We start from the raw sequence: 144,179 nt of genomic DNA, 5'->3' as shown, positions 1-144,179 counted from the left end.
TAGTACATTTAATCATACCTTTTCTTTGCTGGTCTTGGAGAAGCTAATTTTATTGTTAGAATTGTCTGGTAGAGTCAAAACAATTAGGGACAACAAAAAGCACAATCTCAGACCAAAAAATATGACTAAAACTAAGACATACCTATTAGACTATAGGTGAGAACTGTTGGAAAAAAGAATGAGGAATTAATTTTTTAAAATAGTGCACAGAGAATAGCTCTTTATGGAACTTAACCTTGATAGAACTCTCAGAGAGTACAAAATCAAGAGGTTCTATGCCCTGGATCCACAGAATGAGCAATGAACTTGGGGCTTCAGTAAAAAGCAGAGCACAATGGAAAAACACTCATTACACAAGCAGGGATGGAAACCGAGGCTCTATTATTCATTCATTAGAGAACCTTGGGCAAAGATTGGCCTCTGAGCCTGATTCCACATCTGTAAGTGGGAATAAATAATGCCCAGCTTCATTAATTGTTATTATGCTTAGAGATAGTATTTGTTTGTTTATTTGTTTGTTGTTGTTTTTTTGGTACGTGCCCCTAGCGGGAACCGAACCCGGGTCTCTCTGGTCCGCAGGACAACGCTCCAACCGCTAAGCCAAAACAGCCAGGACAAGAGATAGTATTTATAAAATGTCTGGCAGAGCTGGAGCTTAAAGATTAAAGGAGCTATTATTGGTGTTAATTTCAAAGTAGAATCAGATTTTTTTTTATTAAAAAAAAAAGATCCCCCTCAGTGAAAAAGGCAAGATTCACTAACAGAATAACTGAAATAAGTTGTTAATTCACACCAAGTTAGATTCTGTGACTCTGTTTAGTATCTGTATGTTCTTATCCTGGATATACTTTGTAGCCTACATTCCGTGAATTGTGATGTAATAGGTTTTGCCATCTCAAGCGTTCATGGTCTGACTGACTTTCTGTGGAGTAAGGGCACAGATCTTGGATTGTGGAGGTATGATGTAATCACTGAAGATTGCTTGGTGTTTTCATATATATATATAGTGCAAATGTATGAGCCAGGTAAACCCTCGTATTAGGCCCACCAGAATTAAAACATTTAAAATATAGTAACAGTGTGTGTGATACGATCACTAGAAACTACCTTTGCTGAGTTCTCTATAAATGGGCCCTGTTTTTTGATTGATAATAAAATTACAATAAGACTCTTGTTCTTGTAATTTCTCTAAAGTACCATTTGTATGTATTTTCTTAGAATTTTTTGTAATTACTTCTTTGCTTTATTGAAACATTCCAAAATGCTATTTTAAAATTCAGTTAAAATAGTATATTGATCTGTTAATTTTTTATTGTAGTTAAATATACATAACATCAGCTCACCATTTTAACCATTTTAAGTGTACAGTTCAGCAGCATTAAGCATATCCCCATAGTTGTGCAACCATCACCACCATCCATCTCCAGAACTTTTTCATCTTCCAAAATTGAAACTCCATACCCATGAAACAGTAACTCCCCTCTGTCCCCTCCCCCAGCCTCTTGTATACTCTATTCTACTTTCTGTCTCTGTGAATTTGACTATTCTAGGTAACTCTAATATTTTTCTTTTTGTGTCTTGCTTATTTCATAATGTCAAGTTTCATCTATATTTGTTTTCAAGGCTGTGTCACTCTTTTCTTCCAAAGGCAAAATTTATTCACCAGCTTTTTCAATAGACTTTATTTTTTAGAGGAGTTTTAGTTCACAGCAAAATTTGGCAGAAAGTATAGTTTCCATATACCCCCTGCCCCCACACATGCACAGGCTCTCTTATTACCAACATCCCTCTTCAGAGTGGTACATTTGTTACATCTGATAAACCTACATTGATACATCATCATCATTCAAAGTCCATAGTTGATATTAGAGTTCACTCTTGGTGCTATACATTCTATGGGTATGGACAAATGTATTCTGACATGTATCCACCATTATAGTATCATGCAGCATATTTTCATTGCCCTAAATATCCTCTGTTCTCTGCCCATTTATTCCTCCATCCTTACCATCCCTAGCAAACACTGATATTTTTACAGTCTGCATAGTTTTATCTTTTCCAGGATGTCATATAGTTGGAATCATACAGTATAAGGCCTTTTCATATCAGCTTCTTTCACTTAGTAATGTGCATTAAAGTTCCTCCATGTTTTTTCATGACTTGGCAGCTCATCTCTTCCTAGCACTGAATAATATTCCGTTGCCTGGATATACCTGGTTTACTTACCCAGTCACCTACTGAAAGTCACCCTGGTTGCTTCCAGACTTTGGCACTTATAAATAAAATAGCTATAAACATCCATGTGCAGGTTTTGGGTAGACATAAGTTTTCAACTTCTTTTGGAAAATACCAAAGAATGCAGTTGCTGAGGTGTATGGTAAGAGGTTCTTGGTAAGAAACCAGTCTTCCAAAGTGGTGGTAGCATTTTGCATTCCCACCAGCAGTGAATGAGGGTTCTTGTTGCTCTACATCCTCATCGGCTTTTGGTATTATCAGTGTTCTATGTTTTAGTCACTCTATAGATGTGTGGTGGTATCTCTTTTTGATTTGCATTTTCCAGATGACTTATGATATAAAGCATCTCTGCATATGCTTATTTGCCAAATGTATATCTTCTTTGGTGAGGTCACTTCAACCCATTTTTAAATTTGATTGCTTGTTTTCTTATTGTTGAGTTTTAAGAGTTCTTTGCATATTTTGGATAACAGTCATTTATCAGATGTATCTTTGACAAATATTTTCTTCTGGTCTGTGGCTTTTCTTCTCATTTTCTTGGCATTATCTTTTCAGAGTAAACATTTTTATTTTAATGAAGTCCACCTTATCAATTACTTATTTCATGGATTGTACCTTCGTGTTGTATCTAAAATGTCATTGCCAACCCAGGTCACTTAGGTTCTCCTATGTTATCTTCTAGGAGTTTAATGTCTTGCATTTTACATTTAGATCTATAATACATTTTGAGTTAATTTTTGTGAATGATGTAATGTCTGTGTCTAGAGTCTTTTCTGTATTTGGATGTCCAGCTGTTCTAGCACCATTCATTGAAAAGAGTATCATTTTATCTGTATTACCTTTGCTCCTTTGTCAAAGTTCAGTTACTGTATTTATGGGGGTCTATTTCTGGGATCTCTATTCTGTTCCATTGATCTATTTGTCTATTCTTTTGCTAATACCAGATTGTCTTGATTACTGGAGCTATAAAGTAAGTCTTGAAGTTGGTTAGTGATAGAACTCTGAATTTATCTTCTTCAATATTATATTAACTAGATTCGTCATCTGCCTCTCCATACATAATTTTAGAATGGGTTTGTCAATATCTACAAAATTATTTGCTGGAATTTTAATTGGGACTTACATATATTTCTTTAAAGCTTAATTTTCAGAGTTTGGAATCACAGACAAGGTTAAAAGTGATCAGTAAACACAAGGATTTCAAAGTGGGATGGAAGTGGGTTATCAGAAGTAGGGTACGCCTGGTGAAGGTCATGCTGATTCCCCATATAGGTTTATGACCCTCGTGCTACCCTAGTTCCAGCTCTGATAACAGGTCAGAGAACTGTGCATATGGGTAACAATTTCACAATTTAATTTATATCATTGAAATTTTGCTGCCTCTCTCTCTCATTGAAAACAAAAACAAAACAAAACAAAACAACCAGGAGGAAAATAGGACAAATTCAATTCCCCCTTTTCACCCCCTTTTCATATCTTCATTAACCAGCACTGCATATTTAAGCAAAAACAAAAAGAAATGATTGGAATGATTACAATGCTACCTGGTAAATGAGAGAAAGAGAGCAAGTGTACTTCTTCAGATTTAACAGCAAGCAAAATCTTATTTCCAATAAAAACTTTGCTTTGTAGACTATTTTAATATGCCACAGAATGAATAATTATGTTGAAAAAGTGTCAATAAAATTAAAGGAGATAAGAAGAAGGTGCCTGTCATAAAGCCAGAATTAAAAACTTCTTTTGAAGCTGTAAAATATCATTAATCTTTGAGTGAAGTGAAAACAATCCTCCCTCTATTCTCACATAGACAGCTGCTAATAGTTAGGTAGTTTCAGGAAAAAAAAATATTTTGACGTGGAAAATGCTAGTGCATTTGGGCATGGACAACTATGTCTAGAATCCAAACTGATTCAACCAATAAAATATTTTTTAAATGAATTCATTAAAAATATTTTAATGACTATATAATGTATACTCAGTACCCATAATGAGTTCTTCTTAATCACTTCTATACTATATTAATAAATTGATAATCAGTTTCTCTTCACCCATTTAAAAAATTATGGCTGGTATCAAAGAAATTATCATTCATATCACAATTTTTTCCTTATCAGCATCCCCATATAAGTATGTAAAATTTAATATAGCTACTGCTTAAATGCCAAATACCTCTATAATCTATGGGGTTGCACGGTTAGCTTATATATTTCTATTTTTATATATGGGCATTGATTTAAGTGGAAACTTTCCCAAAATTAATGAGTCATGTCCATGAGCACATGCTCATTTTTATGGTTTCCCCAAGTGAACCTAAATCATGAATCTTGCTTTCCCAGTTCAGCCAGACTCAACAAACTTTACTCTTATAATTAAGGCATAGGTCATTGCTTTGGGTAGGAACTGATTCCAATGGAGCTCAAGAGAACTATTAATCTATTCCTGTTGGACATTGTTTGTTCTTTAGTCTTTTTCATCATGTTAACACAGATGAATACATCACAGAGTCATGTTCTAAAATGGCTAGATTTTCTCTTCAGACATACTTGACATGGCACTGTTCCTTAAAGGAGACATTACTTTTTCAGTGAATCATTATAGAAGTAAACAAGGTAATATAAAAGTATTTGCTGTAAGTCTTTGTTTTTAACTCTCAGAGCAAGACTAATGAAGAGATTTGGGAATTTCTTACATTTAATTATCAGCAAATCAACATTTGCCAAATTTCTAATGGATACAGAACCCAGTGAGAGATATCATTTAATATTTCATAGAAAGTAGAATAATAATTCCAGAATGGAAGACTAGTCTCTATATGTGTGCTTATATTTATAGCTAATATTAAAATGAATTATCACATTTTGAACAATGTTATAAAGTTACTTTTTTAATCTAATTGAAGGGGGTAATAAACATAAAACATCTACTAATTATGCAGCCTGTCACAGGGTATATAGTCTATAAATTACAGTAATTATTATTGTTAACAAAAGCATTGCTTTATTTTTGTAGTATTCATTTGTCATCAAAACAATTTCCAGTGACTGTCATTAAAATAAAGAATTGGCTATAATGTTTTCATAAATTTTCTTTGAGTTATTTTTATTTTTTGCTTAATTTTTTTACCTTTTTCACACAGCCCCACAAACCCTTCCCCTCTGACAGCTGACAGTCTGTTCTCTGTATCTATGAGTCTGTTTCTATTTTGTTTGTTTGTTTTGTTCTTTAGATTGGCATATAAGTGAAATCATATAGTACTTGTTTTCCTGACTGGATTATCTTACTTAGTATGATATTCTCCAAGTCTATCCATATTATCCCAAAAGGTAACATTTCCTTCCTTTTTATGGCTGAGTAGTATTTCATTGTGTAAATGTACCACAGCTTTTTTATTTAATCATCTAGTGATGGTTTCTTGAAAAAAAAAATGAATATTAAAGTCAATTTATACTACTATATTATATAAATTATATGATATATATATATATCATATAATATATATATATGAACAGAATACAAAGAAGGAAGGGATAAACAAACCATGCTGTTGAGAGTGACTTACATTCGCCCTGGCCGGTTTGGCTCAGCGGTTAGAGTGTCAGCCTGCGGTACAGAGAGACCCGGGTTCGGTTCCCGCTAAGGGCATGTACCTCGGTTGCAGTTTGTCCCCGGCCCTGGTTGGTCGTGCGGGTGGCAGCCACTCGATGTGTCCCTTCACGTCGATGTTTCTCTCTCTCTCTCTTCCTCTCTCTCCCTCCTGCTCTATCTGAACAAAAAAATGGAAAAATGTCCTCGGGTGAGGATTAAAAAAAAAAAAAAACAAAAAAAAAAAGAGAGAGTGACTTACATTCAACTGGAAGTCATTCAATACCAATTAGGTGGATTTGATAAATTAACATTGTATGTTATACTCCCTAGAGCAATCCTAATAAATTATACACACACACACACACACACACACATATATTAATAAGTCAATACAATAATATACTGCAACATACTTGCTTAATATAAAAGAAACAGGGAAGGAAGGGTACAGGAAAAAAACAGAAATAAAACAAACACAACCGCAAGATGGCAGACTTCAAATCCACAGCATAATTTTATTAAATGTAAGTTAACTAAACACAAAATAAAAGGCAGAGAATCTGAAACTGCATTTAAAAAGTAAGACTACTCTGTGTTGCTTAAAAGAGATTTTATTTATTTATAAATCCTCACTGGCAGATACGTGTATATATCTGTAGATGTATATGTATATGTATGTATAAATATACATATATATTTACTAATTTGAGAGGACAAGAGACATACTTTAAGAACAAAGACATAAATAGGTTGAAAGTAAAAGAATAGGAAACAATGTACACACGAATGATAAGCATAAGACAACTGGAGTTGCTAAATTAATATAAGACAAAATAAACTTCTAGCCAAGAAATATTACAGCAGGAAAAGCAAAACATTTCTTGAAGTTAAAAAAGTCTATACTGTACAAGAAGATACAACAATAAAAAATGTATATGCACTAATAATGAACTCTCTAAATTTGCAGAACTGAAAGGAAAAATAGATCAATTTAAAACCATAGTAGGCCCTGGCTGGTTTGGCTCAGCGGTTAGAGCGTCCGCCTGCGGTCCGGAGAGACCCGGGTTCGGTTCCCGCTAAGGGCATGTACCTCGGTTGCAGTTTGTCCCCAGCCCTGGTTGGTCGTGCGGGTGGCAGCCACTCGATGTGTCCCTTTCACATTGATGTTTCCCTCTCTCTCTCTTCCTCTCTCTCCCTCCCACTCTGTCTGTGCAAAAAATGGAAAAATGTCCTAGGGTGAGGATAAAAAAAATAAAAAATAAATAAAACCATAGTAGATTTCAACAGTCCTCTCTCTCAGTATTTGATAGAAAAAGTAGACATAAAATTAGGGGTTACATAGTAGACTTGAACAAAAGTATCAATCAACAGATTGATAAGTATAGGAGATACCACACAATGACATGACACAAAATCTTTTCAAGCATACATATAGTATTTACCAACACAGACCATAGGCCATACGGCAATTCTCAATTAATTTAAAGGATTGAAATGATCCAAGGTGTGCTCTGTAATAACAAAACTTAACAAAAATTCAAGCAGAAACATATCTGGTAATTCTCCAAATATTTAGAAATTAAACAATTTGGAAGTAGTTAAACAAATATTTGGAAATTAAATTAACCCATTGGCCAAAGAAGAAATCAAAGGAGAATCAAAAAATATTTTGAGATGAATGAGAATGAACACATATCAAAATTTGTTAAATGAAACTGAAGCAGTGCTCAAAGTAAAATTTATAGCATTTGGTGCTTACATAGGAAAGAATAAAGATCTAAAATCAATGATATACACTTTCAACTTAAGCTAAAAAGAGAAGCTGACATTAAATCTTATTTTAGTAGAATTAATGAAACAACAAAAAGTGGAAGTCAAATGAAATAGCAAGGAATAAAGCAGTAGAGAAAATAAATAAAACAAGAAGGTGGCTTTTTAAAAAGTTTAATAAAATTGATAAAACTCCTGTTAGTCTGATCAATAAAGAAAAAGAAAAGAGAGAAAACATACAAATTATCCATATCAGAAATAACAAAATAAAAGAGAGAGTTTTACAGATATTGAAAGGGTATCATGAAAACCTTTATGCTAATTAATTTAGTACTTATATTAAATTGAAAAGTTCCTTGAAAGAAACCATAAAAATATGACTCAAGAAGAAACAAAATCTGAATTTTGTTTCAAAGAAAATTCCAGGCCCCAATGGCTTGATCAATATATTCTATCAAACATTAGAGAGAGAAAAGTCTGTTCTACACAAATTCTATCAAAAAATAAAAGAAAAGGGAACATTTTCCAATTTATTTTATGAGGCTATTATTTCACTGATACAAAAATTAGAAAGAAAAAAAGTTACAAGGCCAAACACTATTGTTATTTATTTCATTTATTGATTTGAGAGAGAGAATATCGATTTGTTGTCCCACTTACTTATGCACTCATTGGTCAATTCCTGTATGTGCCCTGACCGGGGATCCAGACCACAATCTTGGAGTATCGGGTAATGCTCTAAGCGACTGGATATACCTGCCCAGGGCACGAAGACAAAAACTATAGACAAATACTCCTCATAAGCTTAGTTGCAAAAATTCTTGATGGCATTAGCAAATTAAAGAATATAAAAAAGAATATAAAAAAAGGAACGAAATCTTTGCATTTGAGAAGGAACGTGAAATCTGGCTGAGGGGGAAGGTGAAGAAAGCCACTTTAAAGTCAGATGTGGGTTCCCATTCTGCTTTCACTGTGTAACTCTGAAAGGGTTTTAAATCTGAGCACCAACTATGAAATGGGAACAAGAGAACTCATCTCATGGGGTTATTGTGAGTAATAAGTGAAATAAGGTATTCATATTGCTTAAAACAGAACCCAGGGCATGGAACAAGATCAATTAAATTTGTAGAGATAGATATCATGCTGAAAAAAGAGTGAGAAAAAAATTATAAAAGTACAGATGTGTTTTGGGGGAAAAAAAATCAAAATTTTTCTTTTCCTGAATTATATGTGAAATAAGGGAATCAACTATTCAGATGTATATTTTAAAGTTCATGCTAAATAGAAGGTAGATTTCCTTGTACACTCATCAATGGATAGTTAAATCGGGTAGTAAAATATTCAGAACTTTAAGAGCATATTCTGGCAGTATGGAAAGTGGGTTGGATATTTATTTAAAATATTTATGTCTTTGTTGCAATACTCTAAGCAGTGAAACTGGCATTAGGGTATTTTCCGAGAAAATGCCTGTTATAGATATTGCCAAAGTAGAATGAAGAAATCCTGGATTCTGGGAATAAAGGAGATGAAATGATTCTCAGGCTTGTATCTGGATAAACAGAAGTATGATGATTCCAAAATCAGATAGAAAAAAAAAAGTGTAGGCATTCTTCTCTAGAAAAGAATTAGGGCATTTATGTTATTAAAATGATCCAACTCTCCCTTCTGGATGTAGTTTGCTTTGCACTCACTGGAACTTTCTGCTTTTAAGGCAAGTCATTTAACTTCTCTTAGCTTCAGATGACTCATCTTTATTTGAAACAGAAAGGGGGAAGTTAACAAATGCCTGATATGATTACCAGTAGTGAAGATAACAACCTATGCAAAAATGGATTTATTGTTGTTATTCAAACAACATGTAATCTAATCACATAGAGTATTTGCTTAAGCTAGGTTTTATCTGACTTAGAGCATGCTTTTCCTATAGTCAAAAGCAACCTCTATATGTCCACAGGGTGTTCTGAGGTCATATAGTTCAGGGGACCATGGTTTGTTCTTATGAAAGAAGACATTTCTGTTCTTCCTCATCTCCTCACTCCAGAATTAAGTACTGTATAAAATGACTTGCTCCAGGCTTAGGCAAACCCACTTATGAATTAGATATTAAAAAAAGAAGATCAGAAATGTATAAAATATATCTCTACACAAAACAGGAGATTCAACATTTGTAAAAACGACCACAGTGCAAGGGAGTATGTGGGAATATCATGACATTGCTGCTGAATCCTCCTAGATTTGATGGAAGGATTTGCTCTGGCTGAGATACACTGGGAAGACTTCAGGGAGAAAGTGACATTCCATTGGTTCTTGAAAATGTGAACCTTCAGGCCTTACTCCCCATAGAGCGCCCTCCTTTTTTTCTCTTCTGTTTTCTTATAGCTGATCTCCCTCGTCCTCAGGTACACTCCCTCATGGTCTTTCTGTTTGTTCTCTACCCCATAAACATCTGCTGCCAGCTAAAAATTTGACAAATCTATAAATAAGTATTAGAACTAGAAGCATTACAGTGTCTAATGGGCCCACGAAGAGCCTGGAAACTTGGGCTAGTAATAAATAATAAAGATTTATTCAAGGGTCTTAGGGTTTACAACCTGGAAGCATAACTAGGCAAAACTCCATGTGTTCCAAAGAACAACGAAAAGTTAAGAGTTCTTATAGTAAAAAGTACATTTTAGAATTATTCGTATATTCTTAGCCTTACAGTTGGTCCAGGGTTATCAGTCACATGTCAGGTGTCTGGGTGATGGATGCCAGGCGGTTTGAACGATGGGCACCTGGAGGTCTGGTCACGTCTAGCAGTCTGGGTAATGGATGTCAGGTGGTCTGCATATGCGAGTCCTCAGGGAACAATCAGAGCATTATCTGGAGATCTGGTGTATGTCCAGGTATTGAGACACCACTAACTGATCTATATCCAGACATTGACGCAAGACTGGAAAGTTCAAAGGACTAAGTTCCCAGGCTAGTCAGAACTAGAATAGAATTATCTCCTTATGCCTCAACCTTCATAATGTTGATTTCAGCAGCTCATTAGAATTGACTCCATTTTATATATTCCCTCTATTCCTCAACAGCTACCTCCCCCCTGAGTATCCATGGTTTAATAAGTAGAGAAAAAATAATAACAACAATCTAATGGTAGAATTTTAGAAATTTATAACATTAGCAAAAGATAAACCTTAGGAGAAGGCTTATTGCCAGCAACCGGAAAATCAGCTCTATCGATTTTAAGTGGCCCATAATCTACAGCTACATTCAAGTAGTATGAATCTGAAAAATATCAGAATGGCAGTTGGGGTGTTACTTGTTGGAGGTCATCTTTAAAAAGATCAAAAGAGCCCGGCTGGTGTGGCTCAGTGGTTGAGCATCGACTTAGGCACCAAGAAGAGGTCACTGGTTCAATTCCCAGTCAGGGCACATGCCCAGGTTGAGGGCTTGATCCCTTGTAGGGGTGTGCAGGAGGCAGCCAATCAATGTTGATGCTTCTCTTTCTCACCAATGTTTCTATCTCTCTCTCCCTCTCCTTTCCTCTCTCTCTGAAAAATCAATTAAAAAAAAAAAAAACATTTAAAGGAAAGATCAAAAGAGAGCAGCACCTTACGACTGTGCAATGTACCAATGTCAATACAGAAACCAATTAATTTGCAAGAGGATGTGAAAATATGGCTCGAGAGGGTTTCCTTTGGATTGTGCCTGGAGGGAACAATAAGTCAAAGACAAATATCATTTATGTACCCCTCAGGTGTCTGGAAATGTAAACCACGGACACCTGATACTTGAGCTGTTGAGAAACGTGAATATTAAATGGGCAGCTGTTCAGTACAGTTGCTGTTGCCAAGTCATTATTAAATTCCTCCTTACAATATCCCATTGTGTGGGTGAGGGGAATATTTGTTTCTTGAAAGGCATGGATGGATTTTATTTATGACCCTATATCTATATTTTAATTTGAGGTAAATTGTAAGCAACACATAAAAATGCCTACTTCTGCTACCACGTAATATAATTCTCCATTGTGGATATTATGATAAAGCTAATAAACACTCTGCCATCACATACTCTGGCTATTCATATAGCTGGTGTTTTACCACTCTTAGTGTTGTCTGTAAAATCTCAACACACACAAGATTCTCCAACAAATGGCACAATATATCAGTGGATGCATAATTAGCTTATGGTGAGTGAGGGGAATATTTGATAAGCTCCCAGAAGTTCATGAGAAGTTTGTATACCATCTCTGTACTGGAGAGTAATGAAGATCTACCCTAAATATGGTTCCTCTGGGCACCTTTTTGTTCCGTTGTGTTTCGGTTATGGGAAACTTGATTCTTTGGCCACCTGGACTTCATCGCAGCACTTACTGCTCTGCATGCATTTAAATGCCTATGCTTAATGGCCAAATAATAAATAAAAAATATCGAATTTTCCTCTCTTGAGGCAGGAGTTTCTACCAGAAATGTTGGCTGAAATGTGGTTTTTAAATTTATTATACACGAAAAAGAAGAAAGTGGTGGGTGGTGAGTACCATGCAGTGGCCGCAGCGGAAGCAAGAACAACCCGAAAAGCTCCCATGGTAACCACGATGTGTATGTTTAGAGATAAAAATATGTCAAGACCACTGTGGAGCAGGGAGCTTCTACAGCAAAAAACAAAGTTAATTTAATGTCCCCTCAGAACAGAGTTTTTAGTGGTTTGGCTTCAAATGTAAACAACAACAAAAGGTTGTTGAGTAGAAAAAAGCATAAAATGTTATTGAGCTAAACTGGTAAATTAGTAGAATGAATGAATTATTGATGAAAAGAGAATAATGTACTTACTTTAAAAAATAAGAATGATGATCTGGGGATAGGTCATCGTCCAAGTACAGTTCTACCTGGATACGAAGACGTGAAACCATGATCTCTACTGACCTTTGGCTCTGCTGTGATCACCTTGTGTTCACTGCTGGGTTAAAGTAGAGTCAGAGTTCTGACTTCCCCTACCTTGGGAGCTTCTCACTAAAAGAAAAACATCCATGCCCCTCTTCACTTCCTATGTGGCCCCCCAAACACCTAATAGGTTCCTGGGAACACAAGGACAAACAATAAAATATCTGTGTACACTACGGACTTCTTTCTGCCACCTAAAGAGTTGAAGAAGGATATACTCATTAGAATTCAACACACATGACTCAAACTTCTTCAAGGGGACTCCTCAGAGTTGCAGGCAGCCCTGTGATCTATTTTCCTCCCACATCAGGCTGACTTTCTAACCATCTGGCAGCCACCTTCTTACTTCCCCAGATCCCTGTATATCACATGGAAATACTGATGTCTGGGTCTCAGTTCCCAACCCAGAAAGGCATGTTTGGAACTGAACTTTGCAACTTATAAGTGAAAAATCTCTTAATTAGGTGAAATTGCATACAAATCCACTCATGCTTACCAAAATGTTTAGAGAAGAAGAATGTGGCTGGTTGAAAACGTCACTCCAAACACTTTCCTGATTAAAAATTAAGTTCTTCTCCTGCCTTGGCCCTCAGGAGGGGCCATGTGTTTTAGACAAATAAGCTTTATGGGATGTCTGACACATGTTTGATCCACATATATAGCTGAAAGCCTTTATGTTTTGGTGGCCTGGCTGAAGAAGAAAAGGAACAAAAACTTTACAATGGAAAATTGAGACAGAGAGTTATTATCACTGTCTGCAAATAGGCACGTGTGTGCGCGGGTGGGGCTTATATGTGTGGCTAAGGGGAAATTATAACCCTTTAAACAGCGAAAGGAGGAGAAACAGTTTTGTTTTGTTTTGTTTTGTTTTTTAACAGAATGATTGCCTTTGGCAATAAAATTTAAAAAATGATTCTTTCACATAGGCATACACAGTCCCTAGTAAACTTACTTAGCTTCCTTGATCACTATGTACCACACTCTGCCATGATTTTAGGCACATTACTTCATTAATCCTCAATTACTCCATGAGCAGATATTGTTATTATCCTCGTTGTACAGATAAGAACAATAACTTTAAATCATATGGCTGGAAAGCGGTGGAACCAGCTTTTAAACCCAGATCTTGTCTGACCCCAAAGGGGTCCACTCTGTATATTTCACTACCATACCCAAAGAAGTAACAGCAGGGTCTGGAGAAGAAGGGTTCCAAAAACTCTGTTTCTGAGCAACAATCTTCAGAGCATCACAGGAGGTGAGCCTTAGAATGTCCCACCTTAGCAGGTTCAATGCCTGCTCCGAGTGAAATGCTCATGGCTACACTGTGAGTCCACAAGTCAAAGCTATTTACCAAGCACACAAAGCAGTGGCTCATTTGTGGCTCTCACGCTCTGGGCACAGAGGGTTTTCACAGAACCCCGTAAATTAAAGATAGATAGCGCAAGACATATAGTCTGTAGAACTGGATAGATTTAGGGCTAGATTCTGTTCTCACCACTTATAACTTTTCTGAGCCCTCATTTGCTCATCTGTAAAATATCTATAATAAAAAAATGATATGTAGATTACTCTTAAGATTAAATGAGAAAAGTCAAACTTCTGGCATAGAGTACTTTTCAATGACTCTCTTCCTATCCTTTAAGTAGTTCTCATTTTACTACAGTTTCATTCTAACCTGAAAGCAGGACTAAAGTAAAGGGACATGCTGAGAATCCAAAGGGGACCAGAAAGACAGGGGTTCAATCTATGGACATGCACAGCTTTGCTGTTTCCCTCTCATTCCCATGGCATGGTGCAGTGGGCACGGACCGCTGAGGATGACATCCACTCTGACACCTATCATTCCCATGGCATGGTGCAGTGGGCACGGACCGCTGAGGATGACATCCACTCTGACACCTATCATTCCCATGGCATGGTGCAGTGGGCATGGACCGCTGAGGATGACATCCACTCTGACACCTCTCATTCCCATGGCATGGTGCAGTGGGCACGGGCCGCTGAGGATGACATCCACTCTGACACCTATTGTCTGAATCTGGGGGTGGGCACTGAAAGCATGAGAAATATGAGAGGCGTTTTTAGCGTCTGTCTCCATAGCAACCACCACAACAACAGTAGTAATTATTATTATCAAGTATTCGTGAAACTCCTTAACTGTGTCCTTATTGGCTAAAAGACCGGAAAAAAATCTTATTTTTGGAATCCAGAGCTTGGAATAAATCGATAAATTTGTGTGGGCATCAGAATATCCTCATCTTTTTCTGGCCACACTATCTCTCACTCTCTTAATTTATTGGTTGATTGATTTTTAGAGAGAGAGAAGAAGGAAGAGAAAAAGAGAGAGTTGTTCCACTTGTTTATGATGCATTCATTGGTTGGCTCTTGTATGTGCTCTGACCAGGTATTGAACCCACAACCTTGGTTTATCTGGTTAATGCTCTAACCAACTGATCTACCCAGCCAGGGCTGGCTGCACTCTCTTTTCTTTCTCCTTCTCCAGTGGTGTACTTCTTTTTCCTCTAAGCTTGAGCTAACTGTTGGGCAGTGCCGTCTGGTTTTCCGTTTGATGGCAAAGGTGTATGTAAGAGCATGCCGAAGGTGTCTTCTGTGCATCTGGAAAGAGCAACAGAAACTGATCGTTCCTGAAATACTCTCTGTAACACAGCTTCACACAAACTTCTCCCTTGCCCCACACGGCCTCTCTGTTACTTCACTCTGCCAACATGCCCTTGGCTCTATTCCCCTGGCTCTATTGCTCCACCGTCCACCCAGTGATAAGTCAGCTCTCTTTACTTGACTTGGTGTAAGTAGGGCCCCAGTAGGAGAAGAGGATACTCCCTGAAATATGACGGGTGGGAAATAAAATGTGTCCTGCCCCTTTTGCATACATTATTATTTATGAAGGGTTTCACGTATTGGGGTCAATGAGCACTCTAAAAAGGAATTCCATGAAAACACAAAACTCCTGTTAAAATATAGAAAGAGACTATATAGTAATGATGAAATGTATAACTTTACTTTTATAACTTTCCACCAAACAATTTGTTGTTTTGGTACGTGCCCCTGGTGGAAACCGAACCCGGGGCTCTCTGGTCCGCAGGCCGACGCTCCAACTGCTGAGCCAAACCAGCCAGGGCACAATTTGTTTTTTTAAACACCTAATAAATCACCATATTTCCTGAAATTAAGACAGTTGCATAATACTTTATCCTCTATTGTTTCTCAAGATTAGAAATCCAATTGAATGTACGTCTTTCCCTCAAGAAACATTATTAACAAGAACTTTTCCTGAATGTATTATAAAATCGTTATTCACTTAGGTTTGGCAGTGGCGCAGAATCTGCTAGAATAAAAACTATGAATGGCAGCAATTTTATCTGGTTTTGTCCAGTGTTATATCCCAGCTCCCAGTACAGTAGGCATTTAACAAATGTTTGTGGCATTAAATAACAATTACATAAGAGGGGTACTTCTGTGCCTATAATAACAATCTCTATCTTCAACCACGTAGCTCTGTCAATTCCTTTCCAGCTTTCCCTCTCTCTTTACTTCCCTTCTCCTCCTATCATCCCCTCACTTCACTACCTACCCTCCATCAAGTGTGTGCATGCGTGCGCGTGCACACACACACACACACTCCACAATTATTATTATGTTATTCTACATTATTCTTTAAATCTTCCTAGAGAAGCAAAATAATTTTAAAAAAATTTTAAAAGTTATCCAATCCTTAACCAATTGACAGAATTTGGATGACTATAAACTGAATGACTTCAATATACATGCAAGTGATGATTTTATAGGATATCTTCCTCAAAGATTTTAACATTGTAGGTAATGTTCTTCCTCTATCATTCTCATAGTCCCCTGAGTTAGTTGTAGTGACTGGAATGTTAGGCAAGGCCACAGTGAATTTCACAATCTGAGGATGCCAATTGGGATGGCTCTAACCACTGAGGTACAGTTGGTGACAATGTGAGAAGAAATCCAGGAAATGCAATTCTTACACACATTTTTTTCCACCTAAAATCTCTTTTTCACCCAAATGAGTAAGATAAAATCTACAGTGAGTTGCCTCTCAATTTTTAAAAATGTTCACAAACATTTTGTTTAAAAGAAGCTGTTTGAAACTATGACTCTTTTATGCCACTGGCCATGGAGACACCAGGAAAGCTTTTAGAAAGGCCATCACCTTGCCGATGGGTTTTACTCATAAGGCACGATAGCAGCTCTTCTCGACTGGTGTGGGATAGCTGTGTCTCAGGGGACACTGATCCTTCCAGCCCTCAGAGCGACTGGAGCCCTGACGATGGCATTTCAGACCAAGAGCAGGTTTGCCTGGAGCTCTGCGCATCATAACAAATGGCACAGGGTCCAATGGTGCATCTTGTCAACCCTGCAGGTGATAAGCATGATGAGTGGCATGTAGCACTCACCGTTCCTCAAGGATGTGATTAGTGAAGCAAGATCATCACGGAGGTGATCTACCACCTGGACAACTCCTTCAGCACCTGGACTCAGAGAACGCCACTGCGCATTGTGTTCCTCCACTGGGAAGCCACGAGAAGAGCTCGTAATCCAAGTGCCCAGGAAAAGGGCTGCAGACCAAGTTAGCTTGTCCACGGAACTTGGCTATGTCCCTGGGCAAGTGCAGTACCAGCTGTCAGCTCCAAACCTCTGTGTTCACTGAGCACAGCAAATGTTTACTTTACATTTATCAATGAAAGAAGAAAAAGAGGTCTTCGTTTCTCTAATAAAATTCTACTTCTATAAATTTTTTGCTGAATAAAACAAGAGGTCATAATATTTTTATCACTTCAACGCAATAGTTAATATCATCTCTAATAATGTGGCTTTTATAAAAATTAAGTAATATAAAGATAATTTAACAAGCCCCATATAAACATTCCCCAAATGCCTGTAGCTGTCCTCAATGTGCTATGTAAATGTTATAATTGTCTTTTCGAGCCTTGATTAGAAAGGGTTGGGAAGCAATGCCTCGTAGGATACAGTCCATTCAGCAGGTGTAAAATAATAATAAGAAGAAAAAGAATACAAGAATAAAATCTTAAGTATTTTATATCTTGGATCACGTGAGTAAAGCATCAGTGGCCTCACTAGGACTCAGAAAATGACACATGGCAAGAATTCAGTGTTTGTTCGTCGCTAGATTGTAAGGTGGTCTGATGGAAGACGACAGCCACAGTACAAAGTTGTTCTGGGCTTTATTCATCATTCACACCCAAATTATTATTTGGTTCATATTTCTTCATATCTCTCAACCCCATTTTTACTCCACTGATGCAACAGAGAAAGGTTTATCAGTATATAAAGTGCTTCTAAAAATAGAGAAGTAAAAGACCGGTGCTATAGGAAAATGGGTTAATAAAATGAACAGTTTACACAAAAAGAAATAGAAATGGTTCAAACCTATATTAAAAGACATGATCTTTTTATAATAAGAAACAAGTGAATTAAAACTACACTGAGATATACGTTTTCACCTATTACACTAGGAAGAAATTCCAAATGTTTGGCAATCTAAATTAAAGGGGTCGTGGGGAGATAGGAACTCTCATACGCTTCTGGTGGGAGCACAAAATGGTATAGTTACAATGTAGGAGAATTTCAATGCCTAACAAGCTTACATATGCATGTGTCATTTAAATCAGTAACTCCACTTCTAGGCACTTCTGCTACAGCTACACTGTCAAAATTGTAAACATATTGTCATTCAACTGATTGAGCTCTTGAGCATCAATGCCTGTTGATATCACAGAAGAAGGAGAAGCAGTAATTAAATGTCTCCTTATAGAAGAACATGACAGCAATGAAACAGTCTCCAAAATTAAACCTGAATCTGGTCATCCTGCTTATTTATAGGAAATACATGTAAAACCACATCAGTGGGTTATAATCAGCAAAAGTAAAGAGTTATCTGCAACTAACAAATTAAACAATGACAACAAGGAAAAACTAGGATTGGAAGGAGAAATCTAAAAATTAAAAAATACTTAAAAAATAGTGGTGTGCTGTTAAATTGACTCTTTGAAAAAAAGAACAGTCATGATTTGTCACGTTTGCCAATTTACGTGACGTAAAAATTTAAAAATCACAAAACTTCTTCAGGATCATGTTGGCTTTACTGGGTCTTTATCTTTCCATATAAACACGGTACATAACACTAGCTGAGAGCTGGGTCTGATGGCATAGCTATGAAACTCAGCCCATGCTTCCCAACTGCTCGAAAACCAAGAGGAATAGGAAAAAAAAGTGTAGTGAAAGCAATGACTCTCCTAATCTTACTATTTTTATTGTCAGAGGTACCTCTATTTAAATCAAGAATGCATGCTTTAAGGACCTGTCTGTCCAAAAATCTCTTTTACAAAGTCCTGTCACTATAGAAGGCACCAGACCAGTGGTTCTCAGTAAAAATCAATGGCCAATATCTGTGATACACCCCAGAATTTTTGATAGGTCTATGGTGGGATCAAGTCTTCATTATTTTTTAAAAGCTCTTCGGGTGATTCTAACGCACAGTCAAGGTTGAGAATCACTGTACAGCGAAACACCTTTGTAAAACACCGAATGGGTGAGATCACAACTTCCCCACAGAGTGCATCAAATGTGTTAAGAGAGTTTGGGAGATTGATTCCATCAGTCCTCTGGATTTCTGGAGCCCCACCGCCTGTCTATCTATCACAATGTGTATTAATATATCAGCACTTTCTGTTTGTCAAGGCAAGCAAAAGCCTGGAAACATGAGGGCAAACAAGAACAAAGCCTATTTCCACAATAGCTACTATCTGGAAACAGCCCAAGAGTTGTCAGTAGGTGAGTGGATTAAAAAGCTGTTAGTACATGTACACAATGGAATACTATGCAGCTATTAGAAAGAAGGTTCTATTACCCTTTGAGACGGCATGAAAGAACCTGGAGATGATTATGCTAAGTAAAATAAGCCAGTCAGAGAAAGACAAGTATCATATGATCTCACTTATATGTAGAATCTAATGAACAAAATAAACTGATGCAAAAATAGAAATAGAGGCATGGAAACATGGAACAGACTGATGAACCTCAGAGGAATGGGGGAAGGGAGGCAGAAAGAGATTAACCAAAGAACTTACATGCACATATGTACTACCCATGCACACAGACTATAGGGAGGTAAAGACCTGGGGTGGGATGGGAACTGGGAGAAGGGGGGCAAAGGGAGGAAACAGTTAATCTGGACATCTGCAATGCTCTCAACAATAAAGATTTTTTTTTTTTAAATAGACATTTTGGTTATTTTTTCTGCATACACTGTACATTTTCATGCTTTTAAAGAAGACATATTTCATCCAATATCATACCAATGTTTTCCATGTTGATGCAAAAAAATTTTTATTTAAAAAATTTGGTCTTGATTTTTCCCAGAATTTTTATTAGTATTTGATTTGAACTGCAGATCTAATTTTATCTTTTCTCATAGTTAATTGTCTCAGACTCATTTATTAAATATTTATTGTTTCTCTATAGATCTGTGATGCCTACTAAAATGCCCTTCTGACCTGTAATATGTTAAGTTCCCATTTTTACTAGACTATTGGAGTAGAAGAATGAACCGAGAAACTGAACTTTCTTTTTATCTCTCTGTTTAATATAAACAGATATGTGCAGAAGGTTTAAAAATCATTGTTTTTAAAAATGAGATCATATCATATATTTTTTTATCTTGTTTTTTTTTTCCCTCTGTCTGACAGTATCTCATGGGAATATCTCCAAAGTAAACTAGTTTAGCAGTAATTTTTAATGGCTGACAATATTTTATGAACAAATGTTTATGAATAAGAAAAAGTGTTCCATAATTTATTCATCTGCTCCTCCATTAACATTTCCTGGCCACTAAAACATGATTGCAACAAATTGCTTTATACATCTGTTTCTACATGTTAGTACTTCTATTTCATTGAGAGTCCCAGAAGAGGGATGGAGAGGTCAAAGGATGTATTTATTTTTAATTTTAGTCTATCTTGCCAGATTGCCTTCCAAAAGTTTTTAACACACTATATTTCTACTGAAAATACATGAAAGTAGTCTTTCTCTTCATTTTGCCAACAATAGGTTTTATAGCTCTTGTTAAATTTTACTAGTCTGATGGGCACAAAGTGTTATCTTTCTGTTTTTTTAAGCACTTCTTTTTTTTTCAAATAAGCATTTCTTTCAATTATATCTTGCCCTTTTGGATTAACTCAGTGATTTATTTACTCCTAGGCTATGCTATTGGATATTCTATTGAGTTGTCTGTCATTTTCTCATAAATTTTTAATAGCTCTTTGCATAGCATATATATTAATTCTTTAATATCTACATTATAAATATTTTCCCATATTTGTTATTATCTCCTGATTTTATTTGTCACGTTTTTGATACAGTTTATAGTTTCTATAACATTTTAATTTTAACATTGTTAGACAATGCTGAATTTCCAATATTGACGAAGAAGATTTTTCTCTCCATGTTTGATATGGACTTTTCTAGGTTTTCTTACAAAATTAATCTCATTTCATATTTCACCTCTTAGCCTCAATTGTTAATCTGGAAAAAGTAAAATAGACACATGACTTTTCTTGTGTTTCCAGGCTTTTTGGACAGTTCATAATGAATTCTAATGAAGTCATTGCTTTAAAATCTAGGGGTACCTCATTGAAAACATGTGTGGAGGGTGTTTTGTTAAGAATATTAAATATAATTTTGAAATTATAACTAAATTACTGCTTAAAATAATGTTATCTTATATTTTCCAACTTTTGGACACCTTGTAGGATATAACCTGACAACTCTCTTCTATACGAGGATAGATTACAACCCACTGCCTTTCTTATCTTTGTATTTATTGGGGTGACATTGGTTAATAAGATTACACAGGTTTGAGGTATATAATTCTATAATAGATTATCTGTGTATTGTATTGTGTGTTCACCACCCAAGTCAAGTCTCCTTCCATTAACATTTATCCCCCCATCACCTTCTCCTACCTCCCCCACCCCCCTTCCTGTGGCCATCACCATATTGTTGTCTGTGTCTGTGAGTCTATTTCTCACTCTTTGCTTAATTCCTTCACACCTCTCACCAACCTGCAACCCCCTCCCCTCTGACCGTTGTCAGTCTGTTCTCTTCATCCATGAGTCTGTCTCCACTTTTTAATTTATTTTGTTCATTAGATTCCACATATAAGTGAAACCATATGGCACTTGTCTTTCTCTGACTGGCTTATTTCACTTCGCATAATACTCTCCAGGTCCATCCATGCTGTCGCGAAAGGTAAAATTTCCTTCTTTCTTGGCCAAGGAACATTCCACTGTGTAAATGTCCCACATGTGCTGATGCGCATCGGCAGCCTCTGACTTTGTGTGTGACCACAGGTACCCTTGATTACTCCTTCCCTCTTACTTCAAATACATTCGTTACTTCAGATTCTTTTCTCACCGCTTTCTTATTATTTTTACGTTTTGATCACACTTTTATTCATTTTGCCTTTCGCTACCTTGTTGTGGAAATTCCACTGTTTTAAATCTCATCAGTAGTTAACTTTGCTTTCTTTGCTGAGGCATTCAGTCGCAAACAGCCCAAACGCGTGTCCGCTGGACTCCAGCGAGCTCAAGACGCTCTGTCCTTCCGCCACTTGTCTACCATCGATGCCACAGGGGTTTTAGAAAACGTCCACTAGCCTCTTTCCTGTGACTTCCCTTCCCACCCCCCTGAGAACCAGGAACCTTCCACCCCACCTACCCTTTCCCCACTCCACTCCTAACTTTATGATCTAAGCTGAAGAGCTTTGCCTATATTTACCCTCTGGAACAATTTTTTTCAGATAGATATTCTATGTTGCTTAAAGATACATATACTTTGCAAAGTAAAACAGTATGGCCTGGGGCTTTTCAAGAACTTTTTAAAAATACAAATTCAGTTACTTAATTTTAATATTATATTTTTCCAAGAAATTATTTATTTTATCTACATTCCAATTTATCAAATATAAATTTATTCATGCAGTTTCTGTGATTTAAAAAATCTTTATTATAAATACAGTGCCTCCCTTTTTATATTATTTATTCCTAACCATTCTTACCAGAGATCTGTTCATTTTTGTAGACAACTTTTGGTTTTGTTAATCCTAAATATTTTACTTTCTATTATATAATATTTTGCTCTTGTCAATATTTTCTCTTTTCTACCTCTGAGTTTGAGTTTTTTCCTAAACTAGCAGTTTTTTTTTTATTACTCGTTGTTTTCAACCTTTCTTCTTATGTTAGTTTTGAAGACTATATCTTTATCTATGGCTATTTCTGTAGTTGCACTTTTTATGTTTTATATATAGTATCATTGGTGTTCTATTCTAAATAGTTTAGAACACATTATGTTTTTTTATTTCTTTTTCATCCTCACCCGAGGACATTTTTTTTTTTTTGTTCAGATAGAGTGGGAGGGAGAGAGAGGAAGAAAGAGAGAGAAACATCGACATGAAAGGGACACATCTGGTGGTTGCCACCCGCACAACCCAACCAGGGCCGGGGACAAACTACAACTGAGGTACATGCCCTTAGCGGGAACCGAACCCGGGTCTCTCTGGACCGCAGGCCAACGCTTTAACCGCTGAGCCAAACCGGCCAGAGCTATTTCTTTTTTCCTTTTTTAATTGATTTTTTAGAGTGATGGGAAGGGAGAGAAAGATAGAAACATAGATGTGAGAGACATAGATCGGCTGCCTCCTGCACGCCCCCTACTGGGGATCCAACCAGGACCTCTTAGTCCATGGGACAACACTCTATCCACTGAGCTCCAGTGGCTGGGCACATTATGGTATTTTCTTAGAGACAAAATTGTCTAGAAGAGTTTTTTAAACTTTTAAAAGTATTAATATATTTTGTGAACTATTATATTTTTAATATTTACATTCCATGTGTGTTATAAAGAATGTATATTCTCAATTGCTGGGTACAGAGTTCTGCATTTGTTCATTAGGTAAAGCTTGTTAATTGTGTGCTTCAAAAAATATATATTCTTATCACATAATTGTCTGCTTTATCAATCATGTATCGAGTGAGTTGAGCTAAAATGTCTTACCATAACAAAATAGTTATAACTGTCCCTATGTACTTAATTAAATATTTTGTTTTATTTGAGTGCTATGTTTTTAAGTACACACAGATTCAACTTTGTTATATTTTCTCATGAATTTTTCTTGTTAGCAACATATAAATAATCTTTTTTGCTCATTATTATGCTGTTTGCATGTCTATTTTAGCAATAGGGCTAAATTAGCTTTCCTTGGCAGTATTTCCCAAGTCTATCTTTTTCTATCATTCTAGTTCTATGAATTCATTATATTTTAATATGTCCATTACAAACAACATCTCAATGGTGTGTTAAAAATCCCATAAAACTAAGGTGCCTTCTACTTCCACCCACAGAAAACATAAAAGTAAAAAACTGGACAAAATATATGAGACAATCGTTTCAGACATTTGGCAAGGAGCAGTCCAAGCGTGTGATCACTAAGAAAAGGACATTATAAGATAAACCCTACTTCATCTTGGCTCTGTGCCTGAGAAAGTTCACGAGCAGGGCACAAGGAGGTGGAATATAAAGGGTAGGCATGCTCTGGCCCCACTGAGCTGAGGAGGCAGAGATGGGGATCTGGGCTGCTGAGGAGGCCGGAATCAGAGGGGACAGCGGGAAGGTGCTGCTCACAGGAGGACCCTAGGAATCTGTACGGGGAGTTCCGATGACCTTGGGGTGGGTCTGGGCCTTGCAGTCAGGGCGAGGCTGGTGAAACTCAGTGGAGAGGCCTTCTGCGCAGCCGCGATCAGGAGGAATGCCTGGAGGTGTGGCCACAGTTCAGGATGTGTTAACAGCGCTTTATGATCCACAGTCAATGGCAACCAGACACACGCTGGTGTTGCAGATGGTCACACTGTCACTTCTGTTCATCTGTGGTTACTTTCACCTTTCTCTCCTTTTTTATTTTTATGTTTCCCTGAACCTTTTTCACTTTTCCTGCCAAAATGCATGCCAAGGGTCTCTGGGACCATTATCCAAATAAAACATATAAATATTCTATTGGTCTGTTTTTCATGGTATGATTAAAAACATAAAGTTGATTTGAGGATAGATATAAGACCTAAATATCCCTACCTAGTTATTTAACAGAATTACTTAACTAGATGAATTCAATTTCAGTGTGCAATGTCAACTTGAAAACATTATTTTTCAGAGACAGATGTGGTCAACTACCCAGTTCTAGATGGAAGGCGAAGAACAGTTCTCAAGAATTGACAGAAGGGGAGGCACCCACCCCTATGTTCCTCCAGGGCCCTCCAAGAGCACCTTTCCCCAGCCTCAGGGGGTTCGTCCATGGGGGAGATGGCCTGCTCTTGCCCCTCTCTAGGGTATGGAGAGTAGAGTGGGTACCCCCCATCCCATATAATTCCCTGTATATCTGTATAAATAAATTTTAATGGACCCCTGTTCCCAGTCATGTTATCACTGGGTGAGAGTCCATCAGTTTCCTCTCCTGAAACTCATCTCTCTTCCTCTATTTCTCTTACTCTCTTTATTGGGTTCTACCCTGTGCCCTCAGGCCCTCCTTCAGATTCCGGTTTATAGGCCCCATACCTTCTACCCGGGACTTGTATGTAAACTTGTCTCAGTGAACCCAGCGGAGTAAGACAGGAAAAGAAAGGGTTACTAGAGTAGGTAGCCGTTTATAGGTGTGGTTGACTGGCCTGCTGTGGGCCCTCACTTTAGGCTTTGAATACTCCTTTCTGACTTGATGTTAGTGAGCACTGTGCCCTTTGTGTCTTTGGAAGTTCTTTGAAATACCTTTGGAAGGAGGTATTTAAGTGGGATCAGATCATTGTCCTGAAATAGTAATATTTCAATCGTTCTTTTAGGGTCCAAAATGCCTCCATTCACCGTTGTTTATCTAATCTGATAATATCATACACAATAAATGATGCCAAGTAGATCCTTGTGTGTTATTACTAGTGCTTTATAAATGAAAAAACAGTGACTCAGAGACACCAGGAGACTGTTTTAGCTCCTCAGTGCAGAGCGGAGATGCAGAGCCAGGTTATCTGGTCTCAGGGGCGTTGATCCCTCCACTACCCTTTGCTGCCTTCCTAGAGGCAGACACAATGCAAAGGCTTCTGTGGGCTTTCCTATTTGCAAGGGTGCTTTCTGCAAAAGAGAGGCAGGACATCTGACAGCCAGTCACCTCCTGAGACATTCCTCTTCAGCATTATTTGACTGTGGCCCAGAGAGTGACAGATATTCCTAAAACCACATTTTTGCCGCAGAATCTCCTCCCGCTCTCCCTAGGGAATGAGTGTTCGGTGAGCCCTGCCCACCGTCTCTCCTATGTTTCCCTCCCCGGGGTTCCCTCGCCCTCTTTTCCTCATGTGTCTAGTACCCCATCTGCTGTCCTTTTACTCACCAGCCATTCACACCAGAACTGCACCAACTATAATATGGGAGCTACTCACCCCATGTAGCTAATTACATTCACATTAGTTAAAATAAGCTAGAATTCAAAATCCAGTGGCTCAGTTTTTCTAGCCCTGTTTCAAGTGCTTAAAAGCCCCGTGTGGCTAGTGTGCTACCGAATCAGATGTCACACTATGTGCAGAACATTTTCATCATCACAGAAAGTTTCATTTATTGGACAGGGCTGCACTAAACTGTTAAATGACAAATGACCGCTCACAATATTTTCCCTTCAGGGAGATCTTTATTTAACTGAATTCTTTGACTAAATGAGTCCAGTTCTGGTATTAGACTTTGTTTGAAAGGAAGCTATAAGCATCCAGTCTCTGGGATGTGCCAGAAAGCACAGTACTCAGGCCACTGGGTCTCAGACCTAATTGCACAGTAGAATCACCTGGGAAACTTAAATAATAACATGGGTAGGGGATGGGGAGTCGAACAGGGCACTGTTAATTTTAACAGTGATTCTGACATTCAACTGGCATTGAGAACCACAGACTTAAGTGGTGGCTTAGCCTGGCCGGGTCTGTGATCTTGCTCACTTTGTCCATCTCCTCCACTCAGATAATCACGGATGGAAAGGCCAAGGTCTTGTTTGACTCCCAGTCCCCACATGTGCTCTTTATATGCCTACATTTCTTTTTTTTAATCCTCACCCAAGAATGTTTTTCTATTTATCTTCAGATAGAGTGGGAGGGAGAGAGAAGGAGAGAGAAACATTGATGTGAGACACATCAATTGGTTGCCTCCCGCATGACCCAACCAGGTCCGGGGATGAACCACAACCAAGGTACGTGCCTTTGACCTGAATCGAACCCGAAACTCTTTGGTCCTCTGGCCGATGCTCTACCTCTGATTCAAACCAGCCAGGGCCTATACCTTCATTTCTTAAAGGACCAGTACTTGCAACTGCTATCTGGCTTCATCTGTAAACTCTATCAATGGGCCTTCAAGATACAGAAATAGGAACCTTTCTAGACACGGTGATGGTAAGAATTGTTGGCAATTCCCATTCTTTTCTTGAAGAATGAGGCCCCATTTACATTGTAGGAAAAACATGAGAATCTTCTGACTATACTAAAGCATGGGACTACTCGTAATGGGGAAATTAAAAAAAAAAAAAATCTTTCTCAGTAATTGAAGCCAGTGGAGAGAGACAAGGCCTGTATGCTAGGACTCAGGCCATCTCCGCCTCATTTGCTGGCCTTTCTCTAATAATTGGAATCTCCTTTGGAAATCATTTATTCTAGGTAGCTTCCCTCCCCCGGTCTACTATTCTTAGAACACGCCTATTGCTCATAATTTCTTGCCAGCTTTCGCGTTCTTTGTAATGTTTTCCACCATCAGGGATGCCTGTTGTGGTTTATTTTTAATAAACTTATTGCCTATTCCCCCTGGGCAACTTTTATGATGGAGCTTATAGCTCCTCAACTGCTTTTTTCACGTGTATTCTATTTGCAGGCCCCCTGGGGATGGCCACTAGAAGACACGCAGAGTTGGCTGGGTCTCTGATTTTCCCTCTTCCCCTGCAGGAGTCTTTCAGCCTGCGCCTCCTCCCCCTTCAGGTTGTGCTGCAGCCTCACCCATCAGGAATTTGAGTAAAAGTAAAACTGGAAAGTTCTCCTTTACAATCAACACCATTCTCAGTTCATTTCAATCTTATTCCCCCAGCAACTCTGAAGTGTCTCAGCTGCCTGGGAAAAGGCAATTTGAACAGGGGCTCTTTTAAGACCTGAGTAGATTAGAATTTTTTTAAGTATGGATTTTCTGTGTCTTTAAAAAACAAAAACCATTTTCATCCTTCTGAGAAAAGTCTTGAAGATTTTCAAACTGAGGAATAAAATTATGTGGTTGCTTTTCAAACAGAAAACGTACGACAGCGTGGATGGACCTTGAGGGTATTATACCAAGTGAAATAAGTCAGACAGAGAGAGACAATGTATGATCTCACTTATATGTGGAAGCTAAAACAAACAAACAAGCAAACAAAATCCAGACACCCCACCCCCCACAAAGACCCCCAAAAACAAATATCGAAACTCATAGACAAAGAGAACAGATCAGTGGTTGCCAGAGGTAGAGGGCAATGAGCAGGCAAATAGGTAAAGGTTTTCAAAATGTACAAACTTTCAGTGATAAAATAAAAAAGTCATGACAATGTAATATACAGCATAGTGACTATTGTATATTTGGAAGTTGCTAAGAGAAATAATCTTAAAAGTTCTTATCACAAGGAAAAGAAAAAAAAACATTGAAAGATCTAGGTGATCAGAATTGTTCTGGGACACAGTTGTCTAAAAATCTGATAACTCTTCAAGGAACAGATCCCCTTCCCCCCCCTTTTCTACTATTTTATTTCTGTTTTCATCAAAATTTAGGGAGAAATTTTGTTAGTTATCTGATATTTAAGAAGCAAACATCAATAAAAATTATGACATTTTAAAAAGCAGGATAAAACTACTGACTGATAATGGAAAGATAACAGGAAATTGGAAGTTAGCAGAGTAATAACAATAATAAAAATGTCAATAATAATAGTATCCGCCTTTTTATACACCTTCAGACTTTTTGAGTTCTTAACTGATCTTCACTTACCTCCTAGAGAGGCTGAGCACGAAAGTCCCCAATAATAGGATGGAGAGAAGAAAAGCAAAGGAAAAGAATATACTACATAATTCATAACAAATGAATTGACCTTTTTTAGGGTAGATGTATTTCAAGGCCCCATAACCTAGAAATTTTAAAATAAGGAAACTTTCTTCATTTTTAATGGAAAGTTACAGCCATTTACAGGACTTAAAATTTTGAATGTATCACTTGGGAGAACTTTAATGAGTAGGAATGTCTTACTCATTCTTCCATGATCTCATTATTAATAGCTGTAATTCAAGAGCACCATAAAGGTTCAAAGAACGCCTAGCCACTGGGAGCTAAGGTCCTATTTTTCTTGTACACTGAAGAGGGTAATTAAGAGCCTGAAGGACGTGGGGTAATACAAAACATTATTTCAAGTTTTTACTTTTTTATTAATTCACTTACCTAGCATTCTTAACCTTTCTCCTTTTCCTCAGTTATCATTAGTAATTCTGAACTCTTTAGAGAACATCTCATGGCCTTTTAGGAAGGAGAGTGGAGTTAATAAGGATTAGACTTTAAATCTCGTCTTTCCAGACAACACAGTGGTCCAAATACCCGCCCATTCTGTCAGCTCCTGAGAACCTAGGTAGAAGGAAACAATTGTATCCTTGAGTTTCCTTCAAGTCATGATAAATAAATTCTCTTTACACTGATGGGCAATACAGGAAACAAACCCATAAAACTTTCCTCAGGCAGAATGTAAAATTAAACAAGATTTGACTCAACCAGTTCTACAGGCCAGGTAATATGTAGCTGAAGGAGGATAATACAGAGCTCCTTTTGAAGGATGGAAAAAATCAGCCCATTCCATGGCCAGAGTTTATATTCTCCAACCCTCAGGTATTCAGTTTAGTTCAGTTCAATAAATGCACTGAAGGCCAGTGATGTGTTAGTGACAGGAGCTGGCGCAATAAATAAGGCATGGTTGCTTTCTGCTGAGAACTCAGCAGCTGGTCACCTGACGAGCTGAATCATGACTTCTTTCCCAAATGACTATCTATGCAGCTGGGCTCACTTGGAGACTTTTGCTTCTGAAGATAAATGGATTCCGTCACTTATCTGCCTAATTATATGTCTTATTCCTCTAGTCGAGTTATTTGTTGGTAGGATTATTAAATATTTGTTTCCAGGTATGTGCGTTCATTTATTGTCATTTTGCTTAAGCAACTTTGTTTCCCACGAAACTCATCCTTACGATTTTATTCTTGGGTTTTCTCAAATCTTACTACATCGGCAATTTTATTCTGTCTTTCTCTCTGTTCTTATAGTGTGTTTTTCTCTCCCTTCTATTAGTTTTTTGTTATATTTTGAACACTTTTTTTTTTTTTACATTTATTTTTAGAATTCACATACCTCTGTGCTCACAGTATACACATAACTTTGCTGTTAGTATAAAGGAAAAAACCCTTAAAATACCTATAAAATAAAATACAAGCTCTTAACCTTTGAAATGAATGTCATCCCTAAGTTTTCTGTAACTAACCTCCCAACATTTCTCTTCCTACCTCCCTGACACAGTCTGCCCCACCTTCAGCTCACGGGTCTGTGCCTTCCTGCCTTCACACCTGTGCGCATGGTCTTTCACCAGCGCCAGCTTGCTGAAGGCCACCCTGCCTTCAGTGTCTGTCTCATCCATGAACCTCAGGACATAGTCCATACCTTTGAGCAGTAGAGCAATAATGACAAATGTCTGCACCTGCTCTCTCTCAGACACCACCCTAGTTACTCAGCATATATCATCTTATCTCATCCTCATGAGAGCCTCCTAAGGTGGAGGAAACAGAGGTTTAAAAACTTGCTCAAATTCACAAACAAGCAAATGCAGAAGTAGAATCGAATCGCAGGTCTACTCCAAGGTGTATGTTCCCAAGCTCAGGAACAAATATCTGAAAGAAACGGAAGGAGGACTTCAAGCAGCGAAACAAGTTAGAGTTTACAGAAATTATCTAAGGGAAAAGTACAAGGTGAATTGATGGTACTTGGGAAGAGAGGAAATGATAGAAATGGACAACGCTTGACATTTTATCAAGTCTGTGGGCAAAGAAAGAAGTCAAGAAAAAGAAACTTTTATAGGTCTTGGTGATTAGGGAAAGTGGGTGTTCTGTCCAGAGTCCTGGACTGCGTTGTTGGAATCAAAGCCGAAGAGAGAGAGAGAGAGAGAGAGAGAGAGAGAGAAAACAAACAAACACAACAACACATTTATTTTGGGATAAACCTTAAATATAACCTGTTGCATTTTTTTTCTCCGAGGAACTGAGATTTGCCCCTGGCTGCTCCTCTGCCGTAGACTATGACCTGAGGTGGATCCTATTGCACAGGGCAGCAGAGGGCAGACACTGCACAGACTACCAGAGAAATCAAAAGAAATGAGTGCTTTCATTCGCAAAAAGAGATTTTTGAAGTTCATGATGAGATAATAATTTGGGGGAGAAAAAGACTTATTTAGCAAGAGTCTTGCTTTATGGGACATAAAGGGTTTTCTTAGAATTTCTAAATCTAGCCCGGCCAGTGTGGTTCAGTGGTTGAGAGTAGACCCCTGCACCAAGAGGTCACCAGTTTGATTCCTCGTCAGGGCACATGCCCGGGTTGTAGGCTAAATCCCCAGTGGGGGGCATGCAGGAGGTGGCCAATCGATGTTCTTTCTCATCAATATTTCTATCTCTTTCTCCCTCTCCCTTCCTCTCTCTCTAATATCAACAAAGAAAAAATATTTAAAAAAAAAGAATTTCTGCCCTGGCCGGTTTGGCTCAGCGATTAGAGCGTCGGCCTGCGGTCCGGAGAGACCCGGGTTCAGTTCCCGCTAAGGGCATGTGCTTCGGTGGCAGTTTGTCCCCGGCCCTGGTTGGTCGTGCGGGTGGCAGCCACTCGATGTGTCCCTTTCACGTCGATGTTTCTCTCTCTCTCTCTTCCTCTCTCTCCCTCCCACTCTATCTGTACAAAAAATGGAAAAATGTCCTCGGGTGAGGATAAAAATATAAAAAAAAGAATTTCTAAATCTAGGCTTTGAATAGTAAGAACCATACACAGAGTGCTGTAGCGTGAAGTTTTAATACAAACTACAGAATAGGGTAGAATAGGGCCATGACATGAAGCCACTTCTGATTAGGCAGGAAAATAAAATAAAAATTCTTTCTATGTCTAAGGAGAGGAGCTGGTAGGAAGGTAGGTGCAGGAGAGAGCGAGACAGCAAGAAAGAGAAAGAGAGCCTGTAAACACAATCAACAGAGCACGATTATGCGTGAGGAAAAGAGCAACAGATAAGCCAGTCGGGGTGTCCGGTCCGTGCTCCACAACCATCTCACTAAGGTGAAGAGGGAAAGGATCTGGTGTTGGGCACAGGATAGAAGAACCCCAGTAGGTTTGGGATAATCCCAAAGACAGAGGATATGCTCCTTCTTTCCCGTGGCAGGCCCCCAACCCCCAGAAGGCCTGCATTGAGCATGACCTCATAGCGACGTGCACCCGAGAATCCAGCAGTGAATAAACAACGGCCAGTGGTCAGAGGGTTGAGGTGGGTCGCCTGTGAAGAGCATCCCCGGGTCCCGGGCTACATGTGAGTGCAAGGGAAAGAGATCTTTCTCTGTGCCCTGGAAAGGAATGTGGAGCTAGTAAGAGTTGGCAGAGGTCAGAGGTCAGAAAGCAGAGGCTGAGGAGGGAGAGAACTGCAGCCGGAGGCCCCTGCAGAGAATCCGCACCGGAGAAGTTTGCATCCTCAGAGGACAACAGGTGGGCCTGGCTGTGCTGCTGTGCATAGAGCACAGGGGGTTAGACACCAGCGGGGCCCCTACAGAGCACAGGGGCACTAGGACGGGGGATGATGGAAGACTCGGGGCTACTTCTCTCCTCATGCAGTGAGCACACTGGCTACTTGAAACATTAAATCATTCTGGTCAGACGAGTTGAAACGGCAAGAAGAACTTGAGGGCTGAGCACGTGTTCCAAAGGTACTGGTTTAACCAGGGAAAGGGGTCTAGGATTCCAACCGGAAGGACTTCAATGCACTGAAATTGGCAAGGAGAAAGGCAGCACGTTCTGAGGAGCCGTCTTCGTATTCAGCAGTTTAGTGAAGTTACAGAAAGATAAGTTTACACTTTTCTGAATCTGCATCATAATGGGTCCATTTTGACTTCTCCAGTATAGATTGCCTCAAATCAACTTTGTTTTTGTTGTTGTGGTGTGTTTGTTTTGTAAATCCTTACTCAAGGATATTTTTCCACTGGTTTTCTAGGTAGAGTGGAAAGGAGGAAGGGAGAGAGAAAGAGAGAAACATCGATGTGAGAGAGACACATCAATTGATGCCTCCCACAGGACCCTGACTGGAGCCAATGATCAAACCTGCAACCCAGATTCATGCTCTTGACTGTCCACAGGCCAACACTCTAACCGCTGAGCCAAACTGGCCAGGACGCCCCAAGTCAACTGTGTATTTCATAGTGTGGTGCCCAGATTTGTGTCATTAACAATTAGGGACTATCTGGAAGTTTCTTCTTTTAACTTCTTTTTTCTCAATATGCAGATGCTAAATGCAGATATTACATTTTCATAGAACCCAGAAAAAAAAAAGTTTTGGGAAAGAAAATGTTAAATTCTTTTTCTAAATAAAATTTTTATTTTACAATCGCTTATAATTTTCAGAAGAATTGTAAAGATAGTGCAGAGAGTTTCCATATAGCCACACCTGGTTTCCCCATTATTAACTTCTTATGTTGGTATAGTGCATTTGTCACAATTAATAAACAAGTATTTATGCATCATTATGAACTAAAGTCCATATTTTATTAATATTGTTTATTTTTTGTTTTGATATTTTGTTCAGATAGAGCGGGAGGGAGAGAGAGGAAGAGAGAGAGAGAAACATCAACGTGAAAGGGACACATCGAGTGTTTGCCTCCCGCACGACCCAACCAGGGCCGGGGACAAACCGCAACCAAGGTACATGCCTTTAGCGGGAACCGAACCTGGGTCTCTCCAGACCGCAAGCCGACGCTCTAAGCGCTGAGCTAAACCAGCCAGGGCATATTGTTTAGTTTTTATGTAATGTCTTTGTTTTGTTCTGGGATCCTTCCAGGATCCCACATTACATTTAGGTGACATCGCTCCGTAGGCTCTGTTTGGCTATGAAAGTTCCTGAGACTTTTTTTATAACCTTGGTAACTTTGAAGAGTACTGGTCACACATTTGGTAGAATTTCCTTCCACTGAGATTTTTCTAGTGTTTTTCTCGTGATTAGAATAAGGTTATAAGTTTTGGGTGGAAGACCACAGAGGAAAAGTGTCCTTTTTCATCACATCACATTAAGGGTATGTCAATAACATGCCTTTTCATCGTGGACGTTGACCTTGATGATCTGGCTGAGGTCATGTTTGTCGGGTTTCCTATTTTTAACACTGTTTTGTTTATCCCAGGTTCATAGCTATGGTCTAGACGGTTGAGGTTGATGACTCTCCACTAAGTGAAATGATAATGAGGGTTATTAACTCTCATTAGTGTCTCCTCAGAAGCAGTGACATTCTTCTCATTAGTCTTGGAAACGTCATTTTGTAGCGTGAGCCAGTGATTGATTAAAAAGAGAGCGAGACAAGCGAGACCTGTGCCAATGCAGTACCGGTTCCGAAAGGAGCCCCGTAACAGTGCAGCCTTTCAGCCAGCAGGAGGCATCGCAGTGGAGGGGTTCCCTCGCTGGGCTCCCTCACAGAGGAGGGGCTGGGGACAGGCTGAAGCCAGGCCCCTCGGGGACAGGCGGGCACTCTGCTTTCGGACATCGAGCGGCGGCGGAGTGAGAACCCACCGCCGTGGAACAAGCTGACCGGTGATTCTGAGAAAGAATGAAGTCGCCTGTAGGGCTGTGAGACCTGCAGATGCAGACTCATCTGCTTCCGTCCTCACACCCAAACCTCTGCCCTCTTCCCAGCAAACCTGCCCCTGGAGTGGGTGGGATGCAGATTTTGCTGAAGTGTACAGGAGTGGGCTTTATAATGAAGTCTGAATGAAAATTATTAATTATTATATAATAATATAACTATTCATTGGTATGTGTGATGATGTAATAATTATTAATCAACAAAACTGCTTTCCTCACAGACTTATCACCATGTGACTGGAATATACGCAGCTTATCCCGACCTTCCAATGTGTTAAATCCACAACAAATTCCAGAAGTGTTTTATAACGTTTAAAAATTACTTTTCTAGATGATTACTAAAATTACTTTATTATTAAATGGGAGAATAAGTAACTGACTCTTTTCCCTTAAACTTTCCATTGAATTTAATTCAAAACATGAAAGAAAAATACCAACCAACCCACACATGGTACTCACATCAGGCATCTCTGAAATGCTCTTAATTACTGGATCTGCACTGTTAATTTTGTGAAGGTTTTTGACTCAGGTCATGTCTTATCTTGGTTTTCCAATGAATTATTTGTTACTGCTACTACACATTTACCTGTTACCACATCCCAGGGGATTAGGGAATTCCTGAACTGGGAAACTGTCAGCGTGCTCTGCTATCAGAGTTGGATATTGTTATGAAAGACTTTTCTTGAGTGACCTGTATTTACATTTAGATGGTCCTTAAGAAAAATAATAGGATGCATAGAGGGCAGGCGTATAACGAGCATGACACATTGATAAAGAGCTCCGTGGGGACTCTGCACAAATACCCCATGTGCCAGCCAGAGGGGAACAGAGGTGCAGGGGAGGCGGGGAGACGCAGTGGGGAGAGCTGCCTTCTAGCCCGGCTTGCATTTCTCTTCAAGGTGCTGATGTCAATGGAGACTCTTCCATCTTGGGGTTGGCCTCTGCCCCTCTGCCACGCGAGCGGGCGGGCTGGTTGCTCCCTAGGTAACTATCCAGTACATTCTATGATCCGAAGAGCACATGCTTTGGTGTTGAATAAACCTGAGATACAAAGAAATGTTTTATTCAATACATTATTAAACATTTTTCCTCCTGAACTAACTACTCTTTAGGCAAAGGAGAAGAGCACATTTATACTTAGGTGATTTTTTTTTCTCTATAAAGTCAATATTATACTGACAGCCTCAGCCTTTGGCAAATATTTCAGTGAGACCCACATCAGAATTTGGCTCGTGTAAGGTGCCGTAGAAGCTATCAATCCTAAAGCAAATATTTGTGATTCCACATAGAGCAAAATCAAGGGAACTCAAGCTTGTGAGGGCCTTGCTTGGCGAACTCTGCCCTTGAAGTGATATTTGGTAGGTTCGGCTATTCCTCGAAGTCAAAATTATTGTTGGGAAGAGTAATTCAGGGCTTCGGGATATACAATTGTATAAGAAGAACTATTCTAAGAAATTCTGTTAAAGATAATATATGTAAATCTCCAGCAGTGTCTGTGGCTCACGGCAATCCCTCAGTATTTCCAACATTTTAGAAAACAAGGCTGTTTTCACCGGGCACTAAGTGATCGAATTCGCAATGATCGGAGTACCTGTCTTTTTCTCCCAAGGCGATGTTGGCTCTAGTAAACTGCTCTTTTCCAGTTTGTGAGTTCCTCTGGAGAGTTACATGCACATCTCTGTATTTTGAACCATTTAAAATTTACCAATGAAGGTAATAGTTATAGGAAACATGCGTTTTGAAAAAAACATTTTTATTTCACAGAAATAATGCTGTGGAGAAAGACATCCCTCAGGGTCTGTGCCCACAAGCCCCGCTCTGTGAAGCTTGCCCCGACTGTTCTGGAAGGAGGCCTGATTTCCACCCATTCACAGCACCTGGGGAAGGATCAAGTCAGCTGGATGCTCATCGTGCTGCTGTCCCTTAACCAGTCCCTAAGCCCCTTGGGAAAAGGTACTGTGTCTCTGCCTGGCACACTTGTAAGTCACTCACTATATATTTAAAGAACAGAAGTTATATCTAGATTCCAAACTTAAGGAGGAAACCAGTCCTAAAACTCCGATGTCAGAGGTGATATGAAGGGGTGACTGGGTGGGAGCAGTGTGGAGGGTTGTGGTTAATCTGCTTCATGATCTCCTTCACCATCACCAAAGGTTTGCCAAATGACGACAGAGTACAGGTAAACCAGGGTTCGGGGCAGGTCTGTCCGGCCCTCCTCCCAACCAGGTGGTCTCTAAACCCCAGCTACATAGCAATTTTGGATCTAACACTGCTGAGTTTTATTTGGGTGCTTTCATTTATGTTAAAATTTTATTCACAAGCTTTGAGAAAAAATACTCTCAGAGCCCAGATTCATTATATTTTGTTAAAGAACATATACACTAGATGTAATGCATGCTTATCATTTTATTCTCCTTTAGAGGCGAGTTCCTTAGAAATTAAGGGCATCAATGTTTGCTATTTATAATTTATAACTCCATTTTATGCCAGCCCTTTGCATTTTATGGCTAGTACAATACTTTTTTGCATAGCGAAAGCTCAATAACTAGTTTTAGATGGGCCTAGGAGTATACTCACCCTGCTGGAGTTGTAACCTCATTGCTCTGTAGATAAATGAGTTGCTCAAACTGCTCTGGCCTCCTGAGTGGGCAGTGCCCACTGTGTTCTGTACTTGTGTCTGGAGGTACCAGCAGTGGATGTCAATAAAACGTGTGTCAGGAATAGTATTCAGTTTATTTCTCTTCACCGTATCTTAGTGACACACCAGTCCACCGAAAGGAATAAGTGAATATATATAAATGAATTGATAAAACCATATAAAGTATTAAGTATAAAATACAGCCTTCTAAAGTACTACCATTTCTATTACACTAAGCATCTTAGCATTCAATAACCAAGCCTGGCATTTTAAACAGGTAATTTCTGTTCATTTAAACAATGGCTCATTGTTATTCTCCTCTGCAGATGCTGAAATCAGGACTCAGACTTCAGACAGTAAATGGCAGACTCGGGTTTCAGATACACCGGCAGCAAAATTCTCATTTCTTCCCATTATACAAATAGTTTCCTAAGATCAAGATGGCTTCTTGTTTACTTCAATTAAAAACTTAACAATATTCCCAAAGGATTATTTTTTTTCCTTTTCCCCAGCTTTACAGAGATACAACTGACATATAACATTGTGTAAGTTTACAACCTACACAGTATTGATTGGCTCCACATATTATAATGCAAAATGATTACCACTCAAAGGACTATTGAAATTGTGTTTCTCCAATATTACTTTAACTGCATAGGACTTGAGGGGGAAAAGATCATTATAACTAATTGTTTGAATGCTGTTCAAGATGATAGGTTCTTTTCTCTCACACATTAATTGATTCCTTAGGGATAATTTCTTCAACAAGTACACAGACCAATGACAAATCCCTATTCAATTTGTGTTTCTTAACTGACAAGTATCAGTGTGGCAGGAAGCCCTCCGATGTACAACATACATCTCTCTATTGAGATCTTAAGGAAATTTAAGAATAATAAATATAAAAATTCAGATGTAGACTATACCACTTCAATGACTCACAAGCGACACCTCATGGTCTCAGATCTAGTCCTGTGTCTCCGCTCTGCTCCGGAACACCAGCGGGCGTCCACTCGTTCTCCTTGGCCTTCTGGAGAGGAACCTTCGAGAAGCATCAGTGCACACTATTTTCAAAAACTCAATTCTCTGTCTTTTACAAATTATACCTCCCACCTTATTTAAGCATTCCTTCACCTTTTAATATCTTTCTCTTAAGAGGCTGCATTTGGGGATGTCCGTTCAGGACCATGAACAAAGAGGAAGCAGATTTCAGGTGCTTCCCACTGCTGACATTGCTGGGTTTTCCTTCTCACTGAGAATCGATCCAGAAGATGCGACACTCTTCACCCCCCGCTGACCAGGACTTTTTGTACCGTTTGCTGGTCTCTCGTCTACAAATGCCCAGACATGGAAAGGTTTATGGGCTCACCTGCACTGTTCATCGGAAACACTCGAACTCACCTTTTACTCTACACTAGACATTGTGTAGGTTCTTTTTACAATATTTTGTTTTTATTTAAGCACAACTTCTGTCGTCTGCACTATTATTTCCCTCATTTTATAAATGAGGAGATAGAAATCTGGTTGTTTTGAGTAACTTGTCCATGAAAACATGGCCAGTAAGTGGCAGAGCTTGATTTCATTGGTGATTGGACCTCCAGGCCTGCGCTTTGATTCTTTATGCTTTTCAACGAGGGGATATTATTATCAATATTTATCACACATCTAAAGACACAGAATTAGAAGTTAGTTTCTGCACATACGCATGCACTTACTGATTATACTTAGCGTGAAGGACTGGAAGAAGGCATTCTTTTAACAAGTATGTTTCATGGGAAGTATTGAAATGCTGCAGCTAGAGTTGGCGATTAAAGAAACAGTCTTTTAAAGATCAGAATTCATTGCTAAGTGCTGGAGAAGGGGGAGGCACAAGCCCGCCTCTTGTTAACATCTATATGATTTGGTTTTTACCTGAGTTGAACACTGACAACTTGTCAATACCATCAAAAAATTTTCTCTTCTTCGATGATGATGCCTTTTTCCTGTCATAATCCAAGATGTTCTTAAGAGGAGAGCCTGACAATACATTACTCCCTGAGAGAACAGTTCAACCTTATAACATTAACTCACACACACATACACACACACACACACACATATTTAGCAGATATTTTCTAAAGTTCAATTAATGTACAATTTCAAGTCACTCTTCAGACAAATCAATTGATTCTGTTACTTTGGTACAATCTGTAGACAACTCTTCCTGGCAGGTCCATTGGAATAGAGTGCAATTCAGACCAGATGTTCTGGAGAATTCATACTGAACATCTTGCTGCATTACTGGTACTACCTGGCACTGAACTCTCTCAGTTAAAAACCCTTGTCATTATATATTATGACAGGGCCAGAAAACTTTTTTTGGTAAAAGGCCAGAAAGAAAACATTTTAGGCTTTCTGACCATATGGTTTCTGTCACAACTACTCTACTCACATTTCATCATGAGAGCAACCACAGCAAACACATACATGAATAAGAACAGCTATGTTCCCATAAAACTTTATTGATAAGCACTAGTGGTGGACCAGATTTGGCTTGTGGGACATAGTTTGCTGACCTCTGTTCTGAGATATAAAATCGTGGGGCCTCTTCCTAAGGGTAGTGTTGTCTAGAATCTTGATAAATCAATGCTACTTTGTACCGGAGAAGGGATGCATCTTCCCTAGGTAAATATATTCAATGTTCTTAATTCTCATAATGAAATGTCAACTTTACTTGCAAACATATTAAAGTATGAGAAACACTTAGACTACTAATAGACTATATATGCTCTGTAGAATCTTTTCAAATAACAATAAAATCTAAAACCTGGGAATCCCTTCTTGTAAAAGTGTGTTAAAACAAAAAATGTTTCAATATGCAATAGATCTGAGGTAAAAAAAAAAAAAATGAGTAAGACTGAATTAAGTTAAGTATAAAAAGAGGCTGAGAGAGTATTTGTAGGCAGAGCTTCAGTATGTGCCCAAGTCCTGGGCAGGAGGAAGCAAAGACTTTGGGGGGTCTGTAGGAAGCTGAGGGTGGCTTAATCTCAAAGAGCAAGAGAGTTGTTGTGGGTTAGGAGCACCTTAGAGACAATGTGAAGAGTTTTGGTCTTTGTCCAGAGGGCAATGGGATCGTACTGAGGGGATTTAAACAGTGGTACAAAAGTCCCAGAGACGTGGAAGTGGGGTACAGACTGACAATCCCCTAAAGAGGGGGGTGGTGGGGGAGAGATAAACCACAGAACTTATATGCATGTATGCATGAACAGTGGACATGGACAACAAATTGGGGAAAGGGCAGGGAGGGAGAGGGAGGGGGGAAATCAGTGGGGGGAAAAGGAGAAACATCTGTAACAAAAATTAATTAATAAAAAAAAAAAAGAATCAGTTTAAGTTTTAAAAAGTGACTCTAATTGTGGTGCAAGTCGACGAGGAAGGAAGGAGAGGATGCTGTTGGAGAGTCCAGGTGCGAGGGGCTGGTAGTTCGGGGGGAGCTGGGGCAGGGGGGTCGAAGAGCAGGCCACCCACAGGTACTTGGAGTTCAAAGCGACAGGGTTCAATGGACTGGGTGTGGGGGGTAAGAGAAAGTAGCAGTCAGATGTGTCTTCTGGACTGCACAACTGACTCAACTGAGTAGATGGTGTGGGAGTTTCCTGAGACACTGGTGGCAGGTCGGATGGTGGGAGGCATGAGAGAATGTTCAGTTTGGGACATGTTTACTGTATGTACCTTTCAAGTCATCCCAATAGAAATAGCAAGTAAAGTCTGGAATCCAGAGGGAAGAACTGAGCTTAAGTAATGAAACTAGAATTGATCAGTGAGGAGATGGTTACATGGAGCGTGGCTGCCAGAGGAGACAGGGCAGGGAGGGAGCCAGGAGGACCCAGAGCAGCAGCAAGGGCCCTGTCTCAATGGCCGTAGAGGAGGATGCTGTCGAGGGCAGCCTGATTTTCTTTCAGGAAAGTCTAGATGCTGTCCTTGCGCCTACTGAGTACTCAACTGTGTAAGGCACCAATCTAGGGCCTTGGGATACAGCAGTGCAGGAAGCCGAGTCTTTGCCCTCATGGAGTAAGACCTCTGACAGTCAGTGGTAAACAAAAGGCTGACCTCTCGCTCTTTGCTCCACACATACTGCTTCTGGAGGGCACCCGAGAGCTAGCCTCCTCATCACGTCAGATCTTCTCTGTGTAGATCCTGTCAGAGACCTTAATTCACCAAGTGCATTGCAGAAAACAGCGTCAGACACAACGGGGTGTCTCGTTCTCCCAGGTCCATGCAGCGGGCAGGTGAGGGACGCTCATGGGGAGCAGTCAGGGGAGCAGAGCACAGCAAGGCTGTGGCTGTTTCCTGATTCTCCTCTATTCACAGTGTTGGGGGGCCGGAGAGGGGAGGATCCATGCAGAGGAAAGGACTTTCGCTAAGGAAAGCAGGCTAGTCCTGGAGTTGTGGACACTTGTGTCTCCTCAGACATAGGTTTTAAAAGACGTTAACACCTCTCCTTCGACGCGGAGATGCTGAAAGAGGCGCAGGAGTGAGGCGGGAGAAGAGCTCTCAGAACCCTGTGGGGAGCTGGGCTTTCCTCTTACAAATGACACAGGCCCCGCTCAGCTGAGCTTCGTCCCCAAGGTGCTCCTCTGACTGTCCCTTTGAGAACTGCTGTCGCTGGCCGTGGACAGCCTGCCAGCCGAGCACGTTCATCTGCCCTTCCTCATCTGGGTCTGGGGAGGGCGGGCACCGACTTTAGTTAAAAAGGATTGAAAACGTCCTTTGTGTTTGACTCATCTAAAGTTAATTTTTTTCTACTGTGTACACATAAAAACATAGATAAGAATGAAATACAAATTGGAAACATATTTGAAAATATATGTAAAAAACAAAGAATTGTTATCTCTATGTAAAGAGCATGTGCAAATTAATGTAATATCAGGCAATAAAACTGAATTTTCCTAGAACAACTGGCAATGAACAGTAACTTGAAGTTCACAAGCTATGAAAGACAAATGGTTCTCAAGAACTGAAAATAGTTAGCTTCACTAATAATAAAAAGAAATGTCCATTAAAAATGAAATATACTTCACTTGTCATATTGCAAATGTAGACTATAAATAATACCGGGAAATGGGAGTTTGGTACATATAGTGAGTATGTATAGTGTATAGTGGGAGCAGATAGTCACTATATTTTAAAACATGGCATTTGGGTACATAAAATTGTGTCATATGACATCTATTTTAACATGCAACGTTTTCAAAATGCCTTGCAGAGGGTTTTCTAAAATGTAAAAAAAAAGCCAAGTGATGCAAAACTTCTCTTGAAAAATCCATAAAAAAATTAGGATGTGCTCCATAGAGTTTTAAATTACTTTTTCACTAAAGCAACTGCCTACTCCCTTACCTAGAAAACAGCTCATACCTATACCACTTTAGTAACAAAAAAGATTAGCTTTACATTTCTGAAAGTGCACTGAGTTTTATGAAGTACGGAAAGCAGATGTATCGACAAAATTAGATCTTGCAGAGTGGAAGTCTGGCATACCATTTGTCCAAGGTCCAGACGTCCTACTTTGGTAGACACCATATGTTCTTGACCTCCCCAAGCCAGCATGTCTGTCTTGCATTAACCTGAAGGAACTAGTCCTGAGAAGGAACTATTAGGTTGTGTTATGCACAGTTTTATAAGCACATTGATTGATAATTTATAATTTTATAATGCCTTTCTTGGTTGTTTTAATATTTTATTTTTTATTCCTCCTCTGAGGATATTTATCACCAGATAGAGTGGGAGGGATAGAGAGAGAGACATCGATGTGGTAGAGCCACATCGGCTGGCTGCCTCCCACATGACCCAACCAGAGCCAGGGCAAACCACAACCGAGGTACGTGCCCTTGACCGGAATCGAACCCGTGACTCATTGGTCGGTGGGCCATTGCTCTAACCACTGAGCAAAACCAGTCAGCGCCAGGGCGGTAGTTTGAATGTTTTATTTGCACTTATTTAACAGGACTGCTTGTGACACGAGGTGGTGGCGTGTCAATAAGTGTGTACTAAGCTGCCCCTAACGGCAGCAGTAACACCGTCACTGACAAAGGCATGTACACTGGTTGCTTCATGAGTGTCGTTCCCATGATTGAAGAAGCATCTCTTTGGGACTACAAAGAACTGCTTCTCTGACAGGTTTCAAACCAACAGACAAGAAAGTGCTGGTGAAGTTCTGTAGAGCCTGTCCCTAGAACTTTACAACCAGATACTTCAAAACGTGCCACTGACATTTAACAGGTAAAAAAATGGAAATCCTTTTTAAAATCTTTTTTTTTTTGTATTAACAAGCTTTAACAAATTAGGAATTAATCCCAAGAATTTCAAAAAAGGAATCACCAGAGACTCTCACCGCTGGTAACGGGAAACACATCTCCTTTGGCCTCGGTCCTCTTTACTGGGTTTTCGTTTTCCTGCAGTTCTCTCGCATGATATTTTAGTAGCTGCTGCTTTCATTCGGAAGCTAATAAAGTAAAAATGTCGATTAAAGGGATTAGAGTCACTCTTCCCTTGGCTCCCATGACTGCATGAATGAGTTGCGTATAATGAATGTAATCCGGGTTCGGAAAAGGTAGAAGCCAGAAAAAACAAGAACCACTGAGAAAGAAAGTGAGGAGAAAAAGCCAAGCTTGAATGAGAACTATATTTATGATTTTGCTATAAAAAGTTTTACTGGAACATTTGGACCATTGTCATAAAAATATGTCAGATTAACCTTAGAGGCACCGATAGACATCGACCAGTGTCAATTCAAGCTGCCTAAGGTTTTTCCTTTTAACTCTATACATAGACACAACAAAGTAGGAATTTTAAACCTATGTCTGTGCATGAACACCTTTGGTGAAGTGTCCCCAAATAATATTTTTAAATGCATAAAATAGCGTGCTAGTTTTCTATTGCTGCATAATAAATTAGCACAAATTTAGTGGCTTAAAGAGCACAAATTATTATCTTACTGATTTGAAGGTCAGAAGTCTGACAGAGGCCTCACTGGGCTGAAGCGAAGGTGTTGACAGGGCTGCGTTCCTTTCTGGGGGATGTAAGGGAGAATCTGGTTCCTTGTCTGTTCCAGTAGAAGCCACCCATATATTCCTTGGCTCCTGGCTCCCTTTTTCCAACTTCGAAGTTTGCAAAGGCTGATCGAGTCCTTTTCCCATCCCCCTCTCTGACCACAATGGGAAAATTTCGCTTTAAGAATGCATGGGATTAGATGGAGCCCACCTGGGTAATCCCGCCTCCTGGTCCTGATCCTCAATCACATCGGCCAAGCCCCTTTCACCATGGACAGTAACATATCCACGGCTTCTGGGGATTAGGGCATGGGCATCTTTGGGGGCCATTATTCTACCTAATTAGGATAATGGATAAAAAACAATTATGTGGAAATTAGTAATAAATACAAGAAATTTATAATACGATAATGTTTTTTTTATTAACGCATTAATAATATCTAAAGCAGATCTAATAATGTCCATACATTCCAAAGAGTGCTGAGCATAAATGCTTTTTCAATACATCAGTAATGACTGCAACAACTGTAGTAGGCTATGAAAATATCTGTAATTTTTATTGATGACCGAGTCACAGCTACGGGCTTTGCTGTTTCCATTCACAATTGTAGGACAGGCTACACTTCAGCAGAAGGTTCAGAAGTGTTGTTGCTTTTTCTCATTCAAAATCACAGATCCTTCTCTGGTTTAAGAACCTCTCTTCTAAGGAGACATCACCAAATGCAAAGCTTCAGCAGTGGCAATAGTCCAGACCCTTTCATACCAACAAGGCGAATTCTCTCGCACAGAAGCTCTGAAAGACTGTAGCTGGTAAGTTTCAGCAATACCGGAAACGGCTACTATCTTCAAGCTCAATGTTTTTCACAAAACCTCTTCGGGTATTTCTAGCTCTTCTTGCTCTCTTTCCCAAGTCTGATTTTCCATACCACGTTTTCATTCTTTTCATACCAGCAACAGCCTAATGCCTTGTTCCTTTCTCTCTCAGGTTGACATTTTATCATACATTGTCTTCAGATGCTACATATCTTCTCATCACCCTGAAAAGCTTGGAATCTCTGTGAATTGAAATTGATACACATCTTTGTTTCTCAGTGGAGATTTATGGGCTTTTTAAGGTAATAATGAGTGAATGTTTATGATGCGATTGACCAGTTAGTCAATTCGTGATCCCATTGGACTTACATATATATTTTGGTAGAATGGTAAATTTCAAGAATGTGCTTGTTTAGCAGAGAGTCTTTTTGAACCAGGTCTCACAACAAGATATATTCTGAGAAAAGATTCCTGGTTTGAGAGTTGGAATGTTTTCTTCGTTTTTTCCTTCCAGTAACCAGCTTTGAGATCCTGAGCAAGTAACTGCCTCTTTCCTGGGACTCGATTCTGTCCTTTGTAGAATGGAAGGATTGGGTTAGATCATCTCTAAGAGTCCTTCTACCTTTACGAGTTCACGAACCAGAGTTCATGTCATCTTCATCAGCATTAATAAAAATTTTAACACTTCATTAGGACTGAATTCAAGTTTCCAAAATTATTCAGCTTCACCAAGTAGTTTAAAAATTTAAACGTCAAACACCGAGATTTGCCCGAGAAGGAAAATGGTCACCAAATCAAACACACTCCTCAAGAGATTTATTCCTTCTTGTCAAGACTCATTTGTAGTGACACGCATTATATATGTTTCTTTTATGCTCCCTTTTCATCTTAATTACCCACTTCATTCTGGTGGAATAAAGGGCAACTCAAATGCCGCCATCCCGGTGAAATGCCTGCTCCAGCTTCCCCATTTGGAGAAAACAAATTACTAAGTATCAGGAGCAATTCGTGAATGTTTTCTTTCTGGTACTTAAAACGATGCCTCCGATTATGTTGATCTGTGCATAGCTGCATCTCTAGGAGATGCTAATCTGAGCAGCAGACTTCCAGTGAACCTTCCTGCCCTCAGGTTCCCAGAATAGAAAGCTACTTTTGGATTTTCTTTGCTTTTTGCTACACATAATTTAAAAATTATTTTCAAGGGGATTACTATGATACATATATGAGGTGGGCAAACTAGGTTGACAGTCATAAGTATGTGAAATAGTCCATTCTATATTATCATTTACTAATTATTGTATTATTTTTCTTATTCTATTTATTATTGTGTATTCTTACTTATAATTTATCTTTTAAGTAATGATGGCTGATAACCTACTTTTGCCCACCCCTATATATGTCAAGAAACCATTAAATTGTAATACTCTAAATACATAAAATTTGTGGTGTGTCAATTATACTTCAATACAGTTGAAAAAGTTTTTAACGAATAAATAAATGGGGGAAGATGAAGCAGTCAGATTGGAAAGTTTCTATCAGTTCCACCAACCAAAGGGTGAAAATTTGGGGATAAAAGAAGAATAACTGTGATGGATTGAATTGATGAAAATATACCACTACTTAATGGTATTCAAAAAAGAGGAGAAAAAAAATGGCCACTATTTGAGGTAGTATTATAACTTCTTCTTTGAAAGTTGGTAAGGAAAGAGAAAGAATTAAGTGTTTATTCTGCCTTGCCAATAGGAACTGTATTTCAGAGTAACCAAATATTCCTAGTTAATTAAAAAACAAAAACAAAGAATTTTCCTTTACAGAATAATGCTAGCTAATAAATATAGAAGACAGAATTGAACATATAATTTGACAAACCCAATTAAGTATTATCCCAGACAGTACATATCAATTGGCATTTTAAAAAAAGCAAACATTAGCTTAATGGTTAACAGAAAACTAGATTTTTAATAATGCTGAAGTCAAGTTCTAGCAACAGGAGAAAAACATAACCGAACAGAAGTAGGATGTTACCCTGTTTAGCATCATTAATGGTGGGTCAACCGGATTTTAAACCTACTGGTGTGACACACCTTACATTACACGGACACGATCAACATGGACTGTGCTGTATGGTAATTCCAAGGGGTTAAATACCAAGCAAGCCTTTCAGTGTAACTTCCTGACAAGAAATGCCGGGGATAAAAAAAATAGGACCCAAATCCAAAGAAACAACCAGAGACATCTAGGTTGCATATCTAGATATGCACCCAAATGGGTCTAGTCTCTTAAACTAGTGGGTGTCAGTTAAAAAAAAAAAAAAAAGACTAGGCTTGATTATAAAATAGACTTAACAGACATAACCAGATTAAATGGGCGAATGATCCAGTTATAATGGTCATTTGGGTGTCAATTCAGAAAGTCTGAATATGTTCTGAGTATTAGATGAGATGAAGATTTACTGAAAAGAAAATGAGATTCACTGCCTCAAAACGACAACAAAAAACAAGTGACAAGACAGTATATAAAGTATGATCTCATTCAGGTTAAAAGGCACTTAAATGAACAGAGTGTGTATGTATTATGGTGTTACTGCTGATATTGCTATTGTTGAAATATAGTTTTTTACTTTCTTTTTATCTGTCTACATTTTCTCATTTTCTCCAATGCACAGATCATTGTGTCGACAGTAATGAAAGGTTATTATTTCAATGAATCACAATACAGTTTTGGGAAAAAGTAGGTTTACAGTTGCATTGTGACATTCTTTTGAGTTAATAAAGCTATGTAATAATCATATCCTGCATGTCTTTTTCAATACAAGCAATTGTAAACCTACTTTTGCCCACCACTGTATATATATAATACACACACACACACACACACACACAAACACATATTTAACAGGGTTCTCTATATTATTCTACTGCAATACTGGGATTTAAAAAAAATGGTACCAATAAGCACTGAATTAATTAAGCAGCTTGGAAAAAGGTTATTCCAAGCCACTATAGCAAAACGTCTCAGGCTAATTAATTTAGAAAATATTTAGACTTTCAGGGAATGTTTATACATAGCATCTCAAATGTACTGAAGAGAGAATCAATGAGTATATATTCTCAATAAATATATCTATTCATTTGTAAACAACTGAAGACATGTTTTCCTTTAGCAGTACAAAAGACAGGTGTGTTGTTCGAAATCTTCACACATGTAGAAATAAAATCTCTATTTGTGAGAAGAAGAGTCTGTAGATTACTTTTATTTTGCCTATATAGAAGTCACTCAAAAAAAAAAAAAAAAAAAAAAAAAAAAAAGAGAAGGAAAAGAGAGCCACTGCAAAAAGAAAGAAAAAAAAGATTAACTGGTTTTATTCAGGTTCATAAGTGTCATTTTTAAGGGTCTAGTATACTAGTCACATTTTGAGGAAATTAATAATAAACATTATTATGTTTATATTGAAGTGCACATCCTAATCTGTTTTCCTGAAAGGCGAAGGCTGAATAATGTATTTTTTAAATAAAAATGTTTAACATAAATATTGTATGTTTAAAATAAAAACAGTTAATGGTACTTAAAATAAAAAGGAAAACATCAGGCTTGTCTGGGAAACTCAGGACTCCCTGGTGATGAGGTCCACACTGCGAGATGACATCTACCCATGGTGCCAGCCGTTCAAATCCGATTTGCTCCCTGGACTTGCCGACCATTCACCGTCAGGCCATCAGCTCCAGCGTGTGTATTCATGCCCTGTGTATTCACTGCCTAGCACCCAATTATTGGAACACAGTGCTCAGATAATAGAAAAATCCAGCTGTTACACCTCCTGTTAATAATAAAAATTGTGACCTTGATTGTGACTAGTGACCTTGATAATGTGAAGTTCACTTAAAACATCTCACAGTACTCATATAACAATTTAACTGACTATGTACCTACACGGATGAAACTTATTGTCTGAAATAGGCTGTCTGGGCTTAGAAACTTTGAGTACAATTTGTGCAGCCTCGGGAAATGTGCTACTCTGTGGTTGTTCCTCATTTGTAAAACAGAAACACAGAACCTACCTCTCAGGAATACTGGCAGGATTAAATGAATACGTAATGTAAAATACTTAGCCTAGTGCCTGGTATTTAGTAAGCATTCAAATGATAGCAGTTATATTGACTCTTATTATAGCATTGCTTACTTGGAATTAGCCCTACTTAAGTATACTACAATGAATGAGCTTTCAGTTTCAAAATTCCATGTAGACATTAAAGATTACAACCAAGCAGAAAAGCATACCTTCGTGAAGGGTGTCTTTATTTTGTGATCTCTTTTAAGAACAGAACTTTCCTACTGGTGGCATATTTATGGTCCAAGTTACACGATCTGATCCAGTTGCTTTGGTACATATGAGTAAAGTAAAATAAAGGGGGCGGGGGTAAGAGAGGAAGCTGTGCAGATAAGCAAAACCCTCGTCCCTAGTCAGTTATTGTTCATTTAGAGCTCAAGATATTTGTGACAATGCTGTTGTTAGAGTTTAAATTTCTTTAGAAAGAACAGCATATATATATAACCTTAACACATACAACTCGCCTCAAATTTCTAGAAGTACAAGTCACATACAGATCAATTTTATGAACAGCTGAGGATGTTAATTTTCAAGACCTGTAACTGGGGTCTTTTTCTTGGTGTAATCTTGAAGCCCAAACTTCCTTGGCCATGCTAACCATGGGAACTGTCCTTGGATTCTCGCTCTGGTTCAGCAGTGATTCGGTGAAATGCCCGTGACAATCGTTGTAGATAGAACTTATCTTATTTTTTCTTTCCCCTCTGGGTGTATTGACAAAACAATGTTATCAAATAGCTTTACTTGGGATGGTCACAAGATCTTGGGAACATTGTACTTCAGCCTAAATGTCAGCACAGAATTTAGCAACTTGTCCCAAGTGAGTAGAAGCTAATGACTACTCACTCCTTCCTGGTGTTCGGGTTAAAACTTGGGAGTCAACCTTCTCTCCTCCTATGCTCATAGCTCAGATCCAGTTTGTCAAAAATACTGTGGCTCTACTTTGAAAAAATAGCCAGAAACCAATGACATCTTATTACCTCCATTGCCACCGCTGACCTAAGCCATCAGAATCTCACCGTAATTATTACAATATACTTACTGGTCCCCCCACAGTAGCTAAAATGATCCTTTTAAAATAGTTAAGTCACATCAGGACTCTTCTGTTAAAAACTTAGTAGTTCCCCATCTTGCTTAGAGTAAAAGTCAAGCTTCTTACAAATAGCTTATCTGGTCATAGGCCCCCTACCAGGAATATCTCCCTCCCTCTTTCCTTCTTTGCACATCCATCCTTCAGTGGGGCCTATCCTTTCCTATGGAATATGCACATGTCCACACACACCTAAGCTGTTCCTTTCCTATACTCTACAGAAGTTCCAAAAGTGTGGTCCCCAGAACTTTCTACAAGTTCCTAGGTGATGCTGATGCTGGGGGTCCAAGGACCACACTCTGAGAACCATTGCATCAAGGAAATCTGTGTTCTCCCAGACGCTCAATGCTTCTGATTTGGGGAGTGCTAAACCACTCATCTTTAGGGACCACAAGACTACCTAAAGTGTTTCTTAAAACTTAGAAAGGTAGGCCCCACCCTGCGAATGTCTGATTGGGTGGGAGTATGTGCGCACATGGGAGGTGTTTGTGGGGGGTAGGACCTGAGATTTCCATTTCTTTTAATTTTTTTAATTGATTTGAGAGAGGAAGGGAGAGAGAGAAACATCAATGAAAGAAAACATCGACTGGCCACTTCCTGCATGCCCCACAACCTGGGCATGTGTCCTGACAAGCAATTGAACTGGTGACCTCTTCATACATGAATCGACGCTCACCCACTGAGCAACACCAGCTGGGAGAGATTTGCATTTCTAACAATTACCCTTGAAAACCACTGGTTTGAATGCATAATAAACATTTTATTAAATTTATTTCCTCTCATCCAAACATAAAATCTATGAGGCAGGTTTTTGTTTTTTCCCTTGTATTCTGTACTTTCTTCATGCAAAAGACAATTATCAGGCACAAAGTAGCTGCTCAATAAATACATGTTGAATGACTAAATGAAAATTGCTATCCTAGTGTTACATTGGTAAATTTCTAACTTCATCTTGTCAGGTTTACCAGGAAAAAATACAAAGTTAAAAAATCTTTCTAGTTTAATCCCTCAACAAGTAAGCATTTTAAGCAACAGGCCACAAAGACACCTCGGATTTCCTGATATTCAGGAAATAAATGATTATTAACAATCTACATTATTTAATGTAACATTAATATGAACAACAAAAAACATTTATGGAATGCTACTCTGTGCTGACTACTTGGTGTACACGCTCTCAGTTAGCTCTCATAACAACTCCAAAGTGGCTAGTGGTGTTGCTTCCACTCAACAGATAAGGGCTGTCACACCATCGCCCACTTATCAGTAGGCTCCGGGGTTCCCACATTATCTTCTTCCCTCCATGTGCTCTTCCAACTGAAAGCAACGAAACAGGGTAGGAAATAAGAAGTGGCAGTTTTCTTTCTAGTGTCCAGACACGTAAAGATTTTAATTAAAACGTTTAGCTCTTAAAAGCACTAATAACCATTCTAGCCACTTTTCTACTGCAGTCAAGTTCTAAAGAAGTATGTCAGAGTACTGGATTTCTAGATGTAAATATTGAATCTTACAAATGCTGCAGGAATTTAGTTGTGAGAGATACATTTTTCAGGAGGCATATTATTTGGGGCTTCCCCCCCCACCAATAATTTAGAACAGTTTATTCTGTCTGAATTACCATTCTATCAAACCTATGCAACAGCATTACAGTTGTGCAAATAAAAAATGAAAGACACAAATGATTGAGTTAATAATTCATTTTCTTTCAGATAGACTATAAATGAGATCAGGGTCAGCAAACTTTTCCTTAAGGTGCCAAATAGTAACTATTTTAGACCTGTAGGAAATACAATTCTGTAGTTATGAAAAGCAACTGCAGATAAAACCAACAAATGGGTATGATTTTGATTCAATAAAACTTTATTTGAACAACAACAGGTAGTCAAGCCACAGACTATAGTTTGCTGACCCATATGTTAAAACACTTCAATCTTAGTGGAATAAATAAAATGGACCAGATAAATTATAGGGAAATTTGCCAAATCTCTCTCTCTCTCTCTCTTAAAGAAAATTGTGTCTTACTACAGAAATATCTTATTCCTATAACTAAAAATAATGACTTTAACAATGACTATTTTAGCTCTGGCAGGTTTGACTCAGCGGTTGGAGCATCGACCTGCAGACCAGAGAGTCCCAGGTTCGGTTGTTGCTAGGGGCATGTACCCTCCCCCCCAAAAAGGACAATTTTAGCATGCAAATCAAAATAGACATTTGCCTCTGTTGTAAGTTGAACCAGTGAAAAGAATCCTTGCATTTATTTTTATACAGCACAAATGCAGGTGACACATTAAGCCCAAAATTCCCCCAAAACTTATAAATGTAACAAGTGAGAATCTAGTATCTTATAAGCTTCTGCATCATTCATAGCTATACACTCTAGAGAATCCATTCCATAGCAGCAGAGGAGAATCTCAACTTAAAGCACCAAGTTTCCAGGCATTACTAAAGCTGTTTTTCATTCTCTAACACATGCAGTCAAGCTGCCTACGAAGCAAATACCAATTCACCTTAAGCTTCAATGGATACGGGAAAGCAGTTGGGAAACCAACATTCTTCTTAAGTCTAAAAGTGATTCTACCTCTTCACCTTCTTTTCTATGAAAATTTTAACTTTTAATGTAGTTATAACATGAATATAACATTGAATTTTGAACACAATCTCTTTCAGATTCATCTAACAATTTAGGATGTTCATATTTGTCTTATAAGTTCTGAGAAAAACAAAAACCATGATCTCTAATCTGGAATATTCTGGCCATCATAATTAAATTTAGAATTTTATAGCAAAGTACTGTGATCTGTTTGTCCACATCATAAATTAAAACATTTCTTAAATTATGTAAATTAAGATACAAAGCTTATTCCCAATACATTTTATGGAACTGTATTTTCATTTTCTGAGGCAGGGTTCAATGGGCATTTTTAGGACCTCGCTAATATCAGCCCTAAATACCCAGAGATTAATGGATTCACTAAATGGGCAATGAAAACTGGCTGAGGCTGCTGATGAATGCTTCAACAGGAATCTGACACTCAGACACAGATTTCATTGTTATCGTCAATGGAACTGAAGTCTTCCTTAAAACTGTGCTCCTGATAGTCGGAAGATACAGAGTAATGAACTGTTAGTTCTTTAAGCCAAAGATGCATGGATCTGCTGTACAAAGGTTTTATTCTCTGCCTGTAGTTAGTAACTTGAGGGCCTTCTGTAGGTTCTGCACAGCAGTGCTGACATCTTCATATTGCAAAGCACTGCCGGCGTATTTGCAGTATTTCTGAGCTCGAGCAAAGTCCTCGGGTGTTAGACAGATATTCCCTAGGAGAAAAGAATAATTAAGATATTTATAAGAATATAAAAGGTGTTCTGTTCAAGATCATAGAAAATATTAAGGATTTTCAATCCAGTGGTATTTAAATAAATGTTCTCATGTTGTCAATTTTTTACTACTAATATAAACCATACATCTACCAATACATAATAACTTACATGAGCAAGATTTTTCTTTCAGAAGTAACAATGTAGAAGCCTTTATATTTTGGCAAATTAATTACATAAAAATCATACTCTGTAAAACAAGGACAGTAGCTTTGGTGTTCATGGTAGATTTGCTCTGCCTGTCTCTTCATGGAACAATACGCAGACTAAACCATTCAACCCTCGCTTGAACTGGAAATATACCCTCAATTAAAAAAGAACAAAAAAACTTTATGTGAGAATTTTACATAAGTTGTTTAACTTTTCTTTGAGCCAGAAGTTTTTTTTATATTTTGTGTGTCATCCATATAAAAAACTCTAAGATTTAACAGAGATTTTCTATCATTAAACTACACAATTAAGCATGTAAATCATCCTTACAAATTATTTCTCCAAAATGTATTTTCTCAGCAAGTTTTCCACTTACACATGTGATTGATATGTGTAGAACCCAACCTAATAATTTGGGTAAATAAACCATAGTAAGGACATATCATTTAATCTAGAATTTGAATATATTTGAAAATATATTTCTAAAGATAAAATTAAATACTGACTTCATATTTTGTGTTTTTGAAATAAATACCATTTTCCTTAAATTTTTATGAGGATTCTAGAACTGATCAGAAGGCTAGGGGCACAGACTATAACAAACAGACAATATATTTTGTTACCCACTGAACCTAAAAATCAATTATCCTGCAGCAGTTCTATAGACAATTTAGTCAGGCGTGCCCCAGTTCATATTTTTTTGCTTCAAAGTATCTACAAGATATCTTTTTTTTTTTTTTTAATCCTCACCTGAGGACATTTTTCGATATTTTGTTCAGATAGAGTGGGAGGGAGAGAGAGGAAGAGAAACATCGACGTGAAAGGGACACATCGAGTGGTTGCCACCTGCACGACCCAACCAGGGCCGGGGACAAACTGCAACCAATATACGTGCCCTTAGCGGGAAGTGAACACGGGTCTCTCTGGACCACAGGCCGACACTCTAACTGTTGAGCAAAACTGGCCAGGGCTCTCTCTACCAGATATCTTAATGTATATTAATATTTTAAAATGTATATTAAGAGGCTCTCATAGCTGAGATATACATACTATCTAGGTAAATGAGACACCTTTAAAAATTAACCTTAACATTGCTCATTTTGTGTTTTAATATACTATGTTCCTAATCTCAGGGCAACCTTTAAAAGGTGAAAGATTTATGCGATCTGAAGAGAAACCAGAGTATCAGGGCAACCTTTAAATATAGAAGGCATCCATCCAGAATTTATTGGACTTGCTGGAAGAAAGCCTAATGCTCAGGACTAATCTTATTTTTATACGGCTTTGTTTTAGCACTGTTTTGCTGACATATCACTCATTTATAAATCAAATAAAATGTGTATAGTAGCAAGAATTCAGTTACTATTTTAATTTTATAAACTAAATGTATCCACCAATGATAGAACTATTTTAAAACACAAATATTAAATGTTCTTATAAAATAAATTTCAATATTTATAAAATGTAAAAGTTTTTAACAAAAATATAATTGCAGATATGGAATAAATATAATAGACATATATGACAAATTTGTAACTCAAAAAAATAACTAGATAATAACCAAGTTCTGATTTAGATATAAAATGTAAGGTATAAACATAGACAGACATGTAATTTATTTTCAACAATCAGAAAATATAAAGAGCTTACTAAGCCATATCAAATGTGACTTCAGGTACTCTGTAACAGTTCAGGCTTTCCTTCATTTAAAGAATAATGTATAAGTCATTAAAAAAACATTTAAATTCAAACTTTAAATAAAAATAAAACCTCTCTCCTAATTATGCCTCTTTTAAATTAGTATTTAAAAATTAAATAGAGGAAATAGAAAAGACAAGGTAAGGAAAAACAATTCAATTTCATTTAATTTGATTCTTTTATTCAAGATAGTAAATACTGCTTAATGCACCAAAATAAAAGTTGTTTTGTTTTTTTCCTATCATTAAAATTTACCAGAACCCATAATTAGAACCAGAACTAGAGAGAGAATAAGTGGCCCTAAGAGGTATTTGAAGGATTAGTGGGATTGTTTAACATAACATCTCTTTTCTGAAACCTGTGCTTTGAAGTTCCAGACGGCTTCAGTGAAAAGAGCAGAAAGCTAGAGCTATCCACCAAGCTCTCTACTAGAGTGGACAGAGCCTTGGCCAGCACTAAATCAAAGGGAACGCTATTGGTGTAGAGAGAAATCCCTGCAAGCTCAGTTGGCACAAGCATCCATTTCCAAGGTTGACTTATCAAGTTTCCAAGGAATAACACTTAATTGTAAATATTTCCAAAATGAGTCTGTAAGTGATTCTTTCCTATTTAACTAGGTAGTTCTAGAAATTCATGCCAAGGACCTTGGATAGAGTGATCCTAATGTACTCTATTATTCTCTGACTTAATGGATGTATACGCATAATCACAGGGAACCAAGTGACCTGCAGTAAATCTTGGAGGTAAATGTAAAGCATAACACTGTAACCTTACCTTATATCCAGGCACTGCCAAATGTGCCACTTACAATGGCAACAACAGTAGCAATGATTAGAGTAGAATTTTATGACATCAGGTACTATGCTAAATGCTTTTTAGATATTCCACTTACTTCCCCTCAATTTTTTTAAGTTGTTATTCATACGCTAATACTACATAGAGGTACACAAAGTAAAAAAGTAAATGCTGTGCCTCCAATACCTATCTTTCCACTTCCATTCTCCTCTCCAGAGACAGCCAAAAATTCATTGCAAAAACATTTAAAATGTATTAATACTAATCCACACATATTATGTGTGGATTAAAAGGCAATATTAAACACTAGGAGAAAAACCTAACAGGAAGGGGGTATTAGAAGTACTAGAGGTGATAGTGATGACAGAGATGGTGGTTATGAAACCACCATTTATTTTTGTGGATTCTCTAGAGTCTAGACTTTTCCTATACATTTATATACACATGTACACATAGAAGGATCTAGTTTTGTTTTAAATAATTTTCCCCCTAAACAGGCCCATACTATATATATATAGTGCTCTGCAACCTGCTTTTTTGCTTACTGTGTCTAGATCTTTTCACATGACCGTGATCACATTATTTTTTAATATGTGCACAACATTCCTTTGTATAGATAGGTCATAATTAATCAACCAATTTTCCATGAATAAGCACTTAAGATTATTTTCTATTACTATAAATGATGCTGTCCATAAATATTTCTGTAATACATTTTATGCCTACATCTAAGTATTTTTAAAGACAGATTGTTAAAAGTGTAATAGCTGGGTCAAAAAATTGTATTTGCCATTCTGATACTGACATAATGCTACTGAGAAAAGTTTTACCAATTTATAGTCCCACCAACAGCATGCAAATCATTTCCTGTTTTCATTAATGTTGTAGCTTATAAATCTTTAAAAATATTTTTTGCATCTATTTAAATATACAGTCACCAACATGGTCTTTGGTGCCTGGAAACATAGTTACATTCGGCAGAGAGTATATTGTTCTCCAACCTCTCATCTCCCCTAACTTTCATTAAATTCTGAACTAAATACAAATAAACCTTTTTGCTGTCATACTAGTAAGCCAACTAAATACAGAATTAGAGGAACACAATTTAAGCAATTCATGTTATGTTCATAACGATACTAGCAAGGTAGATGTGACATCCCCTCCCCCAACCCCCTCCAAAAAAAGCCCTCCTCATTCTATGACTGAGACGCAGGTAACTTAATGCCCAGTTCCCATTCACACCGAACTGAAAAATCACGTGGGAAACAGACCTGCAGACATAGTTTTACAAAACTCAGTAACACAACTGAAAATGACAGAGAAAGGTTTTCTTTCTAAGTAAAAAGGACTAAATCCCATCAGACATATGAAGAAAACAGAATGAGAAAGACCAAAATAAACAAAACAATGGACTAGGGGGAAAAGAACAGAGAAGTCTGAAAAGTGGAAAAGATTAACATCAACAAACCAATCACTTAGCCTATGAACCAACCAATCAAAATAATTATCCTCACCCTGGCTGAGGTCAGAGCATCTGCCCGAGAACCACTGGTCTTGGATTTGATTCTAGTCAAGGACATGAACCTCAGTGCGGTTTGTCCCTGGCCCTGGTCGGGTCATGAGGGAGGCAACCAGTCAATGTGGCTCTATCACATTGATGTTTCTGTCAGTCTCTCTTTCTCTCTCCCTCCCTACCACTCTGATGATAAAACAGAAAAAGTATCCTTGGGTGAGGATTAAATAAAAAAAAATTTAAAAAAAGATAATTATCCTTAGAAATTTTTATTTTCAATTATATTTAGCTCTCTCTTCTTAGATAATCTAATCACACAGTGCAGATGAGAAATATCATAGTCATAATACTTGGCAATCTTTTTAAAAAATATTTTTTAAGTCCTCACCTGGGAATAGGTTTTTCTTGATTTTTAGAGAGAGAAAAAGAAACACTGATATGAGAGAAACATCAATCAGTTGCCTCCTGTACCTGCCCAGACCGGGAATCAAACCTGCAATTTTTTGGTGTACGGGACGACACTCCAACCAACTGAGCCACCAGGCCGGGGCAACACACGGCAATCTTGAACTAAACTAATTTAAGCTTCCATGATCTTTGGCTATATGTTTGTGTCACTCTATCTATCTATCTATCTATCTATCTATCTATCTATCTATCTATACACACACACATATATATATACATACACACACACACACACAAGCAGTATACAAAAAAAAGAAACTGTAAAATAAAAGGAAATGGTTTTAAATTTAGGTAATTTTTATAATATGAAACAATCTTGACTCAACAGAGAATCTAGTGAACACAGGCATTCAAATAAATGCATTTCAAATTACCTAGACACCCTAAGGTAAAATTACAAAACAACACCCCAAAACAAAAAATACATTATATCTTATAAAACACTTACCCTGGGAAACTGTACTGAAAAGTGCAGGATCAATGGCCGGAATAGTTTGTGGAGTAGGCTGGATAGTATTACTTGTTACACCTGCAAAAAAGAAAGACACAAATGGGTATTAATGTTTTACATTTCTTAATTATATAGAAGGAAAACACTTGAAGGACCATGGAGAATTGCATCACTTCACTTACTTCCTTTAAACCTTAATGAATTCTAAACTAACAGTTATTTAATATTTGGAGGCTGGTATAGAAAATATGCAGGAAAATACATTTTGAGTGTTTACACACATGTATTAATTACACATTACCTATTATGTATTTGTCATGTCTAATGCTTCAACTTGCTTCTCAATTAAAGTTTACCAAATATCTGCAGAAGTAATAGATTCCCTTTCTACCTTTTAATTTCTTACCCGATTAAATAATTTGGGGACAAGATGAGATATAATTACAAGTTAATTTAACTTATAGGATAAGTCTCATTTCACCAATCTGCATAAAATTAAAAATTATACATTCCAAATTGTCCCATTAACATGTTTGTGTTTTTTTAAATTATTTTTCATTTATTGATTTTTTTAGAGAGGAAGGGAGAGAGAGATAGAAACATTGATGAGAGAGAACACTGATTGGCTGCCTCCTGTATGCCCCGCACTGGGAATTGAACTGGTGACCTCTTGGTGCATGGGTCGACATTCAACCACTGAGCCACACCGGCCGGATTAATTTTTAAGTACATGGTTACATATTGGATGGTATTAATATACATGTAGGAATTAAACATTACAAGATTTCTGATTAATACTACATTGTTCTATTGACAAAACAGTGTGAAAAAAGTGGATGTTGGTTAGAAAATTGGAGAAGACTAACCAAAAAGTGTAATTAAACAAAACCCTGAAAGGCAGTAGCATTTGGAGAGGCAGAGAAAAAAAGCGGAAAGACATGCTATCTATGAGGAACACAGTAAGAAAAGGTAAGAAAATAGGAGGATTGGGGTGAGTAAAACTTCAGCATAAACATGGAGAACAGCATTGACACTAATGATTAGGCCAGAAAATAGACAACTTTGAAAGCTGAATAGTACTACTGACATTTAGAAGAACAACAATAAAAGAGCTAGGTTTTTGATCTATATATGAGGTGAGCTGCATTTATAATGAAAAGGCTGGCATTAATTATGAAATTGTTATTTCATCTATTTAGATTTCTCATTGAGATGTTCCTCTATGCCTACCAACTGTGCAAAGCGAACGTGTCAGAAGGACACAGTCCACCACACTGCCCACACCTGCTGTTACAGCGGTTACAGTCGCGGTTAAAGCACAAGTGCAAACTCACGGCCTCTTTAAACCAGCTTCACGGCTCTCATTCACCCCGCTCCTTTCTTGGGAAGAACTAAAAACTGTCTGTTAGTACATACTATTCTATTCAGCTATCTTAAGGATTTCCCTTTGATAAAAGTGCATCCTGAACCTTTATATGAGAGAAAGTAAATCATTCTTAAAGTGACTGAGAGAGGAAACATCTGCTATATTTATAAACTAAAAATCTTATTTCATTTTCTATTAGGCAACTATAAACTGATTGAAACAAAAAAACTGTTTTAAATAAATAGAAAAAAATTCTGCCAGCTAAGAGAAGATTCCAACATCTCAAATCAATCCCAGGGGAAATATATGTCAGAAAAGTAGGTTTTGATTTGATAGAGTATTAGCTCCTTGGAAGAAGGAACAAAAAAGGAAGGTTCCAAAAACATGAAATCAGAACGACTTGGTTTCAAACTTTACTTCTGTTACTCAGTATATTTGCATTTTAATTTTCTTGGGATAACTACTTAATTTCTTTACTGTCATTAAATTAAGGACAACAATATCTAATACACTTTCTGTAAAAATTTATAAAAGTTATAATTATTAAAATGGTATGTCTGTAAGAGTGTATAAAGTTACAAAATAGGACCTTATCCTAATAAAGGTTATAGGCTTTTAGTTTTATGCCCCAACTCTGAGGAACAAGAAAGAGAAAAAAAATAAGGTCAGAACTTAACTGAATCAAAAGGAACTGTTCATGCCAGAAAATTTCCTAATGGAAGACTACCTTCTAGTATATATATCTTTACGTGATGCATATTCTAAGCAGGAGATGTTGTCTGTTAGTTTGAACATATGAAACTACCAATATTCTATCACTTTTATTATACAAAAACGGCAATTTCATATGGTTCAACCTGATATAGCCCTTCTACTGAAAGTACATGTTCCCTCGCATATGTACATATTGGATATCTACAAATAAAATATGTATATATGGCTATAACACTACTCTGCCCTAAGTTATGTCGTCTAAAGCAATACCCCTTAGGCAATCTTTTTAAGGTCATATCCTTTCCCCGAATGTGACACTTCCTTTGATTCACAAAATAATTTTAAGTGTTCATTAACTTGCTATTAAATACCCTCTCTTTCTTTGGCATAGAAATAGGAAGGAAGAGAAAAACGTCAAGGAAGCTAATTTGCTGAACACTGATTTTGTGTTAGGCATAGTACTAGTCAATTTTTATTCTTTTCCCCCTTTAATAATTAAAACTACCATGAGAAGTATGATCATTTTAGGAAGAGGAAAAACCTAGGTCAAAAAGAAGCTGAATGACAGTTGAATTTGTGGTTTAGCGAGGGGTAGAAACTAATAGCCAACACCATTTGACTCCGAAATGCACTTTATCCTCACTTCACTCTTCTATAGAGATGCCTGTGTCTGCAGCTCTTGACCAATATTTTTATTTAGTAGTATAATTTAAACAGTATTCATTTAATAGACCTATAGTAGCTATTTTGCTGATATTATTCTACAGAAATTTTCAATATTTCTAAAAGATTAAATATTTAAAAGTGTTCTATAAAATTTTACAAGCTAATTCAAATTGTTTTGCCTATTAATGTCATTGCACAGACTTAAAGCAATGAAAAGGCAAGGTAAAATATACACAATGATGACACAAAAGAAATCAATGCTGAAATTATTACTTTCATTAATACTGTTAAAAATTATAAGCAATATTTGTAGATAATATAAAGTTGAAAGTTTTAAAACAGACAGAGACTAATCAAAATTGCTGCTAAAATGGTACCCGCTCCGGCCGCGCTGGGTGCCTCAGCTGTGGGGGCCTCCGCCCCCCAAGGCCTGTCTTTATCTCCTGCCTCTGGGCAGGAGCCCTTGCGGCCCCTCCTGCCTCTGACAGGCCACCGGACTCGGCTCCGTGGGGGACCAGGCACCCGGGCCCGGACCGAGGCTCTGGAGTGAGTGAGAGAAGTAGGATCAAACCCTCTGACTCGGGAAAAGGCAGAGACAAGGGAATCATTTCAAGATGTTGAATAGTGACGTTTCTGACCGTTGGCTAAACGTGGAAGCCATAATTAGAAATATTAATACAATTTCCTTGGGTTGAAGAAGATGAAGATGTGCATCACTGGCATCTGTCTGCAGCGGCCACCGCGAGGGCAGGGGGTGGCCAAGACCAGTGCGGACCAGTCAGAGCTCACTGCCGAAGCTGGGGAGGAGAGGACCACAAGTGAAGCCAGACTGTTTCTCCAAGAGGAAGAGGAGGGTGGCTGTTAGTTAGGCACCAAATACTGAGTACCTGTTACGCTATTTGTACCTGTTTTCCCAGGGTAGCATTTCCTAGACTTCGTCTGTGAACCCTGCTGTCTTAAGAGATGTTGTTAATAAATGGGTGCAATAAAAAATAAATTAAAAATAAATAAAATAAAATGGTCAAAATAGAAAATTAAAAAAAAAATTTTTTTTGTTAATCCTCACCAGAGGATATTTTTTCCATTGATTTTTAGAGAGTAGAAGGGGGAAGGGAGAGAAGGAGAGGGGAGGGGAAGGGGGAGGAGGGAGGGAGAGGGAGGGAGGGAGAGACATCAATGTGAAAAGAACACATCATTGGCTACCTCCCACATGTGTTCAGACCAAGGCTGGGGATCTAACCTGCAACCTAGGTACATGGTCTAGACCAGAATTGCTCCCCTTTGGTGCCTGGGCCAACGTTCTAACCACAGAACCACACTGGCCAGGGCAAAATAGAAAAGTTTTAAATGTTATTCAATTCATGTAATATAATATAATTGGTCTGGGTAAACTAAGGTTGACAACTGAAAGTCAATTAAGTTAATGGAAATGGTAAAAATCAGGACTCAAAGGATGACTCATTTTATCAATTAATGGTTGTTTGTATAGTTTACTATTACAGATTACCCTTATGCTGAAATAAAAGTAAAATAAGTTAAAAGATTTAAATTATGAGTTTAAATATTTTCAGTTTGGAAGCAGGGCTGATGCTACAAGCACAGAGAAGAGCATCTCTGTGCAACTGATAACAATCTCTTTACCTACTAATATTAACTTACTGGAGATGAGTTTTGTAAGATCTTTTTTTCTAAGAAAACAAAGACATACAGTACTGCGTTATTCCAAGATAGTAGATGTCACTTCCCTGTTTTTGGTCACACATCTGTAATTGTAAAAAAAAAAGGTAACCCCAAACCATCTCCTTTCACTAGTCTAAGATTCCACTGCTTCTGAGATTCTGAGCCTCCCCATGAACAGCCCCATGATGAAGGCAGAGCCACGTCCTAAGGAAATGAGGCAGGAAAAACCAAATCTTTCTATCACAGTGGGATGCCAATGGACACATATTATAATAAATCTCCCTAACCTTGGTGCTACTCTTGAACAACAGTGAAGGAAAAAGAACAGGAGGGGAAGAAAAGAAATCAGCAACACATATGAATAGAAGAAGCTATTCTATTAATAGAATATAAGGTTGATAGTAATCAATATACGTGAATGTTCTGTCTTTTCTCATAAAACTAAAATACAACTGATATTAAAACTTCAATAAAAAAAATTTAATTGTTTTTGTAGGTCCAAATGAACGAAAAGATCTTGCCATGCTGATGACCATCATTATGAGGCACAGACAGGATAAGAAGTGCAGCTCTCATTTATGAAAGAAGATTCCAAACTTGTTCAGCTTTGATTCCCTACCTGTGCTGTGAGGCACTTCTGCTGGTGTATTCGCCGGCGCGTGTGCACCGGGAGGAATCTGTATTCCAGTATAGCTGCTCGACGGCATGTTGCTGGGGTCGTAAGTTGAAGATGATGGCTGAGGTGGCTGAGTGGGCAGAGAGGTTGCTCCAACGTCTTCATTTTCTTCAACATCTATTATAGAATATATATGCAATGTTAAACTACGTATTTTGAAATAAAAATGCTGAATATTCATCCTTATTTTGTTATATAGGCATGCGGACCTTCAAATGCAATTCTATTTAATGCTGTGGATAAACAGGCTATATCTTTTAAAATAATAGTTTTAAATGTTTTCTAAACTCTTAGTTATGGCAAACAATATGATTATTACTTCTTTAAATTCTAAATCCAATTCTACAAAATCTTTGCTGTAGATTTTTCCTAAAAATATACTTCCTTGCAACTTACTCTTTAAAAACTTATAAAAAACTGACATTTTTGACAAAAAAAATGTCACATTTATGCTACCCAATAAAAACTCTATTTTATGACAGCTGCCTTTTTCACTCAACAGCTAGTGTTAACTATTAAATGACTAGCTATGTGTTCGTTGTCCAAATTATTAAGTTTATCAACAAAAGCAAAGAAATAAAATTTCATATTCAGCTGTAAAAATACAAATAAGAACAGACTTTGTATTGTAAGTTTTAAAATGTAGACTTTTAAAATATGCTACATGTCTTTAGCTGAATTTGAAAACTACTTTGAGAAAACTAAATTTTGATAGTCTATTTAAAATGACAATTAGTCGCTTTTGGAAATCTTAGTGATTTAAAATAAAATAAATGCAAGAATTCTGAAATAAATGTTTCCTATCAAATATTTAAGTAATTTCTTGTCTGATAATAAATATACTACATGTTCAATATAACAAAAACTTTCTACTACTCTGAGATAAATCTACCTACTACTCTAAGATACGCACCTTATTAAGTGACCCTGTAGATGCATTTATAGCTTTTATACACTACAATAATTTTCTCCTATATTAAAGAACTCCAACATTTATACATTCTGGGAAAGAACAAATCCCTACTATTTAAAAGCAACACAGCCCTGGCCAGTTTGGCTCAGCGGTTAGAGCATGGCCCGTGGACCAAAGAGTCACAGGTTTAATTCTAGTCAAGAATAGTCCTGGTAGTGGTCATGCGGGAGGCAACCAGTCGATGTGTCTCTCTCACATTGATGTTTCTTTCTTTCTTTCTCTCTCTCTCTTCCCCTCCCCTCTCACTCTCTTCCCCTCCCTCCCACTCTATCCTGCATGCTCCCCACTGGGGATTGGGCCCACAACCTGGGCACATGTCTTGACCAGGAATCAAACCAGCTACCTCTTGGTGCATGGGTTGATGCCCAACCACTGAATCACACCGGCCGGATGACCCACTCATTCTTAAATAATATATGCAAATACTCAACATAGCTGTTGTAATTTGAAAGTGGAAACTTATATAACAATGAACATATATCTCCATGCAGAACTGCAACCCAACTGTAATCTGAAAAATTGTGAGGAGAGCACATATATGCAGAAATGAATAAAATGGCCTAAAAGAACTAAAATATCATTCATTTCATCAGTGCACACACATTCCTTGGGCACTGAGAAAACTTTAAAAAAATTGAACAGGGTGAATTTCCATAGAAAAATAGTGCCAACAAGCCCATCCCCAGTATAAAGGCCAGTTGGTTAGACACACACACACACACACAAATTTTAGGAAACATTTAAATAAAAGATCATTCCAAAAGTATTTAAAATGTTCCAAAGCACAGAAAAACTCTAGAAACCTTCAGATTATATTTATGAAGTGTAACACTGATACCAAAAAGTAAAAACTGCAGACCAATTTTACTTATATCAATGCAAAAATCCTAAATGATACACAGCAGCAAATTATCAGTATAAAAAAATAACATTATGGCAAAGCTGGATTTATTATACAGGCAAAGTTGGCTCAATATAAGGCAATCTTTTAATAGCATGCACCATAATAACAGCTCTAAGGAGATGGATTAGACTGGAGTTGGCCAACTATGGCCAGTGGCTTGGCTGCCTGTAAATAAAGTTTTATTGAACCATACACATGTTCATTTGATTATATATTCTCTGTAGCTACTTCTGCACAAGAGCAGGGTCAAGTAGTTGTAACAAAGACTGTATCACCTACAAGTCTAAAATATTTACTGTCTGACCCTTTTAGAAAAAGTCCACCAATCCATGCATTTGATAATCATCTTCACAGATGCCTAAAAGTTATATAACAAATGCAAAAAATTTTTCAAATTTTCTTAATGCAGAGAACAGTGGTTGTTATTGCTGTAATGGTCAATCTCCTATGTCTAACCAATAATCAATAAAAACAAGTAAAACATGTTTTTCTTTTTCTTTTCCATTACTTATTAACTGAAAGACCAATGAAATAATGAGATTCTTATTTTTTTAATGTTTAATTTTATAAAATCATTTACTATGTGATGGTGAAATATTCCTGTATATGTTAAGTAAAAATATAATATAACAAAAAAACTGTATGCAGAACAGTGTGTATATTACCAATTGTGTGGAAGAAAAAAAAAGAATATATATTTTCCTATTTACTTGTAAATTCATAAAAAAATAATCTCTGTAAAGATACACAAAAAACTAAAAATAGGCCCTGGCTGGTTTGGCTCAGCGGTTGGAGTGTTGGCCTGCGGTACAGAGAAACCCGGGTTCGGTTCCTGCTAAGGGCACGTACCTCGGTTGCAGTTTGTCCCCGGCCCTGGTTGGTCATGCGGGTGGCAGACACTCGATGTGTCCCTTTCACGTCGATGTTTCTCTCTCTCTCTCTCTCTCTCTCTCTCTCTCTCTCTCTCTCTCTCTCTCCCTCTCTCTCCCTCCCGCTCTATCTGAACAAAAATGGAAAAATGTCCTTGGGTGAGGATAAAAAAACAAAACAAAACAAAAAAAAAACTAAAAATAGTATTTACTTGGGGGTTTGGTAGGATCTGGAGAGATGAGGAATATGGTGGGAATGAGAAATTCACTTCATATTTTTTATATACTCTAAATTTTGAACCATGTGAATGTATTATCAACCTCCCCACTCCCTAAAAAACTCAAATAGATACAGAATAAATAATAGGGGGTGCTTTGGTTTGGAAATATTTTATAAATTACAACTAGATTGTCTGTTCCATTAGGAATGAAATCTCATTAGAGGTAGGAGATAGCCAAGTCATTTTGTTGAAAAAGTTAGACATTAGAGGAGTTTGGTCTCTCACTGTCTCTAAATTTATGATTTAATACCCAATATTCATGAATTTTGGAACTGACAAGGAAAACAAAATTGTATGGTTCCTTCAGAAAACTTTAAATAATATACTGAACAATTACGATTCTACTCTATCATTTTACTTAGGTATATAAACACATACCATTATCTTCTTCAATTCCAACAGGCCCTGCTTGAGGAGTCTCTCCATTCTTTAAACAATTATGGATATATGTTGCCTTCCACCTTGCATACTTTCTGTGTTTCACATTCTAAAAGAAATATTTTTATATCAGTGTTAGATTGTAGTAAAATGAGTCAAGTAAAAATATATAATTTAGGACAACCTGTATCATATTTTTTAGATAAAATGCAGTTTTGCATTGTACAGCTCTGAAAGGGTCTGGCATCCTCCCCATCCTACCACTGGATTCTACCAACTGTCTAGGGCTCAACAGCTTCATGTGATTTCCATGAGGGCTGGGACTTGCCCACTGCTGTATTCCTAGTGCCTAGAACTATGTTTGGTATATAGTAAAGCTTAACAAATATTTGGAGAATAATAAATGGATTCTGGAATCCATGCTTTTTTCTTTTTTTAAAATCCAGTGCCCACAATGACTGTGAATTGGGCTGTCCTGAAACCATACTATTAAAAGCACTGACCTAGAGTAAGACATTTTTATGCTAATATATAAATGTAACTAGTAATCTTAGGTACACAGTTTGACCTAGGCTTGCAGGGATGGGTCAGTGGATAGGGTTGAGGGGGTCTGTGAAACTCCCTGAATCATAAGCAAAAAATGCAATATACAAACACATGGGAGAGAATCCATAACTTTCATGACATTTCAAAGTAGTTAGTGATACAAAAGAAATTAATAATCTCTAATTTGGTGGTAATATCACAAATAACACATTTATACTTAGTCCCTCAAAGCAACTAAAATTTTATAAAACAAGTTTTAAAAATGAGACTAAGCCCTGGCCAGTTTGGCTCAGAGGTTAGAGTGTCGGCCCATGGACCAGAAAGTCCCGGGTTCGGTTCCTGCTAAGGGCATATACCTTGGTTGCAGTTTGTCCCTAACCCTGGCTGGGGTCGTGTGGGTGGCAACTACTTGATGTGTCTCTCTCACTTCGATGTTTCTCTCTCTCTCTCTCCCTCCCTCTCACTCCCTCCCTCCCACTCTATTTGAAGATAAATGCAAAAATGTACTGGGGTGAGCATAAAAATAAATAAATAAAAATGAGAGTAAAACTGTACCAAAAAATCCTAAATACAAAAATACATAAATATAAATACATATAACTACAAAACATAAATACTTAAATTCAACTATTTTTATAATATTTGATATGTACATTCCAATTAGCCATCGTATTTCCAAAGATGGTATAAACATTAACTGTTTAATACAAAATCTACTGGGGTAAGAAAAGAAACCAAGTGATCTTTTGAAACAAAAGGAAAAATATATAGTTTTGTGAAATAACATTTTAGAGAAAAGTTTAAAAATAGTAAAAGATCCTCCCATATACTTTTCACTTAGGTTACCCAATTGTTTATAATTTTCTCTGTTTAATCAATCTACCAATTTATATATACAAGATGAGGCAAAAGTAGGTTTACAGTTATAAGTTAAACAGTTTATGCTTATATTAGTTGTTTTATTATTTCCCATACAAACAACTGTAAATCCACTTTTGCCCCACCCTGTACATATAAACATATTACTAATGCATGTATTAATATGCAATCTGTTTAGTTATATATATACATATTTTCCTGTACCATTTGAGAGTAAGTTGTAAGTCACTATGACCCTAACGCTTTCATTACGTATTTTCTAAGATCAAAGACATCTCATACACAATGGTTATTGAAATCAGGAAAAGTAACATATACGCTAGAATACTGTCCGTTCCACCATCCCCATAAATTCTGTCAATTGTCCAAATAATGTCCTTGGCAATTATTCCTCCCCTGGGTCTAATTTAAGAAGCATGCATTATTTAACTGACATGTCTTTTTAGTCTTTAATCCAGAACAGCCAATATGTTTGTGTTTCCTGACCTTGACATTTAAAAAAAATACCAGCCTATTTGTAAAATGTCCATCAATGTGGATTTGTCTGGTATCTCATCATGCATTTTTAGCAGGATTATCACTGAAGTGAAACTGTCTTTCTCACTTCATGTTATTAGGAGATACTTGGTCCCAATATTAGTTGTGCTAGGTTTGAAGACTTGGTTAAAGTGGTATCAGACAGGTTTCTCCATTCTCCACTATTTTCCCCTTTAACATTAGTAAGCCAGAATGGTTACCATGAACAAATCATCAAACATGTGCTGGCAAGGATATAGAAAAAAGAGTACTCTGGTACACTGCTGGTGGGAATGCAGACTGGTGCAGCCACTATGGAAAACAATATGGTGTTTCCTCAAAAAAATTAAAATAGAACTGCCATTGACCCAGTGATCCCACTACTAGGAATATATCCTAAGAAGCCTGAAACACCAATCAATCATGAAGAATATATGCACTCCAATGTTCAAAGCAGCGTTATTTACCATAGCTAAGATCTGGAAACAGCCCAAGTGGCCATCAGTAGATGAGTGGATAAAAAGTACACAACAGAATACTAGACAGCCGTAAGAAAGATCTCTTACCCTTTGAGACGACATGGAGGGACCTGGAGAGTATTATGCTAAATGAAATAAGCCAGTCAGAGAAAGACAAGAATCACATGATTTCACTTATTTGTGGAATATAATGAACAAATTAAACTGATGAATAAAAGAGATCCAGAGACATGAAAGTTGGGAACAGACTAACAAACTCGGAGGGAAGAAGGGTAGGGAGCGGGAGGAGATAAACCCAAGAATGTATATGCATATATACATAACCAATGGACACAGACAACAGTGTGATGAAGGCCAGGGGGTGGGGAGTGGAGAGTGTCAATGTGGGGGGGAAAAGGAGGGACATCTGTAATACTTTCAACAATAAAGATAAATTTTAAAATCAATAAGCAACTTCAGGGAAGATATTTAGAGACTAATGTAAATATCTTGCTCTTCATGAAACTTTCCACCCTCTAGTTTAAAACTCCATTAATGATTTCTAACTTCGACATTATTTATTGTATTTAAATATGTTTTTATTAATTTTTTAGAAAGAAAGGATATAAACATCAATGCAAGAGAGAGACCTTGAACAGCTGCCTCCTGCACGCCCCCTACTGGAGTTCAAGCCCAAAACCTGGACATGTGTCCAGACCAAGAACTGATCTAGGACCTCTTTATCCATGAGACAACGTTCAATCCACTGAGCCACACCAGCCAGGCTCTAACTTCATCTTTATTTCTATATTTATTAATTAGAGTTCTGTAGAGAACCTTCTCTGTTACTCCATCATTCATTCATTCAGTCATTTATGTTACTGTATGTTTCAGACCTATAGATTCTTATTTTATTCAATAGTTACCATCTATTAACATCATTTTTATTTTGATGCTCAAATCATTCTTTCTTGGACAATGGAACCCTTACAAATTGGCTTCTGGATCTTTCTGACATGTTCTTGTAATTATGTGAAGACTTCTTTACTTTCCGGTATAAGAAAGTCTAATTTCTTTTAGTATTTTCTCTGACTCAGCCCTAGACTCTGCCCTTTCTACAAGAATCCTGGCTCCTTTTATAGACGATGGTGTTTAGAACCCAAAAGCAGACACTAGGGGTCCTTACTGCTATTGATGCATCACTGTTTCCAGGTCCTTTCAGTACAGAGATATAGGAACTATGTTTTATGTGCATGTATACACACAGCTATGATATATGCTGTACATACACAAATGCATGCATATATTGTATATACACACATTTGTAGGGTACATATACACTACCTATATACACATATTGATTTTTCTCTATTTATATATTTAAAAGCATAAATAAATATGGACATCTCCAATTCCAATCCAAAATAACACAATGTAGTATTTTCCCATCTCATATTTTTTCTTTTCCAAGAAGTGAGAAATCTGGCTCCCTCAATATATTTACTGATTTCCTCAATCCTAGTATACAGAAAGCAATTTTAGAACTGACAACATAACGCCATAAAAAAAAAACACAACCAAATCTACAAGCAACAGTTCTATATTTAACTATTTTTCTTGTGGTAAACTTGCATATCATGAGATGCATAAATGTTAAATGTATAATTTGAGGAGCTTTGACAGATACATATGCCTGGGTAAAACATACTCCTATCAAAATATAACATTTCTAGTTCCCCAGAAAGTTCCTTCATATCTCTTTCCAGATCAATCTTCCCTTGCCTACCCCCAATAAAAAACCTAATTGTTTCACTAGAATAAATTTGTCTTTATATAAAGACAACCATACAATTTGCCTTCTTTCAAGTCTTCTTTTGCTCAGCATAACATCTACAAGATTCATTCATGCTATATAGAGTATTTCAGTAGTCCCTTTTTATATTTTAGTTAATAGTACAATTTATTTATCAATTCCTCTGTTAGTGGACATCTGGGTTGTTTCCAGCTTTGGGCTATTATGAATAAAGTTCCTATGAGCATTCTTGAACAAGTCTTTTTCTAGACATATGTTTTCATTTCTCTTAGATAAACACCAAGGAGGAATTACTGGGTAAAAAGGTAGGTGTGTTTAACTTCATAAAAATCTGCCAAACCTTTTCCCAAAGTGGTTATAACGTCTAACATTTTCGCCAAGCAATGTATGAAAGCTCTTGTTTTTCCATGTTCTAGCCAATATTTGATGTGGCCAGTCTATTCATTTTAGTTAATTTTACTGTTTTTAAACTACTTATTCTACTGATGATGGGGAGGGGAGTGTTAAATCTCCAAGTATGATTATGAATGTATGCATATTTTTTATTTCTATCAATTTTTGTTTCATATAGTTTTAAACTCTTATTCGGTGCACACATTTATTTATTTATTTATTTATTTATTTAATCATCCTCACCCGAGGACATTTTTCCATTTTTTTTGTTCAGATAGAGTGGGAGGGAGAGAGAGGAACAGAAAGAGAGAGAAACATCGATGTGAAAGGGACACATCGAGTGGTTGCCACCCGTGCAACCAACCAGGGCCGGGGACAAACTGCAACCGAGGTACGTGCACTTAGCTGGAACCGAACCCGGGTCTCTCCGGACCGCAGGCCGATGCTCTAACCGCTGAGCCAAACCAGCCAGGGCTGGTGCACACATTTTTAACTGTAATATTTTCTTGATGAACTGAACTTTTTGTCATTACAAAACGTCCCATTTTACCTCTAGTAACATGTCTTCTTCAAGTTCACTTTGTCCAATATTAATATAGCCACTTGGGATTTTGTTTACTCAGTATTTGCACTGAATATATTTTCCACTCTTTCATTTACAAAACATGTTTCTTAGTATTTAAAGAATATCTCTTGTAAACAACATCAAGTTAGAGCTTGTTTTTTTATCTAGTCTGAAAATCTCTACTTTTAAACTGTAGTGTTAGTCTATTTTCAGTTATAGTACTTACTGATACAGCTGTATTTAGGCCTAAAATTTGCTCTTTGTTTTACATTAGTCCCATCTGTTTTTGTTTCTCTCTCGTTCTTTCCCTGCTTTCTTTAGGGTTTTCCAAATACATATGTAGTTATAATAATTTTTACTGAAACAAGTATATATCTTTTAAAAATAAAAAAGATATAGTTTTTAAATATATTTACATACATACTATGTCCAATGTACTTCATTCCTCCCTATAAATCCAAGTTGCCACCTAGTATTATTTTCCTTCAGACTGAAAAACTTCCTTTGTGCTGCTTTAGCTCTTTAATGAAGATATGCCAGCAATGAATTAATCTGCCTGAAAATGTCTTTAAATTTACCTTGATGTTTCTGAAGGATACCTTTCCTCTTTAAATAATTCTGAGTTGATGGGGTTCATTTGCTTGCCTTTTTCTTTTTTTCTTTTTCTTAGTACTTTAAATGTGTCAATCTCATCTTCTTGTCAACACTTTTTAAAAAATGAGAAGTCAACCCACTTTCAAAGCATTGTTACCTTTTGCATAGTGTGTTTTTCCCAAGACTGCTCTTTCAAGATTTGCTCTTCTATCGCTGAACTCACTGGCTTGACTATGATGCTCAGATATGGCTTTATTTGTATTTATTTCACTTGAGGTTCACTGAGCTTCTTGGATCACTAACGGTTTTTTCACTGAATTTAGAAAATATATGGTCATTATTTCTTCAAAATCTTTTCTTCTACATTCTATTTCTACTCTCTTTCATGGCACTCCAACTACACATGTTGGACCTCCAAATATAATCAGTAGCAATAAATAATGCCTATCTACTTCTAAATAAATTCATCTTAAGTAAATATCTAGGGTTGAGCAGTTTTGAACAGTTTCCATTAAAATTTTCATGTATTTGCTGATGTCTTCTCTAAATATAGTATATTAGACCATGATCTATCAACTAACAAAAGCAAGAATGAATGTTTTTTTAAGCATTTACTATTGCTAGGTACTTTGCTTAAGGCTTTACATGCATTTTCTCATTTTATCCCCAGGACAACTTGATTAAGTAGGTATCAGAATTTTCTTCACCTAACGGATGTGGGAATAGGCTTACATAGTCAAATAACTTACCCAAAGGCACTCAGTTAGGTGGTATGTGGAATTTGAAGCCAATGTCTGTAGTATTCTTAACCACACTGTACTAACACTGCATGCAAAAATGCTCCATTCAGCCCTAGCAGGTTTGGCTCAGTGGTTAGAATGTTAGCCCGAGTCGTGGGTTCGATTCTTGGTCAAGAACATGTGCCTGGGTTGCAGGTTCAATCCCCGGCCCCAGTCGGGGCGCATGTATCTCTCTCACATTGATGTCCCCCCCCCCCTTCCCTCCCTTCCACTCTATATAAAAATCAATGGGAAATTATCCTCAGGTAAGGATGAACAACAACGGCAAAATACTCCGTTAACAATTAACTGAATATTAAGTGCAGGTGCATGTACAGAACACATGCTTTTGTAATTAGATAAATCTCTCCCACTCTACCATGGTTTTCTAAGCCAGCAATAAGATGCTGCTTAATTCAGAAACTTCCAATGCAAATGGATACCTTAAACAGACTACCTCCTTCCAGATGGAGACACATGTTTCCAGTCCTGCTGAAACATTGTTTTTCCAGAAGCAAGAGTCCCAGATTGGGATACAAACAGGATTCACTGGGGTCTCCCACAGAGGGATCTCAATCAGTGCTAAACAAAATGTGGTCCCAGAAGCAGTGCTCATCTGCAGATTGCTTACCCGTTTCTAACAAAATAGTACACAAATTGAGAGTACTTAGCAAACTTACAGAAAATTAGGCTTGTATTTTGCATGTCTTTTTTAAGTTTCATTTTTCTAATAATTCGATTATTATTTGTATTTTACAAAACAATCAGTCTGCAACAGAATGCAAATTAAGGAGAATAAAAGCTGGACTTTTATCACACAGTCTGAGAACATCTTCTGGGTTACAGCATCTGGAGACAAGGTACTTAATTTTTCTGACCCTCAGCTCTCACTATAATTCAGAGTTGCAAAAGATCAAGCAAAATATATCTAAGGCATCGAAGTACAGCGCATGGCAAGTGGCAGAACTGGAACCCTTCCCTGTATTTTCTCATTACTACATACATATCATTATAGTCAATTATTTTGGTTCGCTTTCCAAGTTTGAACACAAGGACTGTGAGGGCAGGAAAAAATACTATATTCATTTGATTCCTTCAAATTAGCAGAAATTATAAAGGAAAATGGTTAAAATGATACCTGTTCCGTAGATACTTCTGGAAGTGGAATAAATCTAAACTACAAAAGAAAATATCCTCAGGTGAGGATTAACCAAAAAAAGAAAAAGAAAGAAAGAAAGCCGATCAACAACATTGACCATGGATAGAATAATCAAGAGGATACAGTAGGAAAGTAAAATGTTTTGAACATATCTCGCTTTATAATACAAAATTAAAGTCTATATACATATTCTGGTGGCTTTATACCTAAAACGGGGACACTGAATCTGAGAAAGTTACAAGAATGCTACAAGTTTACATCACAACAAATGTAATGAAATACTGACATGGAATTATGTAAGACCCAGTTAAAAAAGTTCAACACACCTACCTAGGAGAGTTGAGAAGCAGAATAGTGGCAGATAAAAATACACATATATAAACAGTTGAAGACTAAAGAAAATACAGGCTTTATTTAGTTTTATGCAACTATGAGTAACGGCATGAAATTAAAAGGGAAAAAATATCAGGAAATAGACCAAAATGCTGTGAGTAATTGAGATATATTACATTTCAGAAGAGTTATGAAAGAAGTTCTATGTAAACAGGTCTGGACATTATTTCCAACTACAGGTAAAAAAATAAAAAGCTAAACTATAACAACTTTTGAAATATTAACTAATTAGTCACTGTATTTACTCAGTGTGTAAAACACACTCAATGCCAAAGAAGAAGTAAGAGTAGAATAAGACAAAGTTCCCCCTTCAAGTGCTTATAGTATAACTTATCCCAAAATATATAAAACTCAAGTCAATACATTTATAGTGTAATATCCACACAGTTGAGACTCTAAAGGTAGAATACTTGAGAGAATGGAGAACTTCATTTAAGGGCTACAACAATGTAGCTAAGACTTAAAGAGAATGTAAGACAGGACAAGCAGGCTGAAAATACAAAGTTCCCAGTGGTGGAAGTTGGGAGGGTGGTAAGTAGACTGGCCTGACAAACGTGAAATGGGATTGGCAAGAAGGACCACAAGTAAGATGAACCTGCAATGCCTGAAAATGAACACTCCCCACAGATTCTTCAGTAAAACAATGACAGTGAAGAATAGGTTGTATGAAAAAAAACAAAAGAAAATAGTATAAAAGTAATTATGTAAATTGCAGTAATCTAGCAGGTGAATCAATGGGCTTTTCAAAAATCTCTATTTCTTAAAAAAGAAAAGTGAAAAGAATTTAGTTAGAAGACTAAAAGTCTTTATGTACTAATGCCATACAGAAGGCCTCGGGTGTTCAGCTTGCTCCCTCCGCCACTAACTACCCCCCGTACTGCTATGTTGTCTTTCTTCTCCCTTCTCCCTACTAGAATTTGTCCTGACCTGCTTTATGACTTACGTTTCTAATCTGAGGTCCATTATTCTCCTTTGCCTGCCTGGTACTCTCCAAAACCGTACTAAACTATCGAAAGCTTTCCATAATGTCATGTTTAAATCACTTCAGCACCCGCAAGTACCTAGTATAGTGCCCCATACTCGTACAACAGAATAGAAATCAGAGTGGGTCCACTGGGCCTTCAGAACACAAAACGTGCCACCCACTGAGAAGCATGTCAGGTTTCCACACTCTGGGTCTCCGTTTCCTCTTATACTACTCTGTCTCAAGAAAACTGGACAGCAGTGGCTCTCAGTGGGCCTTGTCCCTTACACTAGAAGGTGTTTGGAGATATCTGGGGGTGGTTTCTGGTATTCTGAATGACTGGAAATGCTGTGTAGGCAAGGGACAAGGATGCTTGTTGTTTTTAAATAAAAGGAACAATCACACACAAAAATTGTCCCTCATTCAGCTAAATTTTGAAATGTCCTGTATAACTCTGCCAATGCAAAAACTCAGCTCATAATCATCAAGCCTAGAATTTGACTTCATTTAACATACAAACATAAAGAATTTTTTGCATAGTTTTTATTTATTTTTATTTTTTATCCTCACCTAAGGACATTTTTTCTTTTTTTGTTCAGACAGAGTGGGAGGGAAAGAGAGAAACATCGACGTGAAAGGGATACATAGAGTGCTGCCACCCGCATGACCCAACCAGGGCCGGGGACAAACTGCAACTGAGGAACGTGCCCTTAGCGGGAACCGAACCCGGGTCTCTCTGGACGGCAGGCTGACGCTCTAACCGCTGAGCCAAACCAGCCAGGGCAAGAATTGTTTTGCATAGTTTTGATATACTGTTTTACAAAAATGCAAGTACCTCATAGATTATACTTTGTTTTATTTGGAACTTTACTATGAATTGCTCATCATTTTGAAAAAATCATATCACAGAAAGCAATGTTCTTCATAGATTTCACATCACTAATATAACATGCCTTTATCAGCCTCATTATAGCTCTCCTTTTTTTCTTTCCATCTCTTTCTAGATTAATATCTCCCCTATCAGAAAACAAATTTTTTTTGCAACAGTGAAAACAACACTGAACTAATACAATGTTTCTCACTTAGCCTCAGTTTGCTCATATATAAAATTAATATGCATTTTACTTATCTTAGAGTGATTATGAGAAACAAATAAGTATGAAGTACCTTGTAAAATATCATGTTTTATATGTATTTTACAATACAAGCAAATCATAAACAATATTTGAGTAGAAGTTAAATAGAAAAAAGGCCTCAAAAAGTCTCTGCTTCCAGGTTTACTAAATAACAGTAAAAAAGCTTACCAGCATACAGGATTAGTAGTATTTAAAACCCTTAATAAAATCAAATTCAAAACCTGTGCTACCCAATACATATACAATAGTCATGCATTTACTACAGTGTAAAATACATACCAAAATCAAAGAACTTACTACAAAAAAATACATTATTAAAAATAATTTTATCTTGTTTATACTTTTAAATATGTGTAGTACATCTAAAATTAAATTTTTTGCTTACATTTCTGATGGATACACTGCTCTAAATAAACAGTTATAATAAAATTGATAAATAGCAACAATACTGATCTTTAGCTATTAAGACAATAACGGTTATATACTTACTTCATCAGTTAGTTCTCCAAACACTGTTATGACATCTATTAAAAGACTTGCAGTATAGAAAGACTTGATCATGTTTCTGGAAGAGAAAAGAGAGCTGTCTAGTTTAAAAAGAAAAACATTAAGCTGTAGAATTAGTTATGTAGCTATAAAAAAATTCCAATATTTATAAAAGCATTTTGCACTTAACATTTTGAATAAAATCAGCTTTTAAGAATGCAATGGAACTCCTCTTGTGATCTGTTACTAGGATAAAGTAACAACACTCATACTATAGGTAAATATGGTACAGTATGGTTATATGCTACCACACATTTGATCTTAGATCATGTAATTATAGTATTATCTAAATGCATATCAAGCCATGTGCATTTCTTTACATTTAATAAGGACAAATCATATGAATTGGTGAAGTGAGAGTTTTTATTTTTTATTTTCATTTGCATTCATCTTCAGATAGAGCGGGAGGGAGAGAGGGAAGGAGAAAGAGAGAGAGAGAGAAACATCGATATAAGAGAGACACAGTGAGTGGTTGCCACCCACACGACCCCAACCAGGGCTGGGGACAAACTGGAGTGAGAGTTTTTAAAATCAACATCATTGAACTAGGCTGTTTTTGGCTAAAATCAACTCTTAGATTTTGAGAAATGTTAAAGAATAGCTACTTAGAAAAAAGAAGTCTCAGGAAATAAATATTTACTGAGAAAATAAATCTGCCCTGGGTAATTCTTCTTTCAGTCATTTTCTCTAAAGAGACAGGGTTGCACTTAATACTCAAAATCATTCTGAGATTCTACGAATAATTTTTAAAAATTTAAATCATTAATCAGGAAGTCAGAAAGTGTTCAATACAAAGCTGGATGATTCTGGTTTAGAGTAACTAAGCTTATCATTTTTACTTTGCTCTTTCTTTACTCACTTGTGAAATCTGCCAGCACGATCTTCGTTATCTGCATACAAGAACATTTTCAAGGCATAATTCTCCAAATGGGCACAACCAACTATTTCTTGAGTAACAGCTTCATTATCACCCAACTGTTTCTTAAGCTATAAGAAAGTCAAATACAAACCTTACGATTTTAGACTTACAGAAATATATACTTAAGTACAAGTTATCCAAATAATCATTCTAAGTAAATTATTTATATTCATTTCAGTAAAAGATGTATCAATGAAATCATGCAAAGAAAAAAACCGCTCCACCTCAACCCAAGGATTTAAAATCCAATGTTCACAAAGAAGAAACATACATATGATAACGTGAAAGTATTATTTAGCTCTAAAAATAAAAATAACCAAGAATAAAGAGATAATATATCCACGTGTCTACTTTAAAGCATCATAAATATTTCAAAATCATATGTCATCCAATGCACTGTTAAGTATCCTAAAAATGGAGTAAAAATATTATTTCCTGCCCGACCGGTGTAGCTCACTGAGCATCAACCCATGCACCAAGAGGTCGCCGGTTTGATTCCTGGTCAGGACACATGCCCAGGTTGTGGGCTAAAACCCCAGTGAGGGGCATGCAGGAGGCAGTCAATCGATGTTCTTTCTCATCGATGTTTCTATCTCTCTCTTCTTCTCCCTTCCTCTCTCTCTAAAAATCAATAAAGAAAAAAAAATTATTTCCTAACCATATATAACTTAAAACTTTAATTTATTCCCATTTCAATTTCCTCTTATCAAATAAAAAATTAGAGTAAAAGGATCACTATACCCTAAAATAGTATCTCTCAGAACACATGTATTAAAAAAGAGGTCTCATTCGAAGTAAGGTATAGACGACAAACTTAGAATTGGATAATGAAAGTTTTTTAAATTTAGAAAAAATATATACCTCAGATGATTAACAACTGTGTAAATTTCCAATCAGCATATCCCTTTCCTACACATACAATAATTTAAAGTATTTTGAAAACAAACTATATTCCTATATTTTACTCAGACTGTCACATTGAAATAAATGACCTTCTGGAATACTATATGTTACACCATACTACTGTTTTAAAATTGCTTTTCTCAAAGACATTATGAAATAAAAAATTATATTTAAAAAAGACCTCAGGATTTTTCATAACTTCAACAAAGTAAATATTCTTATAATGGTAACAGAATAATCTAATGCCCAGTAGGGATTTATGTTGGAATTTAGGGGCATTTTTAGTTACGATGATCCTAAACAAAAAGAGAAAAGGGCCTACATATAACACTAGTTTACTCTATTCAAACTGAAATCATGTAATTCTATTTTAATTCTAGAAAAAATTTAGTAAGAGTATGTCATCTCCAACATAAAATATCTGGAAGCAAAATATAATATACTGAACGTTTTCCAATGTAATATAAACATTATATTAGGCAGATGTGCTCTCACCACAGAATAAACTTATTCTACTTGTTATTTAATTTAGATGATAATAAATTACTGATGAGTCACTTTATAAATGTGATTTTATACTTTGCTTAGTATAAAAAATTGAAATTTGTCTCATCCAAAAGCTATTTCTTATCATTGTTATGCTGTGAAATTAATAAAGATATAGTCTATATAAAATGTCTGTTAGAGATGGATTTTACAAATATCTCTTTGTGTAAGACACATTCTTCTTCCTGCCATCTAACCCCACTCTCCAATAAAAAGAGTATTCAAATTTTTCCTGCACCCATAGAAGCAGTGTTAGAAGTGTAAGGCCAGACAGGCTCCAGGGACAGCTGAATTCCCATCAGTGGTGACATCAAAACTATCTTGAGCGGTTAACAGCAGCAGATGACAGGGGCTCTGGGTCAGAAGGCCAGAAACATATACCAAGTTATAGAGAACACTAATGCCCATGGCTGCTTATTACAACTAGGCTTTGATCAGAATAACTTGCAACATTTATAAATAGCCTGTGAAACTATACAATGGTCTCTCTTCATAACCTGCAAAATTCAAGGTGACTCATTAGTCACCTACCACATTTCTTCTAGTGGGGGAGAATGCACACATCATAAGAGCATCTTACCCTGGGACCAAGAGTGGGAGAAAGAGAGGAGAGACAATTAACATTTCCTTCATTGTTCCTTTCATTAAATAGCCATTTCAATCATCCGTGCGATTGCATGAGGAAAGGTTAGAAAGGATTCATTACTTATGAAAGGATGACTCAAAGGCCATCTGTAATAACATGGAACAAGAAATAATGGCATATGCAAAGATAATGGTACCTATTTTGAATTTTGCTTACAACTCCCTTAGCAGTACGATACAAACAAAATCAAAACAAACAAAAAAACTATGTCTATTTTTTCATCAGCTATAATGACATTGCTGATAAGGGAAAGAACTAAAATGACAACATATGCATACACAAATGAAAATAGCATTTTAAACATTAATCAGAAAATAAATTATCACTGTTTTAACTCACAGCTTCTAACTGATCCATTAGCTTTGATAAAAATTTACGGCATTCAGGAGTTTTACTATCAATCTTCATTCCAGTCTGCATTGCATATAAACGACCTACAAAAAACAGAAAAATAATTTAAACAATATAATTTTCTAACATCTTTTTTGACTGAATTTTTAAATCATTTAAAATTTAAGTAAACTTAGAAATAAAACTTTGATTTACTATGAATCTTATTTACAAATATAAAGAACACAAAATATTCTATGAATGCAAGAAATTCATGATGATGATAACACATTTTTACCAAGTAAGGCATTCTCTTAAAAAAAAAAAAAAAAAGGACTAGGTCCTAAGCTGTCAAAGAGAACAGTGATTTCATTGGTTAGTTGGGGCACTCAGAAAAATAACCCACATGTAGAAAACCATATGCCCAACCATCAGATAAGTGATGTTGATAAAATATACAATATGGGCTGGAATAATGGAAAATATGACTTGAGATGAGGCTAATAAAAATAATTGTTTTAATCATTTTTATATACACATATGTGTATATAAAAATGATCTCTCTAAAAACATTAATGAAAACATTAGAGCTAAAGACTTCTCTGACTAATAGCTTTTCCAATGATAAGAGCCACATGTGAACAGTTTGGTGGTATTTGTTATCATTGGTGTGTACATATATTATCTGTAATTTACCTCTTACATTCAACAATATGTTTTGGATGTCTGTGTTCGTGCCACCGTGCTCTACCATATGGACACACCATTCTAACTTAAGCACATTTAATTTTTTTAAATGTTTTTTTCTTTATTGATTTAGAGAGAGAGGAAGGGAGAGAAAGAAACACTGATGAGAGAGAACATTGACTGGCCACCTCCTGTGTGCCCCGCACTGAGGATTTGGCCCACCACCTAGGCATGTGCCCTGATCAGGAATCAAACTGGTGACCTCTTGGTGCATGAGTTGATGCTCAACCATTAAGCCACACTAACTGAACTAACTATAGCACATTTTAATTATTAAAAATCATATTTTCCTACCATATCTTATTGTGTATACATTCAAGTTCCTTGAGGTAAATATCAACTGGGATTCCTGGGTCATAGTATGTGTACCCTTTTCACTTTGAAAGCAATTCTTTTTTTTAATCCTCACCTGAGGACATTTTTCCATTTTTTGTTCAGATAGAGTGGGAGGGAGAGAGAGGAAGAGAGAGAGAAACATCAACGTCAAAGAGACACATGGAGTGGTTGCCACCCACACGACCCAACCAGGGCCGGGGATAAACTGCAACTTAGGTACGTGCCCTTAGCGGGAACTGAACCTGGGTCTCTTGGGACCACAGACCAATGCTGTAACCGCTGAGCCAAAATAGCCAGGGCTGAAAGCCAATTCTTAAACTGTCCTCCAAAATAGGTTACTTATTAACATACAATTATATCTACAACATATAAAAGCATCCACTTCCCCAAACTTATAAAAAACTGATATTACTAAACTTCCTGTCAATTTCAGGGTTGAAAGTGGTACCTCACTGTTTGGTTTTGCATTTTCCTGACTACTAAATGGGTGTTAGATATTTAGTGGACAACCCTATATCCTCCTTTATGAATTAGGAGTATCTATCAAAAAAAAAAGAAAACACTTTCACCAAATTTTCTATTAGGTTATTTGCTTTTTAACAAATTGGCTTGTGGCTGTTCTGTATACAGTATGAAGTAGGAACATGTTCTCCCAAATGGAATCCTGTGAACACTATCCTCATTCCCTGTTTCACTTTATTCATCATGTAATCATCTTTTATTTATCCTGTCTCTACTCCAACTAGAATTTAAACTCTGTGATGACCGCAATTTAAATCTATTTGGTTTGCTGACATATCCCTGGCATCTAGGCTAGTACTTGGCCTTTGATAAACATTTTCAGAACAGATAAGAGAATAGCTCATTCTGCCCCACTAATTTAAATGCCACTTTTATCATTCATTATCATATATTAAGTTTTCATGGGATAAAAGGACCCAATTCTGTGTATTGTCCACCCTGCTTCCTTAGTCTACTGGGTCTATTGCTGCTTTATTCGCTAGTTTATAATATGGTTTGATACTTTCAGGATTTCCAATTCAATTATGTCTATCCAATCATTTCTGCTTTAAAAGCATATTAATATACACATAATGTGTATGTTCTGTGTTTTTAATTTTAGTAACTTTATCTGAAGGAACTACTGTTTAATGCTTAGGCTTTTAGGGCTATCTCGTGGTTAAATTAATTTGCATTTTTCCCCAAGGTTTTGGCACCTGTCTCAAAAATAACTTAATAACCCTCCCTTTCCTAATGATTTGTGATTCTTCTTTAATATACATAATTTAACTTTACTTTTATTCCTCACCCGAGGACATGCTTAGAAGAAGGTGGGTGGAGAGAGCGCGAGAGAGAAACATTGATCCGTTGCCTTCCATATGTGCCCTAACTGGGGATCCAATCTGCAACCCAGGTATGTACCCTGACCTGGAATGGAACCAGCAACCTTTCGATGCATAGGAGGATGCTTAACCAACTGAGCCACTCAAGCCAGGCCATAATTTAATGTTTTCTATTTCCTGCCTATTTGATTTTGCTGAGATCTCAGATCAAAGATCATCTCCTTATATGATAATATCTGTAACTGTTATACTTCCCTCTCAAATTTAAACTTACAATGTCTTATTGTATTACCAAAATTTTCTAAGGAATTTTGTGTCATTACTCTTAATTTTAAGAGGAAGGCTTTTAGTTAAGACTAGGAAATGTTAAGATATAAATGGAAGCATATTAAAAAAATTAAGTTATTTGAGCAAAATCAATTCAAACAGGGTAGCACCAAATTAATAGTGGTTAGGAGTGCTCCACCGACAGAAGGCAGAGGAAAGACTTATATAGAGAAAGTGCAGAAGAGAGGAAATCATTGATTGGCTATAACTTAAAGCCTCCTTGGCTGCCTGTGATTGGCGGTCCTTAGAATTTTGATTTAGTAACAAACATTGATAGGCTTAGATTTCAGTTTTGCTTACTTAGGTTGCCACAGCATTAGAGCCACATCAGTCTAATGGCCTCCTTGTTTAATTTCATGCCAGGTTGCTTATATTTCCCCTAGTAGAGTTACTGTCCTAAGCTATACTGAGGCTGAAGCCTGTGAGACCCACATGATCCCAGGAATTGGCAAAACAATTGGCTGAGGTGTGGGGGAAAATATTAGCATTTCTATTGATATTTTTTGTCTCAGTCTCTTAAATTGTCTATGTTTTATAGCTTTTTTTTTTTTATCCTCACCCGAGGACATTTTTGCATTTTTTGTTCAGATAGAGTGGGAGGGAGAGAGAGGAAAAGAGAGAGAAACAGAAACATCAATGTGAAAGGGACACATTGAGCGGCTGCCACCCACACGACCAACCAGGGCGGAGGACAAACTGCAACCGAGGTACATGCCCTTAGCGGGAACCGAACCCGGGTCTCTCTGTACCGTAGGCCGACGCTCCAACCACTGAGCCAAACCGCCCAGGGCTGTTTTATAGCTTTTATAATACATATGGTATTAGTACATCAATACATAAATGTAATTTATAAATAATTTATATAATATATTGGAGATTTGTGTTTAATTATATTTTTTCCAACTCATGTGGATAGCTGACCACAAGGTTAAGAATCACAGTGCAGCCCTGGCAGGTTTGGTTCAGCGGTTAGAGCATCGGCCTGTGGTCCAGAGAGACCTGGGTTCAGTTCTCACTAAGGGCACGTACCTCGGTTGCAGTTTGTCCCCGGCCCTGGTTGTGCGGGAGGCAGCCACTCAATGTGACCCTTTCACGTCGATGTTTTCCTCTCTCTCTCTTCCTCCCACTCTATCTGAACAAAAAAATAGAAAAATGTCCTTGGATGAAGATAAAAAAAAAATCACCACTCACTGCATTCTCACTCCTCTCAAGTATAAATAGTATTTTCTTACCCTAACCTAGCCCATGCCTCTTCCCCAAGACCCCATGACTTCTACTGTATTCCTTGGAACTACTTCATAATCTCCTCCTCAGATTCCTTCTCCCTCTGTTTTGTCTTAACTAAAATCTGCATGTTACTTAAAGAAATCATTTGCAGTCCTCTCGAGTAGTCATTTTTAATTGTCTTATATCTCTCCTATCTCAGGATTGGCAAGCATGACTGGTTTTCTCTTTGTATCCCAGCATTTCCTCAATGTCTTCTGAACATGCTAGTCTAAGGCTCCTGCCACCGTCTTCCACTTGATCTTGTTATGCTTATAATCACCCTCGGACCTCCGTGTTCTTTCATCATAATCCTTGTTCACACAGCTAATCAATACTTGTGGCAGAGACTGCCAGCTTCCTTTCCACATCCGCTCTTCCCATTTTCTTACTAACAAGACCCCTACATTATTAGGGGGTTGTAATATACCCAGACAAAATAGTACATTTCCCAATATTCCTCAAAGCAAACTATGGCCATGTAACTAAGACTAATATCATGCAACCAGAATTTGTTGGGAGAGACTTCTGGAAAGTCACCTTAAAGCAGAAAATGATAGCCAGGAAAAGATCTGACTGACACTTCCCCTTTTCTCTCCCTGCTGCCCAGAATAAAAATGAATGACTGAAGCTCTAGTAGACATCTTGGACACAGCAACCTTGAGAATGGTAACCATGTGCTGGTTTGTAGATTTGAAACTGAACAGGAGTCCCTAATGACTTCGTGGAATTTGCATACTGGCACTGGGTACTGCCAATATCAAACTTTCTTTTAAATGAGGAAGTAAACTGTATATTACTTACTTATTTTTATTTTGGATTTTCTGTGATTAGAAAGCAAATCTAATTCTAATGCATACACAGTGCCATGTTCTCAATTCTTACTGACCCTGACCTCTAATAACTATATGTACCCTCCCTTATATGCCAGTCATTCCATAATTAATTTATCATCACAAACCTCCAAAATCAGTATATCAAGCACTCACTTTAAACACAATATCCTTTTCCCCCCAACATTCAACTATGCCTATTACAACAGGCTTCCAGTTCACTGGTGTCTCCCTACTTCTTCATGATAGTCTTCTCTCCTTTAACGTCCTTCTGCAACCAGCTTTGACTATATAAGATGTTTTTATAGAACACTGCGGTCCTATCTCCTCCTACCACTGAATCATTTGACATCCCTCTGGTAAAAGCACACTCTTATATAAAGCTATCCATGCTTTTTTCTCTATACCTATATTCGAGCCTCAGAGACCATTGCTTGTTAGTATCACAATAAAGATCATAATTATCAAATAAGCTCAATCCTTGCCTTCCTAATCTCTCAAATAACTATTTCAAAGAATGTGAATCTCATTTAAAAAAAAGAAAAGAAAAACTGATCCAAAAAGACACACAGAAAATTTAAGACATTAATTATTTGTTATCTATATACAACATTGACCAATATGATAAAACATGTTAACATTAGTACTGTACTCACATGAAATATAGTACTGATAGTTTCATTTTTCAGGTCTTTCTCCTTATTCTCTAACCATAGTAACAAACACTATGTGAATCCTACCATTGGGAGTGTAGTTAGCTACTGGTAGACCAACTTTGGAAATAAATGGCTATCAAGCATAAGTAATGGCCCAGATAATATGAAATGAGGTTGATTCCCAGATTTACTTTGGCTTTAGTGAAAGCCATCTCAGAACTTAACTATTCACCAGACATGCAGAAATTAATCCAGCATTTTCTTGTCACCATGTACAAGAAATTTATTCCTATGTAAATAGTACAATTTTTCAGTTTCAGATTTATTATTTACTTCTACTATTGCTTATAATAAAAATGGAGTCAGTCTGTCAATTTATCTATTTCCTCTGAAGCAAATAAAATCATTCTCACTTTGCTATCGCCAAAACCATAATCATGCGCCCTCACAACACAAATATAAACAAATATCAGCTTCTTGTCTTTTAAAAGTTAACCTCATTATGGATGGCTGATTCCTGAAATACAGTGTAATGACAATATAGTTTACTGGTTTTCCTAAATGCATATTTTTTGTTTACATGCAAATTTTGTCTTTGCAGTTACAAGAACATTATTGTACAGTAACACTTTTAATTGAAGAGTTGGATCATCTCAGAATCAGAAAAATTTAGGATAAAAAACTGACCGCTTTTACGCTTTTAAATATCTTAGGTGGTTTATAATGCTTAAGTACAGAAAATGTATCACAAGATGCATTCTGTAATTTTAATAAAAGTGAAAAGAAGTTAAATCTACTTATGAAAATTAATGAGGATCTTTTTGCCATAACAGATGGAAAAAAAGGATCACATTCATATAGAACTCTGTTCAAGACAAGTAAGTCATTGTAGCAGCAGCAGTGTGATGAAAAATTAATGTCTAACATGGAAATTACCTACTAAAACAGCATAAATGTGTAGCTAAAATCATCTATAAGAAAATATACTTCATTCATTTCATCAAGGAAATGTGTTTACTTTTATGAATAAATATTATTTGAAGATGAGTAATGAGGCATATTTGCAGAAGGATTAAACACTTTCAGACTAAATTTTAATTTAATGTGAGGCATTTGGTGACAAACATTTACTAATCCTGAAGGTATGTGTAATTCAAGTTCCATAAAATCTAGACATTAACATTCTAACATATTCTCGTTTATAAATGAGAAATATAAAAATATGAAATGCATGGTATTAATACACAAAAGATACATTAAAAGCAATTGTGAAGAGTGATATTTTAATAGGTTAAAAAATGTAGCACTCAAATAGGAATCATTATGGTATAAATTGATGTCTAAAGCAACTTTTATTCCAATGAATAGAATTGAATATATTACTCTAAGTATACTGTAAATATCTGCTATATGGTTAGTATTGCCTTTTGTGTAGAGACTTTTGAATCAAATATTAAAAAGCAAGCATGAATGAATGTTTACTAATAAAGGATATTGACTTCAATCATTCCTTCACTAAACAAACATTTTGGAGCTCAGAATGTCATAATGTATATAAATTAGCAGTTCTAAGAAAACGTTATTACTGAATTCCTAAGAAAAGATTGTTCTGGTACAGCCCCGGCCTGATGGCTCAGTTGGTTAGTGAGTCATCCTGTACACCAAAAAGGTTGTGGGTTCAATTCCTAGTCAGGACACATAAGTAGGTTGTGGGTTCGATCCCCAGTCAGGGTACACAGGGTGCATATTGGAGGCAACCGATCAATGTCTCTCTCTCTCTCTCTCAGATCAGTAAACATCCTCCCATGGGGATTAAAAAAAAAAATTGTGCTGGTACATAGCAAACACTAAGTAACAATTTGATTATTAAAATGAGACCACAGATTTTAATTCTGGCCATTATAGAGTTGATATATTTACCATCCTACCATAAACAACAAAAACTTAGACAAAGTATAGAAAACCCATTTTCAGATAATGGAAACAGCAGAAAACCATAACACCTGGATAAGGGAAAGAAATGAGGTGATATCAATGTTCAGTCCAGCATTTTGCTGGGCCCCACATTCCAGACTAAGAATTGAAGGAGCATCCTAACGGAGTAGTCTTCTGGTTCAGTTGAGAAAACAGACTCTACTTCAGAAAGACTGAGGTAGCTGTAAGGAAAGGGGCAGAGTTCTGAAGAGGAGGGAGCTAAGCAGAAAAGAGCCAGAATCTGTATGGGGTCAACCTTGAGGTTCATCTAGTTCCCTCCCACCATGTACATATGTAGGGAAACTCCACAAGGCCAAAGAATCACAAGAGCTGTGAGCCAAACTGTTTCCAGAACACACACAGGGCTAGGATGCATTCAACCAGGCAGAGCGGAGAACTCCAGATGCTTATCCAGGATACTTAGTAAAGGCACCAAAAGACATATGCTTTAGCAGTAGGCTTTACCAGTCCCCAGAGAAAAGGTTACTTTAGACCTGCACCCTAAAGCTAAAAACAAACAAAATTGGCACAAAGGAATCAAATTCAAAGGCAAATAACTTAATTGTTGGCCAGATCAACTCCCTTTAAAATAAAAAACTATAAACTCCAGATATTAAAGAACTTAAAAATTCACAGTATCGTAAAAACAATAAAAAATTACCAGAGATGGCAACAGGCAGGAAAATGTAACCCATAAGAAAAATAAGTCAAGAGCCCGATAAGATCAAACAATGACAAAACAACAGAAATAGTAGATGGCAGTAAAATACTAGAAAACCATTATAAAGTATGTTAAAGGAAAACATGAATAAAGTGAAGAGATAAATAAAACACACAAAGATATATAAATGAAAGTTTTAGAGATGCAAAATGTAACACCTGAAATAAAAAATTTACTGGATAAGTTTAAACACCACAGAAGAAAAGATTAGTGAACTTCAGAACACACCAACAGCAATTACTCAAAACAAAGCAGGGAGAAGAAGGATGGAAAAGAAAATCAAACCTAGAGTCTCATTGAGATGTGGGAAAATATCAGGTGCTCTAACACATGTATAACTGAATCCCACCCCATAAAAGGTAAAAAAATGTGGCAAAAAAAACCCCAAAAGTGTCAAAAAATTTCACAAATTAAAATCTTTCTCCAGCAAAGTATTTTCCAAAAATAAAAATGAAGTAACAGTTTATTTCAGCCCAGCTGGTGTGAATCAGTGGTTGAGCGTCAACTCTATGCACCAAGAGGTCACCGGTTCGATTCCTGCTCAGGACACATGCCCAACCTGTGGGCCCGAACCCCAGTGGGGGGCATGCAGAAGGCGACCAATCGATGTTCTCTCTCATTGATGTTTCTATCTCTTTCTCCTTCTCCCTCTTTCATTTTATACATTTCCTTAAAACATAAGTTAAAAAAAGTAAAAATGTATTCTAGGTTTTGTGGCATATGTATAAGCAAAAGTATGTCAACCAAAACCAAAGAACAGAAGCAGAGAAAAAAGTTAAGTTCTTAACTTTATAAGTGAGGTGGTTTATTATATGACAGTAGACTGTGATAAGTTACTGTAACTATTAGAGCAACCACTGAATAAAATAAAAGAATATCTAATAATCTCACAGTGGAAGTACAATGAAATCCAAGTGCTTCCACAGAGAATAATTGAGGTTAAAAAAACATTTAAAACCCCCCAAACCTTGCCAAACCACAGAAAAATAAATAACAAATTGATTGAAAGCAGAAAATTATCAAACATTGAAGCTTTTATATGTAATCCTGTGCTGCTCAAAAGTATGTAAGCTTTCACTCTGAAAAATGAAACACAACTGTCATAAAATACCAACCTTACCAAAGATGTTTAAACTTGCATGAATACCAAAAACAAAAACAAAAAAAATGACTGTAAAGAACAAGTTATTTAATGCCACTGACCATGTCCCTTCAATCTTAGGGACAGGTTAAAAGAATCTAAAGATAGCTCTGGCCAGTTTGGCTCAGCGGTTAAGAGTGTCAGCCAAAGGACCAGAGTCGCGGGATTGATTCCAGTAAAGGGCACATACTTCGGTTGCAGTTCAGTCCCCAGCCCTTGTCCGGGTCCTGCAGGAGGCAAACCAGTCGATGTGTTCTCTCTCTCTCTGCCTCTCTGTCTCTCTCTTTCTATCCCTCTTTCTCTCTCCCCCCACCCGCCTTCTCTTTCCCACTCCCTTCCCACTCACTTTATCTGAAGATAAAAGAAAATATATCCTCGGGTGAGGATTTAAAACAAAAGAACCTAATGACAAAATGACTTACTTTACTCAAAAAAGGAGTAACTATTAAATGGTCATTTTTACAAAATAAAAATCATGTTTATATGTTTACAAAAACAAGTATAAGATAAATGAATGGAATGCTAATGGATAAATCAATGATCCAACTTTCTGTATATTTTATATTATTATTTTATTTAATTAATTAGTTTTTGTTAGCTGTTTCTCCTTTCCCCCCACTGATACCCCCTCCCCCTACCTCCCTACCCTGTCGCCAGCTTTGTTGTCCATGTCCATTGTTTATGCATTCATGCATATAAATTCTGTGGTTTATCTCTTCCCCCAACGCCCTCTTCTGGGGATTGACAGTCTGTACCCCACTTCCACATTTCTGGGACTACCCCATTCCTCAGACTGTTTGTTCATTATACTCCACAAATAAGTGAAATCATGTGATATTTGTCTTTCTCTGCTCGGCTTGTTTCGCTTAGGATAATACTCTCCAGGTCCATCTATGTCGTCTCAAAGGATAAGAGATCTTTCTATCTTACAGCTGCATAGTACTCCATTGTGTAAATATACCACTGCTTTTTTATCCATTTGACTACTGATGAACATTTGGGTGGATCTTAGCTATTGTAAATAGTGCTGCTATGAACATGGGGTTTCATATATTCTTTTTGATTGCTGTTTCAGGCTTCTTAGGGTATATTCCTAGAAGTGGGTCAAATAGAAGTTCAATTTTTAATTTTTTAAGGTAACACCATATTGTTTTCCATAGTGGCTGCACCAGTCTGCATTCCCAAGGCAGTGTACTAGAATCCCATTTCCTCCACAACCTTGCCAACACTTGTTTGATGATTTGTTGATGGTGGCCATTCTGATAGGTGTGAGGTGATACCTCATTGTTGTTTTAATTTGCAACTCTCTGATGATTAGTGATGTTGAGCATTTCTTCATATGTCTCTTAGCCATTTCTATGTCCTTTTAGGAGAGGTGTCTATTTAGGTCCTCTGTCCATTTTTATTTTTATTTTTTTTATTTATTTATTTTTTTTAACATTTTCTTTTTTTTTTCTTCTTTTTTTTTTTCCACATCTTTATTGTTGGATGTAAAATGTATTACAGATGTTCCACATTTTTCCCCCATTGACCCCCTCCTCCCCACTCCCGCCCCCCTCCCACCTTTTCCCAAACTATTGTCCGTGTCCATTGGTTATGCATATAAGTTCTTTGGTTTATTTCTTCCCACCCCCCCAACCCCTTTCCCTTTGAGGTTTGTCAGTCTAGCAATGAATTTGTGCTTCTTAATCCCTTCACCTTTTTCATCCATTCCCCCAACCCCCTTCCCAACTGGCAACCAACAAAATGTTCTCTGTATCTATGAGAATGTTCCTGTTCTTCCTGTTCATTTTGTTTGTAGATTCCATTGTTGATAGATATGTATTCATTGCCATTTTGTTTGTTCATACATTTTATCTTTTTCTTTAAAAAGACCCTTCATCATTTCATATAATAATGGTTTGGTAGTGATGAACTCCTTTAACGTTTTCTTGTCTGGGAAAGTTTTTATATGTCCATCGATTCTAAATGACAGCTTTGCAGGATAGAGTAATTTTGGTTGTAGGTTCTTGGTTTTCATCACTCTGAATATTTCTTGCCACTCCCTTCTGGCCTGCAAAGTTTCTTTTGAGAAATCAGCTGACAGCCTAATGGGAACTCCCTTGTAGGTAACTAGCTGCCTTTCTCTTGCTGCTTTTAAGATTCTCTCTTTGTCTTGAACCTTTTGCATTTTGATGATGATGTGTCTTGGTGTGGGCCTCTTGGGGTTCATCTTGTTTGGGACTCTCTGTGCTTCCTGGACTTGTATGTCTGTTTCCTTCACCAAGTTAGGAAAGTTTTCTGCCATAATTGTTTCAAACAGGTTTTCGATTTCTTGTTCTCTCTCTTCTCCTTCGGGCACCCCCAAGATGCGAATGTTGGCACGCTTGAAGTTGTCCCAGAGGCTCCTTACACTATCCTCATTTTTTTGGATTCTTTTTTCTTTCTGCAGTTCTGATTGGGCATTTTTTGCTTCCTTATATTCCAAATCGATGGTTTGCTCCTTGGATTTACGTACTCTATTATTGAAGCTGTGTAAATTATTCTTTATTTCAGTTAAAGCCTCCTTCGTTTCTAACTGTGCAGCGATCATTTCTGACTGGTCCTTTATTATGCTCTTGAGGCCCTCAGTGAGTTCATTGAGCATCCTTATAAGCAGTATTTTGAACTCAGCATCTGTTAGGTTGCTTATCTCCATTTCGCTTAGTTCTTTTCTTGGGGTTTTGTTCTGTTCTTTCATTTGGGACCTGTTTCTTTGTAGCCCCATACCTCTCATTAAGTAATACACAGAAACAAACACAGGGAGGCAGCCAAAATGGGGCTCGCTGAGACCCGATGCTGCTCGTTTGAAAGAATTTAGGAAAAACCTGAAGCAGGATCCAAGACAGCCCAATCCTATGGTTAAGCAAGTAGCAACAGCTTGGGTGGGCTTGAAAGTTGTGTGGGGCGGGGCGGGGCGGGGCCTCAGGGAGTCAGCAGGGCGGGGCTACCAGTGTGAGCCAGGTTGCTGGAGTCCCAGATATGGCGACTCTCTGCCGCCCCAGAGAAGGGCTCACCAAAGGAACAAAGGCCTCTTACAGCATGTTTGTCCCCGAGAAAGCCCCCTCTCCAGCCCTCGCTCCAGTGCCAAACAGCTCAGTTCTTCCCTGTATGTCTCTGGTGCCCCTCGAGCTGCCTCCCCTCCGAGCTTAGAGGGAGAGAGTCCGACAAGTCCGTGCGCGGGCCCTTTAGGGAGCTGCCTGGGGCTCCAGCCAGGTCAGCTTCCCTGAGCCTCAGTTTCTGCTGGTTTTTCCAGCCAAAAGTTATGGGGACTGCTCTTCCTGGCACTGGAAACCTGAGCGGGGCACCTGGTGTGGGACGGGGACCCCTCAGTCCTCAGGAAGGACCTTCCCAGCCGCGGGAGCCTCCTGATTTTTATCCGCCACACTTGGGTGTGGGACCAGCCCGTCGCGCCGCCGGGCTGGAAATTAACCCCTTATCTGATGTATTATTGACAATTATGCTCTCCCATAGAGTGGGTTGCCTTTCCATTTTGGTGGTTGTTTCTTTTGCTGTGCAGAAGCTTTTGAGTTTGATGTAGTCCCATGTGTTCACTTTCTCCTTTGTTTCTGTTGCCTTAGGTGATGTATCAGTGAAAATTTTGCTGCGTATCATGTCTAAAATGTTGTTGCCTACATTTTCTTCTAGGATTTTTATGGATTCAGGAGTCACATTTAAGTCTTTTCTCCATTTTGAGTCTATTCTTGTGTATGGTGTAAGTTGAAGGTCTAGTTTCATTTATTTGCATGTAGCTGTCCAATTTTCCCAACAACATTTATTAAAGAGGCTGTCTTTACTCCACTGTATGCTCTTGGCTCCTTTGTCAAATATTAATTGAGCATATTGTCTTAGGTCCATTTCTGGGTTCTCTATTCTGTTCCATTGATCTGATTGTTCTTGTGCCAGTACCAGGCTGTTTTGATAACAGGAGCTTTGTAATATACAGTGGCTTTGAAATCTGATAATGTGATCCCTCCAAAATTGTTCTTCTTTTTCAAGATTGCTGTGGGTATTCAGGGTCTTTTTTGGTTCCATATAGACTTTTGAAGTACTTGTTCTAATTCTGTGAAGTATGCCGTTGGTATTTTGATGGGGGTTGCATTGAATCTATAGATTGTTTTCGGTAGTATGGACATTTTAATGATGTTAATTCTTCCAATCCATGAACAAGGTATGGATTGTTCCACGTTTTTATATCTTCCTCTATTTCTTTTTTCAATGACCTGTAGTTTTCTGCGAATAGTTCCTTTATTTCTTTGGTTAAGTTTATTCCTGGGTATCTTAATTTTTTTTGCTGTGATGGTAAATGGGATTGTTTTTTTAGTTTCTCTTTCAGTGAGTTCATCATTGGTGTATAAGAATGCCTTCAATTTCCTGACGTTAATTTTGTATCCTGCCACTTTGCCAAATTCATTTACTAAATCAAGTAAATGTTTGATGGAGTCTTTGGGGTTTTCTACGTATAGTATCATGTCATCTGCAAATAATGACAGCTTTACTTCCTCCTTTCCGATTTGGATCCCTTTTATTTTTTCTTCCTGTCTGATTGCTGTGGCTAAGACTTCTAGTAATATGTTAAATACAAGTGGTAAAAGTGGGCATACTTGTCTTGTTCCTGTTCTTAACGGAAATGCTTTTAGTTATTGCCCATTAAGTATGATGTTTGCTGTAGGTATTTCATATATGGCCTTTATTATGTCAAGATATAATCCCCCTATTCACAGATTGCTGAGCGTTTTTATCAGAAATGGGTGCTGGATTTTGTTGAATGCTTTTTCAGCATCTATTGATACAATCATATGATTTTTATCTTTCATTTTGTTTATGTGGTGTATCACACCAACTGATTTGCGAATATTGTACCAGTCTTGCATCCCTGGGATGAATCCCACTTGATCTTGGTGAATAATTTTTTTGATGTATTGCTGGACTTGATTTGCCACTATTCTGTTCAGGATTTTGGCAGCTATGTTCATCAGGGATATTGACCTGTAGTTTTCCTTCTTTGTAGTGTCTTTTTCTGGTTTTGGAATTAGAATTATGCTGGCCTCATAAAGCGAGTATGGAAGTCTTTCATATTCTTGAATTTTTTGAAATAGTTTGAGGAGAATGGGTATTAGTTCTTCTTTGAATGTTCGGTAAAATTCCGCCATGAAGCTGTCCAGGCCTGGGCTTTTGTTTGCTGGGAGGGTCTTGATTAAATCTTCAATTTCTTTTGTTGTTATTGGTCTGTTCAAGTTTTCTATCTCTTCCCGGTTCAGTTTTGAGAGACTGTGTGTTTCCAGGAATTTGTCCATTTTGCTTAGATTGTCGAATTTGTTGCTGTATAATTGTTCATAGTATTTGTTAACAATCCGTTGTATTTCTGTGGTGTCAGTTATTATTTTTCCTCTTTCATTTATCCTCTTGTATTTGGGTTCTCTCTGTTTCCTGATGAGTCTAGCTAAGGATCCATCAATCTTGTTTATCTTTTCACGAACCAGCTCTTTGTTTCATTGATCCTTTGAATTGTTTTTCTGGACTCCATGTCATTTATTTCTGCTCTGATCTTTACTATTTCCTTCCTTCTACTTGCTCTGGGGTTTTCTTTTTGTTTGCTCTCTAGTTCTTTAAGTTGTGAGGTTAGATAGTCTATTAGAAATTTTTCTTGTTTTTTGAGGTAGGCCTGTTTACTGTTATGAATGTCCCTCTCAGAACTGCTTTTGCTACATTCCATAGATTTTGTGTTGTGTCATTTACATTGGTTTCCAGGAAGTTTTTAATTTCTTCCTTGATCTCCATGGTAACCCATTCATTGTTCAATAGCATCCTATTTAGCCTCCATGTGTTCAAATATCTTTGCATGTTCTTGTTGCAATTGATTTCTAGTTTCATGCCATGGTGATCTGAGAAGATGCTTGATATGATTTCAATCTTCTTAAACTTGTAGAGACTTAGTTTGTGCCCTAACATGTGGTCTATCTTTGAGAATGTCCCATGTGCACTTGACAAGACTGTGAATTCTGCAGTTATGGGGTGTAATTCTCTGTAGATATCTGTTAAATCCATTTGATTTAGCACTTCATTTGGAGTCTGTGTTTCCATATTAATTTTTTGTCTAGATGATCTATCCAATGATGTCAGCGGGGTATTGAAATCACCTGCTATGATTGTATTACTGTTGACTTCTCCTTTGAAGACCTCCAGAAGATTTTTAATATATGTTGGTGCTCCTATATTGGGTGCATATGTTTACCAAGGTTATCTTCCTGTTGGACAGATCTTTTCAATATCATGTAGTGGCCTTCTTTGTCTCTAGTTATGGTCTTCATTTTGAAATCTATTTTATCAGATATGAGTATTGCTACCCCAGCTTTTTTTCCTTTCTGTTTGCTTGGAAGATTTTTTTCCATCCCTTCACTTTCAACCTATGTGAGTCTTTTGTTGTGAGGTGGTTTCTTGTAAACAACATATGTGTAAGTCATGCTTTCTTATCCAGTCAGGTACTCTGTGTATTTTGATCAGAGAATTCAAACCATTCACATTTGTGATAATTGATATGTACTTATTTATTGCCATTTTTGCTCAGTGTGGTTATATTTTTCTTCCTATCTTTTTTTTTTTTTTCCATATTTTTTTTGTTCAGGTAGAGTTGGGGGGAGAGAGAGGAACACAGAGAGAGAGAGAAACATCGATGTGAAAGGGAAACATCGAGTGGCTGCCACCCGCACAACCGACCAGGGCCGGGGACAAACTACAACCGAGGTACGCGCCCTTAGCGGGAACCGAACCCGGGTCTCTCAGGACCGCAGGCCGACGCTCTAACCGCTGAGCCAAACCGGCCAGGGCTTTTTCTTCCTATCTTTTCTACTAATTACAGCAGTCCTTTTAGCATATCCTGCAGTGCTGATTTGGTTTTAATATATTCCCTTAGCCTTTTATTGTCTGGGAAGCTTTTTATTTGACCTTCTATTTTAAATGATAGCCTTGCTGGATAGAGTAGTCTTAGATTCAGATCCTTATTTTTCATGACCTTGATTACTTCATGCCACTCCGTTCTGGCCTATAGTGTTTCTGTTGAGAAGTCAGCTGAGAGCCTTATGGGGGTTCCTTTGTAGGTAACCTGTTGCTTATCTCTTGCTGCCTTTAGGATTCTTTGCCTTTAATTTGTGGCATTTTAATTACTATGTGTCTTGGTGTGGGCCTGTTTGGGTTCTTCTTACTTGGGGCTCTTTGTGCTTCTTGAACTGAAATGCCTTCTTCCTTCACTACGTTAGGAATGTTTTCTGTCACTATTTTTTCAAATATATTCTCTAACCCTTGCCCATTTTCTTCCTCTTTGGGGATTCCTATGATGTGAATGTTATTACGTTTCCAGTTGTCCCACAGTTCTCTTAAGCTATCTTCCTGTTTTTTAATTGTTTTTTCCCTTTGGTTTTCTGATTGGTTTTTTCTAGCCTGTCTTTTAATTCACTGATCTGTTCCTCAGCTTCTTCTACTATGCTGGTTAGTCCTTCCAATGTGTTCTTTATTTCTGCTATGTCATTCATCATTTCCACTTGGTTGGTTTTCAATGTTTCTATATCTTTCCTCATGGTGCTGATGTCCTTACTCATGCTGTTGAGTTTCTCAACATCATGGCTCTGAACTCTACCTCTGATAATTTGCTTAGCTGCATTTCATTTACCTCTCTTTTTATAGAGTTCTCTTGTTCTTTCACTTGTGATTTGTTTCTCTGTCTTGCCATTTTGGCTATCTCCGTGGGTTTTGGTGCCTGCCAAATTTTCCCTGTGGGTGATGGTGTTCTACTGTTTGTAGCTCCCTCTACTGGATTTGGATGGGCCTGAGTGGCCCCACGTTAAACACCACCGTCAAGTCTTACTTTCCTGGGTAGATTTTCAAGCCCAGGAAAGGTTCAGTTATCCTCTAGCTTTTTCCTGGAGGCTAGTAGTCTCAGTTACTCAGTGCTTTGGAATGTAGCCCTGGTGTTCTGCATAAGAGGATTTCTAGAGGGTGGGATAGATGCTGGTTGTTAATGAGCTTCAATTTGCATTTCTTTGCCTCACCTGTGAAAGGCTGAATCTCTGAGGTGGGGGCTGCTGTTTTTCCCCACAGCTCTGGGAAGGAGCACATGGCCACCAGTCCTTTGTGGCCACAACTCAGCAAAAACTCTGAGTGCCCTTCAAATCCCCACAGAGTTCCAGCCCAGTCTGCCCTCCCTCTGCCATAGCCCCCAGGTGAGTGGCTGTGGCTATTTTAGTGCTCTGTCACAGTTCTCTGCCCTGTTGAGCGGGCTTGGTCTTTATTCCCCAAGGGCGCTGCTCACAGCTAAGACTGCTGCTGTCTTTGGGCTTCCAGCCTGCCACCCTCTTGAGCTTCCGCAGATCCTACCTGAGTCCCTTGTTATACGGTCCTTTTCTGCTGCTGTTCTGTTGCTTTTTTCCAAGGATTTGTCTTTATTTTAGTTGTAATTCTTGTTTTGTCCTGGGAGATCGTCTGTGTAGCTTCCATTCACTCAGCCTCCATTTTCACATCCTCTATGCCTATATTGTGCACAGCTGAGTCGCACAGGCCCCTCTGGTGCCCCCGCACCCTGCAAGTCCTGTGGGTAACTGGATCACACAGTCCCTTTGCGGACGCAGCTCTATGCCTATGTTATGGGCTGCTGGGTCAAACACGCCTCTCTGGTGCTTCAGCGTCCCGCAGGTCCCGTGGGTTACTGGACGGCACAGTCCCTGCTGGGTCGCGCAGGCTTCTCTGGTGCTTCAGCACCCCGCAGGTCCCACAAGTAACTGGATCGCACAGTCCCTGCTGGGTTGCACAGGCCACTCTGGTGTCCCTGCACTCTGTAGTTCCCGTGGGCAGGCAGCATGATCGCACTAGTCCCTCTTGGGCTCTGGCTTCCCACCGCTCTTGTGGGCTACTGGGTTGCAGAGGCCTCTCTGGTGCCCCAGCACCCTGCAGGTCCCAAGGGCAGGCAGCTGGATGCCACCAGTCCCTCTAGGGCTCAGGCTTCCCACCTCGGTGGAGCCCCAGGTCCCGCCGCTGGCAGCTGGGGAGTGCTGATACCCTGTGGGGCTCAACCCCTGGTCAGCTTTTGAAGTTTTGGGGGATGGGTCTCAGCTGCTGGTTTGTGCTTCTGTTGCCAGGGGATAAATGTCTGCTCCCTGGGCTCTGTTGCTGGGGTTATATCTCGACTCTGAAGGGGCTGCTCCTATGGGGGATGGTGCTAGGCTCCCGGATGTCCGCGGCTTCCACAACCAGCACCTTGGGAGCTCCACTACTGTGCACTGGTCTGTGTTGACACAGAGTGTCCACTGGTCTGATGGTGCCAGGTGCACTGGTTGGCTCAGGTTGCTGGGCCCTGGCCACTCCCACTGCCTCCTCCCAGGGAAGACCCGGGATCTTGCAAAATGGGGGGACCTCCCCGTGCCGCAGGGAGAAGTGCCCTGAAGGGCCACTTACAGCAGCACAGGAACAGGAACCTTCTGGTCCACGTCTCTGCACTGCTCGGGTTTGGTCGTCCACTCACACTCTCTCACACACTAGCTCACTTTCTCACACATTCACCCTCCCTGCGGTCCTGCCCGCTGCCATCTTTTTTTCTGGGAACTTCTGTATATATTTTTAATATTAACCTTTTTATTTGTACACTGAAGTATTCTTTTTTTTAGTCCTCACCCGAGGACATTTTTTGATATTTTGTTCAGATAGAGTGAGAGGGGGAGAGAGAGAGAGAAACGTTGACGTGAAAGGGACACATGTAGTGGATGCCACCCACACAACCCACCCAGGGCTGGGGACAAACTGCAACCAAGGTACATGCCCTTAGCAGAAACCGAACCCAGGTCTCTCCGGACCGCAGGCCGACGCTCTAACCGCCGAGCCAAACTGGCCAGGGCTGAAGTATTCTTTTTTTTTTTTTTTTTTATCCTCACCCGAGGATATTTTTCCATTTTTTGTACAGATAGAGTTGGAGGGAGAGAGAGACAGAAACATCGACGTGAAGGGACACATCGAGCGGCTGCCACCCGCACGACCAACCAGGGCCGGGGACAAACTGCAACCGAAGTACATGCCCTTAGCGGGAACTGAACCCGGGTCTCTCCGGACCGCAGGCCGACGCTCTAACCGCTGAGCCAAACCGGCCAGGGCAGGGCTGAAGTATTCTTAATCAGCTAATAAAAAACAAGTACTTAGATAACAGGACTATGGGTTCCAATTAATCTTACAGATTTAGGAATCGACAATAAAAAAATGTTTATTTTTATTGGCTTAGTTAAGCTTGTCTGGCTTTAGAAAATACACTATCTGTGTGATTAACAACAACCCAAAAAGTATGTAATTATTAATCTTTATATCCATGTGTCTTCATATCATCAATAAAGAAATCCAATATTATTTAGTCTTTATTTAAACTAAACTACAATTTCACATTTGTCTAGAACTGACATAACCATAGATATTTACAACTTTCTGAAAACTGTATTTTGCTTTTTGTAGGATCATATAAACATATGGCTGGCTCTCAAAGAACATTTATACAAGGTCACTGAAGGCCTATTAATTGTACAATGTCACCCCCTAGAGGAAACTTTAACAAACCAACCTTGAAACTTTATATGTTTAGTTAATTAAATTTAAAAGAAAGAAATATTTCTGGATTGAGAGAATGAAAATATTTATCATATCGTGTCCGTGTTTCGTAGGGACTCAAAAATTTTCTGCCTGCATTAAAGAAAAATAAAATAAAAGAAAAAGAAAAAGAAAAAGAGAAACATATGGAGCTCAAGCCTATCCTTCATTTCTACCCTCCTCTCATTAGGGATCCACAGATTATTGCATAGGCTTTTGTCTCCCTTTCATTTTTCACCAATTTAATAGTCTCTTTACCTTCACTCATTCTGTAACTGGTTTTCTAAGTACAACCTACTATCAACAATTTCCCATATAACTATTTCTCATCTAGCATCTGTCATGCAGGTCATGGTTCCTTCACTTACTAACAGAAGGACCAGTATAATTATGAGGGTCAAATCAAATATCCTAAAAGAAAGCACTGTTAGAAATGCTAAAAGCTACATAAATGTTTTGGGAGGCCTCTTTATTTAGTGACAACTATATGGCCATTAGTTTCCTCTAAGCACTAGTGCTGCCTTAAAATTCATGCCAGTTTAACAAACATTTATTTTCTTTTTAAAAAAATCCTCACCAGATATGTTTTTATTGATCTGAGAGAGAAAGCGAGACATTCATGTGAGAGAGAAACATTGACCAGTTGCCTCCTGCATGTACCTGAACAAGGACTGAAACCACTGTCTTCCAGTGTATGGGATGATGCTCCAACTGAGCCACACTGGCCAGGGCACAAAGATTTCTTAAGAACCTATTCTCGATTTGTGTAAATATCTCTAGTGGCCTACCACTACTTGGCACAATAAATGAATACAGAGAACCCAGCAGGTTGCAGGACTTCTTAAGTTTCCAGTTTAGAAGAGACACAGACAAATGAAAAGCAATTAAGGTAAAACCATAAAAGGCACAATGAGGATATTAAAAGGCACTTTAAAACCAGTGGGTTAGCCTAGCTGTTGTGGCTCAGTGGTGGAGCACCAATCCATGCACCAAGAGGTCGCTGGTTTGATTCCCAGTCAGGACACATGCCCAGGTTGTGGGCCAAATCCCCAATAGGGGGCATGCAGGACGCAGGCATTCTGTGTTCTCTCTCATCGATGTTTCTCTCTCTCTCAAAAAAAAAAACAAAAACAAAAACAAACAAAACAAAACCAAGGGGATTAGAACACCTCCCTTAAAAAGTGAAGATCAATCAAGCTAGTACCTTAAGGATAAAAATGGAGTGTGGGTGGTGGGGAAGGGACAAGGTTCTGTGTTCTCTCTCATCGATGTTTCTCTCTCTCTCAAAAAAAAACAAAAACAAAAACAAACAAAACAAAACCAAGGGGATTAGAACACCTCCCTTAAAAAGTGAAGATCAATCAAGCTAGTACCTTAAGGATAAAAATGGAGTGTGGGTGGTGGGGAAGGGACAAGGTATCAAGGCAAAGAGCACAGAATGTTGAAAGACTTAGAGACAACAGAAAATGAGTAAGGTTCTAGAAATAGAATGATATTCGGTTTTATTAAAACTACCAAAGATAATTCAGATATTAAATTTGAAAATATGAAAGAAATGGAAAGCATTCTAGTAAACTTTATATCAACACTGGCTCAAGCCAAAATTTCTTTTAAATGTATGAAACTGATAAATATACAAAAGAACCTCCAAAAAAAATTGCATAAAGTTCTGCTTTATCAGTGACTTTTTTTTAATCTAAAGAAAGATATCTGCTTTGAATCCAAGTTAGATATGAGGTAAAAGAAGAGATCTTAACAATATTTAGGAAGCCAGCATAACATGGTTACCAAAAATGTGACAATTATAACACTTAAAAAAACAAGGCTGACCTAATTTTACCTTGACTGATTCTTGAGGGGTAAAAACACAGAGACAAACAATATACTAGGACATTAAGAAAAATACACAGTAAAATATATAGATGACACCAAAAGCATAAAAAAGGAAGAACTAATAAACTGGAAATCACTAAATTTAAAAACATTTTGTCTGTGAAACCCTGCAATGAAGTAAAAAAAAAAAAAAAAAGCTACAGCCTGGGAAAAAATATTTGCATAACACATACCTCACCAAGGACGACTAATTTAAAAAAAGGGGGAACTGGGGATGTTAAAACATGAACAGACATTTCACTGAAGGTAATATACAGATAGCAAATAAGCACAAGAAAAGATGTCAATTTAAGCAGCCATCAGGGAAATAAAAATTAAAACCACGACATCATCACACATATTATAATGACTAATAAACTGTGACACCAAATAGTGGCAGGATGTAGAGAAACTGGATCACTCCCTATGTTGCTGGCAGGAATGTACAATGGTACAGCCAGTCTGGAAAACAGTTTGCCAGTTTCTTGTAAAACTAAACATGTAATTGCCTCATGACCCAGCAAGTAAACTCTTGGGCATTCATCCTACAGAAATGCAAACTCATGTTCACACAAAAAACTATACATGAATGCTCATCAAATTTATTCATAATAGTCACAAACTGAAAACAATTTAGTCTGTTTGCGCTGTTGTAACTACCACAAATCAGGTAATTTATAAACAACAGAAATGTATTGCTTGCAGCTCTAGAGGCTGGTAGTGCTGATGTAGCCAGGTGAGGGCTCTCTTTCTGGTTGCAGACTCCTCTGTTGTATCCTATAGCGGTAGGAGCTAGCGAGTTCTGTGGAATCTCTTTTATAAGAATACTAATTCCATTCATGAGGTGCTCTACCCTCATGACCTAATCATCTTCCAAAGGCCCCACTACTAATACCATCACATTTTGGGGGCCAGGATTTCAGTATGAATTCTGGGTGGGTAACAAACATTCAGACCACAGCACACACAGTCAAATATCCTTCAATGATTGAACTGTTAAACTGTGATTTTTACATACCATGGAATACCACAAAGGATTAAAAAACAACTTTGATACATACAACAACCTAGATGAGTTTCCAAGCAATTATGCTGAGTGAAAAAAATCAATTTGAAAAGGAACTGCATAATTTCATTGATATAACAAGTTTAAATGATAAAATTTTGTAAATGGAGAATGAGTCAGTGGCTGTTAGGAGTAGGGGTAGTGAAGGAGAGGTAGGTTGGTTATAAGAGTAACGAGGGATTCTTCATAGAGAGCTCTACCTTGACTATGGTGATACAGGAACCTACACCTGATAAAACTAGAACTAAACACACACACATAAATACATGTAAAACTGAAGAAGTCTGAAAAAGACTGATGGAGTATATCAATGTCAATATTCTGGTTGCAATACACTATAGTTTTGCAAGTACTACCATGGGAAGACACTGGGTTAAAGGGCACACAGGATTTTAAAATTTTTTTTTATTATTTCTCACAATGGCATGTGGATCTACAATTAACTCGAAATAAAAGGCTCAACTGAAAAAACAAACTAATGAGCCCTGGCTGGTTTTGCTCAGTGGTTAGAGTGTTGGCCCGTGGACCAGAGTGTCGCGGGTTCGGTTCCCACTAAGGGCACGTACCTGGGTTGCACTTTGTCCACCGCCCCAGTTGGGGTTGTGTGGGTGGCAACCACTCAATGTGTCTCGCTCGCATCAATGTTTCTGTCTCTCTCTCTTCCCCTCTCTCTCCTGCTCTATCTGAAGATAAATTAAAAAAAAATCCTCAAGTGAGGATTAAAAACAAAAACAAAAAAAACTAAATAATGGGATTCTTTTTAGGAATCAAGGGATGTTTCAAATATGAGGAAATTTACTATTTTGTTATTACTTACAATAAGTTCTAAATAAACAATGAGTATATCAACACTTGTATTGATAGTAAAAAAGTAATTTGCTATAGAGTATTTCAAACATTCATTACTGATTGGAAAAGACCAAACATTACAAAACTATAAGAATATGAAGGTAACAATTTTTTTTTTTTTAAATTGTAAAACATTAGAGTATTCCCATTAAGACCAGAATAAATCATTTTTGGAAATCATAAAATGCTAAAAATGAGCAGGCACAATGGGTAAATCCTATGATGACAATAACCATGACTTAATCTAAAACCCATTATAAACAGAGTAAGGTAACAAGTTAAATAATGCAGTATTGGAATTTTCCCCATTACATTTTCTTACTGTAGCTAGATTAGAGCATGTTAAAAGGCAATAAATTACTGGGTAGTTCATTTATTCAATCAATAGACAAAAATTCACAAATATCCACCATGTCTTTTGTATTAGGAGTTAGAGATTTAAAGATTATCAATATGAGACATGCTTCTTGTTCTCAGAGCTTACATTCTAGTGGAATGTTAATAATATTGAGAGAGAGAGAGAACATTCATTAGATATTTATAAACATCAATATTGTGCCAGGTGGTAAAACAAGATCTTAATTCCTGTCCTTCAGGAGAATCCAGAAGACTGATAGGTAAACAGGTGTTCATAACACAATGTGATCAAGATGAGGGGCACACTGGGACCATCCTTATGAGGTCAGGAAAAGCAACCTACAAAAAGTAAAATTTGTACCAAATCAGAAGGGGAAGTGAGTCAGTATAAGAGGAAGTAAGGGGATTCCAGGCAGAGCAGCACACATTCTCAGAGGTAAAAGAGAACGTGGAGCTTTTACCAATCAGCAAGCACTTGAGCAAAATCTTGAATTTTTTTTCTTACAAGAAAACACCTTCTTTGCTCTAGACATGTAGAAAATTTTTGTTTGCTCTAAGATCATAAAAAATTATCCCTTCACACCTTTTAAAGTTATCTACCACTTTTCATCAGATGTTTCAACAGGTACAATAAATGTGTAGTTAGTACACTACTTCAAATATTGAGATATAAAAATTATATTCTTTCAACTCAAAAATAGCAATTTGGTTTCTATCACAATCTACTTTAAAATACAAAAAGCTCTTTTTTAAGAGTCAGAAAAAACACATGGTTGTATTTCATTTTAAACCATATTTCTATTTACTTACCCTATAAAATTTTATTATAAAAATATTTATATACTCAAAATTCCTAACTTTCTTATCATACTTCTTTGCAAAAAAGTGTATGAAAGTTAAAATATAAATTAATCAAAATTTCCTGGGAGATAAGGTGCTAAGTGTTAAAATTTTTCTTCTGGAATAGTTTTTATAATTACTATGATACATAATTGATCCAACAACATACATTTAATATATTTTCATTATTATTAAATATAAAAGTAAAATTTTATTAGAAATGCATCTTATAATGAGTTAAATTGCACATCTAAGAATATATATTTGTCATAATGAACCATAATAAATATTGGTTCTATACCCACCTTCATTTTTATGACTGTAACATGGGAGAAAATTCACTCACATAAAGCAGCAGATGAGCATGGAAGTTTTTTCATAGCAAAATCACTGAATTCTTTAAATTCCTTCTGGGTTATAGACTAAACCATATAATCACCTATCATCAAGTATTATTATTAATAATCTCTTGGCTGACAATTCAATTAGGTCTCTTTCAAAATTTGTTTCAAAACTAGAAAAGAATTTGTCACCCCATCAGTAAAGTTATTCATTTTCTCAATTCCCGTTAAGCATATAAAAAAGACCTTACAAAGATTCATCATTTTTCTCTTTCAGTCAGAGGGTTCTTCTTTATCCTAGACACTGAGATAGGATTGGGAAAACTGAAATACCGTTTATTTCAACAACCTCCGCCAAATAAATAAGTCATATTATCACTTGTTTTAAATGTATTTCTGAAAATAATAGAGCACCTCAGAGATGACGATACAGCTCCTTTGGTTTAAGGAGAATATCCACTTTATTACGTAAAGGGCAAAACCTGTTGTTAATGCCAAACTAATCAGCCAATGAGGCTTACTTTTTCAGAAAAGTATGACTTAATTTTCCAATTCAAATAAATATGTTAACCCATGTCCCCACACGCCTCATGTCATCTGAATTCCAATTCTAAAATTTCAATAAGCCACAGAAATTTACACGAGCTTGTCACTTGGAAGAAAAAAGGCACTGGCCCCTTAAGCATTTCTCTTTTGCTCCTTTTTTCTCTTATCTCAGGAATGATATTCTTCAATAATAGAGAGAGAATGAAAAGGTCATTTCATAAAAATTGTTCCCATTTATGGAACTCAGCACATGCCAATTTATTATTATTATTTTTTTAACCCTGAACAGATATGTGCAAGTTGAAGAGACTCTGGACAGAGCATTTTCCAGTATGGTCCTTCCATGTCTTTGTCCCCACAGCTAATTCTTCCCACCACTTGTTGCAAATGACCTTGATCCCAACTATCCCTCCTCACCTCTCTGAATAAAATCCAAAATGATCAAACAAAAGATGCTAATCTCTAAGAATAATTCCTCCATCTTCTGAGATTCATTCTTGACTAATTATTCCTGAGAGGAGACAAACTCCAGATGACTTTCCCATCCCCCTTATAAAACATACCACCCTGTTTCCCCAAAGTAGAATGTTCCTTTGACATCCTTTCTCATGTCCAGCATATTGAATAAAGGCTTAATCTTTGCTCTGACTGATTTTTTCCCACACAACACAGGGCAAGACAAGAAGCTCTACCTAATACTTGAAGTAATGGAGGCTTCACTAACAGTAGGAATTTGAATTGTCCTGTTTTTCTGGACCCTCGAGGTTTCCCACCTTCTTCCCCAGGTCACCTCACTGGTAAATATACTCCATGAGAGTATGTCTTTCTTCTTTTAAGTAGAAGAGCAATGTGAGCAGGATGTGAAAAAAGAGAAAGCAGCATAATACTTTGCTACTATAATTAAAGGAGCCTTGTCAGGAAAGAAACATGGAAGTTGAGAACTGGGAAAATGGTTCTTGTGGAACTACTTGCATTCAGAAGTTTGAAGAGCACTGGTTTAGCATGTCTAGAGCACAAGTTAAAAGGAAAGAAGTCACCATAAGCAGTCTTCCGTTAAAGAGCAGATGCATACCCACAAATACAGCAACTATAGGAATTATCAGAGAGCACATACGAATATAAATATATTTACAGCATTTAAAGAAGTAAGAGTACTTAAAAATATAGTAACAAAAGACTATCAGAAATGGGTAGGCCAATTTCAAAACAAAAAATAACAGAATATCTAGAAATAAAAAATTAAAGTAGAAACACAATAATGGGGTTATACAATACGATACCTATATGGAGATGAACACAGACCTAAAGAAATTACACCAAATGCAGCTCAGAGAGACAAAGGGATGCAAACTATGAATGCATTAAGAGACAAAGAAATAAAGGAGAAAAGTGGAACACATGTCTAATCAAAATTTCAGTAGAGAATAGAGATAACAGAGGAAGAATATGCCAAAGTGCCAAACAAAGTACTACTTACATAAAAGGAAATCAAGGACTAGAAAATCAGAATACAAATCATAGAGAAGAGGTTGATAAACTGGCTATATTTCAAAATTAAGAACTTTTGAACATCAAAGGACTTTATAGAATGAAAAATCAACCTATGAACTCAGAGAAGACATTTGCAATGCATACAACAAAGGAATAGCACCTAAATTATTAAGACAAATGGTGAAATAGAATGGTCAAAAGCAATAAATAGCATTTCAACAGGGAATCACAAATGGTTAATTAACATATGAAAAGATGCTCAATCTCATTAAGATCAAATGAATTGCAAATTTCACTCCAATGGCACACCATTTCACTTTACCAGATTGGCAAAAATTAAAGTGTAATAACATCAAACATGGTGGGTACATTAATGTTCATTTTATTATTCCTTAAACTGTATGTATACACTATGTATGTTCTTTAATACACATGTTTCATTACAAAATATTTTTTAAGTGCCACTTGGATTTAGCAATAAAAATGTTTGTTCGTGCCCCCGCTGAGAGCAGTTTCAGTGACATAATGGGCATGAAAACCAGACTTCAGTGGGCTGAAAAGATCGTAAGGGATAAGGATGTAAACACAACTACAGACAGCTATTTCCAGCTAATCTTTGAGGTTGGGACAGGACAGCAACTTTAGGGGAATGTCATAGTGAGAGCTTCTTTTATTTTTTTAAATAAAGAAAACTAGGGTAGTTTAGAAAGAAATGCAAAGGGAGACAGAAAGGATAATGACACAGGGCATAAAGGGTCCCTGGGTAGTCACAAAGGCATACAATACAGAGCCCATGAATAGAGATTAGTTTTAGATAGGAACAATAGCTCCTATTTCATTGTTGTAAGAGATTACCTCTTTTTGTCCATATCATATCATTTTTCTCCTTGCTCTAACCACTCCAGTTACAATGATCCTCCTTCAAACAGCCCTGCCTCAGGACTTTTGTCCTTGTTATTCCCTTTATGGAGAAAAGAGAATACTCTTTCCCAGATGCAGCAATGCCTGTTTTTCATTCCCTTCAGGTCTTTGCTCAGACATGAATTCAGTGAAGAGTTCCCAGACCACTCTGAAAGTGAAATCCCTCCTCACTCCTTACCACTCTGCTTTTAGTACTTCCTATTCTCTTTCCCTGCTTATTTTTCTCCATAACCTCCTAATATTCTACACAACATACTCATCTTATTGTTTAATCTACCCATCCGACCGTATCCAAACTCCATGAGTGTAGAAACTGTAGCCACAGTGCCCGATATGGGTAGAAGGTCAATAAATACATGCTGAGTGAATGATTAATGGTCCCTGTTTGAGGAACCTGATTAGCAAGTACAATAGAAATAATAATGTCAGATTTGAACAAAATGAGGTAAAGCCTAGACAGTATTCAACTTACTGACAACAGAAAAGGTGATATTTCAGTTAGATCTTGAATCATGAGGAATTTGCCAAGTGGAGGAAAAATAGGTAGACATTCAAAGATGAAGAACATGAAAGTTTGAAAGGGCCTTGCACATGCGAGAAATGAAAATGGGTACATGTAGATGATCAGATTTTAGCTGGCCTGACAACATTCACAAAAGAGGATACATTACATTGAACTTAATTCTAAAAATTATCTTCAGAAGATTTGAAGATTTACAGTTGCTGAGTTAATTATTTGCAGTACAGTTCAAGTATGGAATATTAAGTCAAGTTGACATAACACTATTACATCTACTCTCTTCACTGCAAAGGAAAACAAGTTTGAACAATTTTTATCTGTGTTTTCCATCAACTGTAGATTATAATAATCAAAGTGAGACTATTGCTACTAAACGTCTCAACCCCAGGTATTCTTTAAGCCAACACTAAACATTCTCACTGGTGGGAGAGAGCAATTTGGATGCAGAGGTGGGAAAGGTACAATTCAAAGGCTCGTTTTGTAGCAGATACTCTCTGTTTAACCACTTGGGAGTTTTTGAATTGGCTGGCATGTGTCATAACTCACCTGTACTTATGACTGTATTTTTAAAATCCGTCTGTATTCCTTTTTCCCACATCACTACTGTTTTTGGGACACCCACCTTCGATGCTCCAACTCAATGATTCAACTACCCAGGTTATTTTCAGGTCGAGAGGGCAGGCTCTTGTGTGTACACACAGGGGAAAAGAAACCGACTCAAAACCTCAGGTCAGTGTGTTTAGTGTTCCTGAGGCCATGCAGTCCGCTTAGGATTGTGTGAACCCAACACAGGGCGGCGGTGGACACCACGGTGCTGATGCAGTTTTGCTTTTCTGGGACCTGCGAGGGTGCAGAGAGAAAGTCTGGAACCCTAAGAAAGGGGGGCAGGGGTTAGCGCTCAGGTCTAAAGCCAGGGGGCGGGGCCTGCCCCCAGAACCGAGGAGCGGTGTGTGGGCCCCGGAAGGAGAGGGAGGCCGCGGCGACTCGGGAAGACTCACAGTAATAGGCCACAACGGGGTCGCGCTTGTCATGCTCCTGAGCCGTCCTCAGATGATGCTGTATGCTCTTAAACTGTGGTGGCAGCGGAGGCAGCGGGGCCAGCGCAGCCATCTCCGCTGCAAGCCTCACCACTTCCTACTCGCGCGCCAGCGGCACTTCCGCTTCCGCTGGGAGGTCACGCGCACCAGCACTCCTGGCAAATCCCGCCCACCCTCCCGTTGCTCAGCAACAGCAAGTCAACTACGGCGTTCCAGCAGGAACAAGCTCCGTGTGCTGGGCGCGGGCAGTTCGAGCCTGAGCGACACCCGCGCCCCCTGCTGGTAGGAAAGATGAGAGTTATTTATTTAATTATTAAATTATTAATTAATTAATTGATTTAGGGTGGTTGCCACCAGGACCCCACCCCTCTTCCCTTTTGTGGCAAAAGGAAGGATAGGAAGGGGAAAACAAAAAGAAAATAATGTTTGTTGATTGGGAAAAAAGATGAATGTGTGAACTGGCCTCATTCAGGAATGATCCCTTCCAAGTCCTCGAATTATAGTAACAGCGTCCATAGAGGCTTTTCTGAGCTTATAAACTGTACATTCAATTCTTGCTCAAGGTGAGAGATGCTGTGTTTAAACTTTTAAGTTATGTTCTTCTATATTGACACTTTGCTAAAGTAACCAGCATTTTTCCAACTTAAAACTGAACTTTCGTTCTAAATTGGGTAGTGTATATTTAGTGAATAAATAACCGTAAATCATTTATTTTTGGGAAATAATAAATGATTTGAGAAGTATTTGTCAATGCACAGAGAAGGTATCCTGGTATACTTTTTTTTTTTCTTTTTTAATTGATTTTTAGAGAGAGAGAGAGAAACATTGATGAGAGAGAACATTGATTGGCCGCCTCCTGCATGCCCCGCCCCCAGGGGATCGGGCCCACAACCTGGGCATGTGTCCTGACCAGGAATCAACCGGCAACCTCTGGGTGCATGGGTCCTTGCTCAACTGAGCCACACTGGCTGGTCCTGATATACTTCTTGCTCAATGCTGCTGACTGTAACATTTCCTTCTACCATCAAGGACTTAAATTCTTTTTTTCCTCTTAACCCCATGTTATTATCTTTCATTTTATTTACCTCCATGAATAACCTTCATTATTTCTTTATTTTATCTTAGTCCACATTTTTGAGAGTTCATTTTGAAACTGTTTTCATTGAAATCACACCATTTCCAAGAAGCAAGATCTCAAGCTCTGAAGGTTTCCTCTGTCTACTATTATCTAATCAACACTAAACTGTCCCCAACCCCTAAAGGAGCTGCTCTGTGTCCTTATATTACCCCCACTCCACATCCTTTGTCTACTCTTTTTTTGGCAGAGCCCACCACCTTACTCTGGGTCTGTTTTTTTCACCCAGCAAGAAACTGAGGTCTTTATTCTCCTCAATCTCAGCAACATATTTACTACCACTTGAGGATGTATTTGCTACAAACTGAATATTTGTGCCCCCCACCACCAAATCTATCTGTTGAAATCTAATGCCTGATGTAATGGTATCAGGAGGTGGGGACTTTGGGAGGTGATACATTTCTGTTCTTTTATGAACTACCCAGTGTGTGGTATTTTGTTATAGCAGCCCAAACAAACATTATGACTTCTCTCTCACTCCCACTATCTTGACTTTCCAGTCAGATGTTGCTGGAGTGGGAGAGAAATTAATACAGCAAAGCAGAGTAGTATAACCATAAATGTCTTTTCTCTGTTCTAATGACTTCTCATTTACTCTCTTTGCACTACTTCTTGATTCTCAACTGCAGATATCCTGAAACACCATTTCAGAAGTTTTTAAAAAAATTTTTTTTCTTGTATTGATTTTAGAGAGAGAGGAGGGGAGAGGAAGAGAGAGATAGAAAAATCGATGGGAGAGAACATCGACTGGCCCCTCCTGCATGCCCCTAACTTGGGATCAGGCTCACAACCTGGGCATGTGTCCTGACCGGGAATCGAACTGGCAACCTCTTGGTGCATGGGTCGACGCTGAACCGCTGAACCACTGAGCCACACTGGCTGGACTCAAAAGTTTTTTTTAAAAGATTCCTATTTATGCCCCACCAGTAGGCATTCAGATTGCATTATTCCGGGTTGGATCCTAAGTATCAGTATTTGGAAAAAAGTCTTCAAAAAATTTTAATGGCATATCACAGGGTTGAGGACAAGATTAAGGCCACCAAACAGGAATTATTTCACCTCATCTCTGTCACAACAAAGTAATAATAACTAGCCAGCATTTATTGAGCATCTATTATGTACCGTGTATGTTTCTGGGTGCTTTACATCAACTTGTTTAATCTTTATCACAACCCTATGAAGAAGGTAGTATTATCATTTTCATTATTTTACAGATTAGAAAAATAAGATGGAATTTATGTAGCATACCAGGTCACAGCCAGTAAGTATGAGTGTTCAACATTAAAATCCAGGGTTCTTCAGCCCTGGCCGATTTGGCTCAGCAGTTGGAGCATCGGCCTGAGGACCAGAGAGTCCCGGGTTCGGTTCTTGCTAGGGGCACGGACCAAAAAAAAAAAAAAAAAATCCAGGTACTTCAGTTCCAGAGCTGTGAACCTGACCACTACTACTTGACTTGACTGGCTCTCTAGACCAATATAGTCTTGTGTTTTGTCTTTTCTATGTCCAAAAAACAAGTAAGCTCTTCTTTTCTGGTGAAGACTGCACTTTCTATTATTTTTCTAATCACTCCCTTCAGGAATGAAGGTTGCTCAAGGTTGCTTTCTCAGTTGTATACATTCTGGGAGGGGTGGAGTATGCAATTAATTGAGGTTATTGGATTTGGATTTTGCCCCATCTGCCAACATATGCTCTTTCTTTCCTAAGCACCATATTCCGTACAGTTGAGGATAATTGATATGAGGGGGGGAAAGGAACAGAGATACTGTTAGCTTGATAATACTTTGAAATTATGCTATGAATGAAGGAAAATATGACCTTTAGGTTGCTTTTTCTTGTTGATGTTTTATAATGAAGAATTTACTATGATATTTTACTGTGAAGATAGAACTAAACTCTCCTTCATTGCAATTGCTGAAAAATCTAGCATTACCCTTCAGGATGGAAGTAGGATCTTGGCCAGTGGGGGAGGGCAGAGATAGGGATTGGGGGCACCACAGGAAGAAAAAACGGGAGAGAGACTAGAACTGACAAGTGTTTTGATGGAAAAACTTAAATTTTTGCACCACTCCCTGGACTCCAGTGTATGTATGATCATCTCACAGCAAAACTTTCTGTCCCATTGGTGGTCAAAACTATTTGAATGACAAATGACAGGGCTCAATCAATGTGATCAGGCTACTATATAACTTGCTGTATCTTTTGGGTAAATTGATTATGGTAGAAATTTGGGTTCCAGTATCATGAGACTCACATTCTATTAGGTTAGCATCCCCTAAAATAGAGGTAGTTTTTTCCTTGAGAGTCCCTGCAGAAGACGACGGAAAAGAGAAGACCCTGATGACTTGACCAGGCCTGTTTACCTATCTGTGGCTGGAACAAGGCTGGAGGGCAAAGCTGCAGTTTAGTTTTTCAACATGGATGTGTTACTTTTTGACAGCATTGAATTATGTTAGTGAATTAAACACACACACACACACACACACACACACACACGTACACAACTATATATTTGTAGCTATTTCTGGTCTTTCTAGTGTCCCTGTACCTATCTTCACACTGTTTAGATTGTTGAGAGCACGTAGTGTGAGTCCTCTACTTGTATTTTGATCTTCAAAATTGTGTTGGTTATTCCAGGTCTTTTGTATTCCCATATACATTTTTAAAGCATCCTGTTAATTTCTACAAAAGCTTGCCGAGATTTTGACTGGAATTGTATGGGAACTATAGATTAATTTGGAGTGACTGAAGTGATAAAAGATTAAGTTTTCTAAACCATGAACCTGGTTTACTGTTTCACTTATTTGAACCATCTGTAATTTCTTTCAGCATTGCTTAATAGTTTTCATTGTACAAGTCTAGCACATCTATTGTAAAATTTATCCGTATGTGTTTCATGTTTTTTAATATGATTTCAGATGACAGTTTTTTATTTTAAATTTTATATTTATTTTAATTATTCTACAGAAACATTAACCTTTATGAATTTATTTATTTTAGTAGTTTTTTGTACATCCTTTAGAATTTCCCATGTACATGTTCATTTCTGTAACAACCATATTCTTGTTTAATCTGCATATCATTTATTTTTGTGTTATAACATTTACTAAATAGGTATATTTCAAAATATATATTTATTTATTTTTTGTCTTTATGATCTCCAGTTTCTATGTTAACCAGAAGTGGTGAAATACACACCCCAATTATAGGAGAAATTGTTTATTCTTTCACTATTAAGTGAGATGTTTCCTATAGAATTGCTTAGATACTTTTTATTTAATTTATGTGGTTACCTTTTATAGTGAGAACTTTTTTTGTCTGTTTAATTATAAATGGATGTTAAAATTAATCAAATGCTTTTATCGACTTCTATTAAGATGACTGTGGGCTTTCTCCTTTACTCCATTAATCCAGTTGAATTACATTAATTGTTTTTCAAATATTAAAACAACCTTTCATTCCTGGGGTAAACTCCATTTGAAGATGATGTAGTACCATTATATATATTGCTGTATTACTACTGCTAATATATTTTTGCTAAGATTTTTTAAAAATGTTATTTGTTTATTGATTTTAGAGAACGAAAAAGGGAGAGAGGGACAGAGAAAGAGAGAAGGAACATCGATTTGTTGTTCCACTTATTTATGCATTCATTGGTTGATTCTTGGATGTGCCCTGACGGGGGATATAATCTGCAACCTTGGTGTATTGGGATGGTCTCCAAACAGCTGAGTTACCTCGCCAGAGCAAGAATTTTTTTATATTAAGCTTAAATGATTATTCTTTAAATTAAATGGCAGATATTCCTTTCTAATTCCTAAAAGAGATTGTGGAATAGTATTTTTTCCTTGCACATTTGACGGACTTCACCAGTGACGCTATCTGGGCCTGGCATTTCCTTTATGGAAAGGCTTTTAATTTTTTATATTTAATTTCTTGAATAGTTTCAAGGGCATTCGTATTGTTTATTTATTGTAGAGTAAGTTTGTAGCAATACATGCTTGTCAAGGAATTTGTCCATTTTATTTTACTATCAAACTTATTGGCATAACATTGTTCATGATGTTCCCGTGTAGTCATTTAAATGTTCTATGGTGCTGGTCCTTGTTTTCACGTCTATGAAATGGGTTATTTTCATTTTCTACTTTATTATTTGAATCAGTCTAGTGAGAACTATTTCAGTTTTACTAATCTTTTGAAAGAACCAGCCTCTTGTTTGATTGTTCTTTATTGATTTCAGTGTTCTATTTTGTACTATTATTTTTATTTTTCTCCTAGTTAATTTGTATTTAAACTATTCTTTTCACAATTTCTTAAGGTGAGAAACTTACATCATTTATAACTTTCTTTCTGCTAATATAATATTTAGAACTTTTAATTTTCTGCCAAACACTTTTCAAACTGCTTCCCACACATGTTGATAAATTGTGTTTGTATCATCATTTGCTTGAAGTGTTTTTAACTTTCCACGTAACTTCTTCTTTGATCCGTGAGTGAATAAAATTGTATTGTTAGTTTCTCAAATATTTGGGCATAATCCTGATATTTTATTTTTATTAATTTCTAGTTTAATTCCATTGAGAACAGCTAATATACTCCATGACTTTTTTCCTTGAGATTTTTTTATGGCCCAGCAAATACTCTTGATTGGTGAATGTTTCACATGCATGTGAAAAAAAAAGTGTATATTCTGATGTTGTTTAGTGGTATGTTCTCTAAATAGCAATTAGTTCAAGTCAATTATTAAAAATATTTAAGTCCTTGCTGATGTTTTGTCTACTTTGTCAATTGATTACTGAGAGAGGAGTGCTGAAATCTTTAATTATAATTGGATTTCCTTCTGCTTTCAGTTCTATTACACTTTGCTTCATGTATTTTGATGCTCTGTAGTGGGTGACATAAACAATCATAGCTGTTATGTTTCTTGATGAAATTATACTTTATTCATTTTAATCTCTTTTATACACATTGTTGTTTCTTATCCTTATATCTACTTGAGTTTTCTCATATTAAATAATTCAGCTCTTTGATGCTTACTATTTTTTCCTTATTATCTATTTTTAAAAATAGTTAATTGTTTTAAATAATAAAGCTTTAAATATTTAAAAATATTTAAGTAGGGTTCTTGTTAATAACTGGGTCTGACTTTTTAAAAACTGCATTCAAACAATCTCTGCTTTTGTTTGGAGTGCTGAGCCCTTTTATATTTATTGTTAACTATTGATATTTTAAGGTTTGGGTCTATACCGGTTGTTGTTTTCAATTTGTCTTGTATTTTCTGTTCCCCTTTTCTTTTTTCTGCTATCTTTAAAATTAATTGAATGTTTTATGGTTTCATTTAATTTCCTTTGTTGGCTTATTAGCCAAAATTTTGTTTCTTTGTTATGTTGTCATATTTTATAATATACACCTTTAAATGATCAGAACATACTTTGAGTAATACTATAAGCTTTACATATTATAAGAATCTTACAATAGTATACCTGCACACTCAATTTGATTTGCCAGATTTTTCTATTTTATGTTATTTTCAAGAACCATTTGAGTTATCCATTGTATGTTGTTTGTTCTCTAATGTATTGCTTTCTGCCTTTATTTTACTAAATTGCTTTATTTTCGAATTGCATTTACTACTTCTTTTTAATAATAAGTGTATTGCCCTGGCCGGTTTGGCTCAGGGGTCAGAGCGTCGGCCTGCGGTCCAGAGAGACTGGGTTCGGTTCCCGCTAAGGGCATGTACCTCAGTTGCAGTTTGTCCCCGGCCCTGGTTGGTCGTGCGGGTGGCAGCCACTCGATGTGTCGCTTTCACATCGATGTTTCTCTCTCTCTCTTCCTCTCTCTCTCTCCCGCTCTATCTGAACAACAACAACAAAAAAATGGAAAATAATAATAATAATAATAAGTGTATTGTCAGCCATCAGTTTTCTGTGCATTACATATTTGGTCATTTCTCATGGATTTTAAATGTAGTATTCTGACTATTTATAAATATACTGAAAAACATCAGTCTAAATTACCTTATTTGATCTAAGAGCTTTTCATGAAATAGTTTTAAATACATGTTTAAATGGTTAGATACTTGTTTAATTTTTACATTCTTAGTATTTTTCACTACATTTGCATTTTGCTTAGAAATATTAGTTATATTAAAAAAAACATTTTTATTGATTTTAGAGAGAGAGGAAGGGAGAGGGAAGGAGAGAGAGATAGAAACATTGATGAGAGAGAACATCAATTGGCCGCCTCCTGCATGTCCCCCACTGGGTATTTGGCCCACAACCTGGGCATGTGCCGTGATCGGGAATCGAACTGGTGACCTCTTGGTGCATGGATCAATGCTCAACCACTGAGCCATATTGGCCGGGCCAGTTTTCATATATTAAAATGTAAATTGCTCTGGTCGGTTTGGCTCAGCCTGTGGTCTGTAGAGACCCGGGTTTGGTTCCCGCTAAGGGCACGTACCTCGGTTGTAGTTTGTCCCGGGCCCTAGTTGGGTCGTATGGGTGGCAACCACTCGATGTCGATGTTTCTCTCTCTCTCTCTCTCTCTCCCTCCCACTCTATCTGAACAAAATATCAAAAAATGTCCTCGGGTGAGGATAAAAAAAAAAAAAGTATTTTCTATGTAAACTTTATGAATACTATAGTTATATATAGTATTTATTATTCAGGAATGTATAGCTATGTGCTAACAATCTTCAGATAGTTACCAATGAAATGAAATCATAGAATAGCACATCAGTAAGTAAAAAATTGTCTGAACCCACTCTCTCATTCTATCTCTATCTGTAAACATGGTAATATGTAATTTTACCTAAAAGAAGCAAAGGTAAGAAGAGTTCCTTTGTTGGCTTAGAAATGCCACCTTTCCACCTCTCAGTGGAGGAATTAGAATCCAAAGAGGTCACTGAAGCTACATTTTTTTTTTTTCAAAAATTTTTTTTATTGTTGAAAGCATTACAGCTGTTCCCCCCACAAAAGGGGGAAACTCTTCAACCCTCTCCTTCCTGCTTCACCCCCTTCTGCCTTCGTCAGCCCAGTGTCCCTGTCAATTGGTTGTGCATATATGCATAAAAGTTCTTTGGTTTATCTCTTCCCACCCCTCCCAACCCCCATCCCTCTGAGGTTTGTCAGTCTGTTCCCTACTTCCGTGATTCTGGATCTCTTTTGGTCGACAGCTTATTCTGTTAATTATGTTCCACAAATAAGTGAGATCATGTGGTACTTGTCTTTCTCTGACTGGCTTATTTCGCGTAGTGTGGAGAGACCTGGAGAGTATTGTAAAGCTAGGTTTTGCAGGGCTGGCTACCACAGAAGGGCACACTGCAAAGCAAGGGAGCTCTAGAGATTCAGAGTCTGTTACTGAGTCCTGCTCATTGTAACATCTTAAATATCTTTCCAGGAAAAGAGCTACAGAAAATGATTAAAAGGAACAATCACAAGATTCACAGTACTGAGAAGAATTGCTGTTTCCAACAGCCAGGGTAAAAACATTCTTACAATGGGGTATACTTTGACAATGTTCTAAAGTATGATCAGAATAAATAAAAGCAGTCAGCAATGAATGGGCAAATACATTCAAAGAAAGTCTGTTGTGGATTTTTTGAAGAAACGATCTGAGAAAAATTCTAAGAGGCAAACCAGGAAAATATCTGTTGCCCCTTCTTCTTTCTTTCCTTGGGTGCAGAACAGATCTGTTCCCGTAGCTGCAGTAATGTACATTGCAGCCATGAGGGCAATGCACTGAATGATTGTGTTCCCCCAAATCCGTGTTTTGAAGTCCTAACCTGCAATATGATGATATTGGGAAGTGAGACCTTTGGGAGGTGATTAGGCATGAAGGTGAAGCCCTTATGAATGAGATGAGTATTTTTATAAAAGGGACCTCAGAGAGCTCTCTTACCTTCATTCCATTTTATGAGGTTACAACAACAAATATGTAACCCAGAAGAGATCTCTCACCAGAGCCTGACCATCCTGGAACCCTGAGATCCAGCCTCCAGAGCTATAAGAAATACATGTCTTTTGTTTATAAGCCACCCAGTCTGGGTATCTTGTTACAGCGACCCAAATGCACTACGGCAGTGATGCTACCAGCTCGAGGACGGAATTCAAGTGTATGAGAATCGTGGAAGAACGATAGTTCAGAAGAAGCACCAAAGGAGAATCTGACAGAGCACTCAGAAAGACTTTATCTTTGTAACGGGGCAAAACAAAACCCCAAAAAACAAAACCCACCTTCAGTGAGGGCTATACTGGTCCCACCTATTAAAACTTAAAAGAAATCACAAAGGATAAACTGTGCCCAAGTGACTTAACTGTGCCTCAGAATAATGTTTAAGTGTATTTACGGAAAAAGAAAAATATCGAGCATTCAACAAGGTGAAACACCCAATCTGGGATCCAATAAAAAATCAACAGCCTTCCAAAGGTGCCGGAAAGTGTTCTTCAATGTGTGAGGATTGCTGAGGGAAGACCACACAGGGGGCAGGCAATAAAATGTGCATTATCTATAAAGAATTTAAAAATAAGAATAAAATGGACTAAACATTGTTGCTGTTTATTGGCAATGATTCTAGACAAGACAGTGAGTAAATACTCCTTCCCTCAGGGTGGGCTATTTCTACCAGCATCTACCCCCTTGTCATGCCACTGAGCCACCCACTAGAATATGACCTCATAAAGGTACTAAATCTTAGTTACCTTTGTATATGAACTGCTAAAGCAGTAAATGACAAATGATGGACACTCAGTAGCTATTTGTTGAATGCTGGTTAGTTGGAGTTTTCTCCTGTGCACTCCTGTGGAGAAAGCCTCAACAATTTAAATTTTCTAAACCTAGAAATTCATGACATCAAATATAAGCTGAATAATACTGATGAAAAAAATAAAAGCATCAGTATTTGACTGACTCTACTTATTTCCCTAATAAGGCACCAGCGCAAGGCAGTCAAACATGAAGATTTTAAATGACACCAAATGAAAATGATTATTGGTGAGGCAGGCAGATAAAAAGAAATGCACTGAATTGATATAAAATTGTCTTTGAAAAACTGTCATAGCTATTTAGAAAGTCTAACTTAATGTAAATATAATTTTCCATTTCAATAATCTTGAATATAGAAGCGATAGTTATATCTATGAACACAGAGGCTTTATATATTTTTCAGCAAGAAACAAGGAAATATTGCACAATATTTTTCACTGCATTTTTTATTTATTTGGAGGCTATATTACCATATCATTTAGTATTTAAATTTTCAAGAAAACAGTAGAGTATAATATTTAAAATGTAATTGCCCCATTTCTTCAAGTTAGTTATCAAATATAGAATGACTCTTTTAATAATTAACTTACAACTTTTGTGCTTAAATAAATTATACTCTATATGACTGTAAATATAATTACATCCTCAAAGTTTAAGCTGCATGGTTCAGTGGAAAGGGAAATGGCTATAGAGTTAGGAAATCTATATTCTAGTCTTGTATGAATTTGGGCCCCTGTAGTAACCTCTCTGAGCCTCAGTTTTTCGCTCTGTATAAAAGGCATAATAAAAGTTTCTCTATCCACAAAATACTGTAATCTGTTAAGATATTATATGTGAGAGAACTGTGAAAGTACTATTTAAACATGAGTTAACATTAGTTCTATGAGTATTTTCTAATGCATGACAAAATTAAAATAGAATGAAATGTTTGTTCGAGAATCTCTTCCTTAGAACTTAGCATTGTATTTTATATTAGACATCAATTTTATTTATTTATTTATTTTTTATGAATTTTTATTTATTTTTTTGTTACAGATATTTTACCTTTTTACCCCATTGGCACCCCCCACCCCACCCCACCTCCGCCCCATCCCCGGCTTAGTTGTCCATGTCCATTGGTCATGCACACATGCATATAAGTTCTGTGGTTTATCTCTTCCCACCACCCCACCCCCCCCATCCCCTCTTCTGAGGGATGTCATTAGACATCAATTTTAGACATACTGAGGTAAATTTAAAGAATAAATATTCATGTTTGAAATTGGGATACTCATTACAGTAAAAATAAATACAAATGATTGATAAATAACTGTGGCATGACAGCAGGTAATGAACCTTTGGGTCACTGCTTAATTAGAAGGCATAATCTTCTAAATATGATTTCAAAAATTTCAGCAACACATAATACCATTGTAATGACAGTAAAGGTATACATTGCAATGAGAAAAATGGTCTTCTCAAAGTGTTCTGGCACCATGCATTTGATAACAGTAAATTTCTTCCCCAGAGATCCCGCATCACACAGGTAGAGAGGCTTGACTTGGAAACCAAAGAGGTGAATCTGAAGCCAAAATGATATCACCTCTAGACTAATTCTTAGTAAAACGGAGATGATATACATCACAGTGTAGATGGGCTTTTGAAGAATGCACTCTTCACTGATGCTTTTACAGGCAGCGTAAAGATGGAAAGTAGCACCAGGAGCCAGGACAATCACTAGTTGTAATGCCCAGAACACCTACAGTATGTCAGAAACACCTTCGTCAAATCAATCAACATACAAGAAAAAATACACTAAAAAAATTATACTGATTATCAAGGGAGGCTAATTTAAAAAGTCCGTGTTTCATAAGTCTTATAAGCAATAAAAATACTAATATAATGAAGGTAGTAATGCTGGACATATTTCTTTTAATTAGTAAGGTATTTAAAACTGGAAACATCTTAGTAACTGTGAAAAATGTATTATATTTTACCATTATCACTTACCAATTAACTAATAATGATGAAGTACTTTATTTCAGTAGCTGCCTAATTTCTATATTCTAATTACAGGCCTGGAGTATAATTTTAACATCAATAGATAATAGAATGTTGGAGTTGAAAGAGACTCTCACCCAACTCAAATTAATTTACCTGAAATAAACAGCTAGTTAAAAAATAGTAATTCTAGAAATAATACCTATTAAGGTACTTTTAAAAATTCTATTATGACATTAATTTTTATTTAAAAGAAAACAATTATATCTGGTATAGAATAAGATTTATGGACACACAGAAAAACTTACTTGTGGAGTGATTGGCCTGAACTGGTTGTAACAAAAGAGGTTTATTTCTCTCTTGTCTGGATCACAGCTGAAGTGCAAAGCCTCATTCCCATAGACTGCAAAGCCTAACACCCCGAGAAAGAACATTCGGATGGAGCCAAAGAAAAGGGTGTGGAATTGACCGATCACAGTAGGAGGCTTCACCTGTTATAGTTTTAGGAGAAAATCATCTTTTAAGGCAAACATCAAGGAAGACATTTTATTAAAATTTTTTTCATTGTCACAGTTTTACAAATTTTAAATTCATAAAGTTTTCAGGCAAGAAGGAACCTCAGAGATCATCAAGCCCAACGCAAATCCTGCATTATGAGATTTCTCACCCTTTTTTACTCTGAAAATATGAAGTGCAACAGTCAAACAGTGACATATTATTAATCAAATGTATACTTCTGGAAACTCTTAAAAAGCTTTAAATTTAATTAGTATCCCTAATCTTTTTGTAATAAAATCAAGAAAATCTTAGAGTATGTAGGACCTCTTGGAAAAGTAAATAACAAATCCAATATTAAACTCATGAACACTATCTTAACAACCAAATAATGTTTATTTAGTTCCCATTACAGTCTATTTTATACTTCTTTATTGAATTATGAGTGAGCTACTTTAAAATACCAACAGCTAAAAGTACTTCCTGAAATATTCTAATTATAATTTTAAATTCAGAATATTTTGAAGTATATGGTTAATAGTTATGTTATTCTCCATATATGTAGAGAAACTTACCAACACTCACAAAAACCAAGTTAAAATACACAGACAGGACTCACACAATTTTTTGGTTATTTGTATTATACTTACACATCCTTCGTAGAAGTTTTTGATGTAATTTAGTGACATGTCTCAGGAGGTGTAATCCTGGTAACCCAGTCGGTTAGTTCTCGGTCCACATTGCCAGTTGGCCTCTGCCAGGATGAAACTCATACCGTGGCATGACTTTTACAGCAGAAATCACTTATCGCTGCAAATTTCTTTCCCCTCCTCCTTCTTTTCTTTCTTTCTTTCTTTTTTGCCATAGATCTCTGGGGCCCCAGTCAACTTTCCTATCTCTGTCCCAGAACAAAACAAAAACAAAGAAACAAAAGCCTAGGGCATGCAGCCAATGTGATAATCCCTTGATTTACACTGTCAGCACAGCCAGCCAAAGGCCTGCGCAGTCCATGCCTTGCAATTACCCGAGAACTGCCTACATGTAAAACAGTGAACTGTGCTTAGAGTTTTCTCAAAAATGTCATGACATTATTATTATTATTATTATTATTATTATTATTATTGCTTCCATTTACATGTATGTGAACAAATAAATACACAGACATATTCCTGATTCTTTCTTGTTTACTTTCATGGAATAGGACTAATTTCTGGGAAGTTTAAGAAATTGTAACATAGACTATGATAGTTATTACATCATTGAATATCACTAATGTGTTGCTACATTTGTCTTTTGGCTGAATACTGACCGCCCACAGGGAGACATCTGAAGTTAGAGCTCTGTTCTAAGGGAAAGAGAGGGTACTGCTAACCAAGAGGAGACCAGGATCCAGTACAATCGTGCACAATTCCTCCTCCTTTTCTTTTGACTTTCAGTAGATACACATCATTTGCTAGACATTGTTATGGGTGCTGGTGGTCAGCAGGGACCGATAGGCAAGTATTTGCTTTCAGATGGATGTATCTGCTTAATATCTTCCATCCACCCAGAATGTCATACAGCCAACAGTGGATCAAATCTGCTTCTTCATCTGCCTTTCTCACCTGTTTTGTTTGTGATCTGTGAAAGCTGAGATTACAGGCAACTTCATTGCTCTCCTCAGCAAGGGGGGAAATGACTACATGACACATGTAACTGCCACAAATGGGCAAGGGCAGTGGGCTTGTTCAATTAGTGTTGCATTGGATAGAAAAAAATTAAAAAGAGCAACATAATGATCCTTCAGAGCTGTTGGATAAGAGAGTTTGAGTATTTTCCCTCTTCCCAGAAGTAGAATTTTAGGTTTGCTATGTATTGATTTCTTCAAAGGGGCATCCATCGCCAAAACAAACGTTTGCATGGGAGGAATTCTACTTCGACGTCTACCATTGTACAGTAATGAATTTTTGTTGTTTTTGTTTAGACAAATATTTACTAGTGTCAGACATGTAAAGAAACATCAGTCTTCTGGTGTTCTTTCAGAGATAAACAACATAAACTTGAACCACAATTGCATAGGTAGAAAGAAGAGAAAAATGCAACATCATTTTCATTGTTGGTATCTGTGAAGGACAAAGTAAATAATATCAATCCTCCCTTTATAGCTTATGATCCAAATGAGTCGTAAGACAAAGAAATATGGCAGATAGAGGCCAAAATATCACCCAATTACAATCTTATTATCATAAATATTAGGTTGGAGGAGAGACAAGGCTTATCTCTTTGGGAAAATGTTATTCTTAGATGTGATACGTGCCTAATCAATGTCATATCATGGCCTCCCTAACTCTGTAACATTTGTGCATGAGAGGAACACAGTCAGAACTGATGATCCTTGTGGTCAGCTTGCCCCTAAGGGGAAAGTGCTAAGAAGTAAATGATACATTCCCGGTTTTACCTTCCAGATGTAAATTCAGCATAGAAGACAGCAATTAATAGTGAGGCTGGCCTCACATGTATGGCAATCGGTGGGGCTGTTACTTAGGGTAACAACCTGAGCTTCTTTACATTCGAACAGTTGCATGGTCTAAAAGCAGGAAAAGAGGGCTAATGTACTCGCTAATGTACAAGTATCATACTGTCCTCTGTTTACTTCATGTTAGGCAAAGCAATTTAGCACTAACCTAGATTTAAGAAATAGCTTCTGCCTTTTAAAGGATCTGCAGTCACATTGCTACAGGGATGCGGGTGCAGGACTTAAAAAAAATGTAGCTAATTTTGTGTTTTACCACAGTGTGACCTCTGATCACATATATTCATATCTCTCCCACATATCCTCACCCTCATCCCAGGATGTCAAAGCTTTCATTTAATTATAGCATGAGGGTTGAAGTCCAGGATTTTGTGACTTGTATCACGTTCTAATCTGGGTATGACTCAGGTGTGGCTCCTTGTCATCCAGAATTGAATGAAATAGAAGGAAAAGCTGTCTTCCACACGAGATCAAAATACCATGGTGATGCGGGGGTGGGATGACTCCAATAGACACTTCCACTCCAAGAAGAGCAGGAGTCACACTGGTGTCACTAGTTCATAACATTCTGAAATCTTTCAGGGAAGATATTGCCAGTTCTGCCTGCCCTGGAGGGGGGGAGAGTTTTATGAATAAGTACTATTCCCCGAGAGCTGCTCTCTAGTCTACTGTACTCTGCTAGAGCAGATGGGGAAAGAAATAGAAACAAACTCTCCTACAATAAAAATCTAGTTATGTATTATGCTTATTGAATGCTTGTAATTGCTAATTAGTATTTTAAACAAATTATCTCCCTGAGTTCTTGCAACACCATGAGGCATGCACTTTTATAGGTCTATGTTGCAGACGAGGTTCAGAGGGTTTAAGTAATTTATTCAAAGTTTCAGTTAGTAAGTGGCAAAACCAGGTAGCCACAGCTAGTGAATGAGTCGCTTGTTGTTAACTGGTAGGCTATAGGACACATGGCAATATTGCTAGGTTGATTGCTGGGGCCTTAAAACATGGGAAATTAAGGGGAAATAAGCTCAGACATCCTTTGCTTCTGTGAAGAGCTTAGGGAATTCTGGGGGGTAAGAAGCATCTGGAAAGAGCTGCAGAGCTTGGCCCTTATCCCGTGCTCCTGGCCAGGTCTCATGAAGAGGAAAAGCCAAGCAGAGAAGTAGCCAAATACAACGTGTGCCAGGGGAATACTTGAGAAAAATGAAGGACTTTGCAGAAATGAATTCAGCTAATGTTTCTTTCTCACCTGGCATCAGGAGAGGGGAGCACATGGTGTCTGAACTCATGAGACCAGGAATCAGAGAAACTATGTTGGAACCCTGCTTTTACCTCTTGGCTTGACTTGAGATCTCAAAAAAATTATTTACCATTTCTGAATCTGCTTTTCCAGTGAAGAATGACAATCGTATTTACCTCATATGGTTGTTATATGTGATTATTAAAGCATTTGGGGAAACACTCCTTCTGTCTGTGGGAGCCTGAACCCTCTATTATTTTCTATTCTCCTTGTTTAGACTACAGAAAATTTAAAAATTATCATCTCTCTTAAGCAAGGAAGAGTCACTACTTCTTCAATATAAAGAACCTTTGTGTTGACCAGAGTACAAACATTTTATGTCTTTTTCAATGTCTTTCTTTCTATCTCTGTTTAGTCTTTTTGGGAGGGGTTGTCCCTTCCTTTAGCAGCAGTTCTCAACCTTTGGGTTGCAACTCCTTTGGGGGTCAAATGACCCTTTCACATGGATCGCCTAAGAGATAACAGTAGCAAAATACAGTTATACAGTAGCAACGAAAGTAATATTATGGTTGGGGGTCACCACAACATGAGGAACTGTATTAAAGGGTCATGGCACTAGGAAGGTTGAGACTACTGCTTTCGAGTCTATTAAGATGCCAAGACATGGACTTCTGCTCAGCAAGGACCTGTGGGTCTGAACTCCAAGAATGCTTTGAGTAAATGTAATCATTAAAACTATTTCTGTTCTCCCAGCCCCAAAGATTGAAAAAAAGACCAGAACTTCTCCATCAGTTACTGAGTAAAGGCTTAAAATCTGCATCAGCTTGCTGGCTCAAATTTGCTAAAATCTTTTAATTTCAGATAGAGAAGTGAAGAGAAACTCAGATCTACCACTTCTATGAACTATAAACACACACACACACACACACGCACACACACACACACACATACAAATTGCTGACATTGATTAATCAGCACTATCTTCCAGTACTATTTGAAACCTTAAAAGTCACATATAGTGTTGAATAGATATTCTTGGTGTCCTAAAATTTCTGAAATTAAAATCATTGAAGACTTGTGTGGTCTAACCTACAAAGGGGATGAACTTCTAATTTCGTACAGAAACCAAGACAGGATTGAATGAAATAAAGTATAAAGAATCACTACCCATGATGGCTAACACATGAAAATCAATTTCTAAATGTTATTTATCATTGTTGTTTATAATATGCTCTAATTAGTACTTTAAGATCTAGTTACATATATTGCTGTAGAGCTATGCTTTTCTGTGTGTTTGTGCTTATTCACTTTTTTTTTTTTCATTCACTCAATAAATATTGAGCACCTGCAGTACCAGCTGTCCACCTGCTATGTAAAGTGTTGAGAATGTGTGAGAATAATGTAACCCCTGCCATGGGGCTTACAGAAAAACAGTGTGCCTGTATGTATGTATGTATGTATGTATGTATGTATGTGGTTGGCATTTATACTATTGAGAATTTGCTTAAAATAAAGCATTTATATTTGATCCTTCAGAGTATAGTCACAAACTATTTTAGCTTATTTTACATCTGGCAAAAAAGGGAAAATGATCTCTATATAAGTTTCTTCTCTAACGTCCTTTGATTTTCATAATTTTGCATTGTGTCACAGTAATTTACCTTCTTCATGAGATAGCCAATGACTGGCGAGTGGTATGGAATGGAGGTCATTTTCGGTATTCAAAATAGTATGGTTCACAGAAGGACAGCTGAGATAAGGCAATCTGGAAAGCTGCCTTGATTTATAAATCACGATCCTTAACCAATTCACATCTCATTGAAATCTCTGACCTGCCAAAATTGGGTTAGTCTTTCTGCATGAATAATTTATATTTTCTGGAATAAAATTGGGGACTGCTTAGAAGGAAGGGTCAATAACCAATGATGTTATTTTAGGCAGATTATCCAGCCTTCTGGGTTGCATTTTCATTTCTCCAAAAAGAATAGACTGGATTCTACAATGTGTAAATAATTTCACATTTCTATGGCCTTATAATTCTAAGTTTTGTAGCCACACTGGAAACTAGTGAGCTAGCTCTGAAATTTATTGTCAGTAATTTGCACTGTGCTTGAACTAAAGGTAAAACTGAAGGCTTCATTTTCCTTCTTTATCAGTAGATTTGTGTTCCAAATGTCTCTAAACTACATGATTTCTACTTATAGAATGCATATACCTTCTTTCTTTTTTAGGTATTCCATTCACATAGCCAAGCTCCAAAGGAGAACAGTCTGAATCCAGAAGACCTGAGGTTGTGTCTTTTCCTACCATTACTGGTTGTTATTTAAGCATTATGTGTTAGCTCTATGACTTTAAGCTTTTCCATCTGTAAAATGGGGAAAATTATTTTTACCTAATAGATATATTGTAATTAAATAAGAAAATATATGAGATAACATCTATCACAGCACCTGATACACAGCTGGCTTCTCAATAAATAAGAGTTTTGCTCTTGTGAAAACTAGGCTCATTCTATGAAGCGTGAGAGGAAGTATACCAAATGAGTAAAAATTTGAGTTTCAAATCAGAAAACATATTTGAATCATAGCTTGTTATGAAAATGCCTCTAGATAATGACCCAACAAGACTAAGTCTCTGTTTTCTCATCTGCTTGGAATTTGTTGGGATTTCTGAATCTGTGAATTTATTTTCAACTTATTTTAGGGAGAAGAATCAGCTATTATTTCTTCAAATATTTTTTATGTCCCCTTTCTTTTTCATTCTGGGACTCCTATTACATATATGTTAGACAGCTTGTCATGGTCCCAAATGTATCTGATCCTGTCTATCTATAAATATTTTTATTGTCAATGTGTTTCATTGTGACTAGTTATTACACTAATTCTACTGATCTTTTCTTCTACAGGATCTCACTGCAAGTTGACACTATTTAGGGCACTTTTTATTTCTGATATTTTAACCTTTAGGTCAGGGGTCAGTGAACTATTGCCACTGATCAGGCACACCTTTTGTAAAACATAGTTTGTTACAACAGAATCATGCCCATTTATCTGTGTATTGTCTATGGTTGTTTTTGTGCTTCAAGGTCAGTGTTGAATAGTTGCAATGGAAATCATATGGCCCATAACTCTGAAATATTTGCTATTTAGCCCTTTAAGAAAAATGTTACCAAACTTTCTAGAGCCAGCCCATCTGTAGAAGTTGAATTTTGGCCTACTTTTTTTAAACCTTCCATTTCTCCAATCAGAATGTTAATATTTTTTCTACCCTAGTTCCATCATTTCTGGTTTTTTTTTTTGTGTGTGTCCATTTCTAATGATCACTTTTCTCCTCATTATGTTTTTTTTTTTTTTTTACCCCCATCATTTTTAACTGAATGCCTGAAATTTTGTTGGTTGCTGTGTTTTATTGTCTTCCTTTCAATAGTGTTAAAATTTGCTCTGACATGCAGATAGGATTACTGGAATCAGTAGGACACCTGTGAGGCTTGATTTATGCATTGTTCAGATGGGCTTAGATTAGCTTGCGGTACAGGGAAAGTTTAGGCTCACGACTAAAGTAATATGCTTCTAAGTGTTCTGTAGGATGAGCATTACGTTACACGGTCTTTCCACTCTGACTGTGTAGACACAAACTACTCTCAGCCCAGTTTATATTTCAAATCTTTATGGCTGTTTCTTTCTCTGGCCTTGGAATGCTTTTCTCTCGTGTGACCTGATCAGTTCATAGTCAAAGGCTCAAGAGGACCCCCTGCAGACCTCTGGAGTTCTCTCTGTTTGGGTCCCACCTCTGGAGAACTCGGCCCTTCACATTCTATCCATCTTTCCTTAAACACTGATCTTCAATTCAGTGAAGACACCCGAACAGTAGTGGCTTCTGAAAGCTGGCCTTCTTTACAGCTGTCTGTGGGTCAGAAGCTCAGCACAATTAGGGCTGGCCTGGTTTGCTTTCCTCTTCTCAAAGATCATAGTACTGTGCTGCTTGTTTTCCTGTAGCTGCCTCATATCTTATAATGCTTATTACTTGTTCGGATTCAGTTTTATAGTTGTTTAGAGCAAAAAGAAGAACATCCAATTCTCATTACTCCATATCTACCAGGACAAAATGCCTTCAAAACTGGTTTCCTGCTTCTCAACAATGTTCTGAAGAGTTAAAATCATGTGACCTCTGAAAAATGTAATGTCAATTTTGCAATATTTTTAATATTATAAATTATATATTACTTTATACTTAAAATTAAGATGTTAACAGAGTTCCATCCAAGCATCCAGTCATATGTGGTCAGTAATAAGTCAGACTTGTGTAGATAGCTTGGTTAAGTTCTTACAATGAAGAAGTCTGAAACCTTTCATTTCAACTTTTATTACAGTATTAAGTTTCCAGTTGTGTTATATTGGATATATCTCTGTGTTTTTTTTTCTTCTTCTAGATTGCAATTTCCCATCTGTAACATAAAAATAATAACACCCACCTCATAGGGTTGCTATTAGGATTAAATGAGATGGGTTATTTAAAGTATTTAACATAGTACTTAGCATTGTAAGTACCAAATTAATGTAAAAATTATTATTATTATATTGTTGTTGTTGATGTGGTTGTTATTCAGAAGTTGGTCGTTTGTTGTACTGAAGATGAGTCTGTAAAGCTTTAAGTGCCCACATGCTAGAGTACATGGCGGTTTTTTGTGCTTTATATTTTGGATGAAAGCAGATCAACTTACTTGGCTAGAGTTGACTAGACCAGCTCTTTGGGCACAAGAAACAGCTCGCCATAAGTAGGTTTGATGCAGAAGGCCATGCCTAATGAGCTGTTCATATTTAGTTGGGGGTGGCCTGTCACGTCTCCTTTCTTGAGGTGGTAAATGCTATGATGCTTTGCCTATGCACTACCCCCTGCTGCTGCAAATATTGGTTACTGGAGGTGCACAACAACACCCTCCACTGGACATGGCTCTCCACTGCAGGGACCTATCTCACCCACACGTATGTCCATTCCCAGAGGGTTACACACAGCCAGAAACTGGCTGATGCAGCTCCAAAAGTCCTGCTCCCATCCCATTTCAGAGCAAGTCTAAAGGGCCATCCCAGCCTCAGGGCGACCTTTGGAACGGATGAATACTTCGGCTGGAACCACAGTGCAGGTGTTTCTTCATCTGCTCTGTCTTGCTTTCCTCATTTTCTTATAGGGTCAACTCCTTAGAGCACTCTTCAGTAAACTTCCTACACACCTCGTCATCTCAGGATCTGTTCCTGTGGAACCCAGTGTAAGACACTTGGGGAGTTTGAAGGTGAGACATTCACAAGTGAGAGAATGTTGTCTTTTGAATGCAGATAATCCATTGCTCTGGTTCTCTCTGAGAACTGAAATAGGTCTCTGAATTGAGAGTATTGAGACCAAAAGTTGTACAACTGCTAACTCAGCTTTCTACATCTCCCTTCTCTGTGGTTCTTAACCACAACCTTTGGCCAACCAAATACACCTGGAAATGTTTTATCTTTTTAAACTAAAAATCTTTATAATATACATGTTCCTGAATACATTAAAACTACTGCACATGAGTTTCAAAAGGAAGAAAGGATATGGAGAAAGTGAAGAAAGAAAGGCAATAGTTAGACCAACTACCATGGTCCCTTCTGCAGTAGAAAAACAAAAGATAGCTCAAGGCAGTGGAGGTGTTTCTCCTCCAGGTATGCCAGAGATGGAACATTTCTTGGCTCTTAGATTCACATCAACTTTCCCAACGCTTCTATGTCTCCTGACACTTTTTAAATAGTTCACATCTTTCAAAATATCTTTAGATATGGACATTTCTCCTAATAGTGATTCCTAGATACACCTGAAGGGCTATTAGGATATTTCTTCAATTAACAGATTCTTCAAATATGAGATAATCTACATCACATAAACCTGACTTTGGAGAGCTGTTATCTGAAGTTATCACAAATTGCCATTAGCAAATGAGAACCTTAAGTATTAAGTTTGGTTACATGAACACACTTAATTTTTTTTTTTACAAGCAACTTAGTGATGACTACAAATATGAGTACATTATCATATACCTTTCAATATGCTCAAGTTTTCAGGTTATTTCAAGGAGTTAGTGAGCATTGTGCATTGTAACTGGATCTTGTAGATTTATTGGTGGGTGGATCATACTCATCTTTCTGAAAAATGCTGAAATTAAAAAATTTTTTTCTTTATTGATTTTAGAGAGAGAGAAAGGGAGAGGAAGAGAGAGACAGAAGCATCGATGAGAGAGAACATCAATTGGCCACCTCTTACATGCTCCCCTACTGGGGATTTGGCCCACAACCTGGACATGTGCCCTGATCGGGAATTGAACTGGTGACCTCTTGGCGCATAGGTTGATGCTCAACCACTGAGCCACACTGGCCGGGCAAAAGTACTGAATTTTTAATTTGTGGTTGCCCAGTTTTATTTTTTGTTTTCTGTGAACCAAGAATCTGTAGGGAGGTGAACATCTGACAGCCAATGGTTTCTGTGAAATTATTTGCTATAGAGTCAAACTCAGAAGCTCAGACTGAATATTATTCCTTTTTCAGTGCTTATTCCTAACTTCACCTCAATTTTTATAAATGTAAGTTTTATAAGTCATCAATTTGTTATAATTTTTAATGTTGGACTTAATAGAAAAGTATACATACTTTTGTTGCATGCCTTAGCATGGGGAAAGTTAATGATTATTTATGTTTGACAAAGTAGTATACTCTAACTTCTTCTTAATTTCAGTATATATTGAATCATGTTTTATATTATAATATGCATAGCATGCCTTTAATTTACGAAATGCTTGTAGAATCAAACTTTAGTGTGATATAATTAGTCTTATATGCATAAACTCCAGATTACTGAATTAAAACTCTGTGCTAAATTGTTGGGCTATCATTAGAACTTTCATTACTTATTCCCTTTGTGACATGTTACCAGGGAAAATTCATTGCTTTAAATGGTAATGAGCTTCAGACAAATTTAGCTTTTGAAAGCTGATTAATGTATTCCCCTGTTATGAACACCTAATATAAAACCACCTTTGCTCCCTTTTACAAGGAAAATTTAATGTCCATTTTTCTATGAATTTCTACTTAAGTATTAAGATGTGCTAATTTATCTTTGAAATGTTAATATAGATCTTGGAATGCAAATGTACTAGAGCTGGTGAAATATGAAACCATATGTGAGATGATTATATTAATATCCTGACTATAATTATTTGAGTTTTATGAGTCATATGAACTAAAACTGTCACATATTCTCTGATAGTTTCAGAAGAAATAATTTTTCCAGCTTTATATGTTAGAGGTATACAGTTTTCAAGGTGTAGTGAATGGTCCTGTGAATGTCTAGTGACCTTATTATCACAAGCATTCTTGTGCACTACAATGAATGGAACCTAATCCCAGCATTTATGCTATTGAGATACAAACAATTTAAGATGAATTTATGTGCTGACATTTTTCAATGATACTTTTTATCTATAAAATATATATAGGACTTCCTACCTGAATTTGAGTGAGGTGGCAGATTTCTAATACAATTAATCATGTTGCTAAAGTTAATTTAATTTGTTAAAAGCAATTTTGCTAATAACAAAGGTAGTATTTATGTGGTTATTTGGATAACAGTGGATAAAATTTACAGTAATTATGCATGGCTAAAAATTGCTTATCAACTGTCAGATGACACAGATCTTGTGAAAAAGCAAAACCCTTCTGGAATGAATCCCCTTGAACTGGTAGACAGAGCAATTTGGAATCAATTGGTATCACAGATATGATATAGAGACCTTCCACTGGTTCCTGATAGGTCAGAACTCAAAAGCATTCAGCTTTCAATGCCTACTAAAACCCCTAGGGTTTCAAGACTATTAGTGGAAGTATGGTTTAAAGGTGAATCCTTCATAAATGGCTCTAGAAATGGTGGTTTTTTTTGAAGACCGTTATCTGTGTCCATACAAGATTTTAATAACTCTAAACATCCCCTTAGAGCCAAATATTTTATGTACAGCTTCCTATAGTAATTGTGCACTGATGATGTATTTTTGTGTAGGTGTGGCTGAAGGGTTTGAGTAGGTGTATCTTTCTGTGGGATTTAGAGGATGCAGCCCTGGCTGGTGTGGCTTTGTTAGAGTGTTGTTCTGTACACTGAAAAGTGGTGGGTTCAATTCCTGGCCGGGGCACATACCTGCACATTTATTGCAAATTTGTGGTACGCTTGATCCTTGGCTGCGTTATATATGGGAGGCAACTGATCAATGTTCCCCTCTCTCTCTATCCCTTTCTATCTCTAAAATCAATAAAAAACTTATCCTTGGGTGAGAATTAGAAAATAAACAAATAAATAAATAGCATGCAGAAAACAATGGATATTAAAGTCCTTTCTTTGATTTAATAATTTTATTAAATCATAATTCAAAGTCTAAATAACTTTTCACAACTATTATCTCTATGTCAAATTCCAAGAGATCTTAGTGTTTTAACTTGAAGCCCGCATGGACATATATTAGAGGTAAGAACTTAACAAAACAAAAACAAAAAACAAAGGTTCACAGGAAGACAGACAAAACTGCATTTCTGGTATAGATTACCCCTCTCCTCCACTTCCACTACTTATACACTAGTATAGTTCAGGTCTGGTATAATAATCTCTCAATTGTCTTCTTATTGCCATATTACCCGTTCAAAAACTTCTACACCCAATGCTAGAATAATCATCTTATATATAGCTTGATTGTTTTCCTTGAATATCCTGTATTGCTCTTTAAATCTTAGTAACCATAGACTACACACCTTAATTTAGCATTTTGATTATTCCACAAGTTGGCTTTTTTCCATGTGATCTAGGATCCTTGTAGAAAAAGCAATGCTTCAGACTATCTCCTTTACCTCAAACGGGCCTTATTTTTATTCTACACATGGATTCGTTGCATTATCTAAAAGGCCCCACTTGACTCCCCCCCCAAACTATACTCTTCAACTTCCCCATTAAAATCCTATTTGTTGTTCAGACTAAATTTAAATTTCTTATTTCCATAATCCCATCTCTGACCAACTGAGCTAATAGCAAACTTTTCTGTCTGACTTTTTAGAACGTTGGCAACACGCAGGGCTTAATACTAGGCCACTTGAGATCATTGTATAAATTGGAAAAACTCCAGTCTATTTGAGCAGACAGTTCCATAGGCACACAGCTTAGTGAACAGACCGACTCTAAGTGAATTAGAGAAAAGGAATTCTTTTTTTGGTAGATGAGTGGATTAAAAAGCTGTGGTACATTTACACAATGAAATACTACTTGGCTGTAAAAAAAGAAAACCTTACCTTTTGGGACAGCATGGATTGACCTAGAGAGTATTATGCTGAGTGAAATAAGCCAGTCATAGAAAGACACGCACCTTATGATTTCACTTATATGTGGAAGAATGAACTCTTGATCCTTGCACATATAATGCTTTGCCAGGATGCACGACTTAGTGAATGGAGATTCATTAGACTTTAGTTCTCTTTTTTTTTACTATCTAGCTTGGTGAACTTGAATATATTACTTGACTCTCTAGATTTAGTTTTATCCCTTGTAAAATAGGGATGATAAATAATATGGAGTTCATAGTGTTGATAAGATGACATGAGATAATGAACATAAATTGTTTAGCTGGATATTTGACATATAAACCTTAATCAGTAAATAATTGATTTTTACGATTATTGTACTGTATGCTACTACCTTTAGTTTCAGGGGTAGTCTGTTTTTCTCATCGAATTGAAGTTTCTGATATGGAAATTCAATATATTTGTATACACAAATGCATTTTTTGACTGAAATTTTTACTGATAATCATTATCAGGCCAGTACCTCTTAAAGAAATATTAATGCAATGACATTTCTTGAACCATGATGCATTTTTATCTGCTGTTTACATTAGCTAGACACATACCGACATATGAACCTAGAGAGAGAAAATAAATATGAAGAAAGTAATAAATAGTCTTATCAATACCCTGACCTTGAGTTAAAATTATGATGGATTTTGAGAAAGACATTTGTTAGCATGATCAATCATTCCCATTTAACTAATGAGAACACTTTCCACTTTCTGAAAAACAATTTGTAAAAAATAATAGATCACTGACCACAAAAATGTGAAAACCTCCTAGTTATCTGGGGGGTGGGGTGGGGGAAGCAATAGAGGTGATTCTCCATGCAACACCAAAATCAAAGGCCTTAGCCTTGACCCATGGTGATTGCCTTCACGGCGATAAGGTAATTTATTTTTTCAACCTAGACTCATTCAAATTCTTGTTTTCTCTGGCAATATTGCTGCAGGTTATAGTCAGTGGACCAAATTCATATCAGCCTTTTAACCTCTCCAGAGCACTTTGTAACTGCATACGTTGGCTTTGAGTGGAGCTTTTCCTGTTTTATAATTGGCCTCTGCTAAGAAACCTTTGGGGGATTAGGAGAGACAGACAGGAAAATGGGAACATAGGAGGGAACTTGAAAAAGGAAAATTTCTGTTAAACATTAATATGTTTGCATGTGCAGAGTGTGATTGACTTTGATATTTTTGCTAGGCTTATATTTACAATATATCAAAGTCTTTATGTGAAAAGGAAACAATTGGGCAAAATTGACAATCCAGGCAAAAAATGACAAATATTTAAATATTTACAGATATTTAGATGTTTCCGAATTGGTAAACTGCTTGTTATACAGTTGGAGAGTATAGATAAGAAAATATGCAATGTGAGCATTGTCTGACCCCTCGATCTTGATGTTCCATCTGCATTGGTTATATGGTAGAAAAAATGAGTATAGTGAATATATTTAATCAGATATGTAAAATTATTATTTTTTACTTTATTATTAATTATTATGCTATGTTGTTTTATTTTTTATTATTTTATTACTTTAGACAAGGTCTACATAGAGGTAGTGAGAGATCTAAAGTTTGTGAGAACAACTTTTCTTTTCTTTTCTTTTTAGTTTTTTTTTTTTCATTTATCTTCCGACAGAGCAGGAGGGAGAGAGGAAGGAAGACAGAGAGAGAAACATCGATGTGAGCGAGAGACATCAACTGGTCGCCACCCACATGACCCCAACCAGGGTTGGGGACAAACTACAACCAAGGCACATACCCTTAGCGGGAACTGAACCCGGGACTCTGGTCTGCGGGCCAACGCTCTAACCGCTGAGCCAAACTGCCCACAGCAGAACTTTTCTTATATAGAATCATTCTGTTTTATAAAACTCACCAACAGTTGAATATTGAGCTTGATACTTAACTACATTAAGTTCTTTATGTACTTCATGACTCTTCAGTAGTTTCAACAAAATCAGAAGTTTGAATTACCAGCTTTTCATAGGTCATGTTCAGTGTGTATGAATCAATGCATCTTTAGAACTGAAAAATGAATGACTTTAAGCTATAAAAATGACTCCTTTATTTTTGTTAGAAATAAAAAAATACTAACAAAGTGGTTCCAATCCAAACCAGTGAAATGAACTATTTCAGACTTTCCAAATGCTTAGAACAATTGAACCTAAAGTAGCAGCCCAGCTTGGATAAAAAATTCAGTTGTAACATTTATGTTTAAAAAAAATTAAACCGAAAATGCCATTTAACTATAGGTTCAATTGTATGGAATGTTTTACATTTTTAAATTTTTTATGGTTTCCAAATATTTTTCACATGCATTGTTTTATATAATTACTACTGTAAATCTGTGATATAAGTAAGGCAGGTATAGCTTAATATTTGTTTTTATCAAGCTGAAACCTCTTTTGGTCAAATTAAGTATTATACTTATATAAATGAAACTGAAAGCTAATTCTTTCCTGACATTGCTCTGGTTAGTGAAACTATACTCAAATAGCTTGGATGAAAAGAAAATGCTGGAGATACAATCATTCTATTGTCACCCTTTTGTTACTTCCTTTTGGGTGTATAGCCAAGTTTACTTCTGGGATTCATGAAATGTAACCAGAAATCGGTAGATGGCGCTAATGAGACACAAAATACCAAATTGTCACCACCTTACTATAATACTTTAGTAATAAAGATGTTAGGGGTAAAGACAGGCTGATCGTACTGTCTTCCAATTGAGGTGTGCTGATGCCACATCAAATTATTTTAGAGATTCATTTAATACCTACTTTATACTGGATTTGAAGATAATGATTAGTCTTTCTTGTTTACTTCATAATATTTGGGGGGAGAAAAGCACCTTCTTCCACTGAAAACTAAGCCTAGTTGTTTGCCAACACAAACTGTCTTCTGGTCACATGCTGCAAGAGGGGAAAATAATTGATCATGTGGTAATTCCATTAAACACAAATATAAAATTCAAATGAGTTTCTTAGATTCTTAGGAGGCTACCAACTCACAAGAAATCATAATCCTGTTTATTTTTGAGAGATGCCTAGCAGATTATTTAAACCAACCGTTTCAAATTGGAAGATTTCTTTTGATTTTTGGCTTCACTAAATGTTCAGAATGAAAATCAGGTGTACTGTGGCAATTAAATGGACCTTTCTGAATAAGAAAATACTATTTAACTATAAAGGATGGAAGTATTTGCTTACTTTGTCAATCTAACAACACAAATAACATGCTTTTGTATTAGGTATTGCCTTGGTGGCGTCTGAGCAAGTTCTTTGAGAGATATCCCACTAAGAGAGAAGGAGCTGCATTTTACATGGCAACTCAGTGGGATTTTCTAAGAACATGCTAATGCATGTTCTCTGAAGTCACATTTCTACATAGGTTAACTTACCATTGATAAGTTTTTCAATGTTTAATATTCTTCTAATAACACTTAAGATCATTCCAATTTTATGTTCTAATGTGCATAAATTTATTTATTTCACATTTTTGTGAATCCTAATTTAAATCAATGGATAAGTAAAACTATTTTAAGGAAGTTTCCTTGTAAATGACTATGGTTAAGAGACTGTAACATAAGTTAAGGTCTAGTTATTTTTTTACAAGTAATATTAACAATGGGAAAACTCATAGAAACTGCATTATTATGTAATGAAATCAACCTTTTCTTATTAAGAAAAGTATTTAATTTTTTGTTTTTTATCAACATATCAGAAATTCTAACTCTTGTATTTATTGCCTCTTCTCGACAGAAATGATCTCTTCCCAGGTACCAGGTTTTGCTGTGTTACAGTGAGAAAACCAACAGCCATGTGCATTAGTGAGTTCAGGGTGCAAGTATTTGTAGGCATAACCATAGATCTTTTATCATTTTATAGGATTGGGCTGAAATGGTTTCCCTTTGCAGGGAGTATTCTAAAAAAGCCAATCATGTTCTCAGTGGGATCATCTGATAAAAATTTACTGTAGTTCCTGTTCCCAGCTGGTTAACAATTGGGTGTGACTTATTTTTATTTACTCATAAAACCAGCTGATAAGGAAAGTGATGTGAATTATAATCCCTATTTAGAAACTTCTAAAACTTAATGGGTTCAGAAACTTTCTATAAAGTAAGCACTAAATATGGTAAGTGAATGACCCTCTTCTTCCTCCTCCTTTCTTCTTTTCTTTTAACACCTTTATTGACATATAATTCACATACCTTACCATTAACCCACTTAAAGCATACAAAAAATAGTTTGTAATATATTCATAGTTGTGTAACCATCACCACAATCAATTTAAAAATATTTTATTACCCCAAAACAAAACCTATACCCCTTAGCATTTTTTCCCAATTCTTTCCATTTCCCCCCAAAACCCCACCCCAGTAAGGTGACCACTAAAGTACTTTCTGTTTCCATAGATCTGCTGATTCTAGATGTTTTGTATAAATTTCATACATTACATTTCATATATATGGGATCATACAATATGCATTCTTTGTGATTGTCTTCCTAGCATAATATTTTCAAGGTTCCTCTATATTGTGGCATGTATCAGTACTTGATTTATTTTTAATTTTAAGTTATATTCTATTGTGTGGATACATCACATTTTATTTATATTTGAGATGTTTCTACTTTTTTATTATACTGAATAAAACTATAATAATTTGTATATAGGTTGTGCAATGGAAGTTTTAAATTATCTTGGATATATACTCAGAAGTAGACTTGCTGGACAATGTGGTACTCCTTTATGTAATCTTTTGAGGAATAGCCAGATTGTTTTCTACAATGGCTACACCATTTTTTATTTTTGCCAGCAAAGTATAACAATTGGGTGTGGCTCATTTTTATTTATTTATAGAACCAAGGGTTTGAATTCCTCCACATTCTTGCCAACATTATTCTGTCTGTCTTTTTTTTATTATAGCTGTCCTAGTGGGTTCATAAAATGGTTTTGATTTGCATTTTTCTGATGGAAATGTTGAGCATCTTTTCATGTGATGATTGGTCATTTATGTCTTCTTTGGATCTATTCATTCAGATTCTTTACATTTCTAAATTGAGTTATTTTTCTTTTTCTTATTAAGTTGTAAGAGGTTTTGTTTTTTGTTTTTTTTATAAAGTTTAGATAGAAGTACCTTTTCAGATATATGATTTATAAATTCCATTCTGTAGATTGCCTTTATAGTATTCTGGAAAGCATAAGAGCGATGCTCTGCTTTGATACTTGATTTTAGTAATTTGAGTCTTCTTTCTGTTTTTCTCTTGGTCAGTGTAGCTAAAATTTTATCAATTTTATGGATCTCTTCAAATGACAAACTTTTGTGTTGTTTTTAAATTTCATTGATTTTTTTTTAAGAGAGAGAGAGAGAGAGGAAGAGAGAGAGATAGAAACATGAATTGGCAATCTTCTGCACAACCCTTACTTGGGATCAAGCCAGCAACTTGGGCATGTGCCCTGACAGGGAATAGAACTGGTGACCTCTTGGTGCATGGGATGAAGCTCAACCAACAGATCTACACTGGCTGGGCTTTAAAAAACAAACTTTTGCCCTGGCCAGTTTGGGTCAGCGGTTGAAACATCAGCCTGTGGTCCAGAGAGACCCCGGTTCAGTTCCCGATAAAGGCACGTTCCTTGGTTGCAGTTTGTCACCGGCACTGGTTGGGTCGTGTGGGTGGCAGCCACTCGATGTGTCCCTTTCACGTCGATGTTTCTCTCCCACTCTCTCTCCCTCCCACTCTATCTGAACAAAAAATGGAAGAGTGTCCTCAGGTGAGGATAAAAAACAACAACAACAACAACAAAAACTTTTGATATTGTTAATTTTTGCTATTTGTTTTCTATTCTTTATTTCATTAATTGCTGCTCTAATCTTTATTTTCTTCCATCTGTTTGATTGATTAATAACAGGTTTTTCTTCTCTTTTTATTGCTTCAATGTAAAAGGTCAGGATATCAAATTGAGATTTTTCTTCTTTTTAAATATAAGTATTTAGAGCTATACATTTCTCTCTAAGCACTGATTTAGTTGCATTTCTATGAGTTTGGTAGGCAGCTTCTTACTTTCATTTCAAAAATACTTTCTAATTTCTCTTATAATTTTTTTTTGACACATTGTTTACTAAGAACTGTGTTTAATTTCCACATATTTATTAATTTCTCAAACTGCTATTGCTGTGAATTTTATTTTATTGTGGTCAGAAGCATATTTTGTATGTGATTTCAAGAAATTTAAATTTATTAAAGATTGCTTTATGGTCTAGCCTAGAGAATGTTTCATGTGGATGTGAGAAGAATATTAATTTTGCAGTTGCTGAGTAAACTGTTCTGTAGATGTCTGTTATGTCTAATTGGTTTATAGTGTTATATATTCTAATTCCTTGTTGCTCTTCTGTGTAGTGCTCTGGCCATTATCGAAAGTGAGGCTTTAAAATCTCCCAACTATTATTGTTGAATTGTCTGTTTCTCCATTAAGTTCTATCTGTTATTTGCCTCATGTATTTTGGTACTTGGTTATTAACAGCATATGTGTCTATAATTGTTAAATAGTCTTGATGGATTGATCTTATATCATTATAAAATGTCTTTCATTATCTCATAATTTTTTTTTTAAAACTTTTGTTTTTTTACTTAGATTGTTTAATCCATTCACATTTTATATTATTATTGATATATTAGTAGGATTTAATGTGACTTTTTTGTGTCTCAAATTTTTTTTGTTCTTTTGTTCCTCATTTATTACTTTCTTTTGTATTATGTAAATATTTTCAAGTTTAACATTTTAATATTTTAATATTTTTTTTCCCGATATGTGTGATATTTTCTTTGTGGTAGCTCTAGGGCTTACCATATACATCTTAGTTTATCAGAATCTACCTCATATTTTTACAAACTTTATACCAGTGAGATATTAAAACATTACTCCCGCCCTGGCCAGTTTGGCTCAGTGGTTAGAGTGTCGGCCTGCGGTCCGGAGAGACCCGGGTTCGGTTCCCGCTAAGGGCACGTACTTCGGTTGCAGTTTGTCCCCGGCCCTGGTTGGTCTTGCGGGTGGCAGCCACTCGATGTGTCCCTTCACGTCGATGTTTCTCTCTCTCTCTCTCCCTTCCTCTCTCTCCCTCCCACTCTATCTGTACAAAAAATGGAAAAATATCCTCGGGTGAGGATTAAAAAAAACAAAAAAACAAAAAAAACAAAAAAAAAAACCCATTACTCCCATATAGCTTCATTCTCTTTTTTCTTTTGTGTTAATATTATTACACATATTACTTTTTTAAAAATCCTCACCTGAGGATATGTTTTCAATTTTTTTTTTTTTTTTTAGAGATAGGAAGGGAGAGAGAGAAACATTTATGTGAGAGAGAAACATCTATTGATTACCTCCTAGGGAGGTGCCCCAACCAGGTATTGACCCCACAACCTAGGTTTACACCCTGACCAGCAACTGAACCCACCCCAACCAACTGAGCCACTGGGCCAGGGTCACATGTTACTTTTATGTATGTTGAAAACTCAATAATACATTGTTGTAATTTTTACTTACATAAGAAGCTTGGAGGAAAAAAGAGCAAGTATTTATTTATAGTTTGT

The 144,179-nt window shown here is 37.1% G+C and overlaps 2 protein-coding genes and 1 long non-coding RNA gene across 5 annotated transcripts; all 3 read right to left on the bottom strand.

Moving 5' to 3' along the window:
- Positions 1-43,585: 43,585 nt before the first annotated feature.
- LOC118622024 lies at positions 43,586-44,535 on the bottom strand. Its single transcript, XR_004957867.1, has 3 exons — positions 44,426-44,535; positions 44,161-44,234; positions 43,586-43,667 (listed from the first exon to the last, which is right to left on the bottom strand). It is a non-coding gene; the product is annotated as an uncharacterized LOC118622024 (long non-coding RNA).
- Positions 44,536-51,032: 6,497 nt separating this feature from the next.
- VTA1 (vesicle trafficking 1) lies at positions 51,033-111,179 on the bottom strand. 3 transcript variants are annotated; one of them, XM_036248516.1, is made up of 9 exons: positions 111,039-111,179; positions 81,274-81,368; positions 78,780-78,907; positions 77,864-77,939; positions 74,861-74,899; positions 67,180-67,288; positions 63,718-63,891; positions 58,670-58,750; positions 51,033-53,537 (listed from the first exon to the last, which is right to left on the bottom strand). In XM_036248516.1, the coding sequence occupies exons 1-9, from the start codon at positions 111,148-111,150 to the stop codon at positions 53,392-53,394; spliced, it is 960 nt and encodes a 319-aa protein (XP_036104409.1). In that variant the 5' UTR covers positions 111,151-111,179; the 3' UTR covers positions 51,033-53,391. The 3 variants fall into 3 exon arrangements, with proteins under 3 accessions (XP_036104409.1, XP_036104411.1, XP_036104410.1); XM_036248518.1 differs by lacking the exon at positions 111,039-111,179 and adding an exon at positions 82,306-82,405; XM_036248517.1 differs by lacking the exon at positions 74,861-74,899 and having other exon boundaries at positions 52,443-53,537.
- A 10,984-nt stretch (positions 111,180-122,163) lies between these two features.
- GJE1 (gap junction protein epsilon 1) lies at positions 122,164-124,377 on the bottom strand. Its single transcript, XM_036249133.1, has 3 exons — positions 124,101-124,377; positions 123,264-123,446; positions 122,164-122,713 (listed from the first exon to the last, which is right to left on the bottom strand). Exons 1-3 carry the CDS (start codon positions 124,137-124,139, stop codon positions 122,318-122,320), a joined length of 618 nt encoding a protein of 205 aa, XP_036105026.1. The 5' UTR covers positions 124,140-124,377; the 3' UTR covers positions 122,164-122,317.
- Between the last annotated feature and the right edge of the window lie 19,802 nt (positions 124,378-144,179).

This window comes from Molossus molossus, unplaced genomic scaffold (assembly GCF_014108415.1).
Source record: "Molossus molossus isolate mMolMol1 unplaced genomic scaffold, mMolMol1.p scaffold_m16_p_8, whole genome shotgun sequence".
Classification (NCBI taxonomy): Eukaryota; Metazoa; Chordata; class Mammalia; order Chiroptera; family Molossidae; genus Molossus; species Molossus molossus.
Note: the sequence above shows the minus strand (reverse complement) of the source record. Positions and strands in the feature narration are given on the sequence as shown.

Coding starts and splice junctions, on each gene's coding strand:
- GJE1 (XM_036249133.1), bottom strand. CDS start 124,139: ATGTCACTAAATTACATCAAAAACTTCTACGAAGGATGT. Junction 123,447..124,100: donor AAAACTTCTACGAAGGATGT/GTAAGTATAATA, acceptor AAACTATAACAG/GTGAAGCCTCCTACTGTGAT. Junction 122,714..123,263: donor TCAGGCCAATCACTCCACAA/GTAAGTTTTTCT, acceptor GACATACTGTAG/GTGTTCTGGGCATTACAACT.
- VTA1 (XM_036248516.1), bottom strand. CDS start 111,150: ATGGCTGCGCTGGCCCCGCTGCCTCCGCTGCCACCACAGTTTAAGAGC. Junction 74,900..77,863: donor TTGGAGAACTAACTGATGAA/GTAAGTATATAA, acceptor TTTCTTTTGTAG/TTTAGATTTATTCCACTTCC. Junction 58,751..63,717: donor AGAAGTGCCTCACAGCACAG/GTAGGGAATCAA, acceptor TCTTTTTTGCAG/GTGTAACAAGTAATACTATC.